This window comes from Bos indicus, chromosome 8 (assembly GCF_029378745.1).
Source record: "Bos indicus isolate NIAB-ARS_2022 breed Sahiwal x Tharparkar chromosome 8, NIAB-ARS_B.indTharparkar_mat_pri_1.0, whole genome shotgun sequence".
In the NCBI taxonomy this organism is placed as follows: Eukaryota; Metazoa; Chordata; class Mammalia; order Artiodactyla; family Bovidae; genus Bos; species Bos indicus.
In genome coordinates, this window is record NC_091767.1 from 109,952,308 (window position 1) to 110,074,447 (window position 122,140).

Here is a 122,140-nt window from a genome sequence, read left to right on the forward strand (position 1 = left end):
GATGCCCAGTGGATATCATAGAAAGACAGAAAGAAAGTGACATCACTCAGTCGTGTCCCCATGGACTGTAGCCTACCATGCTCCTCCGTCCATGGAATTTTCCAGGCAAGAGTACTGGAGTGCTTTGCCATTTCCTTCTCCAGAGGATCTTCTGGACCCAGGAATTGAACTCAGTCTCCCTCATTGTAGGCAGACGCTTTAATGTCTGAGCTACCAGGGAAGTCCAATGGATCTCATAGGGGACAGTTATTAAACAAGATTATATGTTAATATATGCTTTTTGCTTCAGGGTGTTTTGAGAGGGGGAATATTCTTCGTGTGGCATTTTTTTCCCCTAAGTGGAAAACATTCTTTAAAGGAACTTCTTGAAACAGAAAGCATGATCAATAAACGCAGGACACAAAGATTTTCAAGAAGCAGTTTGAAAATAAGTGATCTGTGACACATATTAAAAGACTTCCAACAACTGTGACCACATAAAAAAGTAAAACAGCAAATCTACAACAGGTACAAATTATATACATTTATTTTTTAATAATTTTAAATAACACTCTTGTATAAATTCTTTCTTATATTCAAATCATACACAAATTTAGAAATGCATCATGAAGCCTAGTCCAGCATATGTATGAGACATGTTTTTAAGATGTGCGTTAGAATTTTAGTGACATAAATACGATTTTAATGTTTCAGAAACACTCCCAATTGCTTGGGCGGAAATTTAACGTATTACAGAGTGCTTGTGCCTAGCATGAAGTCGCTTTAAATCAGTCAGCTCTCAGGCTAGTGCAGGCCTCAGGCCTGGTCTCGCGTTCTAGAGCTGCTGGTACAGTTACTGCAGATGGTTCCCAGTGGCCTTTGAAAAAGCATCATTCGACCTCTGACACTCTGGGGATCTGTAGCCTTTTTAGTTCACGTGGTATCGTTTGATTTCTTCAGGTGAACCAGTGTGCTCTTCCTGCTTCTTCCCTTGGCGTAGTCACTGGCTCAAGGTTGAGGGAAAACTTACACTAACCTCCCGTCACTCCCCTGCACACACCAAACTCGTTTCAGCTCCCAAACTCCTATCGAGACGATCATAACAGACCAAAGGCTCTTCGTCGATGAGGCCAGAGATGCTTCCTTTGCTCTAACGGGTTACCTTGGGTTGCTTTTTAGTTTTCCGAAATTTTTGTGGGAGCTTTCTTTCCTTGTGATATATAAATTGAACTCCTTCCCACATACCTCAAAATATAAGAACCAGGGAATGTTCATAATCAGAGGTGCTATGTTGACCGTATGTCCTACAAAGAAAGACAGGACCAAAGTGAATGATTTAATAATGCGGTCCAAACTAGTGCTGTCAGTAGGAAGGGCTGTCGTTTCAGCTCTCTGGCTCCAGAGCAGCACAAGAAGGGCTACATGTCCTCCAGGCACTCAGCTGGCCACAGCGAGCCGCAGGTCACTGAGTGCTGCTTAACGGTCAAAGTCTCCAGGAATCCTGGGGCGAGAGTGCAGACATACAACGCGATGCTTCCACAAATCCTCTCCCCCACAAACCTCTCTCCTCCCATTCCGTGTCAGCTCTGTTCGCTCTTAAAATTCAGGTTCCCTAAAAGTAACACATTAAGTCCACAGGACCTTAGTATACATGAGGTTTAGTTTTATCATCATTTTTCTCTGTAACTAGAGAAATTCTATTAGTAAGACACCTCTGGGAGCTAGAGGACAGCAGTAGGGAGGGGAAAGTAAAGGAGGACAGACACACTTCTCAACACTACCCAGGACACATGACTGTCAGAAATGCACAGGGCTCACTGCAATGAATTAATGAAGATGAAAATGTCATCCCACAGCAGTATCTGTCATTCGTCAATCAGATTCACACTAGTCTCACCACATTTGAAAATAAACACATCCCTACTTCTGAGACACTCTTAGTCTTTCTAAAGGATGTATGGGACCCTGGTGCGTGGGGATCACACTTCTAGCGGAATGACTGCTGTGCAAGGCATTTTTCTCAGGCCAATTTCCTAGAGTGATTTTGGTGGTAGATCACTTCATGATGGATTTCTACTTTAGAGCAAAATTACCTCCACCAGCAGAAACACAGAGCACTAAAGAATATTATTTAAAATAGATTTTAAGAGCTTAATTTTTTCCACCAGGATAAATTAAGAACATGACCTAGGCTCTGTTCATAAATATGTAAACGTTCTTTGTGATTCGATTTTTGCAACTCCTTTTAACGTCTGTTTCAAGGAATGTCTACATAGCCAGAATCTGGACTGTTCGTTCAGCTTTGGCTCTTAGACCCCAACAAACTCTTTCTTTCTTTATTGTGTTAACTTCTGTGAACAAACGTTCATGTCCCACTATCCTCAATCCCTGGCTTTGAGGGCGTGATAGTCTGGGAAAGGCATATGTCACTTTACACAATTCCTTGGAACAGTCTCTAGACGCATATGTGGCAGCTGCTGGGGAAATCGGGTTTTCTTTCCCTGCATGGAAAGATCAGTTTCCTTTTATGAAGCACAGACTGGTATTTTTATTTTCTTATCACCAACACTGGCTTCAGAGAGTAATCCTCCATGTTCTTTCTGCAAAGTCCTTCGTGGCTATATAGCCCTGGATTGTACCTTGTATTTACAAAAATCAGAAACGTTCACAGATGGGATTCTTCCTCCCAGCCTTCCAATGTCTGCAGCTGGGTCATTTCTGCACAAGCATACAGCTGAAAAAAACATGTGCTTCTGAGTTAGGAGTCCTGATTCCAAGCCTAATAACATACGGTGTAGCCTTGAACACGACATTTAACCTCACCGATAACTGGGAACAACAATTACTTCCTCAAAGGCTTGTGGTGAGGAACGAAGGACACAGGTACAGAAAGCCGCCTTGCAAACTGCAGAGGGCTATAGAAACATTATCTGATTTTAATGTGATCTCTCTTTCATGAGCAATGGCCAGATATCCAGAGCCTCTCCAGTTACTAGAAGTAGATTATCTGCCTGTACATCCTCCAGAGCATCGTCTCCAACTGCAGAGGGCTATAGAAACATTATCTGATTTTAATGTGATCTCTACTTTCATGAGCAATGGCCAGATATCCAGAGCCTCTCCAGTTACTAGAAGTAGATTATCTGCCTGTACATCCTCCAGAGCATCATCTCCAACTGCAGAGGGATGACCAAATTCCAGGTTTTTCTCTGGAGAAGTCAGGTAGGGTGATCAGCTTGGCAGGGGTTCGTAGGTTTAATTTTTGCTTTTTTTTTTTTCTAACTACTTGACAGTTTGTTATTCCTCCTAATAAATATCTGCATTTGACTTCTGGTTGTTTTTCCTGGCTTTCCTTAATCTACAATCTGTCAACATCATAATTAGAGGAGAGCAAAGGCAGAGATGGCCTCAAAGAAAAAACTGCATCTAAATGCAATGCCTGACTATACCCTCTCAACCACGGAGCCACCTTCCAGCCAGACAGGAAGATACAAGAACTGCAGCATGCAGGACGTGGTCCACACCCCGTGGCATCTGAGTGACCGGCTACATTCAAATGCAGGAGTATTTGGGGGTGGGAGAGAATATAAATAGTTCACAGGTACGATATTTCACAGCGGATCCCAAGTGATATGATGGCTTTTCTTTTGGAGCTAAAACATTTCTTCCTTTGGAAGACTATTGTTACTTAAAAAAATTTTTTTAATAAGCATGTGTTTGTTCTACTTTAATCTATGTAAAATATAGAGAAGCTAATGTCTAAACAGGTGAGTAGTTTGGAGAATGCAGTCTTGTGTCCCAGCTTAACAATCATTGTCTTCAAAATCTATTGCTTGAATCTATAGGAAGTCAAAGACGATAGAACTCTACTTTTAGACTGAAAAAGGGAAAAATTAGAAACATCCAACCTCTTATAAATTTCAACAATGTCAAAAGAGGGACTAAAAATCACTGATGCTCACCAGAGTCCCAGCTCTAGCAATATTGCCATCTATTTTACAGTATTTTAACCCCATATTTTCTTTTTACAATGCCATTAACTGCTATACAAATAAATTCTAGATGATAAAATAAGACATGATTTTTTTTTTACAAATAGATACAAATACAATGCTGAGCAGATATTCTACATTAACTATATACACCTTATTTCTCTAGAGGCAGGAGTATTCCTTCTTTTTAAACAATTTATCATTTACACTGAGGCCTTAAGGAGAATCATCAGCTTTATGCTTTCCCAGACATTGCCTTCCTCTCTCTACCATTAGAAGCTTATCCTGTGCTTTCATCTTATTATTGAGCAAAAACTCTGGAAAGAAAAATCAAACCCTTCTAAAGATCTTCTTGGGACTTCACTGCCCCTATTATAGAAACAATCAAGATTGTGTATTATGACACAGCCCAAATATCAGCTTTTCCTCAAGGATGTCTTTTAGTCCAGTAAAATGAATATCCTTCCTGGCCTTCCTTTATCAAGAATGGAGATAAAGTCTTCTGGCAGTCCTTTCCCCTCCACATCCATCATCCTGTTTCCACTGATGGTGAACATTCCCCCAGGAATCTGTTTGGAGGTCAAAGCGGACTGGGGCTGCACTGAGAGGCCCAGCCTTCTACCCTCCCATGTGGTTCGGTACAAAAATACACTTTACTTCAAGTCCTCATCGTCAGTGACTGCTTCAGATCTTCATGGGAAAACTAAGAGTAACAGGCTAAGTACATTACACGTTTGTACCTGAAAATTTCCGATGCACTACATGCCTTTGCTTTCTCATCTCAGCGACTCTACCCAGGCTGTGGCGCAGAGAATGATGCTGTCTTAGTAAGCACTGTGGCCTTAAAGTCCAGGAGAACAGCTCTGGCTCCTCCTCAGGCTTTATAGTTATGCATTGGGGTCGTCAGGGTCAGCTGCCCGTTGGGAGCCACTTCATTGCCATCATCTTCCAACAATCCTGACACATCTGCGTTGGGAATGCTGTCGTGGTAGCTGCTGAAACTGATATTGTCTTCTTTCAGCTCGATGGTCCAAAAGGGGGCGTTGAGTTTCCGGTTTTGGTACTCCCGGTACATATACACAGCCCCCACAAACCCCATCAGCAGCACCACCACAATGATGATGACTGTCAAAATGATGATGTTAAATTGGGTCCATGACACGTCCGCTAAGGCCGACGTGCTGTTTTCTGCAGAGCTTACTGAAAAGATAGTCTGCGGGGTGGTAGGGGTAAAGGTGCTATTTATAACAGGGGTGGGCACTGATGTGGTCAAAGAGGCATTGGAAACCAAAATGGTAGAACCTTCAGGTGTTGGAACAATAACTTCTGAAAATAAAAACAGAGAATGAAATGTAAAAGACAAAATATCTGGTTTTAAGAAACAATAAAAGAAATACACATGGGAGTGGAAGTTGATATGGGATGTTGACATGATACTCTGCTTTAAAGTAATGTTAAAGTAAGTTAAAAAATAATTTCTCAAGAAATATAGTGGAAAGAATCAGGGTCTAGAAAACTAGATTATTACACCCATGGCTGTTATCCAAAACGTATATAATATCCATACTAAAATCTTTGGGAAAATTCTAATGTTGGAGTTTTCCATCCTCCTGTACTCTTGAATAGATTCATACAAATTCCTGAAAAGGTAGTAAGTATGTCACTAGTGACTTCTAAATCACTTTGTTAAAAGTGAAAGGGATAGCTAATACTCGTTTGAACTAAAATAAGTTCAGCATGTCTGATGGCACTTCATAAAGGTAAAATTCTCTTTAATGGAGGCAAAAACAAAATAGGGGAAATTGCATTTCTAGTTGCTTCTGAAAAACACAATTTAAATGGCCATAGTTGACATCAGCTGAGAGAGAAAACAGCCATTGCCAGCATAGTGATTTTTCCTTTAAATAGATATAGTTATTTTACAACTAAGGTACTATACTGTGTACTTCTAATGCAGCATAGCTCAGTAGAAATACCAAAAGCTTTGGGATCAAGTAGAACTGTGTAGCAATAAATAAGTGAGCCAATCTTGTTAAAACTGAGATTCCTCACCTATGAAATGGGAATAACGGTATCTATTTTACAGAGTCCTTGGGAAGGATTAAATAAAGTATAGAACATCGTTACATTTAATGTCCATAGTGCGTGGCACATACTAGGCACTCGATGAAATGATCCCTGTTATCATCACAATTCATCACCACAGCCGGCACACCAATCCACCCTAAAAAGAGGCATGTCTTACATTCCCTAATAGCTAATAAGAAAAGTCATCACAGCCTGGTCAGCTAAATACGGACAAGGCGTACGCCTCCAGTGGGAAAGAAAATTGAGTGGCAGGTTCTCTGGACTAGGGATAGGGTTCAATCTGAGTGTTTGAGCCTTGATCACAGCAGAATAAGGATATCAAGAAAATGGTACAAGACTAACTCTTGCCAAAGGGCAACTGTATCAGCCCAGGATTCGGCTTCTGTCAGAATATCAAAGAACAGTTTATAGAAGAGCATGGTCTGATCTCTATGACCTAAGTAAGTCTGAATATCCCCAACTCATCCCGAATTTCTAATCATTAATTTTTATCTGAATCCTTACTGAACTTCCCTATAAGAAACATTTTGCCACGTGAGTAACTTTTTTCTTTCAAAAATGAAGGAATATTTTTACTATTTCCTCCATCAGGTGGGAAAACTTAGGCTCAAAGTTAGGACAGAAGCTGGAATAAATTCTTATTTCTCAGCTAACTTCTAGTCAAGTTGTAGGTTTCTACTTAAAAAGATCTTTGATGATCCCTGGAAGTGATGAGACTACAGGAAGCAAAAGATAAAAGAAACGACAGGACTTTAAATTATTAAAATAAAAACAGATGAGAAGATGTGAGAACACCGCAATGACTTCATCATGGTCCTCAAACTTCTGGAGTTGACTCTGGAGTCTCAGCAGAGCAGCAGGAATAGAAGGGAATCTCTTTGGGCAAATCTCTATCGAAATCTATTTCCCAAAAAAACTTCCCTGGTGGGACTGGAAGGTTTTACGAAGCTAAAAGTAGTTGTCCTGACATTTTCCTTGCTAGGTTAAGATATTAACTGTACACCCTTAGGCGAAGTTTTACCTTTCGTGATGCAGTTTCCCTCGAGGTCTCGATCGTAACCGTCCAGGCAGTTTTCACACCAAAAGCCGGTGGTGTTGTGGAGGCAGCTGATGCACTCCCCGCTCTCGGGCTCACAAACCCTTGGAGTCTTAACTGGGTCCACGTGGCCGTGGCACTGGCACTCCACACAGATGCTGTCAGAATTATAGTAGCCATGATTACAGTCATTGCAGTTCTGGCCTGTGTAACCGTCTTTACACTGGACACATTCAGGTTCCGATTCACCCAACTCTAAAGAGCAAGAACACCAACATGGTTTAGTACAATTTCAAGTTGCTTCAAAATGCAAAACTACTACTAACCCCGCCCCCGCCCCCCCCACACATACAAAAAAACATTTTACAGCCTCCGCCTATTATCTCCTCTCAAACTTAAGAAACACATGGAATCCAAAGTAACAATTTACACTTTATTTATTAATTGTCCAGAAAACCTAAAGAGAACAAAAGAAGTACGCTCATCTAAAGAATCTGAGTAGTTGAGATGGAGAGGCACTCGTAATTCTTTTACTTCTTCCTCTTTAATCGCGTAAGACAGGATAAAATACAGCTTTAACAACAACACTCGCATCCCTCCTTTGTGTCTCATTTCACAAATGCATTTACTGCAAAGCTTTACTGTTTTTATAACTCCCTTTCACCTACAGCATCTAGAACTTTCTACCTGCTGATCACTGACTCACTGATTTTTCCTCTAAAAATGAGTATTTAGAGAAAGGCCTTACTTATGATACAACTGCCTGTAGATGTCACTGCTGAACAAGGGCAGCGAAGACATTCTTTCGAGCCATCAGGACTCTGATAAAATCCTTCTGTGCATTCTTCACAGTGATCCCCTTCGCTGTTATCCTGGCAATTGAAACAAGCACCTAAAAGAAGCAAATCATTTTAAGACGTTAAAGATTTACTGCAAAAGCACGGTAACTTTAAATAAATTATATGTACCTACAAACCAAAAAAACCTTAAGCGGAAACCAGAAAAAGTCACCCAACACAGGTCGCAGAGTTCAGTTTCTCTCCCATCTTACTCCTACACTGAACAGGCCTACAGCTCCGGTCCCTACTAGCCTGTAAGCGCTTTAGGAAGGGGCTGGGTACATGACTAGAGCTGTAATAAGCCCTTGTTGATTGACTGACTACATACCGAAAGCAGGCCAACAATTTGCAAAGAAAAAAAAAAACAACCTAAAGATCTATTAAAAGAAGAATAGATAAACTGTGTTATTTCCTTGGTTGGGATTCTGTAGCTAAATAAGGAAACTAGGCCTATATGTATGAATACACATAAATCCTACAAATATTGCATGGAAAAAAGCAAACTGCAGAATAATACATAAAAAAGGAGTGCTTAATTATTTTGTACAAATTAATTGATTTTTAAAATTTGGGGGGGAAATTTTGTACAAATTAATTGATTTAAAACATTATCATATGTGAAATAGATCGTCAGTCCAGGTTCTATGCATGAGACAGGGTGCTCAGGGCCGGTGCACTGGGATGACCCTGAGGGATGGGATGGGGAGGGAGGGTCAGGATGGGGAACACATGTACACCCGTGGCGGATTCATGTCAATGTATGGCAAAACCACTACAATACTGTAAAGTAATTAGCCTCCAATTAAAATAAATTTAAACAAATAATAAAAATGTATAAAATAACCTAAGTCCAAAATTAACCAATAACGTTACCCCCCACAGGAAGAACCTCAGAGCATATGAAGTATAATCACTCCTCCCTTGACCTAAATATATGAAAATAGTATATATTAATTCTATCTTTATTTCTCACAATTCCTTCTTATGCCTTGAGTTTTCTTAGTTGCATTTATCTAAAATATCCATATTACCCTCATTTAAAAGAGTGATTTATGCTTTGTAATTAATTCTATGTTCAGAGATTTTTCCTCTCAACTCAACAAACATTTATTCCTCTGCAAAAAAAATTAAAAAATAAAAATTTTTTTGGCAAATTGCAAGGAACGTGGGATCTTCGCTCCCCAGTCCGGGGTCAGATCTGCATCTCCCGCACTGGGAGCACCGAGTCTGGAGTCTCAACCACTGCACTGCCAGGGAAGGCCCCTGATCTACTGACTGAAGTAAAAATTTAAAAGCCATACTAAACAATACTAAGCAAATGGATACATAATACCCTAGGCAGAGTATTTTATTTGCCTTTGAATGCAATAAAAACTAACCATAGACTGAGAGGGTATAGGCAGGTTTTACGCCTTGTTTATCTCTGTAGAGGGAGGGAAGAAAAGGGAAGCAGGGAAGAAAAGAAAGAGGAGGGCTCCGACTCTATTTGGAAATTTTCTATTAAGCAAAATACCGAAATGTTAACAGTCCTCTAGGTGTGGGCACATGAGTGTCTGCCATATTATGCTCCATATGGCTTTATATTTTAACATTTAAAATAAAAATGAAAACAATAATGAAATGAAAAGGAAGGAGCCAAGCAAAGTTCTGTGTGTCTTAATAATACCCTTTGGTCCCCTATTAGAAGGACATTCGATGGGCACTGAAGGAGCATAATGTCTACAAACGGAACGAAACTGTATAGTATAATTTACATTCAAAGAGACACTCAGAACTACTATCACAGAAATGAGTAAAATCTATGTAGAAATCTAGGAAGACAATAAAAAGTTTACATGCTAAGCTAACTACAGTTCAATGCTAAAACCATCATAAATAATTTTATTTGATTCCTCTTCCTTACTAGTGAAATATTTACAAAAAAGAAGAGACAGAATGAGATTGTGTAATAAAATGATCTGACAACTGGAATAAGATTTGAAAAACTAAAAGAATGATTAATATACATACAATTATTAACATACATGTCAACTCTCAACTCTTAAGCAATTACAGCAAAGTTCTTTGAAACTTCATGAACTTATCTAGAAAGACATTTAAAAATTTTTTATATGAACACTTAACCCTTAAATCACATTTGCATGTAAATATCACTTTTAATCATATAACTTTTAAGGTCTGATACTGCGAATGATATATTTCATATATACAACAAGTAGTATATCCTCATATAGTGACGAACACTTCAGGTACTGATTTCTTCCCAGATCCTATTATATCCTGATCCCTCTTTAGCTATGTATCTTCGTGACGATAAAAATAGCTGAAAAATACATACTAGGAAACTGTACATTCTTGTTGTAAAAATAAAATAATGTTAAAAGTCAAAGTGTTCTGCAGGCTGGAAAATACAAAACTTGCTTTATGTATAAAATCTGTCTACCTGCTCTCCCCATATTAAAAATGTTCAATGGAAATAATTACATATATATAATATTTTGCTCCTATAATGTTATGGACCTACATGCTTATTATTTTGGGACTTTCTACTATTCTAGAAAAGACCACAAACATCTGTCTCTCTGCTTATCACAATACAGTTCCACTCTCCTAAACCATTTATTTTAGAGCATTTTACATTTTCTCCAGAAAAATTTTTAATTTTGATTTGTTTTATGCCATAAGCTGCAATGAGAAGTCAATAAGAAAAAAATAACTCTACGTGGTGAGTATGTTATCTTAAAAGTAAGGATGAAAACAAGTATAACAACAGAATTCACAGGTTTTTGAAAACTCATCACTCTATGTTATTTAAAAATCACACGCACCTGGAACACAGCTAGAGAATAAGCAAGATTAATACGGACAGACCAGACATGAATACACCAGAATGCTCACTACAGGAGTGGGGGCGACTGTCAGGTAAGTGTTTTCCCCTTTAACTTTCAAAGTGTTTCTACTATGCACTTATCACTATTATTTTTACTATCTTAAATTCTTCTGATTATAAAATTAATACATTGTAAAGTATATCACATGCATACTATAAAACATTTCAAGAACTGAGTTCAATTCAGTCACTCAGTTGTGTCCGACTCTTTGCAACCCCATGGACTACAGGACGCCAGGCCTCCCTGTCCATCAGCAACTCCCAGAGCTTGCTCAAACTCAAGTACATCAAGTCGGTGATGCTATCCAACCATCTCATCCTCTGTCGCCCCCTTTTCCTCCTGACTTCAATCTTTCCCCAAATCAGGGTCTTTTCCAGTGAGTCAGTTCTTCACATCAGGTGTCCAAAGTATTGTAGTTTCAGCTTCCCCATCAGTCCTTCCAGTGAATATTCAGGATTGATTTCCTTTAGGATGGACTGGTTGGATCTCCTTGCAGTCCAAGGGACTTGCAAGAGTCTTCTCCAACACCACAGTTCAAAAGCATCAATTCTTCAGCGCTCAGCTTTCTTTATGGTCCAACTCTCACATCCATACACGACCACTGGGAAAACCATAGCCTTGACTAGACGGACCTTTGTTGGCAAAGTAATGTCTCTGCTTTTTAGTACGCTGTCTAGGTTGGTCATAGCTTTTCTTCCAAGGAGCAAGCATCTTTTAATTTCATGGCTGCAATCACCATCTGCAGTGATTCTGGAGCCCAAGAAAATAAAGTGTCTCACTGTTTCCATTGTTTCCCCGTCTATTTGCCATGAAGCAATGGGACCAGATGCCGTGATCTAGGTTTTTTGAATGCTGAGTTTTAGGCCAGCTTTTTTACTCTCCTCTTTCACTTTCATCAAAGCTCTTTAGTTCCTCTTCACTTTCTGTCATAAGGGTGGTGTCATCTGCATATCTGAGGTTACTGGTATTTCTCCTGGCAATTTTGATTCCAGCTTGTGCTTCATCCAGCCTGGCATTTTCATGATGTGCTCTGCATATGTTAAATAAGCAGCCTTGATGTACAGCCTTTCCCAATTTGGAACCAGTCTGTTGTTCCATGTCCGGTTCTAACTGTTGCTTCTTGACCTGCATACAGATTTCTCAGGAGACAGGTAAGGTGGTCTGGTATTCCCATCTCTTGAAGAATTTTCCCATCTCTTGAAGATGTTTGTTGTGATCCACACAGTCAGACTTTAGCATGCAACTTAAAAAGCATTTCATGTACAAAATTAAAGACTGATTTTTTATAATAAAAATAAAAATAACTTTAAAATCCATTTACAGTAGGAACTAATAATATGAATCTGCTTTTCTACCAGCTTACAAATCCTCTTTGGGAGGCAACATAGCATAAGAAAAATGATGTGTGTTTATCATTATCATGTATTTAATGTCAGATATGAGTTCTATTCTCAGCTGAACCTCTTCAACAAATAGCTTCCCTGAGTGAAACTGAAAGTTGCTCTGTCGTGTCCAACTCTGTGACACAATGGACTATACAGTCCATGGAATTCTCCAGGCCAGAATCCTAGAGTGGGTAGCTGTTTCCTTCTCCAGGGGATCTTCCAAACCCAGGGATTGAACCCAGGTCTTCTGCATTGCAGGCGGAATCTTTACCAGCTGAGCCACCAGGGAAGCTCAAGAATATTGGAGTGGGTAGCCTTCTCCAGGGGGTCTTCTCGACCCAGGTATTGAACCAGGGTCTCCTGCAGTGCAGGTGGATTCTTTACCAGCTGAGCTACCAGGGAAGCTTCTCTGAGTGACCTTCAGCAAATAGCTTCTCTGAGTTTCACTTTTTTAATCTGTAGAATGGAATCATAACTCCCTGCCCAATGATTTAATATATGTAAATATTTCGGAGGGTGAAAAACTGCTCCATAGGATATAGTGTTTTCTCTTTAAGCTTCAAATTCCTCATCTATAAATTAGGAAAGTTGAACCGGATGAGATCTAAATTCCTTTTAAAACCGGAAACTTGAGAATCTTTCGATCATGATAAATGATATGCTATGAGAATTAGCTGAAGTGTAACTTTGTTCGTTATGCTTTGCCTGGAACCTCCAAAATATAACAATACTGTCTTAAAATTCACATTTTCTTTGCTGAAAGATGGCCAAAGGAGCAAAAAAAAAAAAAAAAAAAAGGAACTAGTGTTTCCTGAAGATGATCTCATGCTCCTTGGCTAAGCATCAAAAAAGTCTGGTGGGGGTGACCAAGAAAATAACTGGTCAAAGGAAAGAATGTAGGATTCCTTTCCAACCAAACTCAGTGACAAAGCTTTGGAAACATAAATCACCACCTGTAAAAAGCCTTTTCTTTCTTTATTTCACTATCTCTAGTTCACATATAACCTGTCAGAAATGCAGCAAGTTACTTCGTTTTTTTTTTAAAAATGCCTAATCTTCTCTACTGAGCAGAAGGCAAACTTTATCCTGTTAAACAGAAAGAAGGACAGCCTAAGGAAACAAGGCAGCGGGTAACAGAATCACCATAAGGTCCGAAAGAAAGCCAGAGGCCAAGAAAACCTAGTTATGGAAGGCAGTTTGAATTTTATTCGAAGAGGGATGGGAAGCCTTTGGCGGGTTTGAGCATGGGAATGACATGATCCGGTTTTACATTTTTAAAAGATCATTCTGGTTGTTATGTGGAGACTGGACTGTGGTAGAGAGGGGCTCAGAGGATCGGGACAAGAAAAGGGGCAGAATGATCAGATGAGAGACGGTGAAAACAGTTTCGAGAGGTGACAGTTGGTTAGACAAGGAGGATAGCAATGAAGGTCACGCTGAATGGCAGGCTGAGCAGAACTCGCTGACGGACTGGATATTTACAACGCATGCACACGTGCTGAGTCGCTTAGTCATGTTCACTGCTTTGCGATCCCATGGACTGAAGCTCTCCAGGCGCCTCTGTCCATTCTCCAGGCAAGAATACTGAAGTGGGTTGCCATGCCCTCCTCTGGGGGATCTTCCTGACTCAAGAGATTGAACCCACATCTCTTATGTCTCCAGCATTGGTAAATAGGGTTTTTATCACTAGTGCCACCTGGGAAGCCCCAGATATTTACAAAAAGGAAGAGCAAATATGACTCGTGTGGTGCCAGTCACCAAATGAAGAACACGAGGGGCAAAGTAGGCTTAGCGTATAGAGTAAAATCAAGAGCTGTTTTGGATGCGTCAGGCTACAGTGCCACACGGAGCGCTCAAGTGAAGATGTCAAGGGCACTGTTAGAGCTCTGAGTGTAGCAACCAAGGGAGAAATGTAAATCTGGTTATCAGAACATTTGCAGATGGCACTTAAATTCAAAGGACTGAATGAGATCATGCAGGGAACGTATAAATGCAGAAGACAAACGTGTCAAGACAAACTTCAGACACTCCAGGGCTTATAGCTGAAAAGAAGATCTAGCAGAAGTGATCATGAAAAAAAGGGGGGAAATGGGTGATATCCTAAAGTGAAGAAGGTCACTGAGTGATGAAGGAGTGGGCAAGCCCGTCAAGCTGCTGAGGTCAAGGTACTCACCATGTGACACTATGAATACACGAAGGCACCTTAAATCCTCACAGAGAAGTATACGCTATGTGAACATGGTGAAGTGAAAGTCGCTCAGTCGTGTCCGACTCTTTGCAACCCCATGCAGTCCATGGAATTCTCCAGGCCAGAATACTGGAGTGGGTAGCCTTTCCCTTCTCCAGGGGATCTTCCCAACCCAGGCATCGAACCCAGGTCTCCCATATTGCAGGAGGATTCTCTACCAGCTGAGCCACAAGGGAAGCCCATGTGAACATAAAATTTTAGCTCAAAAATAACAGTCCACCTACCTCCATTTTAAGGGAAATATGTGTTGAAGAAAGAAAATCTATAAAAATACAGGAGAACAGAAAGAAGAAAAAAAAATCACCGAAGAAATCTATTATTAAGATTTTGAATACTTTTCCTTGAATCTCTCTTTTACATGGAGAAGTTTTGGGCTTTGCTTCTTAGACAGGCTAAATACAGGCACATGTAATTGTCCTGCTTCGTTCTCTCTCTCATGTTGGTGTCCAACTCTCTGGGACCCTAGGGACTGTGGCCCACCAGGCTCCTCTGTCCATGGGATTCTCCAGGCAAGAATACTGAGTGTGTTGCCATTTCCTTCTCCAGGGGATCTTTCCGACCCAGGGACTGAACCCAAGTCTCCTGAATTACAAGCAGATTCTTCACCACTGAGCCACCTGGGAAGCCTATTTATTGTTGCTTGTAATGAGCCAGGCTCTGGATAAACATATTGCACTGAATCTTCATAACATAGCATTAGGCAGTTACTGCTATAATACCAAATTCCTAAGTGAAAAGACTAAGTAATTAGTCCAAGGTAAGTCAAGATTTCATTTTCTGTGCTCTTATAGTGTACTGCCTAGATAACTTGATTTGCTTCATTTTCTGTTGTTAGAAGTAAAGTTGTCTAATTTCTTAGAATTATAACTGCCACTGTGGTGAGCATCTTTGAACATAAAGCTTTTTAGGAATTTTGAATTATTTCCTAAAAATTGATTTTGGGAAAAAGAACTACTTAATCAGGGAAGTATTTTTAAGACTTCTGATACATATTGCTTTCTAAAATATTTTTCTCAATATATTTTATCACAAAAAGGTTACTTTAAAAATCTAATTCAATCTAAAATATAAGGTGTAGGTGAGATGAGGGGTGAGGGGGGAGTAAGGCCTGTGAAAACGCAGTAAGTGGCCACCAGAGGGCAATCTTGTGCACCAGGACACTGCTGGGGGGAAAAGTCTTCAAAATTTGAGACAAAAGCAAAGACTGATTTTGTATTAAGCTGACAGTGTCATATGGAGTATCTATACTCTCTCATGTTAGATTCCACTTTTATCATACTTCCAAACAGATAAATCATTTATTTCTTATTACTAGCCTTTAGAAATCATAACCATGAAAAGCATTTCTTTTGCCTTAAATTATCTCCTGACCAAAAACAGGTTGGGATTTACGTGACATTTAAGAGAGCTACCCCACTGCCACGAGGAAGATCAGAAATGAGAACCCACAGTGTAGACTGCTTCCTGGTGCCACAAATGAATCAGGCAGCGACTTAAACCTACTCAACATGATGAGGCGCTTCTGTCATCCAGGACTGAAACTCATTTTCCTCTGTAAGTTCTCCCATTCATTTGGTCATTCATCCAACAAAAAGTTAGTAAATACTTACTGTGGACTAATTTCCAAGATAAATGTGTAAAATGGTGAACAAAACTGGTATGAAACTTACAATGTAGTGAACAAACCATATATGACTCAACCACAAATAAAAGGTATTATTACAAACTGTGATATGTGCTATGAAAAAACCCATGTATATGAGAGTGTATAACTGGGGAAACTGTCATTTAGCTTGGCGCATAGACTGCTTTCTAGTGAAAGTAACATTTAGCTGAAGGCCTGAAGGAAGGACATGGTTTAATAAGGCAAAGGGGCCAGGAGTTGGGGTACAAGTATATTAGAAAGACCATTCCAGGCAGAGGAAAAATTATGTGCGAGAGACTTGGGACAGGGGAACATACCTGTGGTGGATTCATTTTGATATTTGGCAAAACTAATACAATTATGTAAAGTTTAAAAATAAAATAAAAAAAATAAAAAAAGAAATAGAAGCCAGTGTGACTGCATCACGAACAGTAAAGAAAAAGAACAGCACAAGACAGAACTGGCAAGTAGGCAGGGACTGGATCGTGTAATTGAAAAAAATAACACAGTTTCTTCTAAATCAATTTGTTTCTCCTTAGACTAGAGGATTAGAATGAAGAATAAGATTTCAACACAGTCAAGGCTATGGTTTTTCCAGTGGTCATGTATGGATGTGAGAGTTGGACTATAAAGAAAGCTGAGCGCCGAAGAATTGATGCTTTTGAACTGTGGTGTTGGAGAAGACTCTTGAGAGTCCCTTGGACTGCAAGGAGATCCAACCAGTCCATTCTAAAGGAGATCAGTTCTGGGTGTTCATTGGAGGGACTGATGTTGAAGTTGAAACTCCAATACTTTGGCCACCTGATGCAGAGAGCTGACTCATTTGAAAAGACCCTGATGCTGGGAAAGATTGAGGGCAGGAGGAGAAGGGGACAACAGAGGATGAGATGGTTGGACAGCATCACCGACTCAATGGACATGGGTTTGGGTGGACTACAGGAGTTGGTTAGGGACAGGGAGGCCTGGCGTGCTGCGGTTCATGGGGTCGCAAAGAGTCAGACACGGCTGAGCGACTGAACTGAACTGAACTGAACACTAGAGGATTAGAATGAAGAATAAGATTTCAACACAGATTTTTTTCCAGAGTACTTTCTGTTCAAATATTCTGCTACCTTAATCTCATAAAAACACTTGTTACTTATCAGACTAGTATGTTCTGATTTTTGTTGGGGGGTGGGGGCGGGGGGAGATTTCCAAGGAAGTATCTCTAATCCTTACATTTAGGAAAGAATAAGATTAGGAACATTTAGGAAAGATTTCTTAGAAAGGTTTAGGAAATAAGATTTAGGAAAGAATAAGAACTGAAGACCAGAGAAGTTAATTGTCTCTAGTTTTTAACAGTTTAACTAAGTTTGCCTAGATATGCTTTTCTTTGTTCCTGTACTGCCTAGGGTTTGCTGAGTTGTTTGAATCTGTGAGTTGGTCTCTTTCATTAATTTGGAAAACTCTTGGCCATTATCTTTTTAGATATTTGCTTCTGTCCCAGTATCTCTCTCCTTTCTTTCTGAGCCTTCAAGTACACTTATGTGAGACCTTCTGGCTGTATCCCACATGTCTTTTCTACTCTGCTCTTTTCTTTGCATTTTTTCTCTCTATGCTGCAGTTTGGATATTTCAAACTGAACTGTATTTGAATCTACTAACCTTGTCTTCACTGTATACAATAGTATATAACTTTGTCTTCACAGTATATACTGTAGACTGCTATTAAGTCCATGCAATGAGGTATTAATTTCAGATGTTGTATTTTTCAATTCTAGATTGTTCTTTTGATTATTTTTTTTTTTTACTCCAAATCTCTTGAGATTTTGCCTCTTTTCACCTATTTTGTCTGTTTTCTCCTCTATTTTCTTAAAATATTAACTTTAGCTATTTTAAATTCACTTTAGGGTAACTCTAATACCTGGGTCATCTGTGGATCTGCTTCCCTTGCTTTTCTCTTTATTACTGGCCACATTTTCCTACCTCAGAACTGCCCTCTGTTTTAGTTGCCAGACGCAGTGTACAAAAGAACCACAGATTATTCCTCTTCCCTCTGTTCAGTTCAGTTCAGTTCAGTCGCTCAGTCATGTCCGACTCTTTGAGACCCCATGAACTGCAGCACGCCAGGCCTCCCTGTCCATCACAAACTCCCGGAGTTCACCCAGACTCAAGTCCATCGAGTCAGTGATGCCATCCAGCCATCTCATCCTCTGGCGTCCCCTTCTCCTCCTGCCCTCAATCCCTCCCAGCATCAGAGTATTTTCCAGTGAGTCAGCTCTTCGCATGAGGTGGCCAAAGTACTGGAGTTTCAGCTTCAGCATCATTCCTTCCAAAGAAATCCCAGGGCTGATCTCCTTCAGAATGGACTGGTTGGATCTCCTTGCAGTCCAAGGGACTCGCAAGAGTCTTCTCCAACACCACAGTTCAAAAGCATCAATTCTTCAGCGCTCAACCTTCTTCACAGTCCAACTCTCACATCCATACATGACCACAGGAAAAACCATATCCTTGACTAGACGAACCTTTGTTGGCAAAGTAATGTCTCTGCTTTTCAACATGCTATCTAGGTTGGCAATAACTTTCCTTCCAAGGAGTAAGCGTCTTTTAATTTCATGGCTGCAATCACTATCTGCAGTGATTTTGGAGCCCCAAAAAATAAAGTCTGACACTGTTTCCACTGTTTCCCCATCTATTTACCTCTGTTAGGCAGATGTAATGAGAGGGTCACGCCAATTCAGTCAGAAGTTGAGATAGGTTGAGGATGAACGGCAATTTTAGTATGAGGCAGTTCACCTATGGCTCATCACTACTTCTTGGTCACAGCCTTCTAAGGCTTTTGATTGAGAACCCAGCAGGTGTCTCCTCAGCCATGAAAGACTGCAATAGATCTAGAATGTGAATAATGGATGTGAGCCTAAATCCCACAGAATCTACCTTTTGAATCTGGCAATGTCTTCAGACAGATGGCCATATGTTGTCGCAGGCCCTTTCTTTCTAAAAAGATTTTGTCTCCTAAGCACCATAAGACTGAGAAATGTCTTTCTACCTTTTGGGCCAGCCTTCCATCTCCTGCACAGTCATTTAACGTCCTGTGGGAAAACTGGCCTTGTGTTTAGGGCTCCTCTAGTTTCCAATTCAGAGAAGGCGATGGCACCCCACTCCAGTACTCTTGCCTGGAAAATCCCATGGACGGAGGAGCCTGTTGGGCTGCAGTCCATGGGGTGGTGAAGAGTCGGACACAACTGAGCGACTTCACTTTCAATTTTTACTTTCATGCATTGGAGAAGGAAATGGCAACCCACTCCAGTGTTCTTGTCTGGAGAATCCCAGGGACAGGGGAGCCTGGTGGGCTGCCGTCTATGGAGTCACACAGAGTCGGACACGACTGAAGCGACTTAGCAGCAGCAGCAACAGTTTCCAATTCATAATGGAAGCCCCAAATAACTGCCAAAAGTTCTTCTTGTATCTTTCCTCAAGAAGAATCCTTTTACTTGGACCAAGCCCACTCCTTAGTCTGTGCCCAGAATCGGCAAATGTCCCTTGGAAGGAAAGTGGCTGGTGAGCATCAGCTTACTTAGGAAGAGTTCTACCCTTTCTGGAATTTTAGTTCATATAGTTTTCATTGCTTCCATGGATTGCCAACCAATATGATTTTTGAAATTTATATGAAGAAGTTTGGTTTGCTATGACCTATTACATCCTACGTAGAAGAGAAAGATCCTTACAAACTCTTTGGGAAGAATTAACTCAGAGAAGAAGGACTTCAAAATGAAAAGAACAATGGACTAATTACATAAAAAGGTAAGGAAAGTGTGTACCTGTGAGGGCATCACAACTGGCAGACCGATTATTGCACTGGCAGGGCAAGCAGCCATTCTCATTAAAGTCGTAATATCCATCTTGGCATCTATCACATGAAGAACCGGTGACACCCACTTTGCACTGACATTTCCCAGAGCTGCAGATAAAAGCAAAGACAATGAACAAAATAAATCAGTTTGAAGGTTTTGTTGCTTAACATCTCGTCATAGATGATCTTAACGCAGAAATAGTGTCAGCTAGATTCTAGTTGCTATACATACTGAGTGATTTTTATTTTGAATTATAAGTTGAGCAACTTCATGACTATTAATTCAATTAGCATGCTAATAACACTAATCATTTCTGACAATTTAATTCTCTGTACTTGGATAGTTTAGAATAAATGATAAAGGAACCATGGAGAGTTCAAGTGCCTGGCCCTCCAACATCTTTGTTTACGCACAGCACTGGGTACAGCGCCGGCACTGCTGCTGCACCTCGTCCCCAGATCATCCACAGCTGCCCGGCACCCAAACTGCCCGGTCTGAAGAGGAGAAGAAAACCACCCAGGTCTCACTCAGTCTAGCTTTTGGTTGAAAAATATAAAAACAAGGACTCTAATGAATGTGCTAGAAACTCAATATGATTTTCTACTTTAGGCCAGTGCTGTATTAACACAATTCTGGCAATTAACCGGAATTCCCAGCTAAGTGAATATGACTGTAATGAGGACCTCTATTCATTTCTGTATTAAACCCAAATAAACATGCTTGATTGTCAACTCCAAAAAAAGGACTAAAAATCTAAAGTAAGAAAACTATTTTATTTAGTGTCCCGTTTCTTCTTATTAACCTGTTTTCTTTTCTTAGATGTGCATTACATCAGTGATATCACCTCTTTCCAATCAGCGAAACTAAAACTTTTGTTTCACTTTTCAAGTCTTCTCTCTCGACTCCATGCTCTTCCAGTCACTCATGCAAATTCAATATACCACCAGTTTTGGTCAGATTTTCTTCCAAATTATCTCTTGTTATTTATTCTATAGTCATCTCTCTTACAATATCTTTCCTCTTCTTCAACTCTTAAAAATTCTCCTATGTTCAGGTTCATCTTTTCCCATGACTTCTCCCTGAGTGGTCAGCAGAGATCTTTTGGCCTCCTGACAGAACATTCTCTATACTGTACACTTTATTCCTAATTATGGATTTTGCTACCTTCTTTCATATATGTAACTCTAGTTAGACTGTTAAAGGCCTAAAGCAAAGGCCATATCATGCAGCCTTTTTTCAAGTTATCTTCAAGATGTAGAGTCGAACATAACTGGGCAATGAACACTTTCAAGCCAAGCGTGAGCAGAGGAATGGTGTGCTCTAACAGTCTTCGTCATACTTGTTACTGGGTGAGTTTGCAGAGCTCAGGGGCACCATCCCAGCCAGCTTGCTGTCTTCAGAGTCCAGTACTCTAACAGTCTTCGTCATACTTGTTACTGGGTGAGTTTGCAGAGCTCAGGGGCACCATCCCAGCCAGCTTGCCGTCTTCAGAGTCCAGTATAGTGCCTTGCTTGTTGCAGACCATAATAGATGCTTGATAAACAAATGCTCAACACACAAACTGAGTTTTAGAGTTAAGCACTGGGAGGGAAAAAGGAAAACGAAAGGCTGCACTAATGACCAGGACTCTCAAAACAGCCAAAGTACTTTTCCCTTTTTTCCAACAGTGTGACTCTTCTATACACGCTCATTCTGGACATCAAATTTTTAGAATTCAATCAGTAGAGTTCCGGCACCAGTCATATTGGACGGGAGCCAATATAATGTAGAACTGCATCTCAATATAATTATTTTAGAGACTCAGCTCCTAATAATGAGCCCCTAGTACTCTTGCCTGGAAAATCCCATGGACGGAGGAGCCTGGTGGGCTGCAGTCCATGGGGTCGCTAAGAGTCAGACACGACTGAGCGACTTCACTTTCACCTTTCATTTTCATGCACTGGAGAAGGAAATGGCAACCCACTCCAGTGTTCTTGCCTAGAGAACCCCAGGGATGGCGGAGCCTGGCGGGCTGCCGTCTATGGGGTCGCACAGAGTCGGACACGACTGAAGCGACTTAGCAGCAGCAGCAGCATGGGGATGTTCATTCTACTTCAGGAGCCTAAGCTAAAATTGTTAATACTTACACAGCTCTTACACATATCAGTTAAAGTAATCCCCTACTGCTTCCCATACTCCTATTTCTGTAATAAAAATAGAAGTTCTAAATTTGAGCATTATTGGAACTTTGGGTCAAAATTTGCAGAATGGGACTAAAGTAACTTTCAGCTGTGTGGATTCTACTTGTAGTATACAAACCTAAGATTTTCTTTTTTTTTTAATTCAGATGTGCCTCTCTGTTTATCAGCATGCCCTGGGCTAAATAACGAGGCTTTTGTCTTCTATCCTAAAAAAAACTATTTTGAGCAGTTATAGTTGAAATTCACTTCTCTCTCCCACTTAACTCATGGTTCTTTGCAATATCCCAGGGTGTGCCAAAAAGGAGCAGAAAAATAGTTCTACATGGTATATTTTTAGGGCTTTACTCAAAGCCAGTCAAGAAAGGAAAGAAACCCATGCTTATGTAAATAATAAATACTTAACATATCTTAAAGCCTTATATCCTGAGAAGTTACCTATCAAACTCTGTATTTCTACCTTAAAGCTGCTTAATATATTGGGTTATGCAATTTCTTGACTAACAAATTTACAGAAAATGTAAAACGGAAACATCTGAAAGAAGTGGTGATGATGATAAAAACAGTAAGTAATCATTTATTTGGGGCCTATGTCAATAAATACATATTCTTTCTAATCTTCAAAGGAACTCTACAAGGTGGCAGTCATAACCCTCATTTTACTACTGAGGGAATTCAAAGGGTTAAAGTTACTGTCCACACCTAATAAAGGCAGGTTTATTTATACGAAGGCAGACTTTCCCACTATGCTACCTACCCTCCCTCAGTTTAACTCTAAATTTGTATAATAAATTTGCCTGCCAAATAATCTGATATCCACTTGGGTATCAAGCTTTATTCTGTAGATTCCAAGCACCACAATTCACCATTTATTTAGGTTCTTGACCTCAGTGAGCTGTTTCTGCCTTGCCCAGAATAAACCCAGTCTCTCTTCTCATTGCCAGTAAGTTTCAGATCTCCCTTAAATCTGAGAGTTTTTTCTGCTTGAAGACACTGCAGCCTAGCAAAGTCCCAAGGTTCTCAGAGACACAACCCAGATTTTGATGTATTTGTTGTTATTTAGTCACTCAGTTGTATCCGACTCTTTGTGACCCCATGGACTATAGCATATCATTCCCGCTCTTCACTATCTCCCGAAATCTGCTCCAACTTATGCCCATTGCATCAGTGACACCACCAACCACCCCATCCTCTGTCGCCACCTCTCCTCTTTCCCTCAGTCTATCCCAGCATCAGAGTCTTTCCAAAGGAGTCAGCTCTTTGCATCAGGTGGCCAAAGTATTGGAGCTTCAGCTTCAGCATCAGTCCTTCAATGAATATTCAGGGTTGATTTCCTTTAGGGTTAACTTGAATCTCCCTGCTGTCCAAGGGACTCTCAAGAGCCTTCTCCAGCACCACAGTTGAAAAGCATCAATTTTTTGGTGCTCAGCCTTCTTTATGGTCCAACTTTCACATCCACACATGACTACTGGAAAAACCATAGCTTTGACTACACAGACTTTGTCAGAAAAGTAATGTCTCTGCTTTGCAATACACTATCTAGATTTGTCATAGCTTTTCTTCCAAGGAGCAAGCATCTTTTAATATGGCTGCAGCCTGCGTCCACAGTGATTTTAGTTAATCTTAATTGAAGTCTGCATCGATCAGACTAGAGAAGATGATTTTTAAAACTGTAATAGAAATTTACATTTCCAAGCATGTCTCTCAAGTAACTCTGCAAAAGAGAAAACAACTGGGAAAAAAAAAAAACCCTACCTACATACATATACACAGTCTTACATAAAAATACCCTGAGGTACTTAAAGATCTAGCAAAGTAAACCTGTATTCATCAAATATGAAGTTCAGGATTATCTTATGACTCAACAAGAAGGAACCAGTCAACTGCTAAGTCTCACTATACTATCAGAAAATTATGAAGGATATAATGTACCTTTTGGAGACTGGCTAATAATACTTCATTAGCCAGTTTCTAAGCCTTTAAAAATGTTAATCAAAATATGTTTGCTCCCCATTTCTCTATAGATATTAGATTATTTGGTAAAGAGAAGGATAAACAGCTACTTAATGACAGTGTCTGATCAATTCACCATCTATAAGAAAAAGGTATTACCTTGGAATACCCAATCCCCTAATAATATCTCATAAGCATAATATAGCCAATGCTCCCAAAGTAGTCGCTATTCCTATAAGTGAACTTTCCCTTCATAATTCTGCTCTAGGCACTCAGAAGACTGATTTAAGCAGGCATCTTTCTCCCTGGAGAATATGCTCCTCAGTTCTTGATTTTTTCTTTTTAAAGTGACTTGATGAATCTTGATAAGGCAATTGACTAGTCTAGATACCATGCATCACTTTTCTCAGGTAGATTTTAAAACAAGAGAGGAGGTGCTTTTTTCTCTCTCTCTTTTTAAAAAAATACAGGCTGAAGTAGGGAGATGTGGTCGTGAGCCTGCAACCAGCAGTGCCTGCCCACCATGTTCCTCATGGCCCACGGCCAACTTCTGCACATATAAGAATTAAATCACTCAGCAAATATAAGGCTTTCCCTGTATGACTTCTTTTATAGAAGAAAGCCTTTACAACACCCCCTTTCATGGTCTCCCTCTGTTAAAGACTGTTGAATGCTTTTTGAAGCAAAGGTCAATGATATAAATGCAATGAAATTTCAAAAAAAGAAAAAGCCAAAAAAAAAAGTCCTGTTAATAGACCACTTATGCTTATCCACAGATTTAAAATGAAGGAAGCAGACTCATATCTTCATATCTGGAGAATAAGGGCACAGAACTGGATTTTGAAAAGTTAGAAATCTATACTGCTGACATCAACTAACCAAGAATTTAAGACGGAATTTCCTCATCTGGCATCACTTTTTATAGACATGAGTTACTTGCTAGTAAAGAACTGATTGGGGTTTCTCAAGTGGTGCTAGTTAAAGAACCCGCAGGCCAAAGTAGGAGACGTAAGAGACATGGGTTTAAACCGTGGGTCAGGAAGATCCCCTGGACGAGGAAATGGCAACCCAATCGCCCACTATTCTAGTCTGGAGAATTCCATGGACAGAGGCACCTGGTGAACTACAGTCCACAGGGATGCAGAGAGTCAGACACAACTAAAGTAACTTAGTACCATCGGCACAAAGAGTTAATGAAGTACGGATAGCTATACTAGAAAGGTGAACGTGGAATCATTTATAAAGGAAGCACAAACACTGTGGAACTAAGCTACACTGAATATAGCCAAGTATATACTATGCATCTTAAACTATCCCAGACAGAATGAGCAGATTTTCTTATGGTGTCAGTGCTTAGCATAGATTTTATCACATTCACAGGTGTGAACAACTATTATAAACACTGAAAAAAATCTCTCTCAAAATGTAAACAAAGAATGTATTTTCTGACATGAAGTGATTCATTTTTCAAAAGAAAATTCAAATATACTATATACTATGTACTATATCATCTCAAGATATAGTACATATTTATGTCACACAAGTACTAGCCAAACTATCATTTTAAGGGTTCTGTTTTGTTTAAGATGAGTGGGTGGAGAATCCTCAGAATTTCCAATATTTTACTAGGGTAGGAAGGGTGGGACACAGGAAGGGAGGTATCAGAGTCTATGGAAAACTCATAGCCTGAGGAGACACAGAGAGCTTGGTTGAAATTCCAGCTCTGCTAGTAACTAGCTACGACTGAGTACTTATTCTGTCTTGGATTCAGTATTCTCATTTGTAAAACGAAGATAATTAGACCAAACTCTGTAGAGTTATTGTGAGGATTAAAGATCACATATGCAGGGTACTTAGCACAGTGTTTGACACATAATCAATACTTAAAACAATGAAAGAACGATGAAGATGAAGACAATGGGTCCTAAATCTTTAATTTTTTTCTGTGAATTGTGAAGAAAATCAGTTAGAATCTCAAGTAGGCAAAGACAGACAAGTTTGTTTATGTTTAAAATTCTGTTAACAAACCTAGAAAAATGACAAGACTTTATGGGGTAACTACTAGTTTGCAGCCAAAATGTGGCTCGGAAAAGAGAGAACATTATGAACACATGGTAGAAACAGTTTTTGGAAAGAAAACTTAAAAATTGAGAATCAGCAAAATCCTATATTAGGTGGGACCAAAGCCAGAGAGGCCTGATATGCTTCTGTATCAGCCAGCTAAATTGATCCAATTTTTTCTAAATTGCCAAATGTCTTGATGTTTTTTATATTATCAAAAACATGATCTATTTTCTTCCTAAGATTTATAAGTTATAACTTACATGATGGCACACCTTTAGATACCATGTCATCAGTAAGCAGTCACAGAGTCACTACAGAGACCTGGCTCTAATTAGGGGAAATCAATGTATTCAGAAGCCCTGCTTTTTCTCCTTCCTCCTTTTTCAAACAGCTTCCATGTGGCACTCTGACATGGAAACAAGAAACAGAGACAGATAAACAATTAAGTGTATTAATTTTCTTCTTCTGCCTCTTTCAATAACTAAAAGCAATTTAGTTTAGAAAGAGACTTAAACTGTTAGTCAAAATAGAATCTGAAATTAAGAGGAAATTTCTTACTGTAAGCTCTCCCAATATATTAAAAGTAGTATTAAAAGGCAGCTAGTGAAAGTTTTTCTAACCAGAAAAAGCTTCTACATGGGAAAATAAACAAAATGAAAAGTTAATTAACAATCCTTAATTTCATGTTTGACTCGCGGTTTGTAAAGGTAATGAAAAAACCTTTCTATGAAAGAAACTCAATAATTTGGCAAAAGACAATTTGCATTTAGTGTTCCTCTGTCTTTCTACAATCATGGAAAATACTATTATGCGATGACCAAAGCTTCTTTTCTGGAAGAAAGAAAAAAGATAGCTTTATTGTTGAAAACATTGGGCTATTATGCTAAACATTCCTTATTTTTTTGAGGGCAAATAGTCTAAAATATTTTTAGAGGAAATTCATATTCAGGCAGAAATTCTTAATACTCAAAAAGGGCATTGCCTAAGTGTAAAAATATTTCTGATAGCTGATCTTACCAAAATCAAATTTAAAAGTTTATTTGAAAAGTCAGAAGTAAAACTTAATGGCAAAAAAAATAAAAGTATCATATTTCCAGAGCCACAACTTGGGAAAGCAAACTTAAACTAAGAAAGTTATTTCTTATTTCCTTCATTTTTTTAAAATGGAAGAAATACAGCCATAGGAATTCTCAAACCCACACAATTACTCCATTATTTGATGGAGATTTCTGCATCTCAAAAGCCATTTTGAAAAGAGAAAAAGCATGAAGTCCCAGTGTCATGTTCTTGAAAAGATTATGCTTCTCACATGTGTTAACATTTGTAGTCTTTTGTAACCATTGTAAAAGGTTTGCTTAGTAAAAGGACGATTATTAATACTTAATTTGTGTACATGCTGTGTTCTAAAAATTACTTGTAGTTCTTAGAATTTAGAACTCATTTTCTCACAGCATAAGTGGTAGTTTAGTTTCCAGATGAGCAAACAAAAACCTGTTTAGCTCAAAATGTTGATATTAACCGTTCTGAGGACCAAGTCCTCTATACCTAACTAAGCCTTTGAGTTCCGAGCCCTCTAAGGAGTGCAGTGGTCAGGGGACAGTATGCATCTTAACTCCTACTATAGGCTTATAAAGAAAGTGCATAGAGCAATATTTATCTATGCACGACTTAATTCTGTTCTTTTGTTGTTGTTCTTACAATATTATGTTCATTAGCCTCAGTTTTGTCACTTTCTTGCTGTTTGATTACTGGGCAAGTTAAATTTCCACATCTGAAAAATAATAATCCTTGTTTCAAAAATGGTCTCAGTTTACATATTTAAGTGTCTTCCAAATTTTAGTAGCTCCTTAAATGGTAAAATAATAATATTCTCAATACCCCCAATTGTTAGAAAATAGTAATATGAATGACTTATTTCTCAAGGTCACACAGCCAGAGGGTAATCAGAATTACAGCCTAAGTTTCCCGCCTACAAACAAAATGCTTTTCTCCTATATTCTAGGTTACTTCTATACACATATGAAAGCAATTTAGAAGGATTTAATGTGCTCATCTTCATAGATTTGCAAAACTCCTAGAAGAAGCTTTTTGTGTCGATCTTCTGCTGGCTTGGTCATCAGTCATTTAAATATCTCCAATTGAATGAGACTTTAAAATAATTGCCCAAGAAATGAGATATTTCTTCCAATCTGTCTCAGCACGATTCCAAGACTTGGGAGCGCTAGTTTCCTATTTGTATCCAGCACTGTTTGCAAATGCCCGATTTCAGCCAGTTTCCTTGCAAAGCTTTCTTTTACCCCCTAGCAAGTTTATTGTTATAACTTTGGAAAGTACTTCAATTTTCATTCTTAAATTATTAAATTTTTTATTCATTCAAAAGTAGACAAATTTAAAGATAATACAACTGAAAGAACAATACATTCAAAACTTTGATATCTACTAGGGAGACATTTGAAGCCCCTTATGTAGCCCTCCTCAACTGCATCCCCTTCTCTTACCACAGAAGCAATTAAGTTTGGATCATTCTCGAGCTTTTTAAGAATTTTAACATCTCTATGCGTGTGTGCATGCTAAATCACTTCAGTCGTGTCCGTCTCTTTGTGACCCTGTGGACTGTAGCCCGCCAGGCTCTCTGTCTATGGGATTCTCCAGGCAAGAACACTGGAGTGGGTTGCCGTATCCTCCTCCAGGGGATCTTCCCAACCCAGGGATCGAACCCACATCTCTTATGTCTCCCGTATTGGCAGGTGGGTTCTTTACCACTAGGGCCATCTGGGAAACCCTACCATCTCTATATGTATTACTAAATCATTTATCACATAGTTTTGCCTGCTCTTAAACTTTATTAATAGAAACAATTATGTACTCTCCAATTCACTTTTTTCTTGATCCATAGAATATTATGCTTTGAAATTCATCACAGTAAACTGTTATAGCTATAGTCATTCATTTTTCTCTGCTGTACTGTATTTCATCACATAAATATAATCCTATTTATTTATTCACTCTTCTAAACACATGGGCTGTTTTCATTTGTTATTTTGGATACCAAAGGCTTCTGTGAGCCTTCTTATATGTCCCTTCTGTACACAATAGCATGCATTTCTCTAGGGTACTTACCAAGGAATGGTACTGCAAGGTCATTGAGTTTGTGCATGATCAACTTTACTAGGCAATACCTGTTTTCCAAAAATAAGTACTAGCTCTCAACGAAAATGTTATTTTGCTTAACCTCAATATCCTGACTCTGCTAAAAGGGCCCCTTTAATGGACACAGTCCTCATATAAACAAAGAACAGAGGCTAGAAGGCCTTCTGGTTTTCTCCTACATGCTGCTTCCCTGGTGGCTCAGAGGTTAAAGCATCTGCCTGTAATGTGGGAGACCTGGGTTCTGATCCCTGGGTTGGGAAGATCCCCTGGAGAAGGAAATGGCAACCCATTTCCCTGGACAATCCCATAGACGCAGGAGACTGGTGGGCTACAGTCCACAGGGTCGCAAAGAGTCAGACATGACTGAGTGACTTAATTTTCTTTCACTTTTCTCCTACATATAAGTTGATATTAGGTTTTAGGGGGCAATATTGTCCACTAGATCAATGGTGCTCAAATCTAAGCATGCATCTGGAAGGCTGCTCGGCCCTATCCCAGGATTTTGGATCCAATAGGTCTAGGGTTGGCCCCAGGAATTTTCATTTCTAATTCCTAGGTTATGCTGATACTGGTCTGGAAACCCTACTTAGAGAACCCCTGCACTAGGTTAATAAGATTATTCTTATTTTACTACCTATTAATACTTTTAATACTCCTAGCCCTGACTGGTAAAGCTGCTTAATTTCTACTTCTAGGCTTAGTGCTGAACCCGTTATTTGGTATCATTTCCGACATAAGCAATCAACCTCAGTGATCTGCCTGTCATTAAGTTCCATTCGCTTACTGGCTCAGTTAACCTCAGACCCCTTTATTCTCAATGACTGAATTACAATTATTATCTGAATAGATGAATTACAACTAATTTCTCAAGGCCTGGCTCTGGGTCCTAGTTGCTCTGTCTGCCTACTTTGCACCTCAGTGGTTAGGTCCGTGACACTTGTTTTCAGATCTCCAACATGTCAAATGCCTGCCAGCAAGTCAGGTGGACACAGCTTTGATATCCATTAATGTGCTAATTTCTGCCTTTCTAATGAGTCTTTATAGATATGGATTCTCTACAGATACTCTCATTATTTCAAATTGTTTCCTTCTATGCAATATCTGGGCTTCTGAGGTGGCTCAGTGGTAAAGAATCAGCCTGTCAGTGCAGGAGACAGAGGAGATGTGAGTTTGATCCCTGGGTCAGAAAGATCCCCTGGAGTAGGAAATGGCAACCTGCTTCGGTGTTCTTGCCTGGAAAATTCCATGGACAGAGGATCCTGATGGGCTATAGTCCATGGGGTCTCAAAGAGTCAGGCACGACTGCGTGATGGAGCACACACGCACGCATGAAATATTTATCTTCACAGTGCCCAGATGTAACTTCTATTAATAGCTTTATGTCTCTATGGGCCAATTCTTAGGCGGATGAGTCATGCTAACCCACACCCAGCTCTGCACTTCTACTGAGACACTGCCATATCTAATCTTGCTCATTCTACTTTAGGGGACATTTCTATACAGTGGGGAAAGCCTTGAAGAAAGACCTAGACTCAAATCTATTAGTTAGGCCATACGGCTGAGAAACTTAGCCTCCAAGAGCAAGATAGCTACACTGTTCTGAGAAATCAGAGACATTATATGCGTAAAGCATCAAGCATCGAGGTTTAACAGTGTTCATTAGGTGTTCATTTCCTTCTGGTCCTCCTACTGAATTACGTAATTTCCTTAGGTGAACAGCTTAGTCCAGAAAGCTAAAACTATTTCCCTGCAAAAGCCTTTCAAACATCTATAATATCTGTTTTATTGGACATCCTATTTAACTGTAGAACTCTTTAAAAAAAATCAACTCAAGACCAAGAAAAATATAAATTAAAGAGCTGGCGTTGTAGTGTAGTGTATGTGTCAGGAATGGGCAGAAGAGACGAAGGGATTCTGTTACGGATAACATAAGCCGTATTTTCATCACTGCTTTTGGCAATGGGAGAAGAACATCCATGTTCTTCCTGTATAGTATTCAGAAAATTCCTTAAACTCGATGGTATCTCAGATCTCTTTGAGAATCTACTGAATGCTGCAGATCTTCTCCACAGAAAAATGCCCAGATCACCATTGCATTTTGTGTACTTCCCCATCTTAGGTTAAGAACTCCTGACCAAACCCAGAACTGCATGCCATGGAAGTTTAATGCAACAGAAAGAACATGGGATACGGTGTCGGAAGACCCTGCAATGACTCCTTCTCACTGTGGTAATTAATAGATATCCAGCTTTGGGCTTCTCTTGGAACTTTCAAATACTACTTTTCATCTATAATTTGGTGGATAAATAATTGTTACCTACCCCTCAGGGTTGTTGTTAGAATGAAATGAGAAAATGTACAGGAGAAAAGAATATTGTTTGTAAATGACTTTATTCCCCAGAAACCTACTAAGTTTCTAAACATAGGAACAAACTCGAAAATCTCAAATTATTGAAATTCATGGAATATATCATACCGGAGAATTAACTTAATAAATAAAATAGCATGGTAGTGACTTTAATAATAATGAGATTTTATGGGACGAATTTTAAACTAGTCGCGTACACTCTGAACGTCAAAATAATCGTGGCTGAAGCGCTCATACTCCTTTTTAAAGGAGATCTACAGAGGCTTCGAGTCCACATCTCTCTCTCTGTGACTGAGGAATTTAGATATTTTTAGTGGAAATCAAATCAAAGAGAAAAAAAGATGAGTAGTCCCATATTTCTTTCTACCCTATAGGAAACATATTTCTTGCTATGAAACAAAAATGATCTGAGATGGAAAAAGTCATGCTGATTCAATTTTTCTTCAGGGGACACAGGAAGAAACGCCTTCTCTTCGGGAACAAGGGTCCTACTATTTCAGCCCAAGTCTACTTAAGAAGCTCTTCTTTTAAAACTTTAGAGAAAAAAAAATACATTTAAAACATTAAAATAGGCTATGAATTTGATTGTATATTCTAACCAGAAGGTCATACATCTAAAATGGAAGATTTTCACAATAAGTTTCTTTCCTTATCCTGATTCTTCTTCTGAACCTAAAGGCTAAGAACTGTCACCAGGACCAATTCCTCCCTCATAATAAGACAGTAATACTACCCATATTCCCTTGATGGACTGTTCCAAATAACTATTCTATTAGCTTTTTATTTTGAAATAATAGTAAAGAAAAGTTGTAAAGGTAGCACAGAGGGCGCCCGTGTACTATGCATCCTCCTGTGAACGTCTCATGTAACCCTGGTGTACTCATAACAACTGAAAAAGAACTTTGCTATATTGCTACTAACTATGGATTTTGTCAGATTCTCCTAATTTTTATGCCAAGGTTCTTTTCCTGTTCCAGGGTCCAGTCCAGGACATCACCTTACATTGCTCATCCCCCAGCCTCTTCCAATCTGATCGTGTCTTGGTCTTCCCTCATCTTTTACTACCTCGAAGCTTTTGAAGAGCACCAGTCAGGCATTTTGTAAAATGTCCCTCAACTTGGATTTGTCTGTTGTCTTGTCAGGATTAGACTGAGGTTATGAATTTGGGGTTAGGATATCACAGAAGTAACATGCCCTCCTCCTTTTATCATATCAGGGAGGACAGGATACTCACATGACTTACCACTAACAGTATTATCTTTGCCACTCAAACGGTAACTTTTCGTGCTAGGAGTCTGTCTGTACAGTAGCTAAACTAGGATGGTCACTATGCTTATCTGGAAAAGCAGCAGAGGCTCAGCCACACAAACAAGGCCCAGGGACTCCTGAAGGCAGTGCAGTCAGACAGGTGTCAGTGCAGTCAGACAGGTGTCGGCTGCAGCCCTGTTCTGACACTTACCAGTTGCCTGTTAGGGGGCAAATTACTCAAGTCTCAGTTTCTTCATCTGTAAAATGAGAATAATTCCACTTCAGTCAGCTGTTGTTTATCTTTACAAGATAGTACATATAAAGCACTTAGCTTGGCACATAGTAAACAGTCAATAAATGTTAATGCTGTACATTCTGGGGCTGATGGTTGTAGTAATAATGTGACTCAGTGGTAGAAGGATCTGCCTACCAATGTAGGAGATCCCTGGGTTGGGTAGATCCCCTGGAGTAGGAAATGGCATCCCACTGCAGTATTCTTAACTGGGAAATTCCATGGACAGAGGAACCTGTTGGGCTACATGCAGTCCATGGGGTCGCAAAGAGTTGGACCCGACTGAGCGACTGAACAACGATAATGTCAGTAGTATTTCCCAAGTTGTGTTGTGCGCTAGTTTCATCTCAGAAAGAAGTCAAAGTACAGCCCAGAAAAATACTTCATGTTTGTAAGATTTTTTAACTTTTTAAGTATAGCAAAATGTCCTATCAGAGAGATGTTGAACTAGAGATTAAATACGCGCATTTTTTCTCCTTTGCAAGAGAAGTTTGCAACTGCTTTGCCATGTGGGCAGGGGTTATTTGCTGGAAAATAACTTTCAAGCAGATCCTACTGGTGGGAGAAGAATCATTTAAGTTACGGTTCCCTTAGTAAGTTTAGAGTGAACAAGTCCCACTGTCTGAGAGAGGTGTTTAACAAGACCTTTTGTATTGGGGAAGGAGGGATATTTGGGATTTGTTAGGTAAAAGATGCTACAAAATGTCCTCAACCAGTACTCTTGGAACTGGCTTGTACACTAGATGGAACTGCACATATACACTAAAGGAGTCAATTGCTAAATTTCTGTAACTTTAGAGCCCCAGTTTAGAGCATCTTTGAAGGAACTTGGAACCAAGGGAGTGGGTTCATCTTCCCTCAGATAACTGTTGCTGCCAATTATCCTGGTCCAGGAAAATCAACCGCCAGTAGTGATCGAGCATCACTGATCACATCAGGTTGAGGGCCAGGCCTCAACCCCAAATTCAATATATGAGTGAGAAACAACAACATCAGTGAACTGATCAGAATCACGTCCAGCTGATACTCAGCATTAGAGGAGGACTAACTCCTCGAGCTACTGGAAAGCTAGTAAGCAATTGTTGGGGAATGGACTGACTCAAAAAGAGGACACTGGGTTTGTGCTACTGAGGCATATGAGCGTCAGAGTAATTAACTGGAAAATAAAGGAGGCATGCCTACATTTGAACCCTGTTTGTGGAAAGTCTGACAGTTATATAAGCGCTCAACTTCCCCATATCTATTATATTTGCTACCGCCACAGAGCTCTCTATAAAGATGAATAGTTTTTAAAAATCTTCACAGGTACAGGCCCTTGGGTTTATTTCTAGCAACACAGAAAGAACATGGGTATGGGGACACTGCTTGGCACCCAGCAGCAAGGCTTGTGGGGAATAAAGACCCCATGGGATGCAGCGGGTGGCGGCAGCTACAGGAGCAGAGGAGAGGCAGCGGGCGACAAAGGAAGAGCGGTGAGCACACGCGTACGGACCGAGGAAGGAACCCTGGGACTGAGCAATTCGCTAAATTCAACTTGGAAACACAAACTGCCTCTCGATTTGTGTACATGCATTAAAGCACAGAGCCATAAACTTTCTAGACGACTATGCACAGAAACAGCGCTCTCCTTGGGCGATCGCCATTCTCACTACTCTCCTTCCTCTCCGTCGTCGTCGCCCCGGTCTCCCTAGCTTTCACCCTGCCTTGGCTCTCCGCCTGCTTACAGCCATCCATTCTACCACTGCTGGCATGCACGGCTGGTCTTTCATTTGCTTAAAAAGTGCTTTGTGAATAAAATCCAAATCGCGCGTCTGGCCCTTAACGCATCTGTCCCATCTGGGACCTGACCCCGGCAGGGCTTGCCAGATGTATCTCCTCTGTCCCGACTCCCCCTTCACCTTACATCCTGTGTAAGCACATCTCTGAGATGTTCATCTTGCTGCTTCCTGCTCTGTAGCATTCTTTTGCACCTTTTCCACTTCCGTATGTCTAAATCCTTTCCTTCCTTCAAAACTGAGGTCAAAAGCTATCTCCTCGATGACATCATCTCTGATTTTTCCAGCTATAAGTGACATCTCCCAGTTTCTTAATCTCCTTAACATTTTATCTTTCTATTTTATGATGTGGGTCAGTTTTTACTTTGTACTATAACTATATATATATAAATATATACTTGTGGTTGTTGTACTCTGTACTATAATTATATATATATATATAAATATATATTTGTGGTTGTTCTACTTTGTACTATTATTATATATATATATATATATATATATATAAATATATTACATATATATTTGTGGTTGCTGTTTAGTTGCTCAGTCATGTCCGACTCTGTGAGACCCCATGGACTGTTAACCTGCCAGGTTCCTCTGTCCATGGGATTCTCCAGGCAAGAGTATCAGAGTAGGTTGCCATTGCCTTCTCCAGGGGATCTTCCCAACCCAGGAATTGAACCTGTGTCTCTTGAGTCTCCTGCCTTGGCAGGCAGATTCTTCACTGAGCCACCAGGGAAGCCTGTGTCTTTATAACCTTACCAGGCCAGAAGCTCCGTTTGTTTTCCCATTGTCTTATTTACTTCCCACAAGGTCTATGAAAGTACCCTGTACATAATTTGTTAAACAAATAAACACTTTGGTACCAAATACAAATAAACTTGTTAAACAAATAAATACTTTGGTACCAAATGGTTCATACATTTATATGAACTTGATTATTCATATTAATATTATTAGCATGTACATAACTATAGACCTGGGGGAGTTTCTCAGAAGAAGCAAAATAATAGTCTTTTAGTATTATAAATAATAAAACTTAAATTTTTTCTTTAAAAAATTTCCAACTGACCTAAAAGTGACTTAATAAAATGAAACAAGTAGTAGAGTCTGCAATACGGTTTAGGGAAAATTACACGTTTGATCAACAGCAACTACATCAATTCACTGTGACATGTTATGTTAATGTTCACAAGGGTCACCAATAGCTGGGAGGAAAAAACATTTTCTTTTGTTTTTTTTTTTTTTCCCATTTGTTTGACTACAGATGATATTTAGTTAATAATTAGAAGACCAGGAGGGCAGACCATACTCTGTATTGAAAGGAGGATTTAAGACAAAAACACACTGAATAACACAGAGCTTTCCAAGCTGTAACAGACATGCATTATTTACACTAAAACCTCAATGCACTCAGTGCCTTTGCTGAATAAGCCCCGGTCTGGCCATTTATTAACATTCAAATTTTAGTCTAATCGGTTTTACCATGAACTTTACATGATTTATTTTCTAAGACATAAACCATTTGGCACTGTAGAAACATTTCCTGAAACAAACGAGCCATGACAGGATAAAGCCTGACATCAGTTACCTGCTTCTGACCACGATGGCTACCTTTTAAAATTCTACCTTCAAGGAAAGAAACACTGAAGTATACCAGAAAAAGGTGATGTAAACTAAAGATTGGTATAATTTCAAGAAAAATAATTGGGGTAAAGAGTAAAGTTATTTTAAAATAAAATTAAACCTACGAAGCTTTGTTTTCCTTACAATATGCTAGTTTATAAGGTTTCTTGAGCTTGGCACCTAATATGTGCACAACTGTCTCCCAGTCATCTCTATCTGAACATCCCATAGAAAATGAACACGCTAAAGCCTAAGGTCAGAAAGAAACATGGAAGTCATCTCTCTCTCTCACTCCATAAATAAAATCAACCACCCAGTTCTGTGGATTTTTCTTGCGTACACTGGTTCCCTCCTCTCCAGCACCACTGCCAACGCCACTGGCTTAGATCAGCCTTTTAACTCTTCTTGCTTGAACAGTTACACAATAGCCTTCTCCCAGATCTCTCTGCCTGAGCTCACTCTCTCCATCCAGCAGACTTCTGAAAGAGTAAGTATTCTAGAGAGCAAATCCAATGTTACTACACACTCAGCAGTCTTCAGCGGACAGGCTAATTGACGCGGCATTTCAGGCCCTCGGTGGTCCGGCCCTATTTCTTCTCCAACTGTTCACTCACCACGTGTTCACTGTGTCCACCTTGTACCAGGCACGACTCCAGGTGTTAGACACACAGCAGGAAGCAGAGAGACACAACTCCCATCTCTTCAAACCTCCCTCTCTGCCTCCAGTGTTCCTGCTTCAGCAAACAGTGAGCCCCTTGCAGTCTACTAAAGATGGCTTGTTCTTTCACATAAACGTCTACTCATCATTCAAATTTTAATTTAAATGTAATCTCCTCTCTCGAGACCTCCTGAATCTCCTGTGTGCTTTATAAATGCTATTTTGTTTATATTACTATCTTTCCATTTCAAGCTCCATGAGCATAGGAATAATATCTTTTGATATACAGTTGGCAAATGCAATCTCTATTAAATGAAATGTGTGGATAAAATGACAAAGGCTTCCTCAGTTTTAAATTATTTCTGGTGATGAAATAACGTTTCTATGTCCCAGAATTATAGAAAAAGTAATAAATAAGAGTTTACACAAGCAACTGTTACTCCTGGTTATTACACAACAGGTGATTTTCAGAGCCCCATATGAATATGAGTCTTGGAGATTTTGTCGTCTTTCTATTTGACATTTATTTCAGCATAAGTTTATTTCATAAGTAAAGTTTTGTCTTCTGCCCTGTGGCATATTCCCATAATTAAAAATGCAAAGTAGTAAATATTTCAACACACACCACACAGCAGCCACCACAGGTTTTACGGGAAAGGATATTACACAACAGAACTTCATCATCTCATAGAGGCAGTTTTAAAATGATGCACCTGGTACACTAACCTACTACAGATACATTAAAAAATCTCAAATCTGTAGATGACTGTCTACATATAAGTCAACCCTGACAACATTCTAAGGCTATATTAACAGTCAGGCTCTCACTAGGTATACTCCTTTACTGAGATAAAATGCTATCTGATTTCTCCATTTATTAAATTCAATATATCTAAATGTAAATCAGGAAAATATTAGAAATGCATTCCAAAAGCAGAAATGAAAAGATACTGTTGACTAACCCTTTCCCAGCTAAACAGGTTGGAACAGCAGTGGTGATGTGCGGGGCGGCCATCTGTCAGTACATAAAGGACCTTGTGTTTGCACACAAAGACATTGCTCAACCCACATCTGGTTCCTGCAGCCAAACTCTACCCTCACTGGGGCAACTCCCACTGAAATATATGGGCATAAGGAACAGGCGAATGAATTTTTTAAAAGCCAGCTGTTGATTCATGAACACTAGATATGTGAATCAGGATAGAATTGAGTGCACTTTTCTCCTTTCATTTCTTTTTAAAAAGAGAACAAGGAGGCCATGACAGAAGTTGCATTGGTATTTGCATTGGTATTGCAAACTTTCCTGGTGGCTCAGACAGTAAAGCCTCTGCCTATAATGCAGGAGACCCAGGTTCAGTCCCTGGGTTGGGAAGATCCCCTGGAGGAGGAAATGACAACCTGTTCCAGTATCCTTGCCTGGAGAATCCCATGGACAGGGGAGCCTGCGGGCCGCAGTCCATGGGGTCGCAAAGAGTTGGACACAACTGAGCGACTTCACTTCACTTCACTTCTAGCAGATCAGATTTCTCATCCTGTATAACCTTAGGAAATCCTCCTGAATTTTGTCTCTTGCCTTCCCAAACCATAATCTGTAAGGCACAACTCAGTTCCTAGCTCATCTGGGAATCCTTTCTCCTTATTACTTCTGCTTGTTTCCTACTCTAACCTGTTCTATTTAGAAATTTAGCATATATTTATAAACTTTCGCTAATGTTCTCAATGTCTCCTAAGCTAAAACTGGGATTACTCTTTCCCGATAGAGTTATTTATATAGCATGAATTATATAATCAGAAGAAATTCCTATAGGGACTTCCCTGGTCATCCAAGGGTTAAGAATTCACCCTGCAATGTGGGAGATGTGGGTTTGATCTGTGATTGGGGAACTAAGATCCCACACACCGCAGAGCAACTAAGCCTGAGCCACAACTGAGCCTACAGCTCTAGAGCCCACATGCAAAAACCAGGGAGTCTGTGTGCCACAACAAAAGGTCCCACGTGCCGCAACTGAGACCCAGTGCAGCCAAATGAATAAATATGTTTTAAAAAGGCATTCCTATAAAACATCAAGTAGTGGGCACGACTGCATCAAAGTTTCTCATAATACACACTCACTTTGCTCAATATTGAGATTTTGAAAAGTGCTGTACCAACACAGTAGATAGGAATACACACTCTAGGTTCAGATTGCATACATTTCATTTCCAACTCTTATTTACTGGCTACTATGGAAAAGAACCTGATGCTGGGAAAGATCGAAGGCAGGAGAAGGGGATGACGGAGGACGAGACGGTTGGATGGCATCACTGACTCAATGGACATGAGTTTGAGCAAGCTCCAGGAGATGGTGAAGGACAGGGAAGCCTGGTGTGCTGCAGCCCATGGGGTCTCAAGGAGTCCGACACGACTAAGCGACTGAACTGAACTGATGTTGTAAGTTAGGCAAAGTACCTAACTTGTAGCTCTTTTCCTGTACAAATGAGAATAATAATAATAGTGCCTAGCTGATATGGTTGCTGCAAGGATTACATGAATTACTACATGCAAAAGGCCCAGGATCATACCTAGTGTGTCTGCAATTAATTTTTACTACTATTATTTTAAACTGAAAATTTTAAAAAGCATTAATAGGTTTCTCCACGAAAATGGAAGAAAATAAGCTAAACTTCTTTTTCTTTCGCAGTGAACAATTTCTTCTTTAGACTACCAACAGAAACAGATACTTCAGTCCCTACTCATACGCAAACTTGGTGACTTAGTCCCCTCTTCTGTGAGTCAACAATTCTATTCCTCACTTAAAAAAAAACATATTCAATGACTGGAGTGTTACTGAGCTGAATCTACGTGCCAGTTACAGTGTAAATGGGTGTACACACACAACTTAATTCTCACAAAAATTCTTCATGTTATATGCATTAATCCTACTTTACACATGAAAACACTGAGGTGAGGTGAAATAAAAGATTATACAGTTATTAAGTGGCTGAATCAAGAATGGACTCAAAGTCTACTAATTTCAGACTCCATCTCCTTTCCGCCAAATGTCACACTACTTGCCTACAATTCCTTTTCCGCTTAAGCCACCCACATATACCTTAAAGCAGAACAGAACATAGAGGTGCTTCCTCAGGGATCACCCATGTGGTCTTGCTGAAGTGCACAGTCCTGCAACCTCCTGTTTCTGTTCCTCTAGTCTCATGCCCATGTAACTTCCTTTCTGGTGGGAAGACGTGAGATGCTTAGGGCTGGATTTAGAGCTCCCATGCCTTCCTTCTAATGACTTACAGGTTTTCAAATGACTTTTGGGATGCAGTGCTTGCTCTGACAAATTACCTGACATTCTGAAATAATAATGTTTTAAAATTTTAAATTAAGTATTAGTCTGCACTAACTCATAGAAAAGAATTATGGATTTATCTAAAAACTTTAATAAGCTTATTCTTGGGGACTAACACAATCAAGAAATAAGACAAGTAAAAGAAATAAAGATTGGAAGGAAGATGGAGGAAAACTTCTTGGAAGAGAGGGCAAGAAACAGAGAGGCCCGTGCATTTTTTAAATTAATTTATTTATTTTAATTGGAGGATGAATACTTAACAACATTGTGATGGTTTTTGCCATACATTGTCATGACTCGGCCAATGCGTCATTAGGACTATCTATAGACACTGAAAAATCATCCAGAACCGTGACAGGCATAGGGTCAGGGAGGTGTTAGTGAGCCAGAAGGGAAGGCATTCTAGAAGCAGCAGTGAGAGACAAGGAAGACACTCCAGCTCCAGGTCTAGAGACAAGAGAAGCAGGAGAGTGAGGACAGCCACTACTTGTAAGGGCTGCAGGAGAAGCAAGGCCTTTCCTTAGAAGACTAAGGAAAAGACTAAGGAAAGGGAATGGAAAATCAACATACTTCGCCATTATGCAGATAATAAAAAATCATGTGCTACTCATTTCTAAAAGACCTCTAAGGATGACAGAACCTGTCAAGTACACATAAAAGACAGTTCACATAGAAGAGGTAAGAATAATATCTTCTACCTGCCTAGCATCATCCATTACTGAAAATCAGATATTCTGCATAAATGCTAACAAGGAAGCCATTTTCCAATATTTTAAGTGAAAAAACTTACAATGCATTACATGTTAACACAAAACTACCAACCAACTTCCTAAATTGCAATTAAAACACAGAAAAGCACCCATATGGCTTCCCCTGTAGCTCAGTGGTAAAGAAACCGCCTACCAGTGCAAGAGACATGGGTTCAAGCCCCAGGTTGGAGAAGGAAATGGCACCCCAGTCCAGAATTCTTGCCTGGAGAATACCATGGACAAGAGGAGCCTGGCGGGCTACAGTCCATTGGGTCACAAAGAGTTGGACATGACTGAGCACCCAACACTCATTTTCACTGGAAGGGCCTAGAAGTTATTGCTTCCAGAAAGCAGGCTACATTCTCAATACTTTTGCTCCATGAAAGTCAGAAAACTACTGGTGGCTCAGGCAAAGACTCCGCCGGCAGAGCGGGAGACCTGGGCTGGATCCCTGGGTCGGGAAGATCCCCTGGAGGAGGCCACGGCAGCCCACTCCAGTATCCTGGCCTGGAGAGTCCCCATGGACAGAGGGGCCTGGGGGGCTGCAGTCCGTGGGGTTGCAGAGAGTCGGGCACGACTGAACTTAGTTAAGCACCGCACCTTACAAAGCAAAACTGGTTACCTAAGTAATCTGAAGAACTAAATCAGTAAATCAGAAGCTTTTTAAAAAAATAATTCTATTGTAGTATAGTTAATTTACAATGTTGTGTCAATAGAACCTTTTAAATCTAGACATTAAATATAATGTGGACCCCAAGTCAAAATGATAACAAAGAATATGAAATGTTTGATGACTCTATGCCAGTCTGGTCCTTGAGAGCAGGGGCCGCCTTCTGAGTGTGATAAAACAAAGTTAATTTTACCTTCAATCTCTGCTGCTTACCTGCTGCAGACTGTGCTGAGGGCTCCACGTGGATTACAGTCACAGGGCAGACAGCGCCCGGAAGTACCATTCAGGTAAAAACCCTCCGTGCAGGTTTCACAGCGAAGACCCTGATAACCCGGCTGACACTCACACTGCCCTGTGGTCTGGTTGCAGCGATTCACACCCAGGCTTCCAACCGCAGAGCAGTTACACACATACTCTGCAAAGAGAAGAGAGAAAAAGATATTATCAATCAAGAGTTAATGCTTTCTTAATAAACTCTTTTACTTTTCTTGGTAAACATTCATGATAATTTTGTAAGGATGGGTAGAATAAATTCTAGTACAAATTCACTTTCTATCCTATTTAGTTTGTTTAAATAGGGAATTATGGGCTTCCCTGGTGGCTCAGTGGTAAAGAACCTGCCTGCCAATGCAGGAGACACAGGTTTTATCCCTGGATTGGAAAGATCTCCTGGAGAAGGAAATGGCAACCCACTCCAGTATTTTTGCCTGGAGAATTCCATGGACAGAGGAGCCTGGCAGGCTACAGTCCATGGGTGGCAAAGAGAGGAACACAACCTTGCGACTGAGCACAGCACAAATTGGGAATCATACACAGCAAAGCACATAAACTAGTAATAAAACTAACATTCTCCATTTCCTTTTCAATACTCTTCTAAGCCTCTTACGCCACACTCCAAAGTGTGCATGGATCTATATACATTAGTTTCACTCGATTAGACCTCTCCAAAGGCAGGGCCTCTGCTTATCTACATGGAACTGAGAGCACATACTGGAAATGACAACATGCTAAATAATAAACAGTCCCATTGTACAGCAGCAGAAGCCTATGGCTCGGATGGTTGACTAGTAACTTAAACAGGTCAGACAGGATTATGCTACAGCTGGAACCATGAACAAAATATTCTTCCCAGGAAGAAATTAATGGAGAATTTAAACTTTAATATGAGGAAATTATGAACAATAAATCCCAGATGAGAATGTCTACAGGGGCATCCTGATCAGTGGGTTAAAATCAAATAACAATTTGAAATCTTTCCCAAATTAAAAGATTTAGAAAATAAACATTGTCTTTAGGTATATTTCAAACAGTTTTTGAATGAAAATATTTAGAACTAGTTGGCTTTAGCTTTTTAATGCACATTCATTTAAAGGTCAGTTAGGATTGACTTCTGCTCTTACTTATATTCATTGTCTTTGGGATGTTTTTGTAACTGTTTCCTGTACAGTGTTATGGACCTCCATCCACAGAAACAGTGACAGATTCTATTTTCTTGGGCTCCAAAATCACTGCAAACGGTGATTGCAGACATGAAATTAAAGACACTTGCTTCTTGGAAGGAAAGCTATGACAAACCTAGAGAGCGTATTAAAAAGAAGAGACATCACTTTGCCGACAAAGGTCCATGTAGTCAAAGCTACGGTTTTTTCAGTAGTCATGTATGGATGTGAGAATTGGACCATAAAGAAGGTTGAGTGCCGAAAAACTGATGCTTTCAAATTGTGGTGCTGGAGAAGACTCTAGAGTCCCTTGGACTGCAAGGAGATCAAATCAGTCGATCCAAAAGGATATAAACACTGAATTTCATTGGAAGGACTAATGATGAAGCTGAAGCTCCAATACTTTGGCCACCTGATGCAAAGAGCTGACTCACTGGAAAAGACTCTGATGCTGGGAAAGATTGAGGGCAGGAGAAGGGGAAAACAGAGGATGAGATGGCTGGATGGCACTGTCAACTCAATTGACATGAGTCTGGGCAAACTCTAGGAGATGGTGAAAGACAGGGAAGCCTGGTGTGCTACAGTCCATAGGGTTGCAAAGAGTTGGACACAACTTAGCGACTGAGCAACAACAAATACTCATTTTATTAAGAAGAAAGTATTTTCAACACAGTTTGACAAAATATCAACACAGGACTTTTTAAGCATGCACAAAAACATGTGGTTAGAATCAACTGCAGATAAAATAAAACCTTGTACATATTTTAAGAATAGCCCCCATTCCAAAGTAGCTATGGACCTGGGTTTAAAAAGCCCAGAGAAATCTATGGCACAAATTATATTTCTGAATAGGTAAGGAACTATATAAAATGACATTATAATTATAGACAAAAGTTTAGCTTGGAAAAAACTAATGTAAGGTTTTATGATTTTTAAAAAGATACTGGATAAACTGCAAATCTAGAAGTTATAAAAAAAGTTACTCCTCTGTTCTAGATAAGGAAATTAACCTTCAAAATTCTTTATGTCATCCCAAGCTCCTCATCCACCTCCATCAGAACCAAAGGCTCCACAGGGATATTCTCACCTGGTCCGCTCTCGGCCCATGTTTCCTCAGTTCCTGACCTTTTGTGTCAGCTCATCTCCCTGCTCTTCACACCTCTTCTAAATTGTAAATATACCGAATGAATGAATAGAAAAGTGGTTTATTTTATGTATATTTTATGCTTCAGTGGGGAATCAGTTACAAAACCCAGAGGAGAATTCAAATTTCTTCATCCCCAAGCTTAGGGCAGCAATAAGCTTTCCATCTCAATTGGGATTCTTATTTTCACTAGGCTATGTAAGCGTGACATTTTTTGACAAAGTTACATGTTTTCACATTATTTCTAGTTTCTGTCAATTGGGATTCTTATTTTCACTAGGCTATGTAAGCGTGACATTTTTTGACAAAGTTACATGTTTTCACATTATTTCTAGTTTCTGTGTGTGTGTGTGGTTTTTGTAAATAAGAAAGCCATGTTTAGTGGTCTATAAACCTTCCAATAGCAACTTCATGGCAAGATCACTCTACCAAAATGACCAGAATGTTAAAAATAACATTTTCTCCCAATATCTGGCACATTTCCAATATACATTTAATTCCTCCTGCTGGACCAATTTCATCACAAGTTAAACCAACCAAATTATGCTGGTGTGGGCAGAAGTAGCTCAAGAAAAATAAATGGACTAAAAAGCTCTATAACAAAGACTGAGAATTTTATCTATTATTTCCTTACTAACGTACTTCCAACTGAAACCTGAACTGAATTCCCAGTAAATGAGACAAAATTTTTAATAGAGGTGTTCTGCTGCTGCTGCTGCTGCTGCTAAGCCGCTTCAGTCGTGTCCGACTCTTCGCGACCCCATGGACTGCAGCCTATCAGGCTCCTCCATCCATGGGATTTTCCAGGCAAGAGTACTGGAGTGGGGTGCCATTGCCTTCTCCAAGAGGTGTTCTAGAAGAACCCAATTAATCTAAGAACTTTGAGAAAAAAAACTAAGTATTTTTTCAATAAAGTCTCATGGATAAACCTTCAGTTCGCTGGTTATTTATTATTTCTATAGAGCTGATTCAATCTCTTTGTAATCCCCTGAACAGACTCTTCAGACCCATCTTTGAAACTTTACTCATTCTGTGCTCCATGGAACTCTCTCTCCTGTCCACACATTTAAATCTATCCTTTATTTAAAAAACCAGCTGAAACTTACTCCTGCATAAACTCTAATTCTATCACCCGCAGTTTGAATCCGTAACATCTATCACCTATAACTCTCATATGACAGTAATTTAAAGAGAAAGTAAGTGAAGCAGATATGAGCATGGGCTATAGAAGCAGACAGCTACAGGTTTAAATCCAGCTCTATCACTTACTAACTTCAAGACCTTAGGCAAGTTAGTTAGCCAAAGTTAGTTATGACCAAGGCAATTTAGCCAAAGAATTGATGCTTTTGAACGGTGGTGTTGGAGAAGACTCTTGAGAGTCCCTTGGACTGCAAGGAGATCAAACCAGTCAATCCAAAAGGATATAAACACTGAATATTCACTGGAAGGACTGATGCTGAAGCTGAAGCTCCAATACTTCAGCCACCTGATGTAAAGAGCTGACTCACTGAAAAAGACCCTGATGCTGGGAAAGATTGCAGGTAGGAGGAGAAGGGGACGACAGAGGATGAGATGGTTGCATGGCATCACCAACTTGATGGACATCAATTTGAGCAAGCTCTGGGAGTTGGTGATGGATAGGGAAGCCTGGCATGCTGCTGTCCATGGAGTTGCAAAGAGTCAGACACGACTGAGCAACTGAACTGAACTTAGTTAACCTCCTTGTGCCTTCTTTTTCTCATCTGTAAACAGGGCATAATTAAGTATTTATAACACTCAGACCCAACACACAAACTGGAAGTGGTTTGGAGTGCCAAAATAGTAACTATAATAGCTGGAAGAAATGGACTACTATTGCTGTTCTCTCCATCAGTCGTGTCCAGCTCTTTGCAACCTCATGAACTGTACCACGCCAGGCTCCCCTGCCCTGCACTACCTCCTGGAGTTTGCTCAAACTCATGTCCATAGAGCCGATGACGCCATCCAACCGTCTCATCCTCTGTGCATAGTCACAGACTACAGCTTTGTGACGAGATCTGAAAGCCGAGTTTGGGTTTATTACCATGGCAGTTTTGGACAATGTCCACGAAGCAGAATCAGTGTCCTGACATTGAGGAGTTCAAGTTGTGAGTCAGCAAGATGGGGAAGAAGATGGTATCCTTCATATCCTGGGCTCCGCACACTATCAATAAAGATGTTTACAAATATGATGAAAACAGAAGGGCACAGCTCATGGTTTCAGGGAGAAGTAAAACAGCATCATTGATTATAAACCCTCGGTACTGATCATCCTAACAGTAGTAAAGTGAGTGAGTAAGTGAAAGTCGCTCAGTCATTTCCAACTCTTTGCAACCCCATGGAATTCTCCAGGCCAGAATACTGGAGTGGGTAGCCTTTCCCTTCTCCAGGGGATATTCCCAACCCAGGGATGGAACCCAGGTCTCCTGCATTGCAGGTGGATTCTTTACCAGCTGAGCCGCAAGGGAAGCCCAACAGTAGTATGGTGAACTGCAAATATTTCAGCAAGAGAGATCACCCTAGTGCCAGGATCAAGTTCTACTGCCACGAAGGCGATATATCAAGACAAAAATACACTATCCCATTAACATTCCTCCCCAAATTTAAAGGGAAGGAAGCTGAAGTGAGGCATACCACGTGCCAAAAAAATATGCATCTCTTCTGTTTGGAGCTCAGAATTTGAGGCCCTTTCTCAATGTCTAACCTCAAATGAAATGACCCAAATTAAATGAATAGTATGAGCAACAGGAACAAATACAAAGGACTACAAATATTCACCAAATTGTGTAGGATAACTTGTTAGCTTGTACGTAGAGTAAACTCTCAGAGCCCTCACAGTTCTAGACATTCATACAGAACCAGATAGGAGCTAATGCTGAAACAATGCACTTTACAGGAGACTGGCGATGTGAAAAAAGAAAAAAAAAGACATGTCAATTGATAAAAGCAGTGGGAAGGACCTATAGTCAAAGGCAAGAGATGAAGTGCTGCTCTTTTAGTGAAGTAGACTCTTAGACACTGGAACAGCACAAAGGAGTCTGTGGCGTGACTGATGGTGAGCCACTAGTGTGTATGTTACGGGGAAAGAAAAACACGAAGGGGACTCTAAAAGCTCATCACAGACAAGCCTGAGTAAAACACGAAGAGGACTCTAAAAGCTCGTCACAGACAAGCCTGAGTAAAATGCCAGAAGACTCACTGGGCTGCCTGAGAGATATACGGAGGAATAACTCAACATCATTTGAACAGCAGGTTTCCTTTCAATGCCCTATAATTCTTAGGAAAACTGTACAGAGATAATAAGAGAAGAGTAACATATGTATTAGCAGGGAGACATCTTCTTTTTGTTGCACTTCTGAATAACAATGAAATATGGTGACTTGAACCTGAAAGAAGAATAAGAAACTCAAATCTGGACTTCAAACTGTTTAAAAATAGAAATAGGAAGAGAGAAGAGACAATAAATGGGCACTTTTCTCTGAGACCTTAAACTTATGGTATGCTTTTGATGTAAAAGTACCCAAAGCAATCATTACATTTAAACACTGCACTTTTTCAAACATCCGTTACCAAGGCCAAGAGATGAAAATTTTAGCACTAAAGAAAAAATAAAAAATTAGTAATTTTGTTTAGAAGTCCCCTCTTTGTGCACAAACACCTGTCCTGGTAAAAGATTATCTCCTTGAACATAATAAAGACCTTTCCCAGGCTTTTCATACACCTGGTAAGTTTCTCTTTGCATCCAACTTTTAACCAACTCATGTCCTCAGCTCAGTAAAAAGTCCATGATATCATCTACAGAATTTTAATAATGCTTTGGTATCTGCAGCTACTTTAATGGGATTTTTAGAAAAATATTAATTGTAATAATATGGCCTAATTAATGTGTACTTTGCTTCTCTGTGCCTGTTTTTGAAGCTCTTTTTGAGTGCTGCTATTAACTAGGATGTCTGGAGATTAAGGCAGTTTGATACATTAATAATAGTGTGTTAGCCTTTTGCAGTTAAAAAAGAACTATAAAAGAAGTGAAAGATTTGAACAAAAAAGTGAAAATATTGCATCCTCGGTCAATTCATGATGCAAATCTCACAAAGAAATGTTGCTAGCAGCACTGTTGCTGAACTAAAATGATTATAAAACAAGTTCTGCACTTAAGCATAGATACCGAAAAATACACCCAGCACTCACGGGAACCTAGTTCAGAAATATACCTGAAATTCTCTCTATAGCCTCTTGTAAAACTGTGGAAATATCTTCGCCAAACTCAATCTCTAATTCATTCCTTAAACAATGATTCCACTCTTGCTTTTTAAATCTTCAGATACTGAAAGAATATAAAAAATATATCTATTAAGAATACCAAAGAGAGAAAGAAAGGAAACTGCTTTGGGATATTTCAAAACTTTTCATTCTTCCCCATATTCAGATGATATACCAAACATATTATAATATTGGCAGCATCTTCCACTCAATCTCAAAGCAGCAAAAACTAGAAGTATTTAAAACTATTTCAAAGTATTTAAAACTCAGCACTTAATCTTACAATGAAAATGTAAAACATCAAGAATTCAAGCTTAGTAAGTTTAAAATTATCTGAAAATTTATACCTAAGTAAAAAATAAATACACTTTAGTATTTCCTCCAGGAAAATATAATTATTTTGTAAGGCACTATCTGTAGGTCATTTATAATTACGGAGAAATTTAGCGTCTCAGGCTTATTATCAGATGGGAATAAGCCGATTCCAGGACATAAACTACTTGGGGAGCTTTATGAACTGAGGTCATATGACAAGCGTCATTTCCACATTCATCATACTGGAGCAATTGTCACCATTTCCTGCTTTGTACCCTAAAGTCAAAGAAAAAATACATCTTCCAAACTTCCCAGGGAATAATCTCCTAGTCCTCCATCTTCTCCTTTTCCTTCTTTTTTCTATTAAGTGTACTCTAATGTTTAAAAGTACTTCTATTCTCTACACACACAATGCAATCATAACATCATCTACTGAATGAAATCAAAGAGCAAACTGCACAATAAGAGGCCACAAGCCTGTTAGAATGGCTCAAGTTAAGTAAACAAAAATTTTAAAAGTGACAATATCAATTGCTGCGAAGGATGTAGACCAATTGAAACTTTCAAAAATTATTGCTGGGAACACAAAAATAGTACAGAGACCTTGGAAAATAGTTTGATAATTTCCTATAAATTAAATAGCTTCATCATATGATTCAGCAATTCCACTCCTAGGTATTTATCTGAAAATGAAAACCTATGTTCACACAAAAACTTGTATTAAAATCTTTAGGATAGATTAAGGTAGTGCAGTAGTAAAGAATCCACCTGCCAATGCAGGAGATACAAGAGACAAGGGTTGGATCCTGTGGTCAGGAAGATCCCCTGGAGGAGGAAATGGCAACCCACTCCAGTATTCTTGCCTGGAAAATTCCACGGACAGAGGACCCTGGCGGGCTACAGTCCCTGGGGTCGCAAAGAGACACGACTGAGACTAAGCACAATTACATATTCATAATCACCCAAATCTGAAAACAGCCCAATGTCCTTCAATGACTTAACTGGATAAACTGTGGTACTTCCTTGTGAGGAATACTCAGCAGTTGAAAAGAAGGAAGCCTTGACACGCAAGGATGTGACGGACTTCAATGCATTACGCTAAATGAAGAAAGTCAGACTCAGAAGCTACTTGTTATATGATTCCATTTACAAGATGTTCTGGAAAAGGCAAAACTGCAACAGCAGAGAAAAGACCAGAGGATTTTCAGGAATCAGAGGTAAGAGGAAGGACTATACAAAGGAACAGCTCGAGGGAATTTTGAGGGCGTAATGAAATCGTTTTATATCTTGAGTTTTGCATTTGTCAAAGCTAATAGAACTAAGTACAAAATGAGTAAATTTTATTGGATGTAAATTAAAAAAAATTTTTAAGAGCAATGAGGCTTTTCTAGACCAGATTCTCCCATTTTGCTGGGGAAGCTTTGGTGTGCCACAGCAGCGATTTTAGCTGAGCTGTGGCACTAAAGTCAACACAGAACCCAACTAACAGTTCAGTCTTTTTCAAAGCTAATGTTATAATTAAAACAGCAAGAACTGGTTAAAGCTTCAGCTGCTTACTACATTAGGAACATTACTGGATTGTGGAACATTTTCTGATTCAAAATGTTGTTTAACTAAAAGAAGGTAGGATTTTCCTTTTCTGTCTTTTTTCTTTTGGCTTCATCTTAAGTCTTGGATTGTAATTGCTTCTGTGTAGAATGAGGGAGAAGAGGAAAAAATGGAAAGATAAAGATATATAGGATTCCCATCCCCCTTTCATACACAGTTGCTTATTTTGCTTTGAAATTCATCATTTAAAACCCTACTCTATTTAAACAAGACTGGGAAAACAACTTTGAATCTATCCAACAAAGAACTTCACCTTTTTCACAAACCTACGATAGCATCTACAAAAATAACATCTTTCCTGATTTTTAAACAAAAGAAAAGGAAAAATAATCGTCAGAAACAAGAATAAGAATACTTAATTCAAACCTCACCTGCACATTGAAAGAATAGAAAATAACAACTGAACAAATTACAGTGTATTGACCACAGACCTGATTTCCTAAATGTATAGGAAATCATACAATAACTATGTTATTTTAAAATGTAGTTTTTATTAGGCCCATATTTCATCTTTGTAGGTTTAAAGAAAGCTCGGAAAGGCCTAGTTCTCAGGAAAAGGAATTATCAACATACAGCTCTTATTTTTATAAAAGGTCTTACTCTAGCATAACACTGATACTCAAATTACATTTCACATTTATGTTATGCCAGCGTAGGGTCACAAATCTTTGCAAAGCTGGGAAACTTAATATTAAAGTTGATGACTTTTTGAGTTAAACCAGGCTTTGTAGAAATGTGGAAAGTTTTAAAGCCACCACTTTTAAAGAAAGCTTTACCTTTTAAACTAAAAATATATCCATCAAAATTCCCAATCACAATTCACTATTGCAAAACATTTCTTCCACTTTACGGTAGACATATGAAAAATAAAAGGCTAGCATGAATCCCAGGGACGGGGGAGCCTGGTGGGCTGCCGTCTATCGGGTCACACAGTTGGACACGACTGAAGCGACTTAGCAGCAGCAGCAGCATGATGTGGGTTTTCTGGAAATTCTTCTGTCTCACGCTTTAAGGACCATGTTGTTAGTGCCTGTCCCTGGCTCATCGCCAGTTTTCCACAATTCAGAGACAATTCATCTAATTAATGAGACAAGACAGCAAGTTCTGGGAAAGGCTGTAACAACTACCTTCTACTATGAATGGTAACAAAGATGATAATAACATTGCCAGTTACTGAGCACGTGCTGCATGTATATCAAACATCACATCAGGAACTTACACATATGACTTCCCTGAGTCTTCACAATCCCGTGAGGAAGGTTTTTTGAATGAGGAAATTGAGCCTGAGACAGATGAAACAAATCATTAAACTAACCAGTACCGGAGAAAAGACTGGAACTCAAACTAAATAACTCCAAAGTACACGTCTTTTCACTATGAGAAGCTTCTGCTATGAAAATGAGTAGCAAAAACACTAGACAGATGCAAGACATCTGAAAACCAGAATCTGCTGCTACTTAACCAGCTCTGTGACCTTCAGTAAGTCTACCTGCTCTGCTTCTCAGTGTCTCAATCTATACAGTACGGATAATTCTTGCCATCTGTCTATATGAAATACTTAGGTACAAAGCAAAATAATATATGTATGGTCTTTGTGCTTTTACTATAAAACACTGATGAAGGAAACCAAAAAGACCTAAATAAACAGAGAGACATACCATAACAATTAGATCTACAGAGTCAATGAAACCTGATCAACATCTCAGCAGGATTTTTTGGTTGATATTCAAAAGCTGACTCTAAATATGATAAAACAAAGAAATGAATAGCCAAAGACAAAGCTGAGGAGTCTCAATAACTGATTTCAAGACAGTCTAAAGCTGCAGCAATCAAGACAATGTGTTATCGGGGAAAGAAAAACATGAAGACCAATGGAACACAACAGAGTTCAGGAACAGACCTTCACAAATATCAGCTAATTTCTGACAAAGTGCAGAGTCAATTCAATAGAGAAAAAAATAGTTTTTTTCAACAAATGGAGTTGGAACCACTGGACACTCATATGCAAAAAAACTGAACGTTGAGTTAACCTCACACCTTGTAAAAAGTCAAAATACAGCATAGCTCTACAAGTAAAATGTAAAACTATAATACCTCTAGAAGAAAGCGAGAAAATCTGATTCACCTTGGGTTAGGCAGAAACTCTTAGACACACACCAAAAGCAAACATCTTTTCAAGTGTTTATTTGCCACACACACGTCTTCTTTGGTGAAGGGTCTGTCCCAACCTTTCCCCTATTTTTAAATCACACTGTTTGCTTTTCGAGTTTTGAGAGTTTTTTGTATATTCTTGATACAAGTCCTTTGACAGAAACGTGATTTGGCAGATATTCTTCCAGTCAATGGCTGAGTTTTCATTCTGTTTAGTAGTATTCCAAAGAGCAAAAGTCTTAAATTTATTTTAATTAAGTCCAATTTATAAATTTTTATGGATTTTCGCTTTGGGTGTGTGTCTAGAGGTTTCGTCAACCTGCTTTCCGTGTGAGAAAGTAACAAGTCAAATGAGTGTCAAACAGTAGGGCAGAGTGAAACAATTGCTCCAGCTTCAGAAATAATCCCCAACTGGCGACTTGGAGAGCTGCACTTGCTCTGGGCTGGTGAGTCAATATATTGCTCAAAGGCAAACATGCATGCTCATGATTTGGTATTTGGGATCTGTTTATTTAAGTGCATTCTCACAGCTAAGAGAATACTGCTAATTAGTATTTCCAGTATCTCTCTAAAAGAATCGTACTGATCTAGAAGTCAAAGGTCATGGATATGGAATATGCTAAATTGCTACCTAGGCAAAACATTTTCTTCATGTCCACTATTTTTCCATTTGTTTGCATTTTTCAAGGCTTAAAAAAAAAGCTAATTTTTCCATTTAATACGAGTCAATTATTTACTTTTTAAAAGTGCATTTTATTCCTTCAGGCCACCATCAAATTCAAAATGCACTGAAAGAATTAACCAAATACTGCCCCTATGGCTTGGAAGAATGACTATTCTATCAAACTCTGAATGTTGGTGAGCTTATTATTTACAGCATTTTCACAGCTTCCTTGAGTTTAAGGGAAAACGAGAAGGGGGAGGAGAGCAAATACAGCAAACAAACGTGAACACTGAAATCTAGCTCCAGGCCACAGCAGGAAGAGGCGAGGCCATGAGGTGAAGGGGTCTGGGTCAGATATTGTAATCACTGCTTATAAACTATGCGATATTAAATCTCATACCCTCTTTGTAAAGACTTTTCATAAAACTGGGATAATGATACCTAACTTATAAGAATGTTTTAAAATAGATCGCCAGTCCAGGTTCGCTGCATGAGACAGGGTGCTCAGGGCTGGGGCACTGGGATGACCCTGAGGGATGGGATGGGGAGGGAGGTGGGAGGGGGGTTCAGGATGGGGGACACGTGTACACCCATGGCTGATTCCTGTCAACGTGTGGCAAAAACGACTACAATATTGTAAACTAATTAGCCTCCAATTAAAATAAATTAATTAAAAAAATAAAAATAAGAGGAGACAAGGCAAAGAAAATACCTATGATAGGGCCTTCTCTTCCCCAAACAATATTTTATTATAAGTAATCTTTTTAGCAAAACAGCATTCTTAGATGTTACTAAAAATTGCAAGTATTGAGAACTAAAAGGGATCATCAGTGATCTCAGAAAACACTCAAATTACCCTAAACAATTTCATTAATACCTTAATTTTGTAGCAACAGAACACAAAAGGAAAGAAACATAAAAGAAATTCAAGTACTGCCAACGGCTTCTGAGGTTGGGACTAGATTTGTCTGAGTGTCTCTATTTACAGAGCACAGCTGAGCAACTTAAAGGCTAAAACTATTTGCTCAGTATAATACCTGTAAAATGAGTTCAGAGAAGAGCAGTGCAAAGAGAACAAGAGGAAAGGTCAATTTTAAAATATTATCCTAAGGTACCCAGTGATGTTACCTAGGAACTGTTTCCTAATTTTCGAAAAAGGGAAGGTTGGTCTCACATGTTACAGTTTAATATTCACTCCAAGCCAAGTTTTAATCATATTATTAAATAGATGGTTTGTGGATTATTAGAAATATTTGATCACAAAATTATGCCATACCATCCTGGGAAAGCACCTGGGGTACCCAGGGAAGCAAGAGTAGAGGGGAAATCTAACTACGGTTGCAACAGACTAACAGGAAGTAATAGAAGGAGAAAATATATACAAACAGGGTTTACTGAGGCTCTGAACTCTAGACTCAGGAGTTTGTACTTCATCCTACGTGGTATGATTCTCCAAATAAGGTCCCATACCACCTGCTTCAGAATCCCCTGGGGAGCACACTCATATTCTGATTCCCTGGGTCCCATCCTAGGCCTCCTGAATAGAAATCTCTATTTCTATCTGGGGGAGGCAGGGACTCAGAGATACGCACTTTTTTACAGGCTTCAAAAATGGTTCTGATGTCCCCAAAAAGTTTGCTGCAGGCAAAAAAGAATATGGAAAATTCTTGAGCAGAGTAATGATATGGCCGGAATCGGGCTTCAGAAGTAGAAACAGCAGGACTGCCCCGGTGGCACAGTGGCTGGGAGTCCGCCTGCCAACACAAGGGACACAGTCCCATTCCCGGTCTGGGAGGATCCCACACGCCACGGGCATCTAAAGTTGTGCACCACAACTGCTGAGCCTGCACTCTACAGCCCTCGAACCACAACTAACGAGCCCCTGTGTCACAGCTCCCGAAGCCCAGGCACCTAGAGCCCATGCTCCACAACAAGAGAAGCCGCTGCGGTGAGAAACCCAAGCACCCCGAGCAAGAGCAGCCCCAGCTCGCACAGCCGGAGAGAGGCTGACAAAGCCAGCTCAGCCAGAAACAAACAGATCAATGAAAGACACAAAAACAACGGGAACAAAATGGCAACAACAACAGGAGCAACAGTAACCATGTTACTACTATTCATTATTCGTTTACTTATCTCCTTCTTACATACCAGGCCCTGTTTTATGTACTTTACACACACTGACATGTAAAACTTGCAAGGAATCAGTAAGTAAGTACAGGTAATATAAGGGATAAGATAAGCAAATGGAGGGTCCTCGAGGTCAGATGGTGTCAAGGAGTCCAGCTGGGACTAGATTATCCTTAGCAGCAGTGTGAAGGAAGGATTCGAGACAGGAGAGTTGAGATGATAGATTTACTGATAAATACTGTAACAGTCGAACAGGAAAATCTGAAATCGGGGAGCATCACGAGTAAGAATTGCTTTTGCAAACATACAGACACCTGTATGTATGTTATACAGTGAAATTAAGTCTGCTTGCTTTCATCAACAAACATGGCAAGGCGGGAAATATACCTGTCTGCAGCTGTCTGCAGGGCTAAAAGTTTAAATGGTTTGGAGTTAAGAGCCAAGTGAAAATAGCTGAGCCTTGAGTTATTTCAAAAGACATTTGAAAGAACTTTTTTCTTTTGAAAGTGGATGTGGGCTATCTTACTCTGTGCTCCCCATCTAATCCTCTTACTCCTCAAAACATGTTGACAAATTCTTCCCACTCTCCTGCCACACTTCACTATTATCAAACACTTATACAGTATAAACATTGTTTCACACTGCAAGCTGTGAAGTTCTTTGCCTTATCATCATGACTAAGCATTTGGGTAACACTTCAGATTCAAAAATAAGGGCACAAGAGAGAAGAAATTCCTGTTGCAATACCACTGCTCACTCCAGCTCTTCCTATACACACGGTAAGTGGAATCCAATTATCTCTCCTCTTGAAAACACACATATAAACACTCACAGAATCCTCAGAAGAAAACTGAAATGGTCAGCAGTCACAATTCTATCAATAAAACATGGACTGGAAGGCTCCTTTTTCTTTTTTCTTAAATGAGAATTTGGGAGCACCGAGATGTCAAGGGCCTTGTTCAACTTTGCAAACAATACAACACACAGCGTTCTAGCTTCCTTTGACCATCGCTAAAGCACTGCTGGAATGAACCGTCTCAGAAACTCTCAGGGACCAGTGGTCAATAAGAAATCAACGAAGAAATAATTTGGCTTCCTCCTCCACTCCTAAAGTAACAGTCTCAGAGAAGCAAGCGGTGTTAGCTCAAACAGCCAAGGGAAACAGATACTAGCACAGTGAGATTCACCTTCACTCCGGTGGACTTGCCTATTCTCCCTACTTCACTTCTGATTTCACACATCCCATTCGCTACTTTCTGTGCCAGTAGAAGATGTCACCACACTGTTGGCAGAATTGTAACCTGGTGCAATCGCTATGGAAAACAATATAGACATTCCTCAAAACATCAAAAGTAGCATGATCATATAATCCAGTAATCCCACTTCTGAATATATATCCAAAAAAACTGAAAGAAGGGTCTTGAAAAGATACTGCCACACCCCTGTTCACTATCAGCATTATTCATGATAGCCAAGATGTGGAAGCAACCCAAATGTCCAGCTACAGGTGTGAATAAACAAAGTGTGGAGTATACATACCACAAAATAGTATTTGGTCTTGAAAAGCAAGGAAATCCTGTCACATGCTGTAAATGGATGGAATGAAATCATTATATTAAATGAAATCAGTCACAAAAAGATGACTACTGCATGATTCCATTTATAAGAAGTATCTAATGTAGCCAAGTTCAGAGAAACAGAGTCCAGTGACAGTTACCAGGGGTTCAGGGAGAGGAGGAGGGAAGGAAGAGTTCTATTTAATGAGGAGAGAGTTTCAAATCTGCAGATGAGAAGTTCTGAAGCTCTGTCTCACAACAGTGTAAATACACTTAATGCTTAACTGTACACTAAGAATGGCCAAAGTGGTGAGTTTTAAGTGTGCTTTTTAATAATTAAAAATATAGGTGGGTGGAAGCTATCATCATATGTATGTGTTTGAACTTCTTAATTTATCAGAGAAGCTAGGAAACATTAAGTGCTGGGACTTAAGGATCTAATTATCTGGTCTACTTCCCTTTTTACAGATAACTGAAGCTAAGAGGAGTAAACTCAATTCACATATAAACCTTGAAGCCAAACAGATGCGATGCAACATTTGCTGTAATACTTAGCTGGGAGCGTGTACAAAAGTGGGGATTAAGTGAAAGTGCAGCACAGAGCCTGCCACACAGTTCCCCATCCCTCTGAGCATCTGGGATAGTTCATCTAATAGCCAGAGCCCTGTCCGGGCTGACAATGGTAAATGGAGTGACAATCTGAAAAGAGACAAGTGGATTTTTTAAAAATTTATTTAATTAGGATCCATATATCTAATTTAGGTCAATTCCTAAGAAATACTGTAGTTAAGCTAACTATCCACTGAAATTATTGTTTTATTCATGTTTTCTCACCCAAAAATCTTTCTAATTTTAAGGAAAGAATGGCTACAGATTACATTTCAATACTATTAATAAGGGGCTACTCCTGGAACAACCAAATATCTCATACACTCCTGAGGGGAACATAAACTTGTACAACGTCGTCAGAGAAGCATACAGCAATATCTAGAAAGACAACGATGCACAGCCACCTACTGCTGCCTTGCAACTCAAAGTGTGGCCCACGGGTCTGCATCGCCTGGGAACCTGTGAGAAAGGCAGGTTCTCAGGCCCACCCCATACCAACTGAGCCAGAACCTATGATGCAACAAGATTCCCAGGTGATTTCTATGCACACTAACTGCAATGCATTGTCCCAGAGAAAGTCTCCTCTTTGTGAAGAGACATGGGCAAAATTCACTGTAGCTTTATTTGAAACAGTAAAGAAACGCATTATTTGAAATAGCTAACATCCGCTGGATCATGGAAAAAGCAAGAGAGTTCCAGAAAAACATCTATTTCTGCTTTATTGACTATGCCAAAGCCTTTGACTGTGTGGATCACAATAAACTGTGGAAAATTCTGAAAGAGATGGGAATACCAGACCACCTGACCTGCCTCTTGAGAAATCTGTATGCAGGTCAGGAAGCAACAGTTAGAACTGGACATGGAACAACAGACTGGTTCCAAATAGGAAAAGGAGTACGTCAAGGCTGTATATTGTCACCCTGCTTATTTAACTTATATGCAGAGTACATCATGAGAAACACTGGACTGGAAGAAACACAAGCTGGAATCAAGACTGCCGGGAGAAATATCAATAACCTCAGATATGCAGATGACACCACCCTTATGGCAGAAAGTGAAGAGGAACTAAAAAGCCTCTTGATGAAAGTGAAAGTGGAGAGTGCAAAAGTTGGCTTAAAGCTCAACATTCAGAAAACAAAGATCATGGCATCCAGTCCCATCACTTCATGGGAAACAGATGGGGAAACAGTGGAAACAGTGTCAGACTTTATTTTTCTGGGCTCCAAAATCACTGCAGATGGTGACTGCAGCCATGAAATTAAAAGACGCTTCCTCCTTGGAAGGAAAGTTATTGCCAACCTAGATAGCATATTCAAAAACAGAGACATTACTTTGCCAACAAAGGTTCGTCTTATCAAGGCTATGGTTTTTCCTGTGGTCATGTATGGATGTGAGAGTTGGACTGTGAAGAAGGCTGAGCACTGAAGAATTGATGCATTTGAACTGTGGTGTTGGAGAAGACTCTTGAGAGTCCCTTGGACTGCAAGGAGATCCAACCAGTCCATTCTGAAGGAGATCAGCCCTGGGATTTCTTTGGAGGGAATTATACTGAAGCTGAAACTCCAATACTTTGGCCACGTCTTGCAAAGAGTTGACTCATTGGAAAAGACTCTGATGCTGGGAGGGATTGGGGGCAGGAGGAGAAGGGGACGACAGAGGATGAGATGGCTGGATGGCATCACTGACTCGATAGACATGAGTGTGAGTGAACTCCGGGAGTTTGTGATGGACAGGGAGGCCTGGCGTGCTGCGATTCATGGGGTCGCGAAGAGTCGGACACGACTGAGCGACTGATCTGATCTGATCTGATCAGTAAGAAAATCAGCACACTGTGGTGTATTCATACAGTAGGAAACCACACAACAACTTAGACAACTGGAGTTACATGAGCCAGCGAGATAAATCTCAAAAAAAATGCTGAGTGGAAAGAGCATGGGAAGACGTCATCATGCAGTTTAAAACATAAAACCACACACTATATTGTGTGTGTGTGCACGTGTGCATGCACGCATGTGCACACACAGGATCAAATTCAGAATAGTGGTTACACTTGAGGAGGGAAGAAGAAAACTGGATAAAAGAGGAACACTGGAGACTTTAGTCATATCTAGTATTTTATTTCAAAACAAAACAAAAAAATTGAAGCAAATGTGGGAGATAGTTCAGATGTTACAAAGCCAAAAGCTAGGTACAGAGGGGATGTTCACTATCTTACTTTCTACGCTTTTTGGGAAGCTTGATGTATTTCATAATTTTTTACAAGACATACTCCCCAATGATTAATATTCCTCATTATTAACACTATCTTACATGACCTTGTACTATGGTTACTAATCTACCTGTCCTATTTGGGTTCTAGAAAAACAGGTTTCACATCTGATCCACCTCTGAGTGCATACTCAGCCCTCCCCAACACACACATCCATGGCTCTCTGGGCTTCAGACACCAGGTTAGGAGATGCGGACGTCAGATTGAAGTTAAGTCATGGTCACCCAAGGCAATAAATGGATAAACAGAATCTTTGCCTGGGGTGGCTAAGACTATGGCCTCAAGATAAGGACTAAATGCAAAGTCCTAAAAGTAAAAGAAAGCAAACAGCTCGGTACTGGAAGCAGGACTGAGTCAGGTGCACCAAAAGAGTGAAAAAGAAAGAGAAGCACACCTAAGGGCGTGAATTTGTTACTTCATCCAGCAAATATTAATAGGCATTGACTTACTCTGTGCCAGACATAGCATTAAAGGCTGGGGATGCAGCAGTCAATAAAACAAACCAAAATTCATGCCCGTGTGGCCCTCACCTCTTAGCAGAGGGAGACATACAATAAGCAGCTTAAATATCGAGTATATTAGAAGGTAGCTAAATAGTAAGAAGGAAAAGCAGGGCAGGAAAGAAAAACGCAGCGGCTGTGCAGGAGGCGAGGAAGGGCTGTGCATGCGGGTGCTGGAGAGCCCCGTCTCCATGGGCTGGCCAACAGGAGCGCATGTATGTGCAGCAGCCTGCCTTCTGCCTGTTGTTTCCACATGCTCCGGGCAAGGATGGAGGCTGCAAAGGTTCAAAGCAATATTCTGTTGAATAATTAAATGAGTGAGTAAGTGAATGAATGTATATGACTAGAAGATGAAAAGGAAAATATCAAGAACATGAAAACAGACTCTGATGTTGTTAGAGAAACAACCCTTGGCAAAGCACATAATTTATTAATTCAATTATCAACAAAGTAGTTTTGAACCAGAAATGAGTAATGTAATTTCTAGATGCTAAAGACACAACGATGTGGAAAAAAGACACGGTTCCTGCTTTTATGCAGCTTAAGGTCTTACAGCAGAGACAAAAACAAAGCAGCGATACAGTATGAAAAGTGCTGAGGTGGAGCCACACCACCGCGGATGCGAAAGCATGGTATGTGTTTTCACAGGGAAAGACGCCTATGTAAGACTTCCCAGAGGAAGAAATCTAGACTGGACACGAGGAATGAGGTGTGGCCATGCTAAGAAAGGAAGACTATCCCGAATGGCAATGGGTAGCATGTGTAGTGACCAGGGGTAAAATAGGGCAGAGAACCAAGAAAAGTTCATCTTAGCTCTGACCCTGAATACGAAGCAGGTATAGTGATAGGTTCAGGGCTTTCTTGAGGGAACTGGGTAGCCATGGAAAGTTTTATACAAAAAAGCATGTCATGATCATACCTTCAGTTTAGAACTATAACTCTGACCATATGTAGAGAATGCATTGGGAAAGAATGAAGGCAAAGAGACCTTTTAGTAACCTGCTAAAATAAAATAATCCAGCTGACAGATAGCCAGAAAAGTCAATGCCAAGAGCATGTGCACGCTATTATAATCAGAGAAAATTTATCACTGCTTGGGCCAGATGGTATGTTCATGTTCTCAAAACCTATTTCTCTATTGCGGCAAAAAAAAAAATCACATGTGCCAATGAATTATCAATGTCTCTTACCCAGAAGGTAGGAAAACTGCATTGAATCCTAGACCCTAATAGAACAGGGCTATAAAAATGTGATCAGAGTTGTGCTTGGTAATAACCTTAAAGTCATAATGCTCTTCCCTAAGCGAGCACGTTCACGGCACACCCTGTCAGTATCCGATAACAATTTGCATCCTTTCCCTTCCCCATCTTTCCACCCATTTTAACAGCTTCTGAGACCTAGAGATTCATGCCTGACTGTATAAGTGACAAGCGCAGCTTTTCAGCTGAATAAACAAACAGACAATGAGGGCAATGTGGCAAACAAGGCTGCCCACTCAGATATTTTCCAAAGTAGGAGTTCATGCTGGGAATCCCTCAGCTGGAAAGCCCAGGGGAATAAACATTCCAGATCTATAACTGAACCAATATCAAAGACCTGTTTCATCAGCACGACCACTTCTGCTAATTGTTGAGTTGGCATTACGTAAAACTTCGGGGAAATTATGAGGTCCAAGGGCTTAAAAATTAAAGAATGGGGATTTAGAGGTTGGTACAATGGGCATTTTGTAATCAAAATTGGCACCACTCAAAATGGAAGTTATCTGTATGTCTGAGTAAATCCTAAAAGCCTAAGGTTTTGGATCACCTATGTAGCGGATGTAATATGTTTGACTTGAGCGATGCAGCATTTGGGCAGCTTCTCTGTCCTTTTTTCTCATTCAAAATGAGCAGGACATTCCTAACCAGGTCTGCTGAGACACCCAGGGTGCTAGTGAATGGAAAACAGACTCTTCAGTGACCAAGCAACCCATATCCTGGAATTTGAAAAGAACTTTTTATAATGAAATGTTCTTCTATCAATAGACCGTTTGCTTCAGTTGTTTTCATAGTTGCAACTGACCCTCTGCTGGAGACCAAAACCTCCCCTGTATTAGCCCTAAAGTCACTCCAACCAGCTAAAAGTTAGGCTAGGAGATAGGAGGGGGAAAGTACTTTAAAATTCTAAGGCGATAAAAGAAATTAGGTGATCAAAAGGAAGAATATCTTTGTTACAAAAATAATGTGGGCCACAGACATTTTAAAAGGAATATAAATAGGAAAGTTTCTTGAACTCAGCAAATCCTTATGAACTTCCCTGTGGTACAGTGGATGAGAATCCTCCTGCCAGTGCAGGGTACACAGGTTCTGCCCTTGGTCTGGGAAGATACCACAGGCCTCAGAGCAGCTAAGCCCGTGTGCCACGACTACTGACCCATGCCTAGAGCCTCTGCTCTGCAGCAAGAAGCCGCCACAGTGAGAAGCGCATGCTCCGCAGTGAAGAGGCGTCCTCGCCCACAGCAGCTAGAGAAAGCCCGGGTGCCCAACAAAGACCCAGCACAACCCAAAGTAAAATTTCTGTACCTTATTCTACCCAATTAAGGGAGTCCTTACACTGTTAGTTTTGAACTAACAGTTGGGCTATATGAGGTATTTAGCAATGTCAGAAATGATAACAAAAAATAACCAATTTTCATTACTACTCCCCCAGACTGATCAATCATGTCTCTAGGTTTAGCTCTAAAAAAGGAAAGGGGAATTCCCTGGCAGTCCAGGGGTTAGGACTGGTGCTTTCACCGCAGGGGCAACTAAGATCCCACAAGCCACGCGCTATGGCCAGAAAAAAGGAAGGATTCCTCTCCCCAGTCATAAAGAAAGCATTTTGATGATATTAAAAAATTGTTCATATTCTCATTTAGATACTTAAGAAAAATAGGAGAAGTTTTACATTTTAGAAATACTGTCTGAAATATTCATAGACAAAATGATGTGATTTTTAGGATTTGTTTCAAAATCAAATAGGAGAGGGGTAAATGGGCGGGGGTGTGGATGAGGCAGGACTGGCCTGGATGGCTCTCCAGGCGTGTGACATAGGTGTGAAAGAGGCCATTACACTGGTCTGTCATCTTTTATTTTCAAAATATTACATAATAAAAAAAGTTTAAAGTGTCTTTGTGCTACTTTCACAGGCATATTTTCATAGATGCTTGTGATACCAAGTCACTCACTGACCCCCTCTTGTTCAAGAGGTCAGATTTCAAACGTGCATGCTAGGCGAAAGCTCTTCACCAAGATTCATTTGAGTAAGGTAGATTGATTCAAACACAGTTTAGCAAAATTTCCTGAATGTTTGGAAAAATATGAGTTGCTATTCCAAAAACAATTTTAACAACTAACACGTAGGGAATTCTTTCCTTATGCTTCCACTGTTTTAACATTACCTCCTAACAGAACTCACAATTCTATGAAGCAGGCTGACAGACTGAGGGTAAGTGATAGAACCAGGATTTGAATCCAGACAATATGACTTTAAAGCCTGCATTTTTAACCCCTAATGGCTGGATCCTTTGAGGCTCACCTAGTTTGGGTAGTGTTGGAAAGAATTAAGAGAATATGGGAAGAAAACTACTTTCAGGCTTGAACATATATATGCATTGCTTTGTCAGAGAGGGCTTCCCACATGGCTCTGTGGTCAAGAATCCGCAATGCAAGAGATGCCAGAGACTCAGGTTCGATCCCCGGGTCCTGGAGAAGGAAATACCAACCCACTTCAGTATTCTCGCCTGGAGACTCCCACGCTCAGAGGAGCCTGACTGGCTGAAGTCTATGGGGTCACAAAGAATCTGACATGACCGAGTGACTCAGCAGGCATGCACATCTTGTCAGAGGAAGCTAAATATATGATGGGGGAAAAAGGAAAAACTCTGGAGCTAGGTAAACGGAATGCTGAATTATAGCTATTTGTCATTCATTATTACACAAATACCTCTCTTTGTAGAACTTTAATATTCCCATCAGAACAACAACAAAATGGCATGAAATATGTTAACTCACCTTATTGTGATAAATGTTTTACAACATAAATGTGCATCAAACCATCACATTCTGTACCTTAAACTTATATGATGTTACACATTAATTATATCTTAATAAATCTGGGGGGAAATCTCTCTCTTATCCTTGATTTCCTCATGCACACTTTTAAGGTTTGAGATAAGGATAGAAAATGAAAATTTAAGTAAAGGAATCTAACACCTAAGTCTGCTAAAGCACGTGTGTACAAGTCCATCCCTCCAGCAGACTGGAAACACCTAAGTCGTCCACCTCTCTGTGCTCAGCTCCGCAGTGCCTGGCACACAGGAAACCCCTGGGTTTGTTCAGTCTGACACCAGCTGCATGAAGAGGCCGAGCACCATTGCTGGCTCGTTTGTCGGGTCTCTAATTTTAGTCATCTAAGTCCGTGTGTTATACCAACAAGCAAAATAGGTTTCAAATGTTTGCTTAATAAGAGAGGATAGAAAGCCAATTCATGTCCCCCTCCTATTATTACATTATCTTAGCATTTAAACCCTTTAATCCAAAATTAATGCTGGGAAAGATTTAGAGAGGCAGTCAGTGGCCTCTAATTATCTTTGTTGGGGATCACTTTTAGGAGTATCCTGCAGTTTCCAGACTGACGCAAAACTCAAACCCCACCATGTCACTTCAGGGCTTACAGTTCCTCGTTGCTTTCAGAATCGGTTTCTGAGCACGACATACGAAGTACTGCCTGATTTGGCAAGCGCCGGCTGTTCCAGCCTCAGACCCCACCAGCCCTGTTCCAGCCGCACACGCGCTCCCCTCTCCTATGAGCCGCCCAGCACTCCACATCCCTCAACAGGCCTAGCACGTGCTTTCCTACTGCCACACTTTCTCCCTCCTGCACTTGGCTAATTCCTGTCTGTTCTCAAGACTCCGCTCAGAGAAGAGTTCCTCCAGAAAGGACACTGTCTTTCACGCCTCCCCCTTCAGGTCTGAGTGAGGAGTTCCCTCTTTGCTCCTGATGCATGTGCGTACCACTCTGGTGGAACTTATCCACCTGTAGTCTGATTTTCTGGATCAGGACAGAAAACAAACACATCTCACTTGTCTCTCTAGCATCTCTCCAGCCCAGCACTAGGTACACAGCAGGTAACCAACAATGATCTGATAAATGAATAAAAAAATTTAATTTTGTTGACACAGAAAGCCCAGTGTAAACTTATTGACAAAGCATACCCTTTTCTCTATTACTTAAATAAAAGTGAATGTAAAGTCTTAAGCTGAACCATCTAATGAAACATAGTTGAAAGGCCAGTTTTAACATGACGAGAACCCCCACCTAGGAAAAAAAAACACATGAAAAAGGATCTGAAATCTTGTCTGATTAACAATAGAAAAAGAGAGAGAGAGAGAGAGAAGGGAGAGAGCAAAGAGAAAGGAAGTAAAGAAAAGAAAGAGGAAGGTACCACTTCAGACTGATTAAGCAATAAGGAAATACAAAGTAACAGCTTGTGACACCTGTGGCTTTATTTCCTGAAGACTACTTAATCACTGGCTTTAAGCTGTTTATTTCTAAATGAGTGATCTATTATCAACCGAAAGAAATATAGCAAAGAGAAATGTTTACTTTCTCATCAATTGTTTAAAAAAGGACTATTGTTAACAAGAAAGATCATATGCTAAGAAAAAGAATTTTCCGAAACTAATTTTAAATAAAACATTTTTTTGGCTACAAATGTCTGGCATCCATTTCTAATTTCTCAATAGAAGTTTAATTCACAAGTGAAACAATGATAAAGGCACAGAAAAGCTTTTGTAGTAACTCTGTATCGTTATTTGTTACTGTGTCTGTTTCTGACAATCTTGCCTTTCACCTGTCCTACCAGCTGGAATGGCCCTTGGTTGGGTGTATGCTATCTGTCCTTACATACCATCCTGATTAATGTATATAATATTACTCATCTGACTCATAACAGGTATCTGCGTCTTCTTTTCTGGAAATGATCCACTGTACAGATCAAGAAAGCTAACAAAAAAATGAAAGTGAAATGAAAATAAACAGGCATAGTAATAGGTGAGGATGTGCTTTGATCTTTCAAATAAAATACATATTTCCTACTACAAAAAAGAATCAAGAGGAACACCAAAGAGGATGGGAAACAGGTCTACGGTATGCACAGAAAAACAATGACTATAAATCAGGAAAGAGTGACGATGGCAGGGGCAAAAAGCTGCATTAAAACTAACAGGCATTATGGGAAGTTCCCTGGGGGATCCATGGGTTAGGACGCTGTGCTTCCTCTGCAGGAGGGCCAGGGTGTGATCCCCGGTCGGGGACTAAGATCCTGCCTGCAACGCTGTGGCCAAACAAACAAACAAAAACTAGCACGGGTTGGGAGGATAAACTAGAGCACACCCTGCTTTTAGCACATTGTTTTGCCCTAACAGAAAGCACTTCCAAAAAAAGAGGGATCTGGGTTTGAATTCCAGCTCACTAGTACTTCCGAGCTATGTGACTATTGAGCAAACAACTTAACCTCATCTCAGACTCAGGCTCTTTGTAAAATGGGGTATTACTACTAAATTGGAATTGAAAGGATCAGCAGTAGAGTTAAAATGATTATAAGTAGTATTCCAATAAGTAAATAGGTATTCAAAATATAAAAATGAAATGAACAGCAAATATTTAGAAGGTTGACCCCATTACTTCACGGCAAAAAAAAAAAGAAATGGCGGAAGTAGTGACAGATCTCCTCTTCTTGGGCTCTAAGATCACTGCGGACGGTGACTGCAGCCATGAAACCAGAGGACGAGTGCTTCTTGGCAGGAAAGCTGTGACAGACCCAGACAGCATGCTGAAAAGCAGAGACATTACTCTGCTGACACAGGTACGTATAGTCAAGGCTATGGTCTTCCCAGCGGTCACATCCAAGGGTTTTATGACAGTGTCATTTCCAGAAATAAAGAATTTTTATTTAGGAATATTCATTTATTCTTTAAGTATTTTCTCAGGTTTCAACATATGTTAGGAATGAATCTAGGTGCTGGGGAGACAGTGGTTTAAAAAAAAGAGAGACAGAGAGACAAAGACAAAAATCCCTGCCCTTCTGGAACTTACATTCTAGCGGTGCTGGGCAAGGAGGATTTATGCCTTAATTCAGCTCAACTATTTATTGAGTACTTACTATGTACTGAATGCTGAACACTATCTCAGGGATGTCTTAGAGAGTACAAACATCACTAAGACATAGCCATTAAAGAATAAGGTATGCTGCTGCTGCTGCTGCTAAGTCGCTTCAGTCAGGTCTGACTCTGTGCGACCCCATGGACGGCAGCCCACAAGGCTCCCCCATCCCTGGGATTCTCCAGGCAAGAACACTGGAGTGGGTTGCCATTTCCTTCTCCAAGGCATGAAAGTGAAAAGTGAAAGTGAAATCGCTGAGTCTTGTCCAACTCTTAGCAACCCCATGGACTGCGGCCCACCAGGCTCCTCCATCCATGGGATTTTCCACACAAGAGTACTGGAGTGGGGTGCCATATAGAGGAATCAATTACATGAACAAGTAATACTTAAACTAAGAATCCTTAAAAAGCAAGTAATCAAAAAAAATATGTACAGTAATATTAGAATATATAAGGTAAAACAGTATAGGAGGTTGCATGTTTCTCAAGGACAAGTAAGTTTATTAGGTGAAAAAAGGGATGTGGCGGACCTCTGTCTTCTTTTGGGGGTGGGGGGGGCAGCCTAGTATCATAGTATAGTGAAGTCGTAGTGAAATTGCTCAGTCGTGTCTGACTCTTTGCGACCCCATAGACTGTAGCCCGCCAGGCTCCTCCGTCCATGGGATTCTCCAGGCAAGAATACTGGAGTGGGTTGCCATTTCCTTCTCCAGGGGATCTTCCCAACCCAGGGATCGAACCCAGGTCTCCCGCATTACAGGCAGACGCTTTAATCTCTGAGCTACCAGGGAAGCCTGTATCATAGAATAATTGCTACTAATTCCTTCCTATTTGGGGGAATTCTCCAATTTCCAATTTTTAAGGCTTGCTATTCCACCACAAAGGTTCTCAATGCCAGATTATTGTTTTCCCTAGGTATTATCTCTAGCTCCATGTCTTGAATTTGGTTCCCCTGGAGATTCTGTGAACTCTTTACTAATCGTTTAGTAAAGTCCGTTTCTGACTAAATCAACGAGCATTTGCTTCTATTTTAAGGCCTGTATTCAAACTGAAGAGAAGGGCCATTCCAGGCTGAGGGAACAGCAGAAGCAAAGTAACAAGAGGCCAGTTAGCTTAGTGATTAAGAGAGGAGGCGTTGAGGCTACACAGATCTAAATTTAAATCAAGGTTCTACATTTACTAGCTGTGAGGCCTTGTTCAATGGATTTCAACTCTCAAAGCCGCCACTCTTGCTTAGTAAAATGGAGATAATTAGGCAAGGTCATTATAATTCATTTAAAGCTCTTTAGCAACTGACACAGAGGAAAACCTCCAAAGATGACTGTCTTATTAGTAATAATGATGACGACAATAAGCATGGCATTTGGGGGGAAACAGAAGCAACTCGAATCTGTTGGAGTTTAAAGCACAAGGTGAAGGGTGGTAGGAAATGAGGACAGACACAGACTATAGAGAAGTTTTAAGACGTATTAGGAAACCTAAGCTTTAATGGTCACTCATGGCGAATACAGAGGAGAATTATACTGACGTATACATGTCATCTCAGAGAAGGCGATGGCACCCCACTCCAGTACTCTTGCCTGGAAAATCCCATGGATGAAGGAGCCTGGGAGGCTGCAGTCCATGCGGTCGCTAAGAGTCGGGCACGACTGAGCGACTTCACTTTCACTTTTCACTTTCATGCATTGGAGAAGGAAATGGCAACCCACTCCAGTGTTCTTGCCTGGAGAATCCCAGGGATGGGGGCGCCTAGTGGGCTGCCGTCTATGGGGTCGCAGACAGTTGGACACGACTGAAGCGACTTAGCAGCAGCTGCAGCATACATGTCATCTTAAATTACTAACCAGAAGACTGATATGACCAGGTTTTGCACTGTCTACCTATTCGCCACAACTATAGTTACATAGTTCGACTTGACCACAGTGTAACACTTGAGCACTCGCAGGAGGTAATAATATACATAATTACTGTTGAGTAATACTGTACAAACTGAAGCTATTTCTTTTTTGGGGGGGGGAGATGCATATTTTTTTAATTGGCAGATAACTGCTTTACAGTGTGGTGTTGGTCTCTGGCATAGGACAACATGAATCAGCTTTACGCACACACGTCCCCACCCTCCTGAGCCGCCCCCCACCTCCCCGCCCCACCGCGCTGGGCAGTCACAGAGCGCCAGACCGAGTTCGGGTGCCACACGGCAGATGCCCACTGGCTGGCTCTTTTACGCACGGCGCTGCATGTGTGTCATGCCGCTCTCTCGGTGCAGCCCACCCTTTCCTTCCCCACTGTGTCCACGTGTCCCTTCTCTACATCCGTGTCTCCATTCCTGCTCTGCAGATGGGTGCAGCTGTACCATTTTTCTATATCCCACATGTATATACATGTATGCATTACTATGCATATTGGTCTTTCTAGATCCCACATACATATACACGTATGCATTACTGTGCATATTGGTTTTTCTGTTTCCCACTTATGAAGCTATTTGCTTCCAAATCAAATCCTCCAACACTCTGTATATCATCCATCAGTATATTTGCAACTGGTTCAGAAATGGCTGGTTCTGACTTGAAATAATAGCTTCTCCTTGTCTCATCTGAGAGACAACCCTCCAGTGAGGAGGGAAGTTTATAAAATGGGATGGGGAAATGCACCCTCGGCTGACTGCAGATGTCACAAGTCTGAGATTCTCCCATGACTTTCACATCGTCAAACATCACCTGCTACTTTCTGCAACACATTGTTTGGCATCAGCATCTTGATCGAGAGTCCATACGAAGTTGAAGATGAAAGGTTTCATTGTCAAGTTGACAACAATCAATACTATCATTTGCAGTGTGTGGTATGTCTTGCCAAATGCTAATAAGCAATACATTGTCTCTGTCCTAATCCTTCTGGCGCTGAGAAGACCATCTCATAGCTACTGTTGAGTTCTGCTTTACATCCACATTGAGTCTGCCCACTTCCTTTCATCTGATTCCTACCATCATCCCCTCTGCCGCCTCCACTCCACACCCGTATCTACCTCTGAGAAACACTCTTTGATCTAATTTTGATTTTCACAGCAGTTCCTGCAATCAAACCTGAATCGAACTGTGTAATTCAGAACAAGTGCTGAGGAGGGCCATGCATGGGCTTGCTGGGGAGGAGGCTAGGGAGGTGACAAAAATGGAACCCAAAGTGTGCTCTGCAACCACGGGACGCTTTATTTCGTCTTCTGCTTCTCCCATCTGCTTTGGCACTGCAGCACAGTTTAGTCAAAAGGGAAAGAAAAAAACAGACTTTTAAGTCAGACAAAGCTGGGTTTGAATTCTAGGTCAACACTCAAGAACCCCATTAGGTTGGTACTATCATACTCATCTTACAGACGATGGTCTAGAAGCCAGTGGTAAAGACGTGACGTGCACTGTATCTGTGCACACAACAGGCTTCCTTTTACAGTTAGAGAAACTAAGGCACAGACCCATTTACGAAAAACAAAAAAGAAAACGTGCTCGGGAACTTACAGAGTGCGTGGAAAGGAAGACGAATGAGCTCTTCTGACTGCTGCTCCCCTGATTAGCTGGACCATCCAGCCCTGCCTCTGTGGACAAGTTGAAGCAACAAACTAACTTAAAAAGTAAAACCAGTTGAACAGGATGGGTTTGCAGGCAACACACCACCAATCCAGTATAATAATACCCAACAGCCAGTTTGCTTTGTGGTTTTGGTACACTCTATAACTATTCATTAACCCACACAACATCAAGGGATGGTGGGCCTAACCTGTTACAGCAGTTCATATAGAACGGGTAACTCAAAAAACACTGTAGACTTATAAGGAATATGAAGTCACATGAGAAATCTACAGCAAAAAAAAAAAAAGATGCCCAATGCCTTCCTCTAATCAATCCTCAATACAGATGCAAAACTGAGGAAGCATCTTGGAATATGAAGCAGTCCATCTTGCCCCTCATTGTTACCTTTAATAACCCTTCCCAAACTGCCATCTCATCTCTACACACAATGGATAGGACTGAAGAGAATGGAGAAGCTACTCAGTTCACGCAGTTTCCTTCAGAGAAGACAACTTTCCCTAGGACGTTTAAAGGAGTTTCACTTTCAAAGACCATTTCCAAAAAGGAACTAGAGGGACTAGAGAACGCGCTACTCTCCTTGTGATTGACTCCTAACCTCTTCTGTTTGCTCACATACATCAAATAAAACTACAGATTTTTAAAATAAAAATTTAATACGATCCTTGGTAATATGTCAGTTTCTAAGCATGCAAGACTGAAACAAAAATTTCCAAAATCAGTTATCTAAAGAGTCTAAAATTTACTAAAGAAAGGTTATTGAACATTCTCCAGCCAGGCTGAAAACATACCTACCCCTGATCATTTGCCCTGTGACTGGGCAGGATACATTCCTTTTTCCAACTGAATAAATTTCCCCTTTCCTCAGTGCTGTCTCCCTGGCAAGGATATCATATAGAACAGCTGTTGTATTACCAGTATAAAAGCAACCCCATCTGATCTGACTGAAAAACATATGCACAGACTGAAACCAAACTTTTGGGAGCTCTGTATCTCTAGAGGAAGAGATAACCGAAGAGCTTCCACTGGTAAAGGCTGTGGACAATGTCATGAATTCAAATTCTGCACAATTTAAACAAGAGCTATTTCCATAAGCTGCTTTAATTAATTTTAAGTTTGTGCTTTAAATTCCCTAGACAGAGTGAAATGGATAAAGAATCAGCTGTTTTCAGACTTTGTTAAGATTTCAGTTAAACTTTCCCTGAAGGTACCAGACCTTGGCTGTGTCATCACGACCTTGACTTGGCAGGTGTCAGGAGCAGCTTCCTTTTTTGGGTACCGTCTTCAGCAGTCTCCTTTCTTCAGAACCACAACTCACTGAGGCCAAGTAAACGTCTGAGGTAGACCAAAGCTGATGAATCCATCACAGAAATTACAATTAAGCGGCCCAGGGTAACATCGCTTGACTTGATCACATATAACTGAAGGCTCATCAAGTGTATCATAACTTTTTACTCATTTTTTATATTTTATTCATTTATTTTTATTACTATAAAACTGGGTACACTGATTTAAAAAAAAAAAAAACTTGGAAAATCCAGAAGAATACAAAGAAATGAAAACGACCCATACTCGCATTACTTAGCTTCCGCCACCTAATTATTTTGGTATATTTCCCTCCTCCTATGTATACTGCTTTTAGCATAATGTAAGCATTTTAATAGATGCATAATGGTTTGGAGATTACCATAACTTATTTATTATAGATGGGGTCGCAAAGAGTCGGACACGACTGAGCGACTGATCTGATCTGATTTATTATAGAATTTTAGAGTAGGAAAATTCCTATTTCAAAAATCTCTACTGAAAAAACAAATCCAATGTATAAATCAGATGAGAGAGAAGCTGATTAATTAATTCTGTCATTCAAAAAAATCAAACATTTGTTTCTCAACCAAATTAAATCATTTACATTGCTATTTAGCCCAAATCCATCTACCTAACAAAAACAACTCATATTACTCATAAACAAAAAAAGAAATCTGCTACTTATTTAAAGTACTGGAATTCTGTGGGTTTTTTTTTTTGGAGGCAGATAACGTCTGCTATGATAATTGTTTTTTCTGTATTATTCCTCAGGAGAAGCGGGGGGAAAGCTGGGCAATAAAGAAGATACAGAACAAAAATAAAATCTCTTCCTTCATTTTTCTAAAAAAGAAAGAATTAATACCATATCCTGAATATTGTATGAACTATGACATTTTCTTACAAGTGGGCTTAATAATCTAAGTTAAACAGACTTTAAAAGCAGATCCATAGGAAACAAGTCAAAGTCACAGAGAAAGACAGGTTTTGTTCTGAGTGCAAAGTGTTCAGCCCTGTGCACCCTGTTACCAGGACATCTTCAAGGACCTTTTGTTCCCCGGCAAAGACTTCTTAGAAGAATTAGGCTTTGAGGAGGCACTGAAGGAGGACAAAGCGGGAATCTGTTAAGTAGAGACGATAATTTGGTTCCTTAAAGAACATGAAAGAATGGATGGGTCCAAGAAGAAGAGACAAGAGAAAGTGGGACATACAGAGGAGTTTCAAGTGAAAAAAAAAATGAGCAAGGAGAACAGAGGAAAGATTTTATCCTAGTGAAGAAAAAGTAACAGGAAAAGATTTTTCTGACAATAATATTTATTGTGGAACAGTGGCATCACTAGAGGGTATTTTGACACATATTTATCACATGTACTTGAATAGATACAGGTAAAAAGATTTGAGTAAACCTTTACTGTGATTCAAACACATATGTATCCAGACATACTTTTTATCTTTTTCATGACAATTAAAAAAAAAAAAATCTCCCCTCAAAGTTACTAATGCAGTTAGGGTAGTTGTTTCTAGTGAAAAGCAGATAAAGCAAAACACATACTTGAGAAAAAGGCTAAGTGACTACAGAAGAGATACCTGAAACATAATCTCAACATTATTATTAAGGATGTTTATATTATATCTAAAGAAAACACACAAAAATAAAGATCAAAGCAAAAAGCATGAATTGAAGCTATTTTTAACTAAAACTATCATCTAACAGTCTTTCTCCCAAACAAGATCTTACACTTCTATTCTCCTCTGATCTATTAAGTGCCCTAGAGCAGTAATCACTCTACCCATAATTTACCCATCAGTAAAAACAGTACCATGATATTTTTCTTCCATTCTGTTTATAAGGGTGCCAAGATGTCTGGAAGTTAATATATACATGTTTAGAAATTCTGAGATGAAAAGTAATGCTCACTTCAATTTTATGAGTCTTTAGAAAAAATCAAGATAAAAAGACATAATCAGATTATTTCAGTGTGTAAATTTTCAACTAGCCAGAAGGCTTCCTGGAGACAGAATTCAGTAGATTTGAAACTAATGCTCTGGAGTTTAACTATGCTGTTCCAGAAACTAATCACACTAAGGAATTTCTGCAGAAATCTAGGCATTTGGGTCAGGAATAAGACATAGTAAACTTCAGAAGTCCCTGGGCCTAGCCCTAAAGACTACAGGCAATCCTCTCTGTCACAGACAATATTAGAACCTAATCAAAGGAAGAACTGGAGCTCTAACTGTAAAACATTGTAAAACAGAAGATTTGAGGTGAATAAATAGCACATAAGAGAATGAAGAAAATCTTTCAGACTAGTATTCGAGGACAAATGTTTTTAGCAAAATAGTTTCCTTCTCTCATCCGCTATGTAACTCTTTCTTTAAATGCCAACAGTATGGACTCTGGAACCAGAAAGGCTGGGTTTGAATGCAGACTCCCTCACAGCTGGGCTTCTCTGAGCCTCAGTTTCCTTATCTATAAAATGAAGATAATAACAACACCTAACTCGATTACACCTGAGTCTTGTGAGGACTGAGTAGAGTAATATATGCAAGGCTCTTAAAACAGCATTGCAGCGTAGGGAGCACCACGTGTCGTGTAAGCGCTATTTCAGTGGTCCACAGTCACTCAGAGCTGATGCAAATACCAGAAGATCCAAAAAACCGAAGGTTTTTCTGTTATTCATTTGGCAGCAAAACCTGACCTGAACAAACACAAGGTTATTTATAGCCTTTTTAAAAACCCATTCAGTGTGAATATACACACATTTTTGCTACAAATACCTTCATGTGTTTGATTACACAGGATGCTGTCCTAGACTTCACTGGGATGTACTTATTAACTTCCTAAAAATCAGAAAAATTCTAAATTCTGAAACACACCCAGCCCCACAGGTTTTCAATAAAAGTTTATGAACAGACATTATCTTTGAAGTCTGAACAATTTCTGTGTCCTTAAAATGAATGGTATCTTCTTGAATAACCATAAGCAAATTAACACCCTGAACTTAGCTGTACAGAATTTTAGGATGAAGAAAACATTTCCCAGTACAGACAGGAGGGCCCTGATTTCCAGAATGTTCCTTTCAAATAAAATCCATTCATAATATTTTATTTACACGCCACAGTAGTCAGAGCTTTCAAACTCTAAGGTTTGCTTGGGGGGAAAAAAAAAAGTCTCATCTCTTAACTTAGATCACAAATAAATGATTAAGGCTCCTTGGGGGGGCAGTCATGTGCCCTGAATCATGGGTACCAAATCATCGCCGAACTGTAGAGCTGGAAGAGACCCTCAAGAACTAATCTAAACCACGATCTCTCCCCTTCCAAACTGTTTTATCATCCCTAAATGTACTCTCTCCTGTGAGGTAAGAAGGCCTGCCCTAACGTGTCCTTAGACTCTGTGCACAGGAACACCCTGCAGGTGAGCGTGAAGAGACTAGGTGGGGTACGCTGACAGACCGCAGGCCCAAAGTGATGGCTTGAACCTAACACAGTACATTTTACATGCTTGGCAACTGTCTCAGTTTATACTTTAGAGGATAACAAAGAGTTTTTAAGTCCAGACTGAAGAAAGACTCGTCTAGTATGTGTTTAAAAAAATAAGACTTAAGTATCTTAATGGACTCAATGAGTCAACAACGTAGTGTGGCTGCCAGAAAAGCTCCTGTGATCGGGAGCTAAGTGCATCCACAGTAGTACAGCATCCAGAAAGAATGAGGCAACTGCCCTCTCTACCACGAGCGGGCCAGAGCACAACCGGGGGTGATGTGTTCAGCTCTGTGCTCCACACTCCGGGAGAGACACAGAAAAACTGAAAAATTCCCTAAGAGGGGCAACCAGCAGAGTCTAAGGGAATCTGAAACCATTTCACATAAAGAACAGTTGAGGGAGCTGAAGTTATTTAGTCCAGACTCCGAGGGAACACGATCACTGCCCACAGATCCCTGAACTGTCAGGGTACAGAGAGAGCTGACTTGTTCTGCGTGGCCCCGAAAGGGCAGAGTCAGAACCAGCTGGTGTTAACCACAAAGAGAAATATTTCGGCTAAGTCCATGGAAGCATTTCTTGCAATGTAGAGCCACGTTAGGAGGTACTGGCTTCTAAAGTCCTATCTAGCCCTGAAGGTCCATAATTTTAAAAATCAAACATTTATCATCACTTCAGCCTCTTACTATCGATAACTGTTATACTCTAGTATCACAGCCTCCCGTTCACCCTTCGTAAAATGTCCTACCCAGCCAACCAATCAGTCAAATGTTTTGCCAGGACCGTGGGAGGAAAATGCTTGCTTGCTGGGCAATTAGTTTCAGTTTGCAGATCAGTGTCCCTGTAAACAAAAGAGGGCCCTTACTGAGGGGTAGGCAAGAGCTCTCAACTAGATCTTCATGGAAGAAATTCTTATTAATTCAAAGAGCAGCCAGAAGACCCATCTAGACACATAATATATTATCAATGGTGTTCAGTTTTATATGAACATTAAAATAAAACACCCTGTACTCATCTTCCCAAAAGCCAGAGAATCCAATTTTGCCAACCTCACTAGGTCTTTCAAATTCAGTTAGTACCAGATCTTTCAAATCTCTTTCCTCTGTCAAGGAGATGTATTTACTGTTTCAAGTAGACTAGAGCCCATGTTCAGATAGAAAGACCATACTCAATCACATTACTGTAAAGCTAAAGTTGCGCAGTAAAGCAGTAAGCCCCCAAAGGCAGTCAGCTGCTGAGAACTAGACAGAGGCGGTCCGTGGTGACTTCACAGAAAACCACACGCGACAGAAAATCTACAGCACAGCAGAGCTACCAAACTCGAGCATCTTAAAATTTCTGTTGCCCGAAGACCATCATAGACATAGGTATATGGTAGTCCATGGAAGTTACTAAAGGCCTGGAACAGTTTCAATGGCAAATATTACTCAATCCAGCTTTGCTTTACTTACAATCGATTTGGAGTCTACAAAACTCCAGACGAGGTATTAGAGAATATAATACGATGGACTAATAATATAATATGATGGATTAAACAAGAACACATTCTTCTCTGTGCTTTTTAAAGTGAAGCCAAGAAGCAATCTAAGTATCCATAAACAAGAGATTGGTTAAATAGATTATGATATATTCTTATGATGAAAAATACAACTGCTGAAAAGAATAAGGTACTCTTTAGGTACTGACATGAAAAAAAAAGACCATGATACACAGTTAAGTGGATATAGCAAGTTGCAAAACTCTATGGCTTGCAGTATATACACATAATTAATATATTTAATATATATAATTTATATAGTATTTCATCTTGAGCTTTTAAAAACTATTTTTAATAATCCTGTGTTTAGGGACTTCCCTAGTGGTCCAGTGGCTAAGACTCTGCGCTCCCAATGCAGGGGCCATGGGTTCGATCCCTGGTGAGGGAACGCATCCTGCACGCCACAACTTGCCTCTGAGAAAAGATCAAACTGCTAATAGTAGTAACATTTAAGGACTGACTGGAACTGGAAAGTAGTAGAGTGGGTGGGGGGGACTTTCACTCTTTACTTGTGGACTTTTGGTTCTTGGTAATTTTGCAGGTAAAGGTTATCTTTGTGGACAAATGCTATGAGTTCCCCATATGAGGAGCCTGGAATAAGCAAATTCACAGAGACAGGAAGTAGAATGGTGGTTGCTAGGAATAAGGTGGATGGCCGGCCATTGAGGAGTTATTGTTTACCGGATACAGTTTCAGTTGGGGAAAATAAAAAAAGAGTCCTGAAGATGGATGGTAGTGATGGTTATACAATTTGAATGTGCTTAATGCCACTAAACTGTACACCTAAAAATGGTTAAAATGGTAAATTTTATGTTATGTATATTTTATCACAAAGAAAAAGCAACATAAAAGGAAAAAAGTTTACCTTTGTGATTTAAAAATAACAATGCAAAAATTATTAAGGTAAAATAACATCAATTACACAGACTTATGATATACTAACCTTTCAAAAGAAGGAATCTTCCTAAATAAACACTACTGTGTGCTTCAAACTTTGGAAAATCTAATTTATCCTTTTCTATTACATTTTACCTGGAGGAGGAAATGGCAATTCACTCCAGTATTCTCGCCTGAAAAAATCCCATGAACAGAGGAGCCTGGCAAGCTACTGCCCATAACGTCGCAAGGAGTCAGACATGACTGACCACACATACTACCATTACATTTTACTAAAACAAATAAAAATCATCACAAGTCTCTATTAGGTTTCTCAAATGCTTTCTGTCCCATTAAAAAAACAAAAACAAAAAAAACTATCATACTGATAGCTAACATACATACTGAGCTAATTCACTCTGCACCCAGAACTATTGTTCTAAGTGCTATAAATGCACTAACTTAGTTAATTTTCACAGGATTTCACAGCAAATTTCATAGGATTCACAGCAATCCTATGAGCTAAACACTATTATTATCTTCATTTCTCAGATGAAGAGAGGTTAATTGACCTGCCCAAATTACACAGTTAATAAAAGGCAGCAGAGATAGGATTCAAACTAAGAATGGAATCGAGTCCATACACTCAAATACTACGATTCCCGCCTCTCAGTATCATGTTGGTCTCTCCATAGGGAGGCCAAAAGAGGTTACAGTCAAAATCCAGCTAGATAGCACACTCCTTGAAGCTGGAAGAAATACCAACTTGGCTTTTTATGGGTGAATAATCTGCATTCCTACTTATGTCAATGCCAAGCTCCAACCCAAGACTGGACTGTATTAAGACTCATAATCATGTGGGAAAACTCTACAAATTCAATTATAGTCCAAAGTCCATACCTGACCCCACAGTAAATCACTGAGCCTAAGAATTAGGTCAGAGATCCATTAATATAAATCCAGCTAAAGGCAAAATGGTTTGGACAAATCAAACCCCAACTCAAAGCAAAGGAATTCAGAAACTCTTGTCTAACATCTTGACAAGACAGGTTTTATTTGTTTAGTTCCAGGCCCACTTTAGATCTCAAGAGGAAAAAGAACAGAAGTTGTCTCTAACTTTGCTTGAAGACTTTCAATCAGCAGGAAGAAGAGCTTTATTTTTTACCAGGACTCAGATAGAAATTGGCTTTTATCAACATCAGCAAAACTGAACATCCCCCTTAAGGAGGAAAAAATGGGCCTCCCTGCTTAAATTGTGTATTTGCCCAAACATACTGACTTGTAATTGAGGAAGGAAAAAACAAAACAAAAAAAAAAAAACGGTGCAAGGAAGGGATTTAACCTAATTTATAAATGTGCTCAGCCTAGATATACACCTGTCCCAAATGACTACTGAATCCATTCATTTGCAGGGAAAACATGGATTACAATTTCTTTTTTCTTTTGGCCTCAAGTGGTCTGTACTACTGTTTGTAAACAAAATCCTCTCAATATCTTTTCCACCTGTCACATGCACGTCTGATATTTACATGAACAAGGAAAGTGGAGCCTTAGGAGGAATCCCTTCAATTTCTGATCTATTGGTCGCAGGAGGTACTGTGCTGGTTTCCAAACTTCCCCAGATCACCCAGGCGGAGGGGCACGGTGAGCGAACCGAACCCAAAAGTTTGCGCCCATCCAGCGCGTCTGACAAAGGCAAAGACAGCGCTGTTTGGAAGGAGGTGCGATGCTATCCACGCAGCAGTCGCTCCCCTCCCAAGGAAGTACAGCCCAAGTGGGGGACAAAAGGCTTTCCAGATTGGGGACTGGGGAGGGGGGTGGGGCAGGCTATCTAGAGCTTGGACCTCCCCTTGAAGTCGAAATCTGGGGAACCTTTGGGGGCCAGAAATGCTCCATTCCAGCCAAGAAGCCCAACGCTAGAAGGACGGGCAGCCGCGGGGAGGGTCCGGCGGCCGAGGAGGCGCTGGGACTCACCTGGGGGAGGCGGAGAGGGGGCTTCGGTGGCAGGTGGGGTGGGCGGGACGCTGCTGCTGCTGCTGCCGCCGCCGCCGCCGCCGCCGGGGAGAGCCGAGGTCGGGTTCGGGGGAGCGGTGGGCGCCCGCACCGTGGTCGCTACAGGGGTGGTCGGCGCCGGGCCAGTGGTCGTCGAGAGGGTGGTCGGCGCGGGTCTGGTTGTCACCCAAGGGGTAGTCGGAGTACGTTCCACCGCAGGAGGTGTGACTCGCGAGGGAACGAGCGGTGCCTGAGAGGTGGTCCGCGCGGGCCCGGCGGCGGTGGTCGGAGCCGGCCCGGCGGTGGTCGGAGGAGGGGTGGTCTCCGGGGGCTGGGCTGAGGAAGACGCAGCCTGGGGTCGGTGGAGGGTGGCGCGCGGGGATCCGGTCCTCGGGGCCTGGGCTGTGGGAGCCGTGGCCTTAGAGAAAGGGTGGCTGGGCTCGTCCCCCAGCCGGGGGCCCGGCGACGCGTCCACCTGCCCCGCGGCCCCGCCGCCACCGGTGACATTCCCCGCCGAGGTGGCTGAGGCGGCGGCGGCGGCGGCGGCGCACAACAGGGCGAGGCCGCCCAGGCTCGGCAGGCTCCTCATGGCGCGCTCGGCTTCGCCATTCATTCATTCAGTCAGTCAGCCGGTCGGTCAGTCATCTCCTCGCTGCACTCGGACCAGGGAAGCCGCCGCAGCCGCCGCCGCCACCGGGCGCACCATCGCCACCTCCCTCTGACAGGCGGCCGGCCCCGCGGGCGGGCCCCGGAGCGGAGGGAGCGACCGGGCCGAGCGCGGACGGCCCGCCCTCCCTGATTGGCAGCTTGGCCAGGCCTATGGGAGGCCACGCCGCCTCACGTGACCTGCCCGCTTCCCGGCCTCTTTGTGGCCCCACGAGCCAATCAGAGGGCGCTGAGGAGAGGGGGCGGTACTAAGGTGGGAGGTGGGTGGAGCGAGCGCCGCTCCAGCCGGTCAGACTAGCGGCAGCCCCGGCTTTGTCTGCCCTAGAAGCGGGGCGCGGGCCCCGGGCCCCGGGCGCCGGGGAGCAGACAAAGGACGCGCCCGGCGAGGCGGACGCCGGGCCAAGTCGTCTGCTCCACTGGGCGGCGAGCGCGACCCCGGGACGGGGACTCGGCTCTTGGGAGCTTCCCCGCTCTCTTAAACAATGGGGCGCCAGCGCCTCTCCCGGGCTCGGGTGGGGACGGAGCTGGAACCCCCGCGATAGGCCAGGGTGGCTGCAGCGAGGATGTAGAGCGCAGCACCTCCTCTGCTGCCCTAGAGCGCACGGCCTCAGCCCTGCCCTGCGAGGTCTTCGCTGCATTCCCATTTCAGAGATTGGGAAACTGAGGCCCTTGTTGAGGACCTTACTGAGCCAAGACCCACGCCCTCACCAGGCACCTGCTTTGGGCCAGGCGCTGTACCTGGCAGGACGGGGGTTCTAGAGACCGTCTGTGTGAGGGTGACAGGCTCACACGCACACTCACCTTATACCCCCTGGAGAGTGAGATCGGACAGGGTTGAACCTCAGCTCCAAGCTTCCTGCTGAGTGGTTTTGTGGGAAAACTGAGTGCCGTTTTCTTACCTCTAAAATGGGGTTGATGGCAGCTAACATCCCCACCGCCCACCCCTCTCTCACAGAGCTGATGTGAGAATTAAGTAATGCCCTGAAAGGGCTTAACGCAGTGCCCGGCCCACAGTAAACCCTCATTAATGCTGCCTACACTCAGCGTACTGTGTTAGGACAAGCCCCACGCCGCAGACCTGCGTGTCCTCAGAGCCGCCTGCCTATTGCAGGGCTAGGGGTGGGTCTGACCACAGAGCTTGACCCTGGGCGACACTAAACCCTGTGCAAGGCTGGAATTCCGATGCGCAGCCTCGCACCGTCCCCCAGGATTCAGAGCTCGCACAGGCGCTGCAGCCGGGCCGGCGCGCTTGTCATCTGACAGGGCTTAATCCCAGCCCCACCGCCAACCCATTCCTGGCCTCCCCTGCGTGATGCTTCCTTTGTACATGGCTTCCCATTAGTCACCGGCCTCCAGCCAGAACTGGGCGATCACATTTGCGTGCGAACCTGTTATATGTTAATTAAAAATGCACTTGTTTACCTGAATGAGGAGTGGGTGGGGAGAGGGCATGTATGTGCTTGTGTGATGAAACATAAACACGTTTGTGAGTCTATGTATATGAGTGTATATTTGTATGATCTTATAAGTATGGGAGCTGGTATCTGTTTTTGCATATTGTATGTTTTTAAGTATCTGCACGTGGACTGGTGTGTGTTCTATGTGTATTTTCTGTGTGTTTTTACATTTGTACCTATGTGTGGTTCACATGGTAAAGAATCTGCCTGCAATGCAGGAGACGGGTTCCATCACTGGGTTGGGAAGATCCCCTGGAGGAGGAAATGGCAACCAACTCCAGTATTTTTGCCTGGAGAATTCCATGGACAGGGGAGCCTGGTGGGCTACTGTCCATGGGATGACAAAGGTTTGGACTGGACTTAGCAATTAAACAACAGCAACATGAATGCATCTTAATAGGTCCCTCTATGTATGTAAGGGGAAGGGGCGAAATGGGAGGGGTGTGTGTGGGTTCTGGTTTCAGACCAATATTTAAGAAGCACAAATCAAGATTCCGTTTTTACTTCTCTTAGGGAAGGGTGGGGACAGGTCAAGCCCCTCCCCCATAGTCTTTTGCTGACTCTAACCCTTCAAACCCCAGCCCAAATACTGTATCCTCTAAGAGAATTTTCTGGATCTCTGAGTGGGAATGCACCTCTCTCTCCCTATTTTCCCACTGCCCTTTGTTCATTGATTATAGCCCTGATCTATCAATCTATCTATTCCCTGCCTCTTCCTGAAAGGATTAAGGACAGCTTTCAGAAATGTATACAACAGGATAAATTGAACTGCCCCGGTGGCTTTATTACTTCTCACAGGCATGCATCAGTGGGATACTAGAACTTGGGATTTCTGTGTCTGGCTCTCCTCTATTAGGCTGCTCTCTCTGTTCTCAGTGCTTAGCAGGGGGAACCCATGTGAGCACTAATCCATGCTGGTTAGTTTGAATTACATCGCAAAGAGACCCTGTGGTGCCCTGGGAAGAGTTTGTATCTTTAAAGTCAGACAGAGCCGGATCATGACTCTACCAGCTGTGTGACCTTGGAGGAAAAACCTTTGACCTCCCTGAGCCTCAATTTCCTCATCTATAAAATGGGACCAGTGAATTCTGCCTCAGTTAAGCTGAGGCCTGAAGGGAATGTTTTTACAGAGCCTGGCATGCAGAAGGTGCTCGTCTCATTTATGCCAGTGCTAACGGTGAGACTTGTTGGCTGGCTGAAGGACAACAACCAGAAACAGCTTCATCGGCTGACATGGCCTGACAGCCACCCTACCACATATCCCAAGTGACAGCTGAAAGATTCTGGTTTGGCCCTGAGCTGCACTATATCAGAGATTCTCTGGCACTACAAGAGAAAAGCTGATACAGCTTCTTTGCCTGGAGAATCACAGAGAAAAGACTAGAAGGCTTTGCCAAAGTAATCCAGGCTAGCTCCCTGCCTCAGACAGGGGTCACCCCCAACTGCAGTTTCTAAAATGAGTTGATTACCCTGTTGACATGCATAGTAAGTGTTGCATTTTCTGGAAAGGGGATGGAAGTGTCTTGGTGTGGATTCACTCCCCACTGAATACTTAAATGTCTTGTCCTGCCTTTATCTCTAAACTGCAAGATGACTTTTTGTTGGTTTCTTAGGAATAATATTTTACGTTTGTCCAAATACCAACATCAGAGACAGGTGTTATATCTCTTTTAATCATAAAACGTCATTGTAATGGTGGCTCTGAAGACATTATGGAAATATTAATAACCGACCACTGAGCTCCTACTGTGTGCTACATGTTATCCGAAAAGCTACATATGGCTTCTTTTGTTTAATCCTAAGAAAGACCCCAGGAAGCAGGTACTGATACTATTGTTGTTTGGTTATAGTTCAGTCACTAAGTCATCTCTGACTCCTTGCCATGCCACGGAGTGCAGCACGCCAGGCTGCCCTGTCCATCATATCTCCTGGAGTTTGCTCAGATTCATGTCCATTGAGTCAGTGATGCTATCTAACCATCTATTAATATCCCCACTTTACAGATAAGAAAACTAGACCATAGAAATGTTAAACAGCTTGCAAGGTTACTTAGCGATAGAGCCAGAAATCAGACTAAGGCTGGCTCACTCTAGCCGGCACCCTTAACAACTCTGCTCTCAATGGAAAATGCTGATGATATGTTAAGAAAAGAGAAGATAAAAATCATGGCTATGACTCTCTGTGTATCACAATGTTGTTTGGTACTTTTCCTGTGGCTCCAGAACTGCAGCTAAGGCCCAGGGCTCTAAAGAGAGCTGTCAACCCATCCTTGGCATCCAAGGCCACTGGACTTAATTGGGGGGAGGGATGCACAGAGCAGCAGAGGGCAGAGAGAGCTGACCCCTCTTTGGATCCTCAGCACCTAGCACTGCTGCTGCTGCTGCTGCTGCTAAGTCACTTCAGTTCGTGTCCGACTCTGTGCGACCCCATAGACGGCAGCCCACCAGGCTCCCCCGTCCCTGGGATTCTCCAGGCAAGAACACTGGAGTGGGGTGCCATTTCCTTCTCCAGTGCAAGAAAGTGAAAACTGAAAGTGAAGTCGCTCAGTCGTGTCTGACCCTCAGCGACCCCATGAACTGCAGCCTTCCAGGCTCCTCCGTCCATGGGATTTTCCAGGCAAGACTACTGGAGTGGGGTGCCATCACCTTCTCCAGCACCTAGCACAGTGGCAAATAAAAAGAAATAGCTCAAGAATTTTCTGTTGAGCTAAATGAGGCCTTGTGATGTGGCAGACACCATTCCAGGAGTTTTGCATTTGTAACCCATTTATTCCCCAAAAGTAGGGTTATCACCTGTGCTTGAAAGAAGGCAAAAGAGAGTCTCAGAGAGGGTAAAGGACTTGCCCAACACCTGTGTGTGCGTGTGTGTGTGTGTGCAAGTGCACTAAGTTGCTTCAGTCGTGTCTGACTCTTTGTGACCCCATGGGCTGTAGCCTGCCAGGCTCCTCTGTCCATGGGACTCTCCAGGCAAGAATACTGGAGTGGGTTGCCATGCCCTCCTCCAGGGGATCTTCCCAACCCAGGGATCAAGCCCGCATCCTTATGTCTCCTGCCCTGGCAGGCAGGTTCCTGACCATTAGTGCCACCTGGGAAGCCCCTGCCCAACCCCGCCCAGCTCCAAAACCCAGACTGTTCTCAGACTCCACAGCCATCCTTGTGGGCACCGGCCCTTGCACATAGTAGGCGGTCAGTGAACACACTGAAAGAAAGAACAGGTATACACTAAATCTAACCTTCCTGCTAGAGCAGCATTTTAAAAAAGAGAAGCTTTGGGAGTAAGAAAAGAAGGCATAATAATACAATCAGCAAAAATAACTTCATTTCTCGGATTCCGATAAAACATAGAAACTTTCCCCTTTCTGGTTTCATTGAAGCAGCAATGCTGACATGGACTATTTCTAATCCTGCCGGAGCCTAGGCTCCTATCAGATGTGGCCAGATGCAAAGTTTGGCATCATCTGCAGACAACTTTAGTGATTGGGGCCACTATGAACAAAGTCTGCTCAGCAAAGGACACCAGCAACTCACGGAAAGGAAAATACAAATGGCTAAGATGCATGAAATACTGTGTATTCAACTTAAGTAACCAAAGGTTTGTGAACTGAAACAGTAATTTACTTATTTTTTGGCCTATTGATTTGGCACGAATTTTATAAAAATGGTAATACTTGTTGCTGGCTAGGGAACGCCTCACGGAATCGATGAGAATGTGAGGTGTTTGTCCTCTAACTTCAGCCCTAGAGAAAATAAACAATGACGTAAATAAAGCTTTATATACAAAAATGTTCATCAGAGTGTTATGGATAATACTGAGAATTAGAAAAGTCTAAACAGATAACAGGGAATTCCCTGGTGGTCCAGTAGTTAGGACTCCAAGTTCTCACTGCTAAAGGCCCTGGTTTAATCCCTGGTCAGGGAACCAAGATCCCACAAACCACGTGGCTCGGCCAGAAAAATAAACAAACAGATAACAATAGGGAGGGATTAAACACTTTGTGCTCTATGCCATCCCTATGTTGCAACCCTATACATCTTTAAAAAACAATATTCATGAAGGAAATTCTTGCAATATAAAGTTATGGAAAAATAGGTTACATACCTCTTAGAATAGCCAAAAATCCAAAATGCTGACAATATTAAATGTGGGATAGGATTTGGAGCAAGAGAACTCTTATTCACTGCTGGTGGGAAGGAAGATGTAACAGCAATTTGGAAGGCAGTTTGGTGGTTTCTTACAAAACTAAACATACTCTTACACACCAGCAAGTGTGTCCTTTGGTATTTACTCAAAGGAGGTGAACACTTGTGTTTATCCCAAAACCTGCACAAGGATGTTTACAGCGGCTTTATTCATAACTGCCAAAACTTGGAAGCAGCCACGATGCCCTTCTGTAGGTGAATGAATAAACCAGGTCCGTATCTGGACAACGGAACATTATTCAGCACTAAAAAGAAATGAGCTGTCAAGTCATGGAAAGACATGGAGGAAACAAATACATATTACAGAGTGAAAGCAGCCAATCTGAAAAGTTCATACACTGTACGACATTCTGGAAAAGGCTAAATGATGGGGACAGTTAAAAGACTATGGTAGCCAGGGTGTGGCAGGGGGATGAGGGATGAGTAGGCGGAGAAGGCAATGGCACCCCACTCCAGTACTCTTGCCTGGAAAATCCCATGGGCAGAGGAGCCTGGTGGGCTGCCGTCTATGGGGTCACACAGAGTCGGACACGACTGAAGTGACTTAGCAGCAGCAGGTGGAGCACAGAGCATTTTTAGGGCAAACAAAAACACCCTGAACAATACTACAATGATGGCTACATGGCATTATCCATTTATCCAAACCCACAGAATGCACACCACCAAGAGTGACCCGTAACAGGCTGAATGAATATGATGCGTCAAAGTAGATTCATTAAGTGTAACAAGGGTACCACCCTGGTGGGGGAAGTTAAGAGTGGGCTTTGCGTGTTCGCTCAGTTGTGTCCGACTCTCTGTGATTCCATGGACTATACCCCGCCAGGTTCCTCTGTCCAAGAAATTATTCAGGCAAGAATACTGGAGTGGGTTGCCACACCCTCCTCCAGGGGATCTTCCCAACCCGGGGACCGAACCCGAATCTCCCATGTCCCCTGCATTGGCTGGCAGGTTCTTTATTACTGCATGTGAGGGGCAGGGGATAGATGGGAAATCTCTATACCATTTGCTCAGTTGTGCTGTGAACCCAAAATCTCCAATAAAAAATAGCTTTATTAAAAAATAGTTTACATGGCTATTTAGACTATGATCTCAATTATGTAAGTATATGAATATATTCATATATTATTGAAGTGAAGAAGTGAAGTCGCTCAGCCGTGTCCGACTCTTTGCGACCCCATGAACTGTAGCCTACCAGGCTCCTCTGTCCATGGGATTTTCCAGGCAAGAGTACTGGAGGGGATTGCCACTTCCTTCTCCAGGGGATCTTCCCGACCCAGGGATCGAACCCGGGTCTCCCACATTGTAGACAGACGCTTTACCGTCTGAGCCACCAGGGAAGTCCTACATTCACATATTATTTTACATAGTACAAATAATATATGCATATATTACTAATTCTATATGCTATCTATATGAATATAACATTTTATATAGACACAAAATAAAAGTCTAAAAGGGAATATAACAAAATATTAACACTTTTAGTCTCTGAATGATTGCATTATGGGTATTTAGATTGTTCTTCATACTTTTACACATTTTTCCTTTTTTTTTTTTTTTTTTTTTACAATAAACACACATTACTTAAATAATCAGGAATAACCCACATTAGAACTCATTTGGATCTGGGGATATGTCTGCCAGCCATATCCTAGATCTGCTTCCATATTCTCTCTTCTTAAGTTGATGAGGAGGAGAAAATTTTAAGTTGTAAATTCAGATTAATGGCAAAGCACCTTCCCCAATGAAACTAAATGCTGAAATCCTGCCTGAAAGTCCTTCTGATGCTAAAATAAGCTCAGAAAAGCATTTGCTGTCCTTCTCCGCGATCCACTGAAGGACGTCATTCACAGTGGGCACCGAGTCAAACCCTCGCTCGTCATCACCGCTGGCTGCAGAGCAAAGAATCTGAACCATTTGGGAGAGGAATGGGGTCAGGGCTTCACAAATAACTCTTTCCCTTAGCTTGCTATAATTATAATACAGGGGATTACTGACAGGTGCAGAACACACACGGCTTTCCCAGTCATTGTCTCGTTTGAGCTTTGGGACCACTCTGGAGAGAAGGAGGCGGGGATACTAGCAGTGACAGGAGTAGTGTATTGCACTAGGAATAGTTAGAGTAGCAGTATACTAATCGCAGTAGTGACTAACATTTACTGACCACTTATTATACGCCGGACATCATGCTGAAACCCTTCATGAACATTTTCCCTTTTAACCTTATACTGTGAGGTAGAAGTGATTGTCCCCACTTTCTAGGTCAATATAGTTAAAGTGAAAGTGTTAGTTGCTCAGTCGTGTCTCACTTTTTGCGACCCATGGATTGTGGCCCGTCAGGCTCCTCTGTCCATGAGATTCTCCAGGCAAGAGTACTAGAATACTGGAGTGGATTGCCTTTCCCTTCTCCGAGGGGTCTTCAAGACCCACGGATCAAGCCTGGGTCTCTCTCATCGTAGGCAGACTCTTTACCATCTGAGCCACCAGGGAAGCCCACAGGTCAGTATACTGCTGCTTAAAAAAGTCAAATGACTTACCCAGGATCACCAAACTAGTAAATGGAAGAAAGTGAAAGTGAAGTTGCTCAGTCGTGTCCAATTCTTCTCGACCCCGTGGACTGTAGCCCACCAGGCTCCTCCGTCCATGGGATTTTCCAGGCAAGAGTACTGAAGTGGGTTGCCGTTTCCTTCTCCAGGAGATCTTCCCAACCCAGGCATTGAACCCAGGTCTCCCGCATTGTAGGCAGATGCTTTACACCTGAGCCACCAGGGAAGTCCAGATAGTAAATAGAAGAACTAGAGTTCATAACCAGTTTTTCAGTCCTCAAGTCCAGAGTGATTTCCACAACAGTTTACTGAGCCTCCTCAACTTTACTTTTGATTTCTGTTGTTAGGAGAGAAGCAAGCGCAGCAGTAAAGAGTACCAGGCTCAGCCCTGGTCTTTCTAGCTGTATAACTTTGGACAACTCACTTTAGCTCCATGTTTCAACATCATCTCCTGTAGAATGAGGATCATAATATCTATCTCCCAAGTCAAGGTTGAACAAAGCAGTGTGTACAAGTGTTGAGCCGAGGCCCGCCCCACAGTAAACACTCAGAAGACGCTGGAACATATCTGACTTTCCTGAACCTTGTCTTTTCACGCAGTGGGTCAAGACCAAGTGAATACAATGGCCTTGGGGGTTAATGCCCAGAGCTTCTAGGCTCTCAGTGGATTCATACTCCCCAACCTGTTCCATGACCTTGGCCTTCTTGAAGGGCTTCCTTCATTGGAGTGGGTACCTGTCATTGGATTGGTGTTTAGGGCTGGGAGAGTAGCAGGAGTGGGCACTTGATTCCTCAGGTACTTTTAAGAAACCCAGGCCTTTGGGACTAAGACTCTTGGTTGAACTATTTTGAGGTGGCCATGTAGATCTCATGCTGATTTCTAAGGGCTGGAAAATAAGGAAACCCAGTTCTTGGGGGAGAATATGTTTCCCTGAAAAAGCCACAGAATGAGTAAATATCAGAGCTGGAAGAGAACTTAAGAATCCACCCTGCCAAACCTGAACTCATAACAATGATCTACCAATAACCCAGAGAAGGAAAGGGCCTTAACCGGATCCCATGCTCCACGTTAGTGACAGAGCCGGGGTCAGATCCAAACCCCCTGACTCTCAGGCCACAATCAGACCTGCATCATTCCTTACAGAGGAGGAAGCTGGGAGCCGGCGAGGGGCCAACAGTCTGCTGGTGGGAGCCCAGGGCCTTCCTGCTCACAGCACCGCCCTTCTGGTGTCTGGTCCAGGGCCTCTTATGTCACCAGGCTCCCTCACCAGGAACTTTCCTCCTGGAATCAAAGAAATGCTGCTAGCTCTCTACTGACAGCCAAAGTATTCTTTTAGATGATAACAATAACCAAGGGCTGCTCTCAGGCAGTAGTTGAGACCTCAAAATGGCAAAATCTTCCAAATTAGGCCACATTAAACTAAAGGAACTAGAAACAACATCTTTCCCATTCCATCAGGCCTAAATTAGAACAGCTCTGAAGAGGATCCTAGGAGATTAGGCCAGCTCTCAGGCCTGTGGGTCTGATTTTCTTCCTCAGTCTCTGCACTTTTCTTGTGATCATTGAGTGTATTGGGTGTATGCGTCAATGCAGCCTGGAATTTGGAACGGATTGCAATCCTTAGCCACATACTGACACCTCTTTACAGACAGGAACTTTGGAATCTTGGCTCTCTGGTCTCATGTTGGGGAATTAGATTATGAATCAGACAAGCTGGGTTCCCCACCCAGAGTCTATCTCCCTTCAGGGTGAAAGGGTCTAGCAGGAAAAGCACATGATCTAGGGCCTGGCTATACCACTTCCAGCCTATGTCATCAGGGCAAGAATCCAGCCCTCTAGGCTTCAGTTTGGACATCTGTAAAGTGAGTATATAATGCCTGGTTTATACATTCTGCTTCTAGGAGGATTAAATCATTCATTCATTCAGCAGAAACATATTAAATACTGATTAAGAGATATCCTAGTGAATAAGATTTTAAAAAAGGGTGAGTACTTCACCCTTGTGGTGCTTACAATATATCGAGTGAGATAGCCAATTAACACCTGTTAATGAGCATGTAAGTAAGCAAGATATTTACAGCCTACGATAAATAGTACAAAGCAGAAGAAAGGGTTCTGTGACAAAGAGAAACTGGGAAACATTTCCTTGGGGTGGTCAAGGAAAGCCTCTCTGAGGATGTAGCATTCAGTCTGAAATCAAAAGAAGAAGCTAGTTCTGCAAAAACTGCAAGAAGCAGCAAGTGCAGTCATGAGGTAGGAAAGGGTCTGAAAGGAGGCAGAATAGGCAGAGTGCATTAAGTGAGGGAGAGCACATTAAGTGCTCCAAAATGAGGTGGGCGATGGAAATGCAGAGCTCTGTTGCCACGTAGGGCTCCCCCCATGGCTCAGCAGTAAAGAATACACCTGTAATGCAGGAGCCAAAGGAGATGCGGGTTCCATCCCTGGGTCGGGAAGATCCCCTGGAGGAGGGCATGGCAACCCACTCCAGTATTCTTGCCTGGAGAATCTCATGGACAGAGGAGTCTGGCAGGCTACAGTCCACAGGGTCGCAAAGAGTCAGACACGACTGAAAAAGAGACTTAGCATGCACAGACGTAGCCGCGTAAGTAGATGGGATTTTCTTCTAAGAGAAATGTGAAGTCCCGGGAGCCTTTTAAGGAGGGGATGGAGGTGAAATCAGAAGCAACCAGGGCAAGAGCACAGTGAGAAGACTGAGTGGCTCGCAGGTGAGAAGGCGGCAGCCTGCACTGGCCTAAAGGCGACTCACGATTGATCTTAGATGTGGGATGTCAAGACTTGCTATTAGATTGGGTGTGGGGTGGGGGAAAGAAAGAAAACAAGAATGATTCCAGGAGGTGGGAGGGAGGTTCAAGAGGGAAGGGGTATATGTATACCTGTGGCTGATTCGTGTTGCTGTATGGCAGAAACCAACACAGCATTGTAAAGCAATTACCCTCCAATTAAAAATAAAATTTTTAAAAAAGAATAAAGCCAGAAGTGAGCGAGTGAGGTTAAAAAAAAAGATGATTCCTAGATGGGAGATCAATGCAATCAGTCATTGAACAAGCATCCGTGAAGCACATAGATGTGCCTTGTTGTTGCTGATAAAGACAGGGGTGAAGAGCATGCTTAGGCAGGCAGGCAGACCAGAAAACAGGCAAATGTAGGCATTCAATTGGGTTTGGAAGATGTTAGGGAACATCTAACTCTGCTAAGGGAAAAGGATCGAAGAGGTCATCCTGGAGGAGGGGAATTTGAGCTGAGTCTTGGAGAAGGACCAGGACTGAGGCGGAGGACTCTGGGGTCACGGAAGAGAGTTCTGAAGTTAACAGGGCAGCAGCAATAACAGTAACAATAAGTGATATTTGTGAAGCCTTAACAGCAAGGTGTTGTCGTTTGTTCACTCAGTCGTATCCAACTCTCTGCAGCCCCATGGATTGTAGCCTGCCAGGTTCTTCTGTCCAAGCAATTTTTCAGGCAAGAATACTGCAGTGGGTTGCCATGCCCTCCTCCAGAGGATCTTCCCAACCCAGGAATTGAACCCAGGCTTCCTGCATTGGTAGATTTTTTACTGCTGAGCCACCAGGTCTTCCCTTAACAGTGTGCTAGGAACTGTTGTAAGTGCAAGTTAAGGGAATTCCCTGGTGGTCCAGTGGTTAGGACTCCAAGCTTTTCACTGCCGAGGCCCCAGATTCAATCCCTGGTGAGGGAACTAAGGTCCCACAGGCCGAGGGGCATGGCCAAAATGATAAAGTAATAATAAAAAGTACCAGTTAATTTCTTTAATCCTCACATGAGAACTCTGTGAGGTAGGCCTGTGATAATCATCTCCACGTCATGAATGAGGAGAGCGAGGCACAGTGAACGCCTCCTCCATCGCTCGCCCAAGGCCACAGCACCTCACACCGAGCTCCAGGTCATGCAGGTTGGCTCCAGAGACCATGTCCCAACCGTGACACGGACTGCCTCTCCCTGGGAGAGTCGGGCACGTTAGAGAGTTGACAAGCGCAGAGAGGACAGGACATAAGAAGGCAGAAGTCAGCGGAAGGGGAGGTAGATGGCATGAAAGTATTCTGCAGACTGGTACGTACCATCCTGCAGCGGAAGATCACCACCATGATGAAACGCTTTGAGAGACCAGGGTTTCTCAGCAGGGTCTCTGGATTATTGGTCTTGGGGGACAGTGGCTCCTTGTGGGCGGGGGCGGGGGGGTGCCCCAACAGAGGGGAACTCCACGGGACAGATACTACATCTGACCCTCAGTCGGGAAGCAGCAGGTTCGGACTCCAGTCCCAGGTCTGCCCCTGACTTGCTCCGTGGTTTCGAGTCACTTCTCAGCCCGTCTTCAGGGTCCCGGTCTGGAAGATGGAAGGAGGGAGCAGTGGGGGGTTCCGAGGGCTTGCCCAGCCTTCACATTTTGAACGACTGCTGTCACTATTGGTGCCCTGCTTCTTGACACAAAAGGAATGTCTGCTTGGAGCCCTTGACTGAAGCAAAAAAGCCACCTCGGATGGCAGTGGCACCTCCAGAAGGCAGGACCCATGCTAGACGAGAAGCCATGGCTGCTGTCTCCCGGGTCCACAGACCTCTGAGTTAAACCCCTCTCCTCACCGCGCCCCACTCCAGCCAGGACAATGGTTTCTACCCTCCCCCTCCTCCAGTCCAGCCATTCCTACCCCTTTTCACCTGCTGGGGGCTGAGAAGCAGTGGCAGCCTCTTAGACAGCATACTTCTGGGGACGCAGCCAGAAGGTGCTCTTGTATCCTGGTCGGTCTTGCTCCGAGTTTTCTGAGAAGCAAATTCTTGGGACCTTTTCGCGTGTGCTGCTCCAGGCTCCATCTGTGCTACTGGTTTGGGTCCACTGCCCTGGAAGAAGGGCTTCCCAGGTGGCACTGGTGGTAAAGAACCCTCCTGCCAAGCAGGAGACATAAGAGATGCAGGTTCAATTCCTGGGTTGGGAAGATCCCATGGAGGAGGGCATGGCCATCCACTCTAGTATTCTTGCCCAGAGAATCCCATGGACAAAGGAGCCTGATGAGCTACCGTCCACAGGCTCTCAAAGAGTTGGACACGACTGAGCAACTAACACTCACACTCACTCACCCTAGAAAGGGCTTCCCTGGGGGCTCAGTGGTGAAGAATCTGCCTGCCAATGCAAGAGACTCAGGTTTGATCCCTGGATTGGGAAGATCTCCTGGAGAAGGGAATGACAACCTACTCCAGTATTCTTACCTGGAGAATCCCACGGACAGAGGAGCCTGGCAGGCTACAGTCCAGAGGGTCACAAAGAGTCGGATGTGACTGAAGTGACTTGGCATGGACACACCCTGGAATAAAAAGTGTTCATCTGGATGCAGACAGAATCTTTCTCCCCACATCTTCTGAGAACAGATTCACGGGCCTGCAAGAGAAGCTTTTCCATCAAAGCAGTACAACCCCAAGTCATCCTGCTGACACAGAATTTTGTAAACTGTAAAGTACTTCTATACGTTGTTAATTCACATACTATTTTTTGCACCTCATAAAATTTCTGAACAAGCTTGGACAGAGGTAAGATTGCAAGATAAAATACAAGATGCTAGTCAATTTTGAATTTCTGATAAACAATGAATAATAAATAGTTTCTTTTTTATAGTAAGTATATCCCACATATTGCATAGGACATATCTATGCTAAAATATTATTCATTGTTTATCTGAAATTGAGATTGCTGCTAAGTCTAACAATGCTGGACAGGGATTTTTTTTTTTTTTTTTTACTTTTATTTGCATTTATTTTTTGAGGCATTTCTTCCTGGGCCATAAGTTTTTGCTTCTTCAGTTTCTTCTGGGGTATCTTTTCCTTTTGTGCAACCTCCTCTTCTGGTTTAGGAACAATCTGTTCTTTTCCAGTCAAGAGCCTCTCAATGTGCCAAGGAGAGTTCAGGTGCGGGTTGATCCGACCGCGAGCTCTGCTAAGTCCTGCGCCTGCATCTCGGGGGCTTTGTTCACCTGGATGTGCTCAGTGATCAGACAACCTACATCTAAGCCCTTAAGTTCAGTATCACTCCTTGCCTCTTGGAGCACGTGCACTGAACATCCAGCATCTTTTGGGGCCACCAACCCAGCGTCCAGCCCCTACTGTTTGGCCTCTGTATACCTTTGCTTCTTTATAGCGACTTCCTTCAGGTACTTGCTGGCTTTTCTGGTATGCATACCCTTAATGGCCTGGCCAATTTCATGAGTGTTCTTAAAGTGAACATGAAGCTCCGAACCTCCTGATTTGCATGATTTTGTGGGGTTTTCTGGGTCAAGTGAATAGTGCACCATTTTTCAGAGGTCACATTCAGCTGCTTACCAAAAAAAGGTGGACAGGGAATATTAACCCCTTTTTGCAGGACTGGGACTTAAAGGACGTGAAAGAATTTATCCAAACTCTCTGAGAGCACCGACTGTGTCTTCTTCATTTGTTAAATTTTAGTATTTGTTAATTTTGTAAACAGGAGAGGTGTATTCTCTTACAGCCAGTGTATCAGTTCTTTTAGTAGTGATCTGAAAGATTTTTGTATCATGAACAGTCTAGTCCTCTGAGAATCTATGCTCTGTGACTGTAGAGCTATGTGTACCGCACCCCTATGTTCACAGCAGTAGTTTTCACACTAGCCAAGGCAGGAAGGCAGATAAACGTCCATGGACAGAGGAATGGAAAAAGAAGATGTGGTACGTATATACAATGGAATACTACTCAGCCATAAAAAAGAACAAAATAATGCCATTTGCAGCAACACAGATGCAACTAGAGATTATCATACTAAGGGAAGTGAGTCAGAAGAAGACAAATATCACATGTTATCACTTAAATGGGGACTCTAAAAAAGTGAACTTACCTGAAAAACAGAAACAAACTCACAGGCCTAGAGAACACACTGTGGGTGCCGGGGGAGGGAGCAGGGAGAGGGCTGCATCGGGAGTTAGGGGTTAGCAGATGCAAACTGTTACCAGGGTGGGCCAACGACAAGGTCCTATTGCACAGCACAGGGAACTGTCTCCAATCTCCTGGGATAAACCGTAATAGAAAGAACACTTAAAAAGAAAGTGTATACATATGTGTGTGTATAACTGAGTCACTTGGCCGTAGAGCAGAAATTAACACAACATTGTAAATCAATTATGCTGCTGTGCTTAATCGTTCAGTCGTGTCTGACTCTTTGTGACCCCCTGGACTGTAGTCCACCAGGCTCCTCTGTCCATGGAATTCTCCAGGCAAGAATATTGGAGTGGGTTGCCATGCCCTCCTCCAGGGGATCTTCCCTACCCAGGGATCAAACCCAGGTCTCCCGCATTACAGGCAGATTCTTTACTGTCTGAGCCACTAGGGAAGCCCAAGAATACTGGAATAGGTAGCCTATCCCTTCTCCAGGGGATCTGCTGGATCCAGGAATCAAACTGGGGTCTCCTGCATCGCAGGCAGATTCTTTACTGCTGAGCTACCAGAGAAGCCCAACTCAATTATACTTCAGTTAAAAGAAAAAGTCCCTTGCCTGCCCTCTGGATGAGCAGCCCGGTCAGGGGTGATGGTGGGACAACCTCCAGGGTGATTCTGGACCAGATTCAGCTCATCTCTCTCCTGACGGACATCCTGGGCTCTGCCCAGTGACAGCTCCCATACCAACGTCCTCTGCCCAGCCAGAGCTGTGACTAAACCCAGACACACCAAAAAGACTTGAGCTTCCGATGATGGAGGTCAGGAGTCTTGATTCCCCGCCAGGCTGTCCACCAAGAAAGATGTCCTGCTGAAGAACTGTAGGCTGGCACAAGCCCTGACCACAGGTCTGCGGTTCACTCCTGGAATGTTAGGGTGCCAAGAGAGGCCCTTAAAAGCATCGAAGTCGAATCCAAACAGTCTCATTTTTCCAGAAATACACACCAAGGCTCAGAGAAGGAAAGAACTTAGTCAAGCTCAAACAGTAAGCTGGCAAGAGGACCAGGCCTGTGTTTTCCCCGGGCTCTGCATTCCTGATTCAGACGATCAGGTTTCAGTGCAAAGCAAACAGCAGGTGTCAGGGACGCAGTGCGTCACCGGTGTGCTGGCACTGCGGGTCACCGAGCTTTAACCCTGGCTCACAATTAGCATCTTAATCCAGTCTGTCACTCCCTGAAGGCCCTGCAGGCCACCGGCTGAGGGTTAGAAATAAAGTCCTATCCGCCAAGGCCCTGAAATGGGAGATGAAATGGCTCACAAAGACGGTCTGATCTAGTTCCTTCAGCCATGCAAAGTCCCTAGCATCCATCCTGGGACCAGTTCCAAGAACCTGTGAGCCCAGTGGGTTTGCAGGTTGGCAGTCAGGCCCCAGGGAGGCAGAGGGAGGTGAATGGGCCAAGAAAGGATGAACCAAGTGTAAAGCTGGCCAGGGTAAGCAGCAGCATTATCTTTCAGTCACTGACAGCTCGAGAAAGGATGAACCAAGTGTAAAGCTGGCCCGGGTAAGCAGCAGCATTATCTTTCAGTCACTGACAGCTCGAGAAAGGATGAACCAAGTGTAAAGCTGGCCCGGGTAAGCAGCAGCATTATCTTTCAGTCACTGACAGCTCTGCTCAGAAGCACTGTTGTTGTGTTGTTGTCCAGTCACTCAGTCGTGTCTGACTCTTGCGACCCCACGGACTGTAGCATGCCAGGCTTCCCTGTCCTTCACTGTCTCCTGGAGTTTGCTCAGATTCATGTCCATTGAGTTGATGATGCTATCTAACCATCTCATCCTCTGCCACCCTCTTCTTCATTTGCCTTCAATCTTTCCCAGCATCAGGGTCTTTTCCAATGAGTCTGCTCTTTGCATCAGGTGGTCAAAGTACAGGAGCTTCAGCTTCAGCATCAGTCCTTCCAATGAGTCCTTCCAAAAGGTTTCAGAAGTATTTACATCCATCTCAAGTCTGTCTCTGTGAGTTTCTGCTCAATGGGTCCAGTCTGTTCCTTCTGCAGACTTGGAGAGAAGAGGAAGCCTAATTCACCGGGTAAATGAAACTGCTGAGTTAGCTGCCCACCCAGGGCCCTCTCCCCTGGCTTACCCCACTTAGGAGAAGGAGAAAGCCGGATAAGGAAGAGCGAGGGCGGCTCCGTCTGGGACTCTTGGGCGGATCCCTCTGTTGCTGTCAGGTCTGAGCAGAGGACAGAACGGCCTTTGACCCTGCCCTCGTGGAGCTGATGTTCTGGTTAGGGAGTTAGACAGTCTGTGGCTAAATAAACAAAGAAGATAGTTTGAGAAAGTGATAGTCGCTCAGTCATGTCTGACTCTGTGACCTCATGGACCGTAGCCTGCCAGGCTCCTCTGTCCATGGGATTTCCCAGGCAAGAATACTGGAGTGGGGGTGCCATTCCCTTCTCCAAAATGACACTGTTAAGAAGAAAATAGAGGCAGGACCGGGGGCAGCATAACCACTTGGAAAAGGTGCCCGATGAGCTGAAGGCTGAATGAGGACACAGAGTGGACAGGGAAAGATCTGAGGAGAGGGAACGGTGCACGCAAGGTCACTGGGGCAGGAGCAAGCTTAGTGTGGTTGAGGAAGAGAAAAGCCAGACGGGCAGGACGCCAAGAATGAGGGGGAGAGGGGGCGGAGATAAAATCAGAGAGGTGACTGTGATCCAAGCCACAGCGTATTGGACTGGAGTAAAGATTAGATCACGGAGAACTTCCCTAGCGGTCCAGCGGTTACGGATCTGCCTGCCAATGCAGGGGACACGGGTTCGATCCCTGGGTCGGGAAGATCCTACATGCTGAGGGGCAGTAAGACCGTGCACCTCAACTACTGAAGCCTGTGCACGCTGCACCCCGTGACGAGGAAAGCACAGCAAGGAGCAGCTGGAGAGCAGCCGCCGCTCTCTGCAACTAGACAAGCCTGCAAGCAGCAATGAAGACCGAGCACAGCCAAAAAATAAATAAAATTTTTCTAAAAAAGATTAAATCAGGGTGCTGAGTCCACGGCCAGAGTACCAGAGCCCCGACACAGTAGGAATCACAGCACCATTGTGAGGAGAACTGTGCGGCGCGGCTGGGCTGGGGTCCACAGGCAACTCCACCAGGACCTGCGGCTGTGTTTTCAAATCCAACAGGAAACTTCCCGATTTCTGTCTGAGCCTAGCAACCCAGAGCGGGCCTGGTCTGCAACCGTCCTGGGGGCACTGCGCTCCTGCGGGAGCCCCACAGGTCAGAGGCAGCAGAGAAGGAAGCTTAGTTTTAAGAGCTTTTGTGAAAGGCTGGACTCTGAATCCTTTTCCTGGGGCGGGACTCTTCACCTCCCTTCCCCATCAGGTCTGCGCTCAGATCCACAGAGGATGACATCAGTCACCCTGGGGTGTAAACGGGGTGTGACCTCTCCTGTGTTTTATCGAGTCAAAGTCCTGAGCTAAAGGAACGCACTGCAGTTGTGTAATTGCCGTCCTGGGTTCTCCAGGGGGTGGAGCGCCTGTTGAGTCAGCAGGCGGATGGCAGGGCCCTGCCTGGAGCGCAGGCTCCTCACTCCACGCTCCAGTCCTCCTCCACTCCACGGTGGAGGGAGCGCATGTCTTGCTGCCTCCACCGTGCTGCCTTGCTCCGGGAAGATGCTGATTCCTGCTCAACACAGGCCTTTGACTCTTGGAAATTCACGGGAGATTCCAGAGAGCGCCCGGTTCTGTGCTAACTGCTGAGGTACGATTCTAGCAGAGGTAGTTGTGAAGGGGAGTGGTCCTGAATAGCCTGATGGTCTGAGGACCATCACCTACCCTATGGACATGAATTTGGACAAACTCCGGGAGACAGTGAAGGACAAGGAAGCCTGGTGTGCTGCAGTCCACGGGGTCACAAAGAGTCACATACAACTTAGTGACTGAATGACAACAACACAAAACTGAGGACTGGGATATCAGCGGAGGATGTTCTCATGGAAAAGAAAAGTCCAGCCCCTTCCAGAAAGTTCTGCCTGGCTCAGCAAATTGTCCTGTTACCTTATTGGCACTGCCTCTGTATTTCTTTTCCATTTCAGACCAGGAAGGACACATGGGCAGTCTTCATGCATGGGTTTTTATCAGAATGATCTAACCTTCAGGAAAGGCCAAGAAACTCTACTCCTGCCTTTGCGCTCTCAACCTGCTTCCAGGAATTTATCCCAAAGAAGTACTTCCAAAGACGGTTTAAAAGTCTTGCTTTAATAAAGGTTGATTGTATATATAATAGCAGGTAGAGCTACACAGGCACCAAATGACAGCTGGACGAACAAACTCTGGCCCATCCGCTGGAAGGAATACGACGAGAAGCTCACAAATGACAAATGTAAATCTCGTCCAGCCATAGGAAAGTGTACATGAGGGAACATCAGGGAAAATGCTTGAAATTCAAACTGTATACGTCTGTCAAGTGTTTTTTTTTTTAAACCTCCTCACTGTGCTCTAGAAAGGCCACCTCCTGGATTTGACACTGCCCAGTGTGCTAGTTTCTTTTTTAATATTTATTTTATTTTTAAAACGTATTTGGCTGCACCAGGTCTTCACTGCAATATTCTTCTCTTTTAATTGTGGCATGCAAAGTCTTAGCTGTGGCATGGGGGGTCTAGTTCCCTGACCAGGGATAGAACTCAGGTCCCCTTTACTGGGAGCTTGGAGTTATAGCCACGGGAGCACCAGGGAAGTCCCTAGTTTCTTCTTGTTAATGACTGAATTCAGAGAGACATTTCCCCATGTGAACTGGGCCTCACAGCAAGGGTTATCTTCCAGGATGAATAAAAAACAGCCACTTCCAATCTCAATGTACACTTGGCTCTCTGAATCTGCAAGTTCCCCATCCTCGGATATGGAGGTGACTGGAGGCCTGTAGATGAAAACTGGAAGAGCTGAAGAAAGATTTTTTAAGAATTGAAATAAAGCCTGTCTTCTTTTTTATGGGTATTTGTGTCCTTAGAAAAGACCCTGATGCTGGGAAAGATTGAAGACAGGAGGAAAAGGGGATGACAGAGGATGAGATGGTTGAAAGGCATCACCGACTCGATGGACATGAGTTTGTGCACGCTCCGGGAGTTGCTGATGGACAGGGAAGCCTCACATGCTGCAGTCCGTGGGATGGCAAAGAACTGGACATGACTGAGAGACTGAACTGAACTGTGTCCTTGGATAATGGATTGACAGATAAAATAATCCCTGTGAAAATGTTTTCTGACTTTTAAGTATGTTTCAATATAAAATTTTGATTCCCTTTCTTGAAAAAGTAAAACATCATTTAAAAACTGCTAACTGCTCGATCCTGCATTAGGTGGCTGGTATAGAAATTGAGCGTTTGCTATCTGGGAGTCAGAAGAGTGGGGACGGAATCTTGACCTGGTCTTTCCCTTCTCAGATTACTCTGGGAGTTGGGATGCAAAGAAGGAGTAGCACGTGCTCACATGCAAAGGATGGGAGATCACTTTCTCAGGCAAGCTTGTCCTGGACCAGGGGAAACTGCCCCTCTGGCTCAAGTGACCTGTCCTCCTGAACACTGCCCTGCACCCCCAAGTAAGAGCCTTAACTGTATCAGTTAGAGTTAGCCACAAACAACAAACATCTGCAGATCATTTAATAACAACTATTGTTATTTTCATCATTAGTGTCCTAGTTGTTACTTGAGGACACTGTGCTAGGGTTGGTGGTAAGGGTTCCCATGCATTGTTTTTTGTGGTTTAAAATTATTCTCTATTTTATTTATCTTTGGCTGTGCTGGGTCTTTGTGGCTGTTCGGGCTTCTCTCTAGTTGCAGTGAGGGGGCTTCTCATCGCAGTGGCTTCTCTTGTTGCGGAGCACGGGCTTCAGAGCTCAGGCTCAGCTGTCATGGCACATGGGCTTAGCTGCTCTGTGGCATATGGGATCTTCCAGGAACCAGGGATCAAACCGTGTTTCCTGCATTGGAAACACTGAGCCACCAGGGAAAGTGAAAGATGCTGTTGTGTCTGACTCTTTGAGACCCATGGACCATACAGTCCATGGAGTTCTCCAGGCCACAATACTGGAGTGGGTAGCCTTTCCCTTCTCCAGGGTATCTTCCCAACCCAGGGAGCGAACCCAGGTCTCCCGCATTGCAGGCAGATTCTTTGCCAGCTGAGCCATAAGGGAAGCCCAAGAATACTGGAGTGGGTAGCCTATCCCTTCTCCAGGGGATCTTCCCGACCTGGGCATTGAACCAGGATCTCTTGCATTGCAGGCGGATTCTTTACCAACTGAGCTACCAGGGAAGCCCTGAGCCACCAGGGAAGCTCACATTATTTCTTTTTACCTATAACTTTGAAAAGGAGGCTATTCCTCCCTGGTAAAAATGAAGTAATTGGGCTTTAGAAAAGTTGAGAAATTTGCCCCTGGGCCACAGACTTAGTAAGAGATGAAGATGGTTTTCCAAGCTAGACAGACTGTGAAGCTGGAGGCCCCCATCGCCAGGGCCTATCCTCTTGATTTCGAAGCTCCTTCTGGGCTTCAGCCAGAAGCCAGCAGACGGGGCAGTGGAGCCTCCATCCTCTGTGGCCTCCACCGGCCTTCCTACTTCAAAGCAATTTCCAGAAATTGGGCTTGAGGTGGCTGCTGACATTCCCAAGAGCAGAACCCTGGCGCTAGATTCCCAGCAGCCACAAGAGCTGGCAAGAAGCAAAACTGCTCTCATGGCCTCAGGAAACATCTGCAAGTCCTCAAGGAGGCAAGACCCATGACTTTATCACCTTTCCAGGGGAGACAGTGGAACGGGCCCATCCGCAGTGATTGGACAGACGCACTGCTTTTACTCTCCAGGCTGGGTTTCTCCAAGTGGAACAATTCCCTCCTAACTACATTTTTAGGACATGGGGCACTTGGGAGCAGACCCCGTACTTTTTGCAGTGGGGTCACAGTCCTGAAATCAAAGCTACCACCTTCCTTCTAGAGCTCACATGCAATGATGGGGACAGCGACAAGCAGCATCTGCAATTCTCGGCGACTGGTCAAGACAGGGGGTGAGGGGAAAGGAGAAGAGTGTGAACTCTGAAGTTGGAAAGATCTGTTTCCTCACATCCTGGTTGTGTGACTTCAGGCAACTTTCCTAACGTTGCTAGGTTGTTTCTTCATCTGAAGGAAATATGAACAATGGTATTTGTATTGCATAATTCCTGGGAGGATGAAAAGGACAAAGCACATCAATAGTTAAAATTGCCTAGCACATGGTGGGGGCTCACTGAGCGATAATGACTAATGTTAATATTATGAACATTATTGTAAAGGCTCTAGGAGTGGCAGTTATAAGTGGTGTTTTTAAGCAGAAAACAACAGAAGGGACTTTTAAGCTGGGTTTTGACATGTACGTAGGAATTTGTTGAATGACTGGTGGGCAGGAAGGGTTTTCTAGTTAGAAACAACAGTCAGGGCAGCTTTGTGAAGGAGCAAAGGATGTTCAGGGAGCATGAGAGGACCAGTCAGGAACTACTGAAATATTCCCATTCAGAGATAAGCGAACTGGCTGGGGCAAGATGACACTCTGAAATCCCCTTTCTACTGTCCTCAAATAAAGGACCTAATTGACTTCGTGTAAATTCATAAACCTGCGTTCTAACAATCCGTGCTATGTGAAGTGGAGCAGCCTCTGTGCCTCTGGCTGGCCAATCTACAGAGAATAAATGAAGCTGAGGACGGCCCCCAGGTGTCCGAGCCTCCAGTCCACCTTCTCTGGAGTTACACAGGCTTGGGAGCCAATTTCCTCACTGTACAACCTTGGCAGTCCACTTGTCTCTCTACCCTCTCAGTTTTGTTATCTGAAAAAAGTATTATTTTTCCTATTATTCAGTGGGAATAATGATACACTATATAGAAGTCCCTACATACCATCTCAGCTCCGGACATACAGCAGGTGCCCTGCTTCCAAGAGAAAGGGGCTGCTCTGGGACAAGAACTTATTATAGGATCGGGCATCATGGATATACTCCTCCGTTATAGACAGAGAAAAAGACTTTCACAGAAATGGTATATTTTATTTTTTTAAAGATTTTTTTTTTGACGTGGACCGTTTGAAAAGTCCTTATTAAATGTGTTACAATATTGCTTCTGTTTTCTGTTTTGGTTTTTTGGCCAAGAGGCATTAGAATCTTAGCTTCCTGACCAGGGGTTGAACCTGCACCCTCTGCATTGGAAAGTTAAGTCTTAACCACTGGACCACCAGGGAAGCCCCCAAATGGTATATTTTAGATATCGTTCTGCAAGTTTCTTCAAAGAATAATACATCAAAGTCAATAGAGCTCGTCCTCATTCTTTTTTAGTTCAGATAGAATTCGCATCCCATAAAGTTCACTCTTTTTTGTTTGTTTTTTTAAATTTTTAACTGGAGGATAATTGCTATGCAATGTCGTGTTGCTTTCTGCCATAAACCAAGGTGAATCAGCCCTAAGTTTACATATACACCTCCTCCTTAAGCTTCCCTCCAACCTCCCCTGCACGTTGCTTTATTTTCGGTCCTGCCCCATGACACGTGAGACCTGAGTTCCCTGACCAGGGATCGAACCTGTGCCACCTGCGATGGAAGCCCAGAGACCTAACCACTGGACCGCCAGGGAATTTCCCAGTTTACTCTTTTAGAGTGTACAATTCAACGGGTTTTAGTACATTCACAAGATTGTACAACCATTGTTACTATCTAATGCCAAGACAACTTTATCATCCCCCAAAGAAACCCGTGCCCATTTGCAATCATTCCCGTTCTCCCCTCTCACCACCCCCAGTAACTACTCAGCCTTTTTCTGTCCCTGTGGACTTGCCTATTCTGGATACTTCCTATGAATGGAGTCATCTGAGGCCTCTGTGCCGCCTTCTTCCACTTAGCATACTACTTGCAAGATTCACCTGTGTCGTAGTGTGTCAGAACTCCACTCCTTTTCGTGGTTGAATGAGATCCCCTGGTATGGATGTTATACCACATTTTGTTTAATTGTTGTTGTTCAGTCACCCAGTCATGTCCAACTCTTTGCAATCCCATGGCACCTCACTCCAGTACTCTTGCCTGGAAAATCCCATGGACGGAGGAGCCTGGTAGGCTGCAGTCCGTGGGGTCGCGAAGAGTCGGACACGACTGAGCAGCTTCACTTTCACTTTTCACTTTCATGCGTTGGAGAAGGAAAATCCAGTGTTCTTGCTTGGAGAATCCCAGGGACGGGGGAGCCTGGTGGGCTGCCGTCTCTGGGGTCACACAGAATCGGACGCGACTGAAGCGACTTAGCAGCAGCAGCAGCAGACTACATTTTGTTTATCTATTCATTATTTGATGGGCATTTGGATTGTTTCTACTTTTTGTCTATTATGAATAATCCCCATTCTTTTTAATGCATAGTATTCTACTGATTGGATGTAACATAATTTATTTAAGCACTTATTACTTAAGAATAGTTCTGGTCTTGGAACTTCTCTGGTGGCCTGGTGGTTAAGGCTCTGCTCTCTCAGTGCAGGGGGCGTGGGTTCAGTCCCTGGTTGGGGAACTAAGACCCTGCACGTTACACAGCATGGCAATAGAGAAAGAATTTTTTTAAAAAAGAATAGGTCTGGTCGTCCCATTTTTGGCTAGTACAAAATGGTAATACAAAAAAAATGTCATCACAGCATCCTTCTGGTCTTCCGTAAGAGGTAGTCAAAACTTACCCCATTTCCTAAGGAAATTATTCAACTGAAGCAAAAGGTTACATTGACAAAGATACTGATTGAAGCAACTTTTACAGTAACGCAAAATGGAACTTCTTAAAGAGTCCATAATAAGGAGCTATTTTGACAGATTCTTTTATCTGATGAAATAGTATACAGTCAGCAAAAATGCTAATTATGAAGGCAATGGAGCCTAAGTGAATTGCTAATGATGACCTTCAGTTAAAATAAGTACAACAAAATGCAGAACTGCATCGCTTGCCCACACTGGTTCTCAAAATAGCAAGACACGGCGCTGGGAAGCATACCCAAGCCCTCTGGCCACAAGAGTCCCATTTCTGCCACATCACCGAGATGAACAGGATCTGGGCTGCTTCCATTAGGAGCAGGCTGTGGACCACTGCTGTCTCACACTGCTGCAGCTGCCACTCGAGGACCACTCACGGGAGGAGGGAGGGCTTTCCTCCCAAGTGACAAGGGAGCAGCAGTCACATTGCCTCCCTAGATACGGGGTTGTCAGAGGGTGGGTCATAGCTGGCTATAAAACTGTGATGAGAATCATGGATACAGGTCTTCTTGGGGCTCTGGAACCAGTCATTTGTGGACGCAGTGGGTGACGTACTGCGATGGCAACGTGTGACCCTGTGAACTTCTGTGCTGTGCTGGAATCCCTTGCTTGCCTTCAGTGTCTGGGACAACGCTGGCTCTGTGCTGCCTGACACTGTGCGTCCAGAGCAGTGGCTGCACATACATTCAACTGCAGCAACTGTGTGTGCATTCAGCCCAACCCACCATGTGACTCTCCTAACGTATGCTTTCCACTGTCATAATCGCGTATCCCACAGTCATCGCCGTTAAGAATACACAATGGAGCTACAGAACAGACTGCAAGGGGGAGGAGCAGGGGGGAGGGATGGGATCAGCAGATACAAACTACTCTATATAGAAGGGATAAGCAACAAGTCCTACTGTATGGCACAGGGAACTCTATTCAGTATCCAGGGATAAACCATAAAGGAAAAGAATATGAACAAGAATACATATACATATATTGGATTGGCCAAAAGGTTCATTCGGGTTTTTCCACAACATGTTATGGAAAAACCCAGTCTAACCAATACACCTCAATACAGCCCAATATAACTGAATCATAGAAATTAAGACAACATTGTAAGTCAACTATACTTCAGTGAAATAAAATTTTTAAAAAAGAATACACAATGCTGCAAAACCAATGATGAATATGCAGCCTTCAAAATATTCATGGGGAAAAATTTAGCCCCTATAGAGAGGATGTTGGCTGCATGTGTGTAGTTGTGACTTTTTTTACATTATTTTTCAATTGGAGGAAAATTGCTTTACAATGCTGTGATGGTTTCTGCTGTAGTACAACAGAAATCAGCTGTAATTATACATATACCGCATCCCTTCTGAGCCCCCCTGCCCTTCCCCCACCCCACCCCCTAGATCATCAGAGTGCCTGGCTGGGCTGCCTGTGTCACACAGCAACCTCTCAGCAGCTATCTACTTACACGGGGTAGTGTATACGTCTTTGCGACTGTTCCATTCATCCCACTCTCTCCTTCCCCCACTGTGTTCACAAGTCTGTCCTTTAAGTCTCCATTCCTTCCCTGTAAATGTTATTTTTGAGTTCTATCAACACACTTAGATTATATTGATTATCTATGATATCTTAGGTTATAATAATAAATAACAACAGATTACAGGTATTATTTCTAAACATCCTAAGCTTAAGATATACTAAATATATAATTTTTGAGAAGTCAAAGTTTATATGAAGGAATAGAAAAGACCAATACTTTATGGTATTCTGTACAATGCATGGTAGCTTCCAACCAGCTCCATGAACTGTGAACTGACCTCTAAACTGTCCCAAATCTTTTTTTGGGGTGGGGTGAAGTTGTGTTTGTTAGGGTCACAGCTAAGCTGCTACAGCAAAGACTCTAGAGTGGCCTAAACATGATGAAATTCATTTCTCTTAAAAACAGATCAGACAGGGCTTCCCTGGTGGCTCTGCGGCGAAGAATCTACCGACCAAGGCAGGAGACGCGAGCTCAGTCGCTGAGCTGGGAAGATCCCACATGCCCGGAGCAACTAACGTGTGCGCCACAGCTATGGAGCCCACGTGCTGCCAAGACAGACGCGCATGTGCCCTGTGGGCTCCACGAGAGCAGCCCTGTCAGCGAGGAGCGCGCGCCACAGTCGGAGCAGCCCCGCTCGCCTCAGCTAAAGAAAAGCCCGCACAGTAAGGAAGCCCCAGCACAACCGAAAATAAAGACATAAATAAAGTTATTAAAAAAAAAAAAAACAGGTGAGGCAGGCTGGGTTGATGAGGTGACTCTGCTGTGAACAGTACCGGGTTCCCTGTTCCGCCGTCCCCTAGGGGGTCATCATTTGCTTAATCAAAGCTGGGTTGCTACTCTTGGGAAAGAGGAAGGCGCCAACACCTAAAATGAGGAGCTTAAATAGAGATGACTCAGAAAGCTTGCACATCACTTCCTTTTATATCCTAATGGTCTGAACTGAATCACGGCCACCTCCAGGTGCAAGGCTCAGAAACGGAGTCTCTGCTCTGCCCAGGAAGAGGGAGAGGAGGGATCTGGGCAAAGAAAGAGTGATCAGCTAGAGAGCTTTTTTAATTAAAAAAACCTGTAACAATGGAATTATATCATAATCCCATAACACAGCTGCTGACATTTCTCCAAGGTTTCTTTCACATTTGATATGTACACATCTTTTTGCAAAGTTGTGAAAATAATGTCTATGCAATTTTACACTCTACTGGAATAAAACACAATTAAAATAAATGATATACTATTTTTCATCTGAAACATAGGCACAGTTTTTTCTTAAACCACGGTAGCCAACAACGGGGAATCAGTGGAGAAAATCACACTCAAATGTTACTGATGAGAATGTAAATGTGTGCAGTTTTTCTGGAGGGCAGTTTGGTGATCCATCTCAAAGGCTATTCACATTTAAGGAGGAAAATTCAGAGATGTGGATATAGATTTACGTGGGTAAACAACAAAGTCCTACTGAATAGCACAGGGAACTATACTCAAATATTTTGGGGTGACCCATACGGGAAAAGAATACGAAAAAGAATATATGTGTGTATAACTGAATCTCAATGCTGTACAGCAGCAGTTAACAGCATTGTAAGTCAACTACGCTTCAATTAAAAATTAATTAAAAAAAAGCTATGAGATATCTAAAAAAAATCATGCTTTTGTAGAACATTAATAATATGAAAAATCAGATAATATAACAACACTGAAACACATTGCAAAAGAGTGTATACAGTCTGTGTTGATGAAAATAACAAATAGATAATCTATAATAGAAGAGTTTTACTTGAGCCAAAGCGAGGACTATAGCGTGGAAGACCGTCTCTCAGATTACTCTGAGGAACTGTGCTGGAGAAACATGGTTGTCAGCAGAGTTTTATGTCTTGTCAAAACCAAAGGACGTCAAACACGTGAGGGAAATATTTCTCTCAAGGTTTCAAAAAGAGCAGATCAACACACACACGCTGACTCAGCTCGGCCTTGGCGCCTGGGAAGGGAGTCTTATCGTCAGGGAAGGACCAGCATTGGTGTCCCAGGAAGAGGCATTTAGTCTTTTATTTTGAACGTGACATTCTTTCCTTCTGGTCAATGTGTCCTTTTCTTTAATAATTAAAGCAGATGTACAATATATGTTTGATAGGCCACCTATAGGCTCTTTCAGTTAGCATAAAATTCAAGTTAACTCATGTATAAACCAGAATTATTTCCCCACAGTGCAATATATGAAAATTTCTTTTAGTATCTAATTCTAATTTTTGTTTCACTTAAAATTATCCAGAGATATAAAAAAGGGCTTGAAGAAAATTCACAAAAATGTTAACAGTGTTTCTTGTGGGTGAGTGGCGTAAGCTGTGATTTTCACATCCTTATTTCTTTAGTATTTTTCAAATTTTTGCAATGAACGTATGTCATGTTGGGCTTCCCAGGTGGCGCTAGGGTAAGAACCTGATTGCCAGTGTAAGAGACATAAGAGATGTGGGTTCGATCCCTGGGTTGGGAAAATCCCCTGGAAGAGGAAATGGCAATCCACCCCAGTATTCTTGCCTGGAGAATCCCATGGATGGAGGAGCCTGGCGGGCTATGGTCCATAGGGTTGCAGAGTCAGACACCACTGAAGTGACTCGGTTCACATGCACATCTGCTATGTCTGATTAAGGTGTTACTTAAACATTGAATCAGATGCTGTTGATCAGTCTGACTCTGCAACGCCATGGACTGCAGCACTCCAGCTTCCCTGTCCTTTACTATCTCCTGGAATTTTCTAAAATTCATGTTCATGGAGTCCGTGATGCTATCTAACCATCTCATCCTCTGCCACTGTCTTCTCCTCTTGCCCTCAATCTTTCCCAGCATCGGGGTCTTTTCCAATGAGTCGGCTCTTAGCATCAGGTGGCCAAAGTATAGGAGCTTCGGCTTCAGCATCAGTCCTTCCAATGAATATTCAGGGTTGATTTCCTTTAGGATTGACAGGTTTGATCCCTTGCAGTCCAAGGGACTCTCAAGAATCTTCTCTAGCACCACAATTTGAAAACATCAATTCTTAGCCATAGAGAATCCTAACACATCAGAGCAGGATGGATCCTCAGCAACAACTCCCTCACGTTTTTAAAAACAATTTGATCTCTAACAACTTATTCCATGTTGAGGTGACTACATAACAAAAGGTATCTGGAAGACTCAAAATAACATAAAACACGCACACACACCCCCCAAACTTCCAGCACAACTAGTGCTGACAGGGAAATAAGCACTGGGAAGCCAAACACCGACATTGGCAGAGAAGCGAGATGAGAGCTTCATTCGTCCGTTTAAAACCTGTTGGTCAAGACTTTCCAGGTGGCCCAGTGGTTAAGACTCCACGCTCCCAATGCAGGAGGCCTGGGTTCGATTCCTGGTCAGGGAATGGGATCCCGCATGCTGCAAATGAAAGACGCCACAACAAAGCTTGAAGATCTCATGTGTCCCAGTTGAGCCCCAGCATAGCCAAATAAATCAATAAATATTTAAAAATAGGACAAAGAGCTATTTGTGAGTACCTGCTATGACATTTTCAACATACCAATTACTGGAGCCTGGCAGGCTACAGTCATCAATAGAGATTACTAGTAATCAATAGGGAATCAATAGGTGCTTCCTCTTCTGGTCTCACAGTATTTAAAGACCACTAATTATTGCCGAGAGTCTGTTATACACTATAGGTTTTCATAGCCACTGGTCTGCCATGTTATTGCAATAGTATTAACCCCCACTTATTGAGTTAGGTCCCAACAGCTATGCATGGTAACTAAGCACAATTTATAATCTTACTGCAATACTATGAGATAGCTATAGCTAACCCCATTTTATAGATGAGACAACTGAGAATCAGAAAGATTAAGTGGATTTCCCAAGATTACACAGATAATTAGTAGCAGAGCTGCTTTCCAATGCATGTCTCTCTGCCCTTAAGCCTAGAGTCCTGTATCCTACTCAGAGCTTCACCCTCCAACACCCATTCATTCCAAAGCCTAAATAAAAGCCCAGGACTGGAGAAGTTTGTACCTAACCAGACTTACTGAATTTAGTGGGATGAGGCCCAGGAGTCTTCTGTTGCTTTTTTTTTTTTTAATCAGTTGTCAGGTTTATCTTGCAATTAGCTGTCAGAATCTTCTGTTCTTAATAAGATCTTTATATACTTTGTAACTGAATGTGTGCTCAGTCATGTCCAACTCATTGCAACCCCATGGACTATACAGCCCTCCAGCCTCCTCTGTCCGTGGAATTTTCCAGGCAAGAATACTGGAGTGGGTTGCCATTTCCTACTCTAGGGGCCCTTCCCAATCCAGGAATTGAACCCACGCCTCCTGCATTTTCAGGCAGATTCTTTCTCACTGCACCACCTGGCAAGTCTGTATATACTTCGTATCTATGCCAGAGTTTAGGACCACTGCCTGGAAACCTATGCTTCCAGCCTGGAAAACTATGTTTCAACCTTCCAAGAAAAGGAATTATCCCCAGGCCCTACTGGCTCAGACGGTAAAGAACCTGCCTGTAAGGCAGGAGACCTGGGTTCGATCCCTGGGTAGGGAAGATCCCCTGGAGAAGGGAATGGCAAACCACTCCAGTATTCTTGCCTGGAGAATTCCACAGAGGAGCCTGGCAGGCCACAGTCCATGGGGTTGCAGAGAGTTGGACACAACTGAGCAACTAACACTTTCACTTTCAAGTGCCAAAAAGAAAAAAAAATTGTATATGAGGACTTCACGTGCAATGGGGACTGGACATGGGAGTCAGGGGCTTCCCAGGTGGCTCGTGGCCAAGAACACGCCTGCCAGTGCAGGAGATGGGAGAGACTCAGGTTCGATCCCTGGGTGGGAAGATCCCCTGGAGCAGGGCATGGCAACTCACTCCAGTATTCTTGCCTGGAGAAGTCCATGGACAGAGGAGCCTGGTGGGCCACAGTCCATGGGGTCACAAAAAGAGTCAGACATGACTGAAGTGACTCAGCACGCATGCATGGGGGTTTAGGGGACAGAGTGGTCATAAAACTGTCTAGAAAAGTGAAATTTGAGAATAGTCCTAAGTTACTGAGAAGGAGCAGAAACAATACAGATCTGGAAAGTGTGTTTAGGTAAATGGAACCATCAGAACAAAGACTCCAAAGGACAAAAAACCAGGTACCCTCAGAATACAGCCCGGAGGCCAGTGGGATTGGTTGATTTTAGCTTGTGTAGAATGCTTTGTTGGAGAAGGCAATGGCAACCCACTCCAGTGTTCTTGCCTGGAGAATCCCAGGGATGGGGGAGCCTGGTGGGCTGCCGTCTGTGGGGTCACACAGAGTCGGACACGACTGAAGTGACTTAGCAGCAGCAGCAGCAGCAGAATGCTTTGTATTTAAGTTTTCCCATCACTCAGAACAGGGTGATGTCAGTCACTCACATTCACAAAATATTAACTCCAATGGATATAGTTCTCAAGAATTTGTCAAAAGATATGTAAAAGTTCTTTGTTTTCCTGGCTTCTGCATCAGCAAACTCCTTTCCACTTTCCCATAGTTCTTATTTCCTGTAGTGTTCTCTTATGATGTTCAGAACGTGATTTTCAAATCTGGACTACCCGTTCAAAGAATATTAAGTGGTATTTGTCGTCGTTTTTGTTGTCACCAAGTCATGTCCCACTCTTTGCGACCCCATGGTCGATAGCCTGCCAGGCTCCTCTGTCCTCCTCTGGTTTTAAATCAAATCAAATAAAGATGGGGTCCCTATTAAGGTCGTAAACTCACACTAGGTTTTCTCTTTCTCTCTCTCAAAATCCATTCTGGAGAAATTATTTAAACAAAATGGAAAGACGGAGCTGAGGAACTTATAAAACATAAGAAGGCTGTGGGGAGACAGGGTCTGTCCGGACCTGGTGTGAGTAGCCGGGCGTGCGGAGTGGGCACCTGCAGCCTGGAGGAAAGGCTGACGCAGGCAGCAGACAAAGGACAAGCCAGAGGAAAGGCCTTTGAGGTCGAATGTTGCCTCCCTTAGGGGTCACCTTGGATAAACACTGCCTGCCCCTCCCATTAGGAACCTGCAGCACAGGTAGCGTATCAGGACCGCAGAGAGCCTCAGCGAGGAGACAACGGGACCAGAGATTCCATGTCCCAAGGAGAACAATGGAACCAGAGATTCCACGTCCCAGAGAGGCCGCCTCCGCCCAGTCTTACTATGTAAGGGCAAATCCCGTACCAGAAGAGGTGGGATTAGACCAGAGGGATCGGGACTGATTCGGCGGGTCCTGGCGTTCTGTGATCTGAGGCGTGTCCCCTCCTCTCTCCTTAAACCCGAAGGGACAGACAGAGACTAGAGCTTGCTCTTCAGCCTTTCCCGCTAAAAGCACTGCTGTACAAAGGAGCTGCTGCCCAGGGGACCGGGAGCTTCTAGACCAAACTAATGAGCCACCTGAGAAACGCAGCCTCGGTCAAAGGAGGATAAACATCTACCATCTGAAGTGAGATGATTGGAAGAGACTGGCCAAGAATAAGCTTGGTAAAAACACTTAGGAAAACAAGGCATTGGAAAGCATAAAGCAAAACAGGAAATGATTTTTTACAACTTTAATGATGTATAATTAACATATACACATGCTGCAAGTATTCCATTTGATGAGGTTTGACATAAATACATATCTGTGAAGCCACCACTGTAGACGTAAGGTGATAAAGATCTCCATTCCCTCCCCTCAGTGTCCTCCTGCCCCTGGTAGCCCACTCTTCGTCTACTTGCATCCCCAGACAACTGCTGATCAGCTTTCTGTCTCTCCAGGTTAGTTTCCCATAGAGGATTTTGTGTAAATAGAATCATAGAGTTTACAGTCTTTTCGTGTTTTGCTTATTTCACTCAGCATAGTAATTCTGAAGTTCATCCTCGTTATTATATGTGTTGATAGTTCTTCCTTTTTATGACTGAGCAGTATTCCACCATGTGGATGTACCTCAATCTCTTTACCCATTTAAAAACAGTAAAATACACCAGTGAAGATAATCCTAAAACTCTGGCACCTTGAGTCCACTTCGAAATCACTGATCAAATCAAGATCGTCCATGTCTGTGACTTCTCACAGAAACTCTATGTTATCGAGAGCACTGTTCATGCAGCATTTCTTTTTTAAAAAAATTAATAAAAGAGTTAAACGCCTTTACTGCTGAGCTCTAAAATCAGATTTGCAATTATATGTGATGCTAACTTGCTGTTTTGGTACTTTTTCTTAGGATGGTAAAATGTACGTAAGATAATCTGCCATTTTAACCACATTATATAGTTTGGTGGCATTAACCACATTTGCAGTGTTGTGTAACCATTACCACTGCTGCTGCTGCTGCAGTCGTGTCCGACTCTGTGCGACCCCAGAGATGGCAGCCCACCAGGCTCCCCCATCCCTGGGATTCTCCAGGCAAGAACACTGGAGTGGGTTGCCATTTCCTTCTCCAATGCATGAAAGGGAAAAGTGAAAGTGAAGGCGCTCAGTCGTGTCCGACTTTTATTGACCCCACGGACTGCAGCCTACCAGGCTCCCCCGTCCACGGGGTTTTCCAGGCAAGAGTACTGGAGTGGGGCGCCATTGCCTTCTCCAAACCGTTACCATTACCCAGTTCCAAACTTTCCCCGCCCCCAACAGAAACTCTGGATCCATTAAGCAGCAGTTTCTCATTTTCTCCATGCCCAGCCTCCAGTAAACTCTAATCTACTTTCTGTCTCTATGAATCTGCTTCTTCTGGATATTTCATATCAGTGAAATAATATATGCCACTTGGGGTCTGGGTCATCTTCCCTAGCTCATGTTTAAGGTTCATGCACACTGCAGTACCAGAGCTTCACTCTTACTGCCGAGTATTGCTCCACGGTATGTGTATGCCGTGCTTTGTCATGGATTCCTCCGTTGATGGACTTTCAGGCTGTCTCTACCTTTTGGCTTCTGTGGATGATACTCTGCGAGTACTGGCATACAAGTGTCTGTGTGAGTCTGTTTTCAGCTCTTTTTGGTATTTACAGAAGAGTGACACAGGACAGGACCATGAGGTCCTCCCCCTACGCCCTCTGCCTGCCTTTTGTCTGTGAAAAACTTTAGTCAAAGACTAAGTTTAATCAGAGAAATGAGAATATGTGGAAATAAAGGAAAACAATCGAGTACTCATTAAGTATAGTTCAAGGACCTTTAGTTCCTTCTCAAGGGCTATGCATAATATTCTGAGCCATGTCCTGTAAACTGTTTTATAGATGCTGAAACACCAGGTGGAACAAGTTAACTACTTGATGACCAGACTGTACCCTAGACATCAGTTCAGTTCAGTTCAGTTGCTCAAAGAGTGTCCGACTCTTTGCGACCACATGAATCGCAGCACGCCAGGCCTCCCTGTCCATCACCAACTCCCGGAGTTCACTCAAACTCACGTCCATCGAGTCGGTGATGTCATCCAGCCATCTCATCCTCTGTCGTCCCCTTCTCCTCCTGCCCCCAATCCCTCCCAGCATCAGAGTCTTTTCCAATGAGTCAACTCTTTGCATGAGGTGGCTAAAGTACTGGAGTTTCAGCTTTAGTATCATTCCTTCCAAAGAAATCCCAGGGCTGATCTCCTTTAGAATGAATGAACTGGTTGGATCTCCTTGCAGTCCAAGGGACCCTAGACATGAGCTGCCACAATTCCAAGAATTGGCCTCAAAAAAAAAATGGGAACAAATGGACCCTGGAACTGATGATTAACTGCACCTAGAAGAATCAAGATGACGCTGGTCAAACCACCGATGAGCAATCTGAAAATGACTGTCAGAGCTGACTGTGCTGTTTCTGCATGTAGTACCCCCCCCCCACCCCCCGTCCCCGACAACTCCGTGTATAAAAGCTCTCACCCCCTGCTTGTTGAGGGCAAGGGGAGTAGGCCCTTGGACAGATTCTGCCTTCCTCCCCAGTTGCTGGCATCTGAAACAAAGCCAACTTTCCTTTCCACCAACCTGGCCTGATTTTTGGCTTTTGAGTAGCGAGCAGCTAGACCCCACACCTTTCAGTAACAAGAGTGGAACTGCTGGGTCATATGGTGGATGGAGGAGCCTGGTGGCTGCAGTCCATGGGGTCGCTAAGAGTCGGACACAACTGAGTGACTTCACTTCTACTTTTCACTTTCATGCATCGGAGAAGGAAATGGCAACCCACTCCAGTGTTCTTGCTTGGAGAATCCCAGGGACAGGGGGGCCTGCTGGGCTGCTGTCCATGGGGTCGCACGGAGTCAGACATGACTAAAGCGACTTAGCAGCAGCAGCAGCAGCATGGTGGTTCTATGTTTAAATTTTTGAGGACTCACCAAAGTGTTTTTCATAGGTGCTACATCATTTTACATTCCTACCAGAGAAGTCTGAACGTTCCAGTGTCTCCAGCAATTTATCAACACTTGTTATTTCTTATCTTTTTGAGAGTAGCCATCCTAATGAGTATAGTGTCTCCCTTTGCTTTTAATTTACATTTCCCTAATGATTAGTGATGTTGAGCTTCTGTTCATGTGCCTATTGGCTATTTGAACAGCTTTTGGGGGGAAATATCTATTCAAATTTTGTCCATTTTTTAATTGGATTGTTTGAATTTTTGTTGTTGAGTTGTAAATGTTGAGCTCCTATTGTAAATGGAGTTGTTTTCTTCATTTCCTTTTAAGATTGCTCATTGCTAGCGTGTAGAAATACAACTGATTTTCATGTGTTGACTTTGTATCCTGCAACTTTGAACTCATTTATTAGCATTAACAGGTTTTTTTGGTGAGTGAATTCCTTAGGGTTTCCTAGATATAATTTCTAGATATAGTCTTCAAATTTAGTTCAGATGGCTTTTATTTGAAGAACTTCCACTGCTATGTTGAGTGGGAGAGTCACGCTGCCTTTGTCTTACTCCTGATCTTATGGGAAAAGCTTCCAGTCTTTCACCATCAAGTATGAGGTTAGCCTTGAGGTTTTTTTTAATTAATTAATTTACTTATTTTTGATTGTGCTGGATGTTTGTTGCGGCTTTCTCTAGTTGCCGCGAGGGGGTGCTAGTCTCTAGTTGCTTTGCCTGGACTTCTCCTTGCGGGGGCTTCTCTTGTTGCGAAGGATGGGCCTCGGGGTGGGGGCTCCCAGTGGACGCAGCTCTCAGGCTTAGTCGCCCTGCAGCACGTGGGATCTTCCGGGACCAGGGACTGAACCCGTGTCCCCTGCATTGGCAGGCGGATTCTTATCCACTGGAGCACCAGGGAGGTCCTAGCTGCGAGTTTTCATAAATGCCTTTTATCATGTTGCAGATGTTCCTTTCTATTCCCAGTTTATTGAGTGTTTGGTTGCTGTATTTTTAATCATGAAAGGTTGTTTGATTTTATCAAATGCTTCTTTCTGTATCAATTGAGATGATCATGTGATTTTTCTCGCTTCATTCCATCAGCATTATATACACTGCATTTATTGACTTACGTATGTTGGCCACACAAAAAAATCTATATAGATTAAAATCTGTATCTTTGGAAACTAATAAATTATTAAGTAACGCTTGAGTTTAAAAGGAAATTAAGACGTACTAAAAATTGACTGATAATTAAAACACAACAGGGTTTCCCTGACCGTCTAGTGGTTGGGAATCCACCTGCCAGTCCGGGGGACTATGGTTCGATCCCTGGCCCAGGAAGATCCCACGTGCCGTAGAGCCACATGGCCTGGGCACCACAACTGCTGACGCCCTCGTGCCAAGATCCTAGGCTCTGCAACAAGAGGAGTCACTGCAAGGAGAAGCCACACACCACAAGGAAGGGGAGCCGCACTTCGCTGCAACCAGAGAAAGCCTGCTCACAGCAGCAAGACCCAGGGCAGCCAAAATTAATTAATCAATGTTTTAAAAATATAAATAAAATAAAACACAATAAGTTGAAATTGGACACAGCTAAAGCAATACTTAGACCAAGAGAACAAACACAAAGAAACAAGAAAGAATGAAATACTAAGATGCAGTAGAGAACAACTTGGAGAATATTAACAAAATCCAAAGCTGGTTTATTGAAAGTTTCTTAAGATAGATAGACCATTATCTAACTGACAAAAAAAAAAAAAAAAGAGAGAGAAAGAGAGAAACGTTACCCAAAAGCTAAAAAAGAAGCAAAACGGATAAATTATTGTAGACACAACAGATTTAAAAGATCATAAAAGGGTTAGAAGAGGTGCTGTGCTGTCCTGTGCTTAGTCGCTCAGTCGTGCCGACTCTTTGTGATCCCACGGACTGTAGTCCATCAGGCGACTCTGTCCATGGGGATTCTCCAGACAAGAATACTGGAGTGTGTTGCCATGCCCTCCTCCAGGTTATAAGAGGTATACACTGTTAAATCTGGAAACACAGATGAAACGGATAGAACACTACAAAAAGTAAAAACTGATCAGAACAGTCATCTGATAAAGGACTGAGCCACGCTGACGATGCTAAACTCTCTCTGCAAACCAGGGACAGAGGCAAATCACTTCACTGAGTACCTCCAGGGCACAGTGAAATAAGGAGTGGAAATAAACTCCACTTCTTGAAGGGGGAGTATCGAAGAATTCATTGGCACATTTTACAACCATCACACACAATTGCATAGAAGCAGGCAAGTCACAGAAGAGGAAACCTAAAAGCCCACGGAAGGCAGTTTATAAAGATACTCAGTGTCACTGATCATCAGAAAAACAAATAAAGCAACAACGATGTCACTCCACACCTGCTGTGCTTGTTTTCCTTGTTTAGTTACTAAGTCGTGTCCGACTCTTTGAGACCGCACGGACTATAGCCCACCAGCTCCTCCGTCCATGGGATTTCCCAGGCAAGAATACTGGAGTGGGGTGCCATTTCCTTCTCCAGGGGATCTTCCTGATCCAGGGATTGAACCCATGTCTCCTGCTTGGCAGGCTGCTTACCACTGAGCCACCAGGGAAGCAAGCCCTTTATGCCCCTTAAGCAGGCAACAACAAAAACAAAGACAATTTAGAAAAGTTGGTAATGACAAATGTTGAGAAGATTGTGGGAACATAGAAACCCTCACTCATTGCTGGTGGGAGAGGAGACAGGGGCGCCATTCCGGTGTAATCTGACAGTACTTAGTCATACGAGGCAGTCACGCCTCCCCCTTGTCCCAGCCACTGCAGAGAAGCTGGTCTGAGCCCTGGGAAGGCAGCCCTGGCCCGAGACCCAGCATCCAGGGCAAAGAGAAAGTTGGGCCAGAGCTGTTCTCATGACCCGAAACAGCGTTCCACCCCGGTGCATCCTGTGTTGGACAGTCCTGCTTCCCCAAGGGGCACCCTCACTGCTTACCTGGACCGCACCATCCCGTGATCTCATCCAGGTGCTGGAGGGAAACACCGTGGAGCACAAACAGCCAGGAAGGCATAACAAATCACTTCCGTGATTCGGAAGCCACAAGATGGATCGGAAAACCTCTGGTTTGCAGATCAACAGATCTGTGTTCGCTAGCATCCCCTTGGTCTCAGGCAAACTGAGCTCTCCGAGCCTCAGCTTTCCAATATTGATGGGACAAAATATTAGATGACATCTATAGCGGTGTGTGACTCCATACTAATTCTGCTGACCACATTTTTGACACTCTGGTGCTGAACGTCTGGGGACACAGGCTCCTTTTTCTTGCTGCCGTGTGGAATAGCTCTAAGCAGTTTTTCTTATGCTAAATCCAAATCTACCTTCCCCAATGTTAAAAATTTTAAATAATGTCACAATAAAATTAATAGAGAGCTTGAAGAGAAAAAATAGTTCTACACTCAGAATAAACGCATTTAGAATGAAACGATACATTTGGAATAAAACCAGTAGTTTCTGCCCTATTCCTTGCCATCTCTGAGGCCTGCTCTCCAGAGCCACAGAGCTGACTGGCCCCTCCCCCGAGTTTAACTCCATATTGCTGTTTCTTTCTTCGGAGCTGACCTCCTGCACGAGGATCTGGCAGTTGAATGAACTGCCATCGTCTCTCCTTCTTTCACTTCTGCTTTCAGTCTCAGAAGTATCCCCACCAGTCTCACCTTTACGGGTGCCGCCCCCTCAGCTCCCTTGGCCCTCTGTTTCTATACTGTTGTTTTTTTTATTTTAATTCCTTTACTATCTGCTGGGTAGAAAGGGAGAAGATAAAGGCAAGATGAACTTGCCATCATTTTAAGCAGAAGCCCCATGAGAGACCTTCTTGGAACAAAACTTTACTGAAAAAAAAATTAGCCATTTTTGCATCATTTTTGGTCAGTAGTTGATTCTTGGTCATTACGTCTGAAACTGTGGTTAAATGTCTTTCGCCCTTGCTGAATATGTACATGTGACTTATTCTCCAATCTTGTTAAAACCAAAAACTTGAATTGGCTTACTGATGAAGAATTTATCTTCATCTTTAAAAAAAAACAACAACAAAAATGGAACTGAACATTCCTTTAGTATTATCTGAGCTGAACAATTTCTTCTCTTACGGAACTGATTTTCAGATATGCATTTTTGGTAAGTGATTTGTTATCACTTGCATTCCACTGGAATTTAAAATCTGTAGTTTAAGAAATGAACAGCCCTATTCGAGCCCTCCGACAGCTCTTTTTGGGCTTCTCAGGTAGCACAGCAGTCAGGAACCTGCCTGACAGTGCAGGAGACACAGGAGACTGGGGTTCCATTCCTAGCGGGGGAAGATCCCCTGGAGGAGGAAGCCAACCCACGCCAGTACTATTGCCTGGAAAATTCCATGGACAGGGGAGCCTGGTGGCTACAGTCCATGGGGTTGCAAAGAGTCAGACACGACTGAGCGTATGCACTTATTTCTTTTTAGAAGCTTCTAACGTTGGCATTTGCCAAAATCAGAGACCATTTAACTTCCTCCAGGCTAGACTTTTTAAATTCTTTTAAAATAAGGAATTGGGGTGGAAATATCAGGACCTGAATATCTCTAAGACATTTAGAGTTTGAGAGTTTTCTATTGCCTTTTTTTTTTGGCCTCACAGTGAGGCATGTGGGATCTTAGTTCCCCCACCAGAGACGGAACCCATGACCCTTACAGCAGAAGCAGAGGGTCTTAACCACTGGACTGCCAGGTAAGCCCCAAGAGTTTTCTATTACTTTTTATTCTCTACCCAAAAGAATTGTTTTGCAAGAGTCAGATATTATCTCATTGGATTCAGCCCTCCCTTGGAAGAGGTTTTTTTCCTCCATATTATAGCAGACCTAAACCTTTGATCAATTTGGAGGAGAAAGTCAGTTTTGTCAAACAGCTTCAGAACCAGGGGGAAGGGTCCTGGCCCTATTTATAACATCAGACGCAGAAACAGAATCTTGTTCAATCAAGACTCCTTTATTTCATTTCCGGCAGGTTAAATGGGCAAGTTGTTCTCTTCGGTTTAGTGGCAACTTTAAGCAGTAGGCAGCCACAATTTGGGGTTAAAACCTCTCACAGAAACTTTGCAAATACTACTTGGCTAGTTTATTGCAAT

The 122,140-nt window shown here is 42.4% G+C and overlaps 1 protein-coding gene and 2 long non-coding RNA genes across 5 annotated transcripts; 1 reads left to right on the forward strand and 2 right to left on the reverse strand.

The window, feature by feature from the left end:
• Nucleotides 1–508: 508 nt before the first annotated feature.
• On the reverse strand, nucleotides 509–81,430 carry MEGF9 (multiple EGF like domains 9). The gene is made up of 6 exons (XM_070795386.1): nucleotides 80,592–81,430; nucleotides 42,217–42,418; nucleotides 19,903–20,042; nucleotides 7,844–7,987; nucleotides 7,081–7,350; nucleotides 509–5,297 (listed from the first exon to the last, which is right to left on the reverse strand). The coding sequence occupies exons 1-6, from the start codon at nucleotides 81,220–81,222 to the stop codon at nucleotides 4,846–4,848; spliced, it is 1,839 nt and encodes a 612-aa protein (XP_070651487.1). The 5' UTR covers nucleotides 81,223–81,430; the 3' UTR covers nucleotides 509–4,845.
• A 5,568-nt stretch (nucleotides 81,431–86,998) lies between these two features.
• On the reverse strand, nucleotides 86,999–98,860 carry LOC139184662 (uncharacterized). Of its 3 annotated transcripts, none has more exons than XR_011568222.1 (3): nucleotides 94,711–98,855; nucleotides 93,570–94,389; nucleotides 86,999–90,759 (listed from the first exon to the last, which is right to left on the reverse strand). It is a non-coding gene; the product is annotated as an uncharacterized lncRNA (long non-coding RNA). The 3 variants fall into 3 exon arrangements; XR_011568223.1 differs by having other exon boundaries at nucleotides 86,999–93,836; nucleotides 94,165–94,389; nucleotides 94,711–98,841; XR_011568221.1 differs by having other exon boundaries at nucleotides 86,999–94,389; nucleotides 94,711–98,860.
• Nucleotides 98,861–99,716: 856 nt separating this feature from the next.
• Nucleotides 99,717–101,630, forward strand: LOC139184663 (uncharacterized). The gene is made up of 2 exons (XR_011568224.1): nucleotides 99,717–100,138; nucleotides 101,384–101,630. It is a non-coding gene; the product is annotated as an uncharacterized lncRNA (long non-coding RNA).
• Nucleotides 101,631–122,140: the final 20,510 nt, after the last annotated feature.

Coding starts and splice junctions, on each gene's coding strand:
- MEGF9 (XM_070795386.1), bottom strand. CDS start 81,222: ATGAATGGCGAAGCCGAGCGCGCCATGAGGAGCCTGCCGAGCCTGGGC. Junction 7,988..19,902: donor CAGTTGTGATGCCCTCACAG/GTACACACTTTC, acceptor TGCTTCTTTTAG/GTGCTTGTTTCAATTGCCAG. Junction 5,298..7,080: donor GGGAAACTGCATCACGAAAG/GTAAAACTTCGC, acceptor TTTTATTTTCAG/AAGTTATTGTTCCAACACCT.